General features: G+C 46.1%; 6 protein-coding genes across 10 annotated transcripts in view; 4 read left to right on the top strand and 2 right to left on the bottom strand.

The window, feature by feature from the left end:
• Nucleotides 1-3,056, bottom strand: part of Rnf212b (ring finger protein 212B) — a 44,588-nt gene extending 41,532 nt beyond the window's left edge. Inside the window, exon 1 of the mRNA XM_050126169.1 lies at nt 2,957-3,056. Coding sequence (XP_049982126.1) covers nt 2,957-3,056 — 100 coding nt within the window. The remainder of the gene's footprint in view (nt 1-2,956) is intronic.
• A 19,719-nt stretch (nt 3,057-22,775) lies between these two features.
• Nucleotides 22,776-82,410, top strand: Slc7a8 (solute carrier family 7 member 8). 4 transcript variants are annotated; one of them, XM_050126224.1, is made up of 12 exons: nt 22,776-23,146; nt 23,557-23,743; nt 44,952-45,156; nt 46,147-46,298; nt 68,254-68,379; nt 70,298-70,451; nt 71,149-71,272; nt 72,932-73,035; nt 77,004-77,100; nt 78,303-78,452; nt 79,112-79,289; nt 79,528-82,410. In XM_050126224.1, the coding sequence occupies exons 2-12, from the start codon at nt 23,587-23,589 to the stop codon at nt 79,686-79,688; spliced, it is 1,608 nt and encodes a 535-aa protein (XP_049982181.1). In that variant the 5' UTR covers nt 22,776-23,146; nt 23,557-23,586; the 3' UTR covers nt 79,689-82,410. The 4 variants fall into 4 exon arrangements, with proteins under 4 accessions (XP_049982181.1, XP_049982180.1, XP_049982179.1 ...); XM_050126223.1 differs by having other exon boundaries at nt 23,530-23,743; XM_050126222.1 differs by having other exon boundaries at nt 23,527-23,743.
• Nucleotides 82,411-92,825: 10,415 nt separating this feature from the next.
• Nucleotides 92,826-94,712, top strand: Cebpe (CCAAT enhancer binding protein epsilon). Its single transcript, XM_050126231.1, has 2 exons — nt 92,826-93,686; nt 94,232-94,712. Exons 1-2 carry the CDS (start codon nt 93,177-93,179, stop codon nt 94,565-94,567), a joined length of 846 nt encoding a protein of 281 aa, XP_049982188.1. The 5' UTR covers nt 92,826-93,176; the 3' UTR covers nt 94,568-94,712.
• Nucleotides 94,713-105,451: 10,739 nt separating this feature from the next.
• Cirop (ciliated left-right organizer metallopeptidase) lies at nt 105,452-111,809 on the top strand. The gene is made up of 14 exons (XM_050126240.1): nt 105,452-106,062; nt 106,186-106,279; nt 106,369-106,420; nt 106,826-106,969; nt 107,122-107,247; nt 107,432-107,516; nt 107,607-107,752; nt 107,833-108,004; nt 108,335-108,404; nt 108,485-108,581; nt 108,663-108,914; nt 109,484-109,713; nt 109,864-110,043; nt 110,878-111,809. The coding sequence occupies exons 1-14, from the start codon at nt 105,666-105,668 to the stop codon at nt 111,026-111,028; spliced, it is 2,196 nt and encodes a 731-aa protein (XP_049982197.1). The 5' UTR covers nt 105,452-105,665; the 3' UTR covers nt 111,029-111,809.
• A 499-nt stretch (nt 111,810-112,308) lies between these two features.
• CUNH14orf119 (chromosome unknown C14orf119 homolog) lies at nt 112,309-116,123 on the bottom strand. Of its 2 annotated transcripts, none has more exons than XM_050126239.1 (2): nt 115,978-116,123; nt 112,309-113,068 (listed from the first exon to the last, which is right to left on the bottom strand). In XM_050126239.1, the coding sequence occupies exon 2, from the start codon at nt 113,065-113,067 to the stop codon at nt 112,639-112,641; it is 429 nt and encodes a 142-aa protein (XP_049982196.1). In that variant the 5' UTR covers nt 113,068; nt 115,978-116,123; the 3' UTR covers nt 112,309-112,638. The 2 variants fall into 2 exon arrangements, with proteins under 2 accessions (XP_049982196.1, XP_049982195.1); XM_050126238.1 differs by lacking the exon at nt 115,978-116,123 and adding an exon at nt 115,510-115,674.
• The window catches only part of Acin1 (apoptotic chromatin condensation inducer 1), a 44,034-nt gene continuing 18,688 nt past the window's right edge, over nt 116,020-141,365 (top strand). Inside the window, exons 1-8 of the mRNA XM_050126197.1 lie at nt 116,020-116,162; nt 117,590-117,655; nt 123,056-123,167; nt 123,536-123,649; nt 134,426-134,514; nt 136,341-137,609; nt 138,321-138,533; nt 140,515-140,630. Coding sequence (XP_049982154.1) covers nt 116,025-116,162; nt 117,590-117,655; nt 123,056-123,167; nt 123,536-123,649; nt 134,426-134,514; nt 136,341-137,609; nt 138,321-138,533; nt 140,515-140,630 — 2,117 coding nt within the window. The 5' untranslated portion in view covers nt 116,020-116,024. The remainder of the gene's footprint in view (nt 116,163-117,589; nt 117,656-123,055; nt 123,168-123,535; nt 123,650-134,425; nt 134,515-136,340; nt 137,610-138,320; nt 138,534-140,514; nt 140,631-141,365) is intronic.

Genomic DNA, 141,365 nt, shown 5'->3' with positions numbered 1-141,365 from the left:
ATACTGTTGCAATTTTTAAAGATGTGTTTTTATTTTACATCTATGAAGAATTTGCTTGTGTGTATGGATGTGTGCCACACGTGGTGTGTGCCTAATGCCTGTGGAGGCCAGAAAAGGGTGTCAGATCCCATACAAGTAGTTACAGATGATTGTGACACCATGTGGTTGCTGGGAATTGAACTCAGGACCTTTGGAAAAGCAGGCAATGCTCTTAACCTCTGAGCCATCTATCCAAACCCCACTGTTTTAAATTCAAATGATCTTTGCAAAACAGCAAACTCCAGTTTATTGTTCAAAACCCTATTGCAGCAGAATGTCTTCTATTTGTCCTTGATCAAAGCATCCTGTCCTAAGTAGGGTAAATTGTCTCTTCTGAAATTTTGATAATTTATAGGCTTCTTTTGTTACTGTTATTTTTCTCAGACAGGATCTGTATGTAGCCAGACAGGTCTTTAACTCCTCTGTTCAAGTAAGCCACCCTCCTGAGCCTCCCCAGTAGCTATAGTAATATACCATCATGTCAGCTCCCCCAGCCCTCCCAAGTGTACTGTGGGAAAGTGATTTTATGCTCTGTAACTTTGTCACTTGTATTGGTTTAATAAAATGCAGGCAGGAAGTACAGGCTGGGTGACCATAACAGGAGAATTCCAACATTTGGGAGGCAGAGGCAAGCAGATCTCTGTGAGTTCAAGGACAGCCTCATCTACAGAATAAGTTCCAGGACAGCCAAAGATACACAGAGAAACCCAGTCTCAAAAAACCAAAAATTAAAAAAAATAAAAGAAATAGAGTTTAAAATAAAGCCATGTAAAGATGGGAAATACACGAAGAATCTGGATACTGCATGTTATTGTGTTGTCTTTCAGTTGTTTGATGGTTGAGAAAGGAGCAACAACTACTAAGACATTTGATTATAAATGCTGCTGAATTAATCCAACCTATATATTTTGAAAATGCTTTGGCTTCAAAATTTAAGTCAAAAGATATGTTACTTTGGAGAAGAGGCTTTGCTTTTCTTTCCACAGGAAATGGGAGGCTGTGGATTCATTCTGGGTTAAGAGAAATCAGAGAAGATCTCCTGAAAAATCTCCAATACGAGTGGATGGCCCAGATGATCCAACATTTCAAAGGAACTCTGTTGGAGTTTTCTCTGAGTTCTATATACAGAACAGCCTCAAGATTGCTGGCTGAGATGATCAAGCCTCACAGAAAATTCCAGTCAGGATTTGACCATAATCCTAAATTTTCTTTAGGTCCCCAAAAGGTTATCAGCACCCCCAATCAGCAGGAAGTATCCTAGAAAACTACGCCCACATTCCCCCAAAAAATGGATTTTTGGGGGCTGAAGAGATGGCTCAGCGGTTAAGAGCACTGACTGCTCTTCCAGAGGACCCAGGTTCAATTCCCAGCACCCACATGGCAGCTCACAACTGTCTGAAGATCCAGTTTCAGGGAATCTGACACCTTCACACCAATGCACATAAAATAAAGTTAAATAAACTATAAGAAATATTTTTTAAAAATGGATTATGGATGTTTATCTTTGTTTAGAGTGTAGGTTACAAGTTGTTATGGATAATAAACAGGCAAAAAGCTAAATAAAAAAGATTAGATTCAGAGTTCTTGTTTTGAAAAGTAAAAAAGGGGAAGTACTATGGGACAATGGTCTTATTCGTAAGATCTGCCATTTTATTGGTTTTATAAAATGCTGATTGGCCAGTAGTCAGGCAGGAAGTACAAGCAGGGTGACCAGAACAGGAGAATTCTGGAAAGAGGAAAGGCTCAGCCTGCAGTCAAGTCATCCAGACACAGAGAAAGCAAGATGAGAATGCCTCACCGATAAAAGGTACCAAACCATGTGGCTAACACAGACAAGAATTATGGGGTAATGTAAGATGTAAGAGTTAGTTAATAAGAAGCTTGAACTAATAGGCCCACCAGTTTATAGTTAATGTAGGCTTGAGTGTGTTTCTTTGGGAGTGAATGGCTGCAAGACTGGGTGGGAAAACCTCTGTCAACTAAAACAAAATAGTTAGGATTAGGGGTGTAGCTTAGTGATTTTTACAGTCTTCCAGAGGTCCTGAGTTCATTTTCCAACACTCTAAAACAAAGTGTCCTTTCTTTAAGACAGGGTCTCCATTTTTAGCTCTGGCAGTGGACTGTTAAATCAGGCTGGCCTCAAACTCAAAGATCTGCCTGACTTTGCCTCCCCAGTGCTGGGATTAAAAGGCATGTGCCACCATGCTCCACCTGGTCTTCAAGTTTCCTTTCTAAAACTTGATAGTTATGAAAAGTTGGCAATCATTTATTCTCTGAAATAATTTCCTCATTTGCAAAATAGTGGTACCAGTAATTATTACCAAGGACTGTGGTGAAGATTATATAAAACTAGTACTAGTGGCTGGGTATGGTGGTGTATGCCTGAAATCCCAACACTTGGGGGGGCTGAGACAGGAAGACTGTGAGTTCAAGAACAGGCAAGGCTACATAGTAAGAGCTTGACTCAAAAACAATAAGAAAACCAAAAACTATTTTAAAAATCTGTTAATTGAAAATAAACATTGTAATTTATTTTTTAAATTGTATGGGATCTTGGGATGTAGCTTTCTGATAGAGCATTTGCCTAGCATGTACAAAGTCCTAGGCTCTATATTCAGCACTGCCAAATAAAGAAATACATAGGAAACTGTTCATTAAACTCCAGTTTTAGCACCACTGTTCTCATCCATTACGGCCCTTCCTGACACAACTAGGAACACTGAGGACCAACACATTGGCTATATCCCTTAGCTTCACTCTTACTAATGGAGTCCTTTAACTCCAAAATGGACAGCTGCCTACAATATTTACATTATCACCGATGCCTACTAAGTAGTTTTTTTTGCTACATCACACAGAGAAATGGTTACTCATATCTAAGTTAAAAAACATTTTGGGATAAATTGAAGTCACTCACCCAGAGTCATACACTTTTTACAAAAAATATGGCCACAGCTGGTAACAAAGAAATGGGCCCCATCCTTTCGGAAACACTGGTTGCAATGAAACCAATCCATTCTGGATCAGAGAAAGAGAAAGAATAAGAAAAATGTGGAATATAATATAGCTGTTCAAAATTGACGTAACACTGTTTGTTTAATTTTTTCTATGTGTTTGGGTTTTTTTTTTTTTTTTTTGAGACAGGGTTTCTCTGTAGCTTTGGAGCCTGTCCTGGAACTGGTTCTTGTAGACCAGGCTGGCCTCGAACTCACAGAGATCCTCCTGCCTCTGCCTCCCGAGTGCTGGGATTAAAGGTGTGTGCCACCACTGCCTAACCTGCTTATCTTTTGGTAGTTTACTGGATGTGGGAACATATTTGTGGGCATTCCATTTGTCTGTAGGGATATACATACAACATGAGAAAAGAAGTCAGCAAAATACATTCAAGAGCATGTGTTTTTATGTGTGTAAGAATAGTAGAAAAGTCTGGGGCTGGAGAGATGGCTCAGAATTTAGGAGCACTGGCTGCTCCTCCAGAGGACCCAGGCTCAATTCCCAGCACCGACATGGAAGTTCACAATTGTCTATAACTCCAGTTCCAGGGATTCTGACACCCTCACACAGACACACATGCAGGTACACTAATGCAGATAAAATAAAAAGAAGTAAAATCAATAAAAACAAACAAAGAATAGTAGGAAAGTCATAGAAAAACAGAAACCAGGCCTTTCTTTTCTTGGACTAGTAAGTTGTATTTGTATTTGTTTGCTTTCTAAATTTTCAAGCTGAACTCATATTCTAATTTGTAATTATAAACACAATCTTTTAAAATGAAAACATACAGCCGGGCAGAGTTGGTGCATGCCTTTAATCCCAGCACTCGGGAGGCAGAGGCAGGCGGATCTCTGTGAATTCGAGGCCAGCCTGGTCTACAAGAGCCAGTTACACGATGGGCACTAAAGCCACAGAGAAACCTTGGCTCAAAAAAAAAAAAGAAGAGAAAAGAAAGAAAGAAAGAAAGAAAGAAAGAAAGAAAGAAAGAAAGAAGAAAGACATGCCACCATATTTGTGTGGTGCTGTACAAGTACTCGACGACCACTGGGCCCCAGGTCCAGGGCTCAGAGGTTAAGTTTCTTGCAATAGTGCAGAGAAAGGAGCCAACAGAGGGTAGTGGAGCAGAAAGATCACACATTAGACACTTGGACACATTTTATATAAGGGAAACAGTGGAGTGATCATAGTCTCAGCTTATCCACAGCTTCTACTCTGCAGAAACCCACCACAGGTCTGGAAGGTGTAAAGTCCAGTCATGTTTTGACCAGATTTATCTTCTTCTTTTTTTCTCAGATGACATACATTGATTACAACTAAAACTAGTTTGTCTAAAGTTCCATCTTTACTGGCAGTCTTGCAATTAGAACCCAAGTCTCCCGACTCTGTGAAACACTCATGTTCCTACATATAAGAGCCTTTGAAGCTGGGTGGTGGTGGCGCATGCCTTTAATTCCAGCACTTGGGATTGTATGATTCTGTTTTTTTCTGACAACAGCAATTTTTGTTTTCTTTTGCAAGACAGGGTTCCTCTGTATAGCTCTGGCTGTCCTGGAACTCTGTAGACTAGGCTGGCCTCAAACTCAGAGATTCACCTGCCTGTCTCCTGAGCACTAGTTTTAAAGGCACGCCCGGTAGCAACAGCAATTTTGGTATAATTTAAGTATATAACCAAATAAAATGGTTATGTGGGACTTTTAAAAAAGAGTATTTATTTGGTAGGTGGAGCAAACATGTGCCACAGGCAAGTATGGGGGCTACAGGATAACTTTTGGGAGGTTCCTTCTTCTACCAAAACGATTCTGGGAATCATGAGCGCCACATAAATGGCAACCACCTTTACCCTGGAGCCATCTTTTTAGACCACTTTGTGAGATTTATTATTTTATTTTATTTTTTCCGAGACAGGGTTTCTCTGTGGCTTTGGAGCCTGTCCTGGAACTAGCTCTGTAGACCAGGCTGGTCTTGAACTCACAGAGATCCACCTGCCTCTGCCTCCCGAGTGCTGGGATTAAAGGCGTGTGCCACCATCGCCCGGCTTGTTTGTTTTTCAAGACAGGGTTTTTCTGTGTAGCCCTGGCTGTCCTGGAACTCGCTTTACAGATTAGGCCGTAGTTTTTGCTTTTTTTTTTTTTTAAATGAAGAAACTGACATTTGAAAAATAAAGCAGTGAGCTATAAAGAACACAGCAAAATATGTTGAATATGATTGTTATTTAATAATATTTATTAACTTGATCCTTTAAATTGAAAAAACAAAACAAGTTACTATTTCCCTCCCACAATCCTTTTCTCTCAACAATTCTTCATTTTTAGAGTTCCAGTTTACTTAGAGGCTTACTGAGTGAATGAAGGGTACTTTGCACCTTAAAAATTCTGCCACTTACCCAGAGAGGTAACACACACATTTAGTTCCAGAACTCAGGAGGCAGAAGCAAGCTGACCTCTGTGAGTTCAAGGCCAGTCACAGAGTGAATACACGTCTTTAAAAAAAAAAGCCTGCCACTTAAAATTTATAATCGCCAGGCAGTGGTGGAGCACACCTTTAATTCTAGCACTTTGGGAGGCAGGGGCGGGTGGATCTCTTGAGTTCGAGGCCAGCCTGGTCTACAAGAGCTAGTTCCAGGACAGGCTCCAGAGCTACAGAGAAACCCTGTCTCGAACCCCGCCCCCCAAAAATATTTTATGATCGCAAAATTTTAAAAAGTACTGAAGGCAGGTGAGATGGTACAGGGGGTAATGGTGCTGAGGGTTAAGCCTGGTCACTTGGGTTTCATACCTGAGACCCACAGGCTGCCTTTTGTCCCCCACACACGTCACTCTCATAACCACGTCCCCACCCTGCCACACAGTAAATGTAAAATTTTCTTTAATTTATTAACTAGTAGTGGGAGGTGGTACATGTCTTAATCCCAGTACTCAGGAGGCAGAGGCAGGCAGCCTCGGTGAGTTCGAGGCCAGCGAGTTCCTGGACACCCGAGGCTATGCAGTGTGGAACTGTCTAAAAAAACAAAACAAAACAAAACAAAAACAAACAGGGGTGACTAAGCCGTTGCCACAGCACCAGGCTGGGCTCCGGCAACTTCGCGGGGTGCTAAGTGGCGCCGACTGACTGGGGCAGGGCCCACGCGAGGCCCAGCGGCCTCCAGCCCGGCTCTCCCGGGCTCGCGTCCCTACCAGCTCGGGATCCCGCGCTTCAGCTCTCAGACCATCCGGTTCTCTCACGAGGCGCTGGAAACGGCGGGAAAACAAACAGCCGCCACCAGCGCAGCTTCCGGCACGAGGCTGCCAAGCCCGAACCAGCGCACGCCGGCCCGAACCAGCGCACGATGTGGGCGGGGCCTGGCGGGGCGCCGAGTCCCACCGCCCCCCTCCCACCGCCCCGCGCAGCCGCAGAAGCGCCACGGAGCCCTAGAAAGGTGGGGCCTACGAAGGCCAGAGAAGCCAAGGAGGGCTTCGAAGTAATCCGGTGTTACTGCGGAAGCTGGGCGGTGAAAATGAGCCCATTAATGTCCCAGCAAAATGATCCCAAAACCAAAGAAAACTGAGTCACAAAGAAAGTTTGACATGATCTAAAAAGAAATTAAAATAGTGGGTGTATTACAAGTACAGCATAAATCAGAAATAAGAAAAACTAAAGTTACATGGATAGAGGCAGATTGGCTATGAACTCAGAACTACCAGAGCTCCAGAAAAAAAAAGTTTAGCTTTTTTGGTTAAATAATTGAACTCAGCATTGTGGCTGCATGCCTGTAATTCCTGCACCTTCCCAGGGTGAGACTGGGAGATCGAGAGTTCAGAGTCATCCTCAGCTCAAGTCCAGCTCCAGCCTGAGACACTTAAGGTTCTACCCCAGAAAGAAAAGAAAAAGGGAGTGGGGAATAAATGGAGATGAGAAGAGAAGAAAACACTGAAAAGAAAGGAAAGAGAATAACCGTTTCCACTGTGCTGGTTGTCCGTTCTTAGGTCAGTGTGGTCTAGATAGCAAGTTTCAGAATATCATGGGCTACAGCAAAACTCTTAAAAAAAAAATTAAAACAAACAACAGAACAAGAAATCAGAAAAAAAAAAATCAGTGTCCTATGTGGTGGGAAACCAGCCTCACTTAAATGTTAAAATATAGAGCACCCGTAATTTTAGAAATATGTTATTGATACCTATTGATGCCTACCAATAAATGTACAGAAGCAAGGCAGTGCTAGTACTCACCTTTAATCCCAACACTGAAGGCTTGGGGGGAAGGGGGGGGAGAACAGGCGAACAGTTCGACACCAGCCTGGTCTACATAGGGAGTTCCTGGACAGCCAGGACTCCACAGAGAAACCCTGTCTTGAAAACAGAAAACAAACATACAGAAAATAGACTGGGGTTGTAGAACACTTGAGTTCGGTTTTCAGTGGCCCCCTACACACAAACAAGAAATAGGAGGGAAAGCAGAAGCGCTAAGGACATTTGGAAAAATTAAGTTAGGAGTAGGAGGGAATTATGGTGGGAAGGGAAGATGAAATTGTTAATAAATTGAGATAGGTCACTGGACAGCCGTTTGGAGGAATTGGGCCTGTTGGGTGTGGTGGCTCACACCTGCAAAGTCTGCATTTGGGAAGTTAGTCTGGGACATATGGTAAATTCCAGGCTAGCCTGGACTACAGCGCATAACCCTGTCTTAAAAAATATTTCTATCTTATTTTTGTTTTCTTTCTTTCTTTTTTCAGATAGGGTCTTGGCTGTCCTGAAAATCATTATGTAGACCAGGATAAAGAGCTGCCTCTCTCTGCCTCCCAAGGGCTGGCATTAACGGCTGTACCACCATGCCTGGCTTAAGTATATTTCTTGCATTGTTTATCAGGATAAATTTTAAATTGTTCAAAAATGTAAGTGCAAAAATGAAGAGTAATTATAACCCAGGAAAGGGGGAAATATTAATAGTAAATAAAAATCTAAATAAATAAAAGATTGATGAATTTGACTCTTAAAAATCCTTTTAGCGCTGGGGATAGAGCTGGTGGTTTAGTGCTTGCTTAGCATGCGTGAGACCCTCAGTTCAATGGCTAACCTCCAGCACTCTCCAAATTCTTTATTCAATTTTATTTTATTTTCGTATGTATCTGTTTCTGCATGGTTTGTGGGTACCCCTAGAGGCCAGAAGAGGGTGTTGGATCCCCTGGAACTAGAATTTCAGGTGGCCACCAAATGTGGGTGTTGGGAACTGAGTCATATCTCCAGCCTCCCTCTCAAAAATTAAAAAAAAAAAAACACTTCTGCTTGAAAAAGCATACTTAAACATGGGGGGGGGTCGTGACAGATAAAATTTACTACTAAGAGACAAATTGTGAAATCAACTTCTATAATAAAGGGCTAGTACCTTTAAAGTACAAAGAGCTTTTTAAAAATGTCACCAACTTCATAAAACTTGAATAAAATAGATGAATGGTTAGTTCCTAGAAGAAATAATATGACCTTTAAGGGCTGGGAGTACAGCTCAGTGTTAGGTCATTTGCGTAGCAACCATGAGCTGTGGGTTCAAGTCACAGTGCTGCAAAAACAAAACAATACACCCTTTGAATGGTTCGAATCATTTATTTATGGTGACTGTTATTATTAGTGTGTGATGCACTAGTGGGGGGTGTAGGGGTCAAAGGCGACTTTTTGGAATTGGTTCTATCCTTCCACCATGGGTCTAGAGATCAACTTTAGGGCCCTTTTGCCCACTGAGCCGTCTCACCAACCCCCTTTCAACATTTTAGAAAATTCATAACCTCACTTTTAATAAGAAACATACAAATGAAAATGCCATCGAAGTACCACGTTCAATCTTAGGGTCCGATAAATTCTGTTTACCAGGTACCAATGTTAAGTCTCAAACCCTATTTAACATATCAAATGGGACCTGGCCCCCAGGTTCTCCCAGTATCCCTCAGTCTACCTGTTACAGGGTATGGCTGGCAAACTCTGCCCTCCAGCCTGAACCCTCCAGCCCAGGGCTGGACTGCCCTTCCCCCAGAGGCTCTTCCCTGTAGATCCAGACATTTTGATTATCCACTCCTTTTGGTATCTTTGCCCTCTTGGCTGCTGCAGCTGGTTCCTCTCCCTTCCCTTCCCTTCCCTTCCCTTCCCTTCCCTTCCCTTCCCTTCCCTTCCCCCCTTCCCCTTCCCCTTCCCCTTCCCCTTCCCCTTCCCCTTCCCCTTCCCCTTCCCCTTCCCCTTCCCCTTCCCTTCCCTTCCCCACCTCCACATGGCTCAGGCCATGCCCACTCTGGACTCTCCCAGCTGTCCCTGCCTCTGGCTATGCCCTCCCTTTTGATCTACAATAAGCTGTCTTCTCTACCATCTCTAGGAAGGGTCACGTCCGGTCCCTTTCATGTCTTCCATCCAGTGGGAGAAGCCGTTTATAGGTTGAGCATCTCATGTGGCAGTGGACTGAGATGGCCTGAGCTCTCCAGTGGCAGCCAGGGCCTGAGGGATCTGGGTGGAAAACACCTGCACCTCATAGCAGTGAGTGTAGGCTGTCTTCTGACCGCCACCATGGTGATTTTAGGGTCCCAGGAAGAAAATGGTGATCGTCACAGCCCCGGGGAACAGAAAAAAAGGCCAAGAAGCGAAAAGGAAGCTCAAATTCCCAAGCACAACAGGTTACTTTGCTGAATTGTAATTGGAGCCAGAACCCATGGGAAAATACAGAATTTGCCCCCATCTTCCTCCTTCTCCCATTTCCACAGCAGCGTGGAGGGAGGGTGTAGAGAAGCAGCCCTTTGGGAACACCCTCAGGTTTCTCTTCCACTGAATTTGACCTCTCTCTCTCTCTCTCTCTCTCTCTCTCTGTTTGGGTTAGTACCATTTTACACTTCATTTGAACACACACATGCCGCCCCTCCCCCACCTAGCCTATCAGAACCTACTGGGCTCTACGTAAGAGGGTATATAAATAAGATCTGGACAGACAGACTGGATTCTATTTGGAGTTGGAAAGGATCACTTTTTGTAAGAGAAAAAGAGAAAAATTTCGGAGTCCAGTCCTGCTAGAGTCTAGCTCTCAGCTGGCTCCTGGCTGTGTCAGCACCCAGCTCCCAGAAGGAACACTGTTCTTTTTTTAATTGATATTTATTGAGCTCTACATTTTTCTCTGTTCCCCTCCCTGCCTCTCCCCCCACCTTCAATCCTTCCTCAAGGTCCCCAAGCTCCCAATTTATTCAGGAGATCTTGTCTTTTTCTACTTTCTACTTCCCATGTAGATTAGATCTATGTAAGTCTCTCTTAGTGTCCTCATTGTTGTCTAAGTCCTCTGGGATTGTGGTTTGTAGGCTGGCTTTCTTTGCTTTATGCTTAAAAAACACCTATGGCTGGGTGGTGGTGGTGCTTGCCTTTAATCCTAGCACTTGGGAGGCAGAGGCAGGCGGATCTTTGTGAGTTCGAGGCCAGCCTGGTCTACAAGAGCTAGTTCCAGAACAGGCTCCAAAGCTACAGAGAAACCCTGTCTCAAAAAACCAAAAACAACAACAGCAACAACAACAATAAACCACCTATGAGTGAGTACATGTGATAATTGTCTTTCTGTGTTTGTGTTACCTCACTCAAAAATAATGTTTTCTAGCTCCATCTATTGCCTGCAAAATTCAAGATGTTGTTATTTTTTTCTGCTGTGTAGTAATCCATTGTGTAAATGTACCACATTTTCCTTACCCATTCTTCAGTTGAGGGGCATTTAAGTTGTTTCCAGGTTCTGGCTATGACAAACAAAGCTGCTATGAACATAGTTGAGCACATGTCCTTGTGGCACGATTGAGCATCCTTTGGATATATACCCAAAAGTGGTATTACTGGGTCTTGAGGAAGGTTGTTTCCTAATTTTCTGAGAAATCACTACACAATATCCAAAGGGGTTGTACCAGCTTGCATTCCCACCAGCAATGCATCAGTGTTCCCTTTTCCCCACAACCTCTCCAGCATAAGTTGTCATCAGTGTTTTTGATCTTGGCCATTCTTACAGGATGGAATCTCAGAGTTGTTTTGATTTGCATTTCTCTGATGACTAATGATGTTGAACATTTCCTTAAGTGTCTTTCAGCCATTTTAGATTCCTCTGTGGAGAGTTCTCTGTTTAGGTCTGTACTCCATTTTTTAATTGGATTATTTGTTCTTTTGATGACCAATTTCTTGAGTTCTTTGTATATTTTGGAGATCACCTCTGTCTGATGTGGGGTTAGTGAAGATCTTTTCCCATTCTGTAGGCTATTGTTTTGTCTTGTTGACTGTGTCCTTTGCTTTCTTTACAGAAGCTTTTCAGTTTTAGGAGGTCCCACTTATTGTTTCTCTCAGTGTCTGTGCTACTGGGGTTATATTTAGGAAGTGGTTTCCTGTGCCAATGCATTCAAGTGTACTTCCCTCTTTCTTTTCTATGAGGTTCAGTGTGGCTGGCTTTATGTTGAGGTCTTTGATCCATTTGGACTTGAGTTTTGTGCATAGTGATAGATATGGGTCTATTTTCATTCTTCTACATGTTGATATCCAGTTATACCAGCTCCACTTGTTAAATATGTTTTCTTTTTTCCATTTCATATTTTCTGCTTCTTTGTCAAAAATCAGGTGTTTGAAGATGTGTGGATTGATATCCAGGTCTTCTATTTGGTTCCATTGGTCCTCCTGCCTGTTCTTATGCCAATAAGAACACCTGCCATCAGCAGGGAAATGTTCTTGAGTTCCTGTTGCTCCTGTGCCAAGAGATGCTGCAGCTGCTTTCTGGGCAGGGAATTTGTTCTGAGGGATAGGGTGCTGCTGCTCCTGCTTCAAAATCCACTACTCCCTGCCCCAGGCTTGGAGATGCACTGCTCCAGCTGTGAAACTTTCAGAGTTGGCAAAAATGGGAGACCCGTGGCTCCTTCTCCTGATACTCACTGAGGTGTCGGTGGCCTGCTTTCTGAAACCTTGCCCAGCAAGAAACTCTTCTTGGTACCCGGAGACCTCTGAGAGCTTTCAAGCTGTAGAGCTTACTGACAGTCTCTCAGCTGGCACCCCAAAGTCTGCCGAGAGCACAGGGCTGTAACATCTGTAACCTCTCTTAACTGGCACCCCTAAGGACTATCAAGAGGATAAACTGTCACAAAATCTTAGTTACTGTTCTTTTGCTGTGAAGAGACACCATGACCAAGACAACTTATGGAAGGAAGCATTTCAATGTTGACTGAGGTTTTCTGTCCTGTCCAATTTCCACAGTTCCAAAGAAATCACACAGAGGTCTACATTGACTATAAACGGATTGGCCCATTAGCTCATGCTTCTTGTTAACTCTTATAACTTATATTAGTCCGTTATTCTTGTCTATGTTAGCCACATGGCTCGGTTCCTTATTCGGCAAGGCAGTCACATCTTGCTTCTTTTGTGGCTGGGTCAGAAAAATGAGCTTTCCTCTTCCCAGAATTCTCCTGTTCTCATTGACCCTCCTCTACTTCCTGTCTGGTTGCCCCACCTATACTTCCTGCCTGGCTACTGGCCAATCAGCATTTATTTAAAATATAATTGACAGAATACAGACCATTGGCCCTCATCATTTAATTAAGAGCTTGCCTACAGTTTCAGAGGGTGAGTTCAAGACCCACATGGTGGAGAACACGGCTATAGACAGACTACAGGTGTGATGCTGGAGCAGTGTGAAGAGCTTACATCTATTCACAAGCCAAGAGTGAAACAGAGTAGGGAGGGAAAGAAAAAAGACTGACCCTGGTGTGGTCTTTTGAAACCTCACCACCACATCCAGAGACACACCTCCTCCAACAAGCCCACCCCTTCTAATCCTTCCCAAAACAGTCCACGAATCAGGGACCAAGCAGTCAAATATACAAGCCTCTGGGGGTCATTCTCATTGACCACACATATGACCCCTCTACTTGGCATCCTGTCATCAACAAGGGTCTCAATTTCTACTTTCCTATTTGAATTGTTACTCTTGTGTGGCAAATAAAAGTTCACTTTGTTTTTCCATTGCCTTCTACCCACTCCTTTCCCCAAGAGAGGGAAAGACATGAACCCCTGATAAGATATCAATCATCATTCCCTGAAGTGGAAAGGGCCGTGATCTAGGAAATATATATATATATAAAATTTAAACCAGCAATTTTATTCCTAGAGTTCTGTTCCAAAGGTACTGGCAAAAACATGCCCCAAAATATTAACCAAGCTGTGTCTTGCAGTATTGTCGGAACATCATCCAGGAATGAAATCCTGTGAGAAAAGTTCTGAGTACTTGTGAGAAAACTCCAAGAAAAGAAGACAGTAGTCTTGTGTCCTCAGTTTCTTCAAAAACACAGAATTTTTCTTGGACTATGCGTTTATGCCCCTCACAGGTGTAGCAGATGAGTTCACTTCAATTATTCCTTGCAACTGAGTGATGTTATTGTTTATATGCCTCGATGGAAAAACACGTTTTTGCCGAGTGCCTTGCCCGCTATATGCGGCTTGTCCGCCATATGCGACTTGCTCTTGTGACTGCACACCTTACTCAGGTGACTGCACTTAACCCTCAGAGTATAAACTGTCTGGCGCGCTGAACAAAGTTGGCTATTGCGTTAGACTTTAGTCCACCTCGTTTAATGGGCTCCGCTCTCCCAGGTCCCACTGCCTCTGGGGCGGTAAACACAGTATTAATTACAATCGCAAAAGATTGGCAGCAGCCCAGATTTCTGCCAGTGACAAATCATAGCTGAATATTATGCAGATGCAGAATCAAATGAAAATGGTCTGTGCATAAACATGAAGCAATTCCTGGAATTCATTTTCAGTGCATGTTGTGTGAGACTCAAATAAACATCTACTCATCCCAGACAGAGAGCTGATGACAAACCAAACCAGCTGCCTTCTTGGTGACATTGACCTCTGACCACACACATGCACACACGCACACATACACACACAGCAAATAAGTACATACATGCATTCTAAATTATTAATTAAACCTTTTCCTTGAAGAAGTGGGTTTTCTTTTTTATTTCATTACTTGCTATCTCAAAGAGACTCAAAGCCAATGATATTTTTTTCATTTTTTTTTTTTGTTCTAGAGTTTGAATTTGAGGCCCAACATCAGGCCCAACTGTATCATTTTAAAAAATTCTTTTAGATTTATTTATTTGGTTTGATTTATGTGTATGGGTGTTTTGCCTGCATATATGTGCAGGCACCATGTGTGTGCCTGGTGCCTACAGAGATCAGAACAGGGCATCAGATCCCCTGGGACTGGAGTTACATGCAGATAGTTGGGGGCTGCCATGTGGATTCTAGGAAATGAACCCAGGTCCTCTGCAAGAACAACAAATGTTCTTAACCAAGGAGCCATCTCTCTAGCCCACTACTACCACTTTTAAAATTATTATTTTAAAAAATAATTATTTTTTATGTGTGTATCCTTACATATAGCTGTGCATGTATGTCTGGGAGTCTGCAGAAGTCAGATCCTAAAGCTGGAGTTACAGGCAGCTGTGAACTGCTTGGCTTGGGTGCTGGGAACTGAATTCAGGTCCTCTGGAACAGCAAGCACTCTTAGCCATCTTTCCTGCCTTTAAATTTAAATTTGTTACCATCTTTACATGTGCATTATAGTATACGTGTGATATGGTGACCAAGAGATACACCCATGGGAAATAGTCAGGCTGCAAGGCACTCGGTGTTGTTAGTCAGTAAGGAAACACAAAACAAAGCCACAAACTGTGCTGCTCTTTGAAAACGGCTATCATTCTTTCTTTTTTTTTTGGGGGGGTGGTATTTGTTTTTTTGAGACAGGTTTCTCTGTGTAGCCCTGGCTGTCCTAGAACTTGCTTTGTAGACCAGGCTGACCACAAATTCACTGAGCTCCACCTGGCTCTGCCTCCCCAGAAAACATCTATCATTCTCTAAATGAAAATAATGAACATCAGGCAGGCACGGTGCTGGTGGAATGTGAAACCGTATGCCTGCTATGGAACACAGCGCATGGCTCCTCACAAAGATAAATACACAGCCAACCACTCATTGCAGTGCCGGGAGTCTATCCCAGAGAACTGAACCGCAAACACATAGTGCCTACCCAAAGTCAAAGCAGCGGTACTCACAATAGCCCAAACGCAGAAGCCACCTAAAGGTTAGCTGACCGATAAATAGGTGGACAGTGTGATCAATTCATACAATGAAATAGCATTCCACCAGAAAGAGCGCTGGCCAATCGTCTTCCTCCGCCCGCTAAGTGCTGAGATTACTGGCATGGGCCTCCACACTCGGCAGGAATGAACCTAGGACACTTGCCAGCACGTGCATAAACCTTGAAACATTAGGTTAATCAAAATAAACTGAGCACAAGAGAGAAACAATATGATTCCGTTTATCTGAAATATTTAGCATATTCAGATTCACAAACACCGAAGTGGCTTGAGGTTAGCAGGGACCGGGACGAGATGAGAATGAAGTTATTGCTTAGTGGGCACACAGTTTCTGATTGAGGCAGTAAAAGAGATTGAGAAATAAAGCCAATGGCTTTACAACATCAGGGATGTAGCTACTGACACTGAGTTGTATATTTGAAAGAGGGTAGGATGGCAATTTTTATGTATATTTTACTGATGTGGGATTCCCCTCTATGTGCTGTGAATATGTTTTATTACCATTGGTTAATAAAGAAGCTGTTTTTGCCGATGGCAGGGCAGAATAGAGCTAGGTGGGAAATCTAAACTGAATGTAGGGAGAAAAAAGGCGGTGTCAGACAGACACCATGTAGCTGCCAAAGAAGAAAGATGACAGAACCTTACCAGTAGGCCACAGTCCCATGGTGATACATAGATGGATAGAAATAGGTTAATTTAAGATATAAGAGCTAGCTAGAATAATTCCTAAGCCATTGGCCAAATAGTGCTGTAGTTAATATAGTTTCTGTGTGATTATTCAGATCTGGGCAGCCAAGAACGAAAGAGCAGTCTCCATTTACATTTTACAAAATAAAAATCAGTTGTTCATACACCAGCAGGCCCATTTGTTGGGCTTTATTCTGTTCCATCCATTGGCTTGGCTATCTTGATGACAATACCTGTCTGTCTGGTCACCTGCCTTGACTTGCTGTCACTTTATAAGTAATCTTGAAATCTGGTGATCTTGGAACCTTTGCATGTGAGCTTTTCCAGTGATGTTTCATATCTAAATGATATTAAGGAGCTATCTGAACACTTTAAGATTCCATTGAGAATATTTTAATTATTATTTTATGTGTTTGAATATTTTGCTTAGGTGTATGTGTATGGACCATGTACATGCCTGGTAACCAGGGAGACCAGAACAGGGTATCAAATTCCCTGTATCTGGAGTTAGAAGTGATTGGGAGTCACCCATGTGGGTGCTTGGCATTGAATCTAGGACCTCTGCAGAGAAGAGAGGACTCTTAGTGGCCGAGTCAGCTCCCCAACCCACAAACTTCCATTTTTATTTGTTTCTTTGCAGTGTGTGTTTTTGTGTGGGCATCTTAGTTGTGGCTCTAGGTGTTACATTGCACCTGTGTAAAATCACCTGTATGTAATTTAATTTCCTGGTGCTCCCACGATTTGTTGTGATACCGAATCAGAAAACTCAGAAACCTCAAAAAGAAGGCAGTGTTTTAGCTTCTTGGGCATTGCTGTGACCAAATGCCTGAGGGACCAGCCTGAAGAAGGGAAATTTTATTTTAGCTTCTGATTTCATCTGTGTGGTATAATGTCCTAGTGACCTGGTGCCAGAGAGATAGCAAGCAACCTCCACTAGTCATGAAACCCCACTGGGTTATACCTGGCCTGGCTTTGCACGTTTTATATAGCCCCTAAGCCTGTGTGTGTGTGTGTGTGTGTGTGTGTGTGTGTGTGTGTGTGTGTGCACGTGCACATAAACTGGCAGAAGGACCCATCTCTTGGAGCAAATGTGGAGGTCAAGGAATGACTTCATGGACCCAGTGTTCCCCTTTACATGGGGGTGGGGTCTTGAACTCTAAGGTCACCAGACTTGTACAGCAATTGCTCTTAGCAGCTGAGCAACCTCACCGGCCCCTTGTTTGTTTATTCTAAGAGATCTTGCTCTGTAACCCAGGTTAGCCTCGAACTCGCAACCTTCCTGTCTCAATTTCCCAAGTCCTGGGAGTCAGGCATATTTCACCACGCCCAGCTTCGAAGGGCTATTTGAATAAGCCTAAATAAGGTGAATTGTTATGCAGCGGCAGTAGGGGAGCCGCACACGCTGGCAGAAGAGACACACCAGTACCAAACCCTAATGTGGGAAAGCATAGGATGGTCCAGGGTTGCTGACGGGACTCAAAGGCAGTGGCTCAGGGGGTGATGGGGAAGGATGTGCGGAGCAGCTTCGGAGAGCTCGGAAGTTCAGACTTTATTTCTAAGCCGGTGGCTTCTTCAGGTAGTAGGTGGTGTGCAGAAATAATACAGCCTGGGAAAAGTGGATGAGAGGAAGCTTGGCCGTGGCAGGAAGTTACCAGCAGAGGGTACTATAGGAGAAGGTGTGGCTGAGACTCTCCTGGGCTCAGTTTGCTTTTCATTTTTGCTTCTTAATTAAACTTATTTTCAACTGGTTTGTTGAAAAATAAAAGTTGCGCCAGTTAGAGGAGTATCGTGTGATGTTTCAGTCCGTGCCTACAGCACGCATGTTTAAATCGGGTTAGCCTGTGTCTCTTCAAGTAGCTCTCATTGCTCTTGCTTTTCAGGGTCTTGTTCCTTCTGTTTGTTTGTTTGTTTGTTTGTTTGTTTAAGAGTCTTATATAGTCTAGGCTAGCCTCAAATGCATATGTTGCTGAGGTTAACCTTGAAACTGATCTTCCTGCCTCTGATTCTCAAGGGCTAAGATTCAGGCTTTTACCATTTCTTTATTGTGGAAACTTTAAATTCTTTTTTCTTTCTTTCTTCTTTTTTTTTTTTTTTTTTTTTTTTTGAGACAGGGTTTCTCTGTATATCTCTGACTGTCCTGAAACTCACAATGTTGGCCAGGCTGGCCTCAAACTCATGTAGATTCACCTGACTTTGCCTCCCAAGGGCTGGGACTAAAGGCATGTACCACCGTGCCTGGCAACATTTTTCCTTCTAAAACTGCTGGGTGGCTCATGGTGGGATGGGGACAGCAGGCAGCTGGACAGGACGGCACAAAGTGACCTGCTTCAGAAAGACAAGATCTAAAATCACACCTAGGACGACTGCCTAAAAAATGAAATTCAGGATAGAAAAAAAGAGACCAAGGCTGACTTTGATTTTAAGATCAACTAAAGATGGTAGGAGAGAGAGGGGCATGGACGTTCTGATGTGTTGGTTGGGTGGCAGGCTCCGAAGAGTGTCTCTGGATGAGATCATCAGAGATCTCTAGTGTGTAGCTTGGTTTTTGTCAACCTGGCACAAGCTAAGGTCATCTGGGAAGAGGGACCCTCCGTTGAGAAAATCCATCGATGAGATCGGCCCATAGACAAGCCTGGGGGGGGGCATTTTCTTGTTTAAATGATTGATGTGGAAGGTACAACCCCTCAGCAGTGTGGTCCTGAATTGTATAAGAAAGCAGACTGAGCAAGCTATGGGGAACAAGATAGTAGGCAATGTTCCTCTACGGCTTCTGCTCCAGTCCCTGCCCTGACTTCCCTCGGTCCTGGAGGCCTCAAATTTAGAAACACCCCCCCTACTTTTGCCTCCCAGGTGCCCCAACACGGCCTGGCTTAAATCTTATTTTTTAATTAATTCATTTCTTTACGAGTTTTAATTTTTTACCTTACTTATTCTCTCTCTCTCTCTCTCTCTCTCTCTCTCTCTCTCTCTCTCTCTCTCTCTCTCTCTCTCTCTCTCTCTCTCTCTCTCTCTCTCTCTCTCTCTCTCTCTCTCTGTGTGTGTGTGTGTGTGTGTGTGTGTGTGTGTGTGTGTGTGTGTGTTAGGGGTGATGCACATGTACGCGATAGAGTGGCGGTCACAGGACAACACGCAAGAGTTGGTTCTCTTATTCCACCATGTGGGTTCCAGGATCAAACTCGGGTTTTTCAGCTTGTTGGAAAGTCCCTTTACTGGCTGAGCCATCTCATTGACTCAGTTTATTTATTCAGAAATAAATATTTTAAAAGATTTGTGTCTTTTAATTTTATATGTGTGGATAGTTTGCCTGAATGTCTGTCTGCTCACCACATGCATGCAGTGCCCATGCGGGCCAGAAGGGGGCATTGTATCCTCGGGAAATGGAGTTACAGATGGTCGTGAGCTGCCACGTGAGGGCTGGGAATTGAGCCTGTGCGCCTGACAAGGACACTAAGTGCTGCTAACTGTTGAACTCTCTCTCCAGTCCCATGGGGTTTTGGGCTTGTTTGATTTTGGAGATGTGTAGCCTAGGTTTGACTAGACATTACGCAGCCTAGGCTGCCTCTAGATCCCCGATTTAGCTTTTCTGGTGCCGCGGCACCCGCATTCCACCACTAATTTGCATAATTGCTTATGTATTCGAGAAAGTTTCACACTGTCGCCCAGACTGCCCTGAGCCCACAGCAGTTTTTCTGTTTCAGCCTCTTGTGTGCTGGGATTACAGGCATGAGCTCTCAGGCCCGGCCTGCGGCTTTCCTTTGAAGAAGGACAGCTTCTTTGGACAGCTCTGAGAAGAGTCACGGCATGGGTCCCTCATTAGTGACCTCGGACTCCACAGCTCCGTGACAAAGAGCAAGAACAAAGTGCCATTAGTTCCGGAAGCAAAGCAGAAACAGACCGGCTAACTTCTATGCTCTGTGCTTTGGTACTAATACTTCTTACCAGTTGTTCCCCAAAGGGACAGTCGGGTGTGAGAGTTTAGCCATTGCAACAGCGTCCTCAGGCCACCTCCTTCTTCAGGCTGTAGGTGTCAGCCACACACAGCCTTTCTCTCTCTATGGTCATGAGTGTTTGTGAGAAAACGACCCCTCCTAACCACATTCTTCCTTGTTAAAGGGGTCAATTTCTTCTTATTTTCAGCAAGAAAACGATGAGAATGGTCTCTCAGATATTGGAAGTAGGACTGTACTAAAGTAAGCATTTGATAAATATTCAAAAAGCGGTGTGTGGACAAAGACAGCGGTCCATGTCAGGGGCTAGATTAAGGCTCATGAGTCTCTCGGAACAGATTTGGAAGTGCTGAAATTAAAGCAGGTCTCTTTAAAAAAAAAATTCAGTTATGACATTAAATCAAAAACACAAGGACCCTAAGATCAGAAGATCCCTAGGCCTGGGCTACATAATGAGACCCTATCTCAAGCCACCACCACCAAACACGAGAAAAGCATAAGTCTTGTTTCTTTCCAAGCGAAGAAAACCGAAAGGCTGACAGTTCGCTACAGGGTCCTGAGAGAGTTCAGTGTAAGCCAGTGACAACCTGCTGGCCCACGAGCAGATCCCATGCTTGCTTTTTGACCTCTAATAAGACACTTCTTTGAGCCTTGGCCTAATATTTTAAAACTTTTAAAATACAAGTTTTGGGGAGGGGTTAGTTCCTTCAATCCCAGCACTCAGGAGGCAGAGGTGTAGATCACTATGGGTTCAAGGCCAGCCTCATTTACCTAGTGATCGTAAAGAGACCCTGACTCAAAATTAAACAGTAACAAGTTGGCTTTGTCTATCTAAATTTTTAATGGGGAAGAAAAAAGAGACATTATTCAGAAAAGTTGCAAAGCACTATTTAAATGCAACGAGTAAAGGAAAAAGTACAGAGATAAATGTGGATCAAAGTTGCAGCTTAAGTGATCAAAATGTAAGGGATTTCAATTAATTTTTCACAATTTTTTCTCAACATATTACACCAAGACTTTTATTCCTTTCTTGTGTTCAATATTAGTTGCTTGAGATCCCGACATATACAGTTTTTATACCACAAAAATGTCAGCGCAGCAGCCTAGAGACATATAATATAAATTAAAGTCCCTTTGAGGAAAGGAGGTTCCTTTCCTAGCTTTCATATTTTCCCATCAATAAATAGCTGCAAGCCACTCACAGATTCCAAATACTAAAGAAATGGAAATACTAGTCTTTAACAAACCTCCCTTTCTCCTTTGGTGACACACTGTGTACCCCCAACGTCTCTTTGCACTTATAATTTCTTTCTCTCCCAACTTTATCAGGCCGGGGAACTGGAGCGTCCACACCGCTGTTCATCCGCACTCACTTCAGACGGGAGGTTGCTTGTCTGCAACCGCATCCTAACTAGAACCACCAGACATTACTGAAAGAACTCGTGTCTGGGGAGCAGAAAGATTTTATCCTTTGATGTTGAACTCTGGGCAGAAGTCTTCAGATTGGATTGTTTAATAATGAATCCATCAAGTTTTCCCTTCGTGCTTTCGAAGGTTGTCAAGAAAGGCCAGAGACAGTTCACACCACTTCTTCATTTTCGCCTGACTCGGTCCTCACTCTCTCCCATGGAGGTCTGTGCTATATATTCCAAACCTTGTCTATTCTTTTTGTTGAAAATCATTTACTCCCCCCCACCAGCTCTTTTTTTGCTGAGGCCTTCAATCTGCTATATCTTGAACCAACAGAAAGAGAAGGGGTTGAGATCTTAACCTTTGAAACCTCTCGATACTTGCTGAGCTGGGTGGTCAAGGGGCAGATGGGAGAGGAGCTGCTGGGAGGACTTTGCCCCATCCTGGAAAGCTCTTCGAGATAGCTTAGCCAACCCCATCCTAAAGGTTTTTAGTTTTTATCTTCCTAAAATACTCAAGTGTTTTAGAACATTTTCCAAAAAGTGAAGCCAGATTTGTGTAGCTACTGGTCAGATTGGGAAAGTAGGTTCTTTGTCTTATTGAGACAGAATCTCACTGTGTAGCTCTGGCTGGCCTAGAACTCAATATGTAGACTCAGGCTGGCCCTGAGCTCACAGAGATCCACCTGCCTCTGCATCCCAAGTGCTGGGATTAAAGGTGTGTGCCACAATGCCCTTTGGAATTTTATTTTTGAGACTTATTTTAAAAGCAAATAATTGTGTGTGTGTATGTTAAAAAAAAAACTTTAGTTTTTCAGCCTTGTCTGTAATATTGTTTCATGTTGTTTTTCCAAAGTACTTTACAGTTAGAAATAGACACTGTTCTTGAGGTAAAGCAACAGTTTTGAATTAAATTCTTCAGGGCAGTGGAGGCACAATGTACTGAAAGGATGTTCATCTCTTACTGTCAGTAAACCTGCTCCATAATCAGCGAGGGGCTCGCAATTCTCCCATCTGAAGGTCAAATAATGTATAGGTAAGTTAAGTATTAGTAGTTATGGGAGCAAAACAGAGTCCTCCTTAGCATGCTTCAGATGAACCTTGCATCTTCTTGATGATATTATTTTCCTTTCATGATAGTCCCTAAAAGAAACTCTTCAGCCTTAAATCCTCCCATGCTACCACTACCAAAGCCCCTCCCCACCCCCTGCCCCAATTGCAGGAAAAAGCTTGATGATGCTATTCTTACAGCCTTCTCGACCTTGTCCTCAAATGATCCACACCTCATGGGCCAGTTTATTTCTGAAGGCAGCAAAAGCCTGCAAAACCGTGGCATTACAGAGCTCAGAAATGCTGTGCGACCTGATGCAGCCTTGGCCAGTGACTTCTTCCTGCGGCCGACCCTTCCCTCGCTTCCACTAGGAGGAAAAAGATAGAAATGTTTTAAACCATTTTCTCCGTGATCTTTGCGGGGGGGGGGGGGAGACTAATATTTAAATAGAAGGGGGGAGGAGATGCGGCTGAGGATGGCGAGGAGGTGGGGGCGGAGCCTCGCGGCCGCAAATAATCACCGGCCGCCGCTGAAAGGGAAGGAAGGACATTCGCAAACGCAGCAGCCACTCTGCCGGCACCAGCGATGGGGCTGTTTGAGGCTTGAGCACCGAGCTCAGACCGGAGAAGGGCGAGAAGGGCCAACCACAGCAGGTGGAAATCCGATCCAGAGCCAAGGAGCGAGAAGAAAGTACCTGAGCACGGCTCCTCCTCCACCCCTTCGGCTAGCGAGAACTACTTTTACCCTCATCGTAAAAGAGAGACTGAGGGAAGGTGAAGGCGATCTGTTTATTAGAAGGGCTTCAGAGAATCCCGAACAGGGCAAGCCGCCGCCCGGTACACCGAGCAGAGCCATCCTGGGCTTCTGAAGATAAACCTTTTCCGGAGAATCCCAGCTGGAGTCGCTGGTACAGTTCTATTTTTGTATTTAAATAGATATGCTCTTTGCCTCCCCTTTTTTGTTTGTTTGTTTGGTTGGTTGGTTTGGGGGATTTTTTTTATTTTTATTTTTATTTTTTTGTTTTTTTGGAGACAGGGTTTCTCTGTAGCGGCTGACCTCGAACTCAGAGATCCGCCCGCCTCTGCCTCCTGAGTGCCGGTCACCTCCCTTTTAAAAACACGGCCCTTTCTGGTAGCAGGAGTGACACGTGTCAGTACAGAGTGGGAATATTTGCTGCTCTCTCTCATTTGCTGTCACTTTTAGAGGGTAGGCGCGCTCTCTGTTTCTGAAAAGGGCGTTTTAATTGGGAACTCTTTTTCCACGTATCTATACATTTACACGCACAAGAAGCGGTTAGAAAGAGACAGCTCCTTTTAGCTGGTGGAGATCCGAACCCTACGGAGAAAGATGGAAAAGGGGGCCCGACAACGAAACAACCCTGCGAAGAACCCCCCGGGTGGGAGCAGCTCAGACACCAGCCCTCAGGCCGAGGCTGACTCGGGAAGCAGCGGCGTGGCCCTGAAGAAAGAGATCGGATTGGTCAGCGCCTGTGGTATCATTGTAGGTGAGTCCAGGTCCTCTACGACCACAGCACCACCCCATCCCCTCTCCCGGGGTCTTCCGTGGGACATTAACCCCTCCATGGCTTTGCTTTATCTAAGACCTGTGTTGTCCCCCACCTGCGCTGGCCAAGTCACTGGTCAAGAGCTGTGGGAGAGTGATGTCTGTCATACATGGATGGCCTCAGCCAAGCCAGGCAGAGCGGTGCTTTCCTCAGAACAGAACACAAAGAGTTCAGGAACCAGACTGGCCCTGCGTCCCAAGCATCGCCTGGGAATTCGTTTAAAGTGTAACAAATTCTTTCCGGCTTGTCCCTAGGCAGTTCCGATCCAGGAGATCCTAATTCAGGCTGAGACTAGATTTTTAACTAGCGTTTAGCAGCCACCCACAGCGGGCTGTGCACCCGCTTTGGGTGCATATTTAGTATTCTGTTGTCAGCGTGTCGTGCAAATAGCAAAAACAGTAATAACACTGCTCTAACTCTGTAGGCTGGTCCCTCTGATGTAGCCCTTGTACAGCAGATGCCGCAGGGCTGTTCTTCCTGTCTCATAGATGGGGAAAATATGGAAGGGGAACCAGCTGGTTGGACTATGTTCTTCTCTATCTAAGTGGAGTTTGCCGTTTCTCTGGTTGCCTAGTGGGAGGCACCTGTGCTTTGACGCCCACAGAAGACCCTGTGAGGTTCTCGGAAGGGATTGGAGTAACTAGAGTGTGGGTTAGAGAAGGAACTGAGGAGGGAAGCATGTGTTCCGGCATGGAAGCTCTTCAGGAGAAGAGCCTGGGCTGTTCTGAGAGTGCCGGTCTAGGTCTCTCTTCCCAACAGCTCTTGTGCAAGGCACGGGCTTCCAGAGACAACTCCATGCTTCACAGACATTCTTGTCTTTGTAAGGAAGCCCAGAAGTTGAACACTAGGCAGTGGCTTGTCACGGTCTTCTTCCTCCAAAGATGGGGCTTTAGGCTGCTGTCTTTGGCCGAGGGCCTCTTCCCAGGGAGAGGTCCTCTCAGCCTCAGAGGTACCGGTGCTGTGTCTCCTGGAGTTCCTGTGTACTTGTCCTGAAGGTGTACAGTGTCTTGCTGCCGTGAGTTAGTTTCTCTGGATGGCGCATGGCACGGCGTTCCACGAACCGCTCGGGGACATTTGGCTTCAGAGCCAGAGTGACACTGGAGAGCATCCTTGAAGTCAAATAAAATCACTGCAGTATTTAGATAATCCTCTTCACCTCTCCACCCCGACTTCAGGGACCGTGTTCGTGTCCTCTCCAACCCCTTTTCAAAACGAACTGTTACCTAATTACTCTAAGAACTGGCAGTTATAAAAAACAATGTTGTGAGGGAACAGTTCCGTAAACAATTAGTCACGGTTTTTCTTGTTATAGTTTATGTTTCTTTTACTTTCCTTTATCTGAATTGCTCCTAAAAAAATATAAATTCAACCTGGTACTCAATCTGTATAGCGCATACCAATTTAAGGTCTATAAATAGGCCAGAGGCTGCTACGTCTTTCATCGATTTGACTGATAGGATTAGCATCCCCCCCCCCTTGGGAAGTGTCTGATTCATACAGAGATGTTCACACACACTCACAACCTTTTTCTTCCAGATTCTGCTTTGCTTACTCATCCCCCAATATATAGAGGTTTTCATAGATGGAGAATATTTTCCTATATAATAAGGTTTGGGGTGTGTATGTGTTTTAATTTTTTTCTAAATTTTTTTTAGTATTTTTTTCTAATGAGCATGTTCGGGTATAATAAGTACCGTTTCAGGGTGGATGTTACTGCTCTATCCACAGCCCAATGTGTGACTCTGTAGTGAGAGAGGAAAGGGCTCCTCCCGATGACAAGAAGATTGACAAATCTGGCCCAAATACTCCAGGTGATTTTAGGGAAGTCAGGATGTCTTTCTAGAGTGTTAGAATCATTTTGCCTTCACTCAAGATAAGCTGAGAAAGAGTTTTCTTCTTAAGGATGACATGGGACAAAATCTTTTCTCTGTTCCCCCAAGTGAAGAGAAGGTGGGTTTTGTCCTCTTCTGGATGGGTTTCCAAGTGGACGATAACAATTCAGTTGTTTTCAAGGCCAAGTGCAAACATAAGAGATTGTATTTTCCGTTCCCTGTAATCCGGTGCTCAGAATTACCACGGGTGGAAGAAAGATAATTGAAGTGATTTGAAAAGACACAGGAAAAACTGGGGAGATGGCTCCGTGGCTAAGAGCACTTGTTGCTCTTCCAAGAGGACCCAGGTTCAGTTCTCAGCAACCACGTGGTGGCTCACAACCATCTGTAACTCCAGGTACAGGACACCTGACACCCCTTTCTGACCCCCATGGGCGTCATAAAAGCTGGCAAAACGTATGCACACAAAACCAATAAACCTAAAACAGGTTTGTTGTTTGTTTTAGAATACACACTGCTCTTGCAGAGGACTTGGGTTTCGTTCCCTGTACCACACTGGGCATCTCACAGCCCCTGCAATCCCGGTTCCACGGGATCCAACATCCTCTTCTAGCACCCAAGGGCACCGGGCATGCATGCAGTGCATATGGCTTCATGCCTGCAGCCAACCACATGAAATAGAAATAAATCATTTTAATTTATTATTTTGTGTGTATAGGTGCTTTGCTTGCATGTATATTTCACACATCTGTGGTGTCTATGGAGGCCATAAGAGGGTATTGGAGTTACTGATAGTTGTGAGTCACCATGTAGTGTTGAGAATTGAACCCAGGTCCTCTGGAAGAGCAACCAATGCTCTGAAACTCTGAGCCATCATCTCTCCAGTCCCCAAATAAATCTCTTTAAAAGAGAAGTGAGTAATAACCAGGTGGTGGAGGCACACAACTTTAACCCCAGCACTCAGGAGGCAGAGGCAGGCAGATCTCTGTGAGTTCGAGGCCAGCCTGGTCTACAGAGTGAGTTCCAGGATAGCCAGGACTGTTACACAGAGAAACCCTGTCTCAAAAAACCAGAAAGAAAAGAACCAAGTAATTTCCTAAGTGAATCAGATTCTATGTGGGAGATCAGCATGCGCCTTGGATCTGTTTCATGTCCTGCTGGTTTCTAAAGGAATAAGTTAAAATATGTTTCATATAAGCTCATAAAACTTTATCCACAGTCACTATAGATGACTAGAAGTCACAGTTACGATGGGATGTAAGATGGACCAATAGACAGCCATGCTCTAAAGTTGTTTATGGTCAACTCGGGGTGATGCGATCCTTGTCCTTTAAGAGGGGAGCACCGACAATTAACAGTGGTGTAGTTATGCGGCATCTGGGGTAAAAGCAGGTGAAGTGGGGCAGTGGAAGAGGAGAGAAGGCCTCTTGGAGGACGTGGGGGAGGGGTAGTGAAGGCGATTCTTGGAGATTTTGTAAATAAAGGAATTTTGACACAGTTGTTTTCTTGCTGCTTGGCTGAAAACGGTCTGCTTGGAATGTTTTCCTGACTCAGGAGTGGGTTGGGAGGAAGGACTTCAGGGAGGGAGACAGAGATTTCAAGTAGTGGCTTAGTCTGTGATCCCGTCCCTTGGGAAGCAGAGGAAGGACTGTGGAGAGTTTGGGGCTAGGTACAGCTAAGTGAGGACCAGAGGGCAGGAGAGGAGAGAAGTCCTGTTCATCTCTGAATCCTCGGTGCAGCAGAGTGTCTAGTAAGAAACAGTCACTCGGGTGACTTGAAATGAGTTGACTCAGGAAGATAGCTGGGAGGAAACACTTGCAGGTCTATTGTGCGCAAGGCCGCAGGTTTGATCCCTGATCCCCCAGCCCAAAAGCATTTGTCTAAACCAGACATGATAGCACTTGACAGAGGTTAAGGAAATAGGGTCATGAGTTCAAGGGCAGTCTAGCTATGCATCAAAATTTTATCTCAAGAAAACAAAACAAAAAAAACAACCAAAAACCGTAAGCAATGGGCATTTACCTAAAAGACTGCTGGGAGCCTAGCTTGGCAAATTGTTAAGCTAGGATTAATTTCAACCACCTGGACAGTTGTTGCTTTTCAGTTTTTCTGGTTGTTGCCAGTGGTGGCCCTAAGAGATCTAATACTGAGCCACACTTTATCCTGGTCCTAACTGTCAGGCTATTGCCTTCAGGTGTGCTGGTCAAGGGCCCTCGTGGTGGCAGGTGCACTGTGGATGTAAACTCCCCCTAAACCTAGAAGGGTGTGGGAACAGAAAAAGCGACTTGCTGATGATATCAAAACTCCCATTGACAGCCATTATTCAGTACACGCGCGATGCCAGGCACTCAGTATCTGTTCGTCCCTCACAATAACCTCCATGTGTCTGGCACATGTTATCTCTTCTCACAGATAAGGAAATGAAGGTTCAGAGGGATAAGCAGTCTGCCAAAGGTCATAAAAAGAAAATTTTTGGAGCTTCAAAATCTTAAGCATTATTATCTCTTCTTTCTATTTTCTCATTACGTGTGTGCATGTGTGTGTATGTGTGCGTGTGTGTGCGTGTATGCGTGCGTGTGTATGTGTGCGTGTACGTGCACACGTGTGTGTGCATGGGTGTGTGTACTACTCATGTGTATGCAGGTTGAGAACAACTTGGGGAAATTAGTTCTCTAATGCTACTCTATGCGTCCTAGAGATTGAACTCGGGTCATCAGGCTGGGTAACAAGTACAATCCCCCCACAGAGCGTCTCACCAGCCCTATTTCTATTATTGTACATCAGATGAGCGTTTTCCTTGAAAACCTCAGCAGGGGTCCTTATATGTATAGATAAAGCGTCATTGCTGCATTCCTATAGAGGAAAGTTCTAGTGTAAGGGATGCCGGGTGCAGCTGAGGGTGCGTGGAGGGAGGCCATGCCTCTGCTGCAGTTACAGGAACTCGGAGGATGCTCAGTTTGGGGTGGCTGCCCAACACAGGTCATGTTCTCATTAACTCCCTTCCTGGCCGTGTGAGGGATGGGTCTACAGAGTTACCCAATATCTAGGTAGCTTTATACCAGTGGTGTACTCAGGTACTTAGCTGGAAGAGGTGAGAGTTAGGCCTAAAATCAAACAAGCCAGCCACAGAGTGTAAGAAAAGTGTGTTTGTAATGTTTTCAGCATACTGTTTGTTCATAAGGGATATTTGCTGCGACAATCCCGGACTTAGGTTTAACTGCAGCACTGTCTCTCCACAGGTTCTTACTATGCAGCTGAGACATCTTTAAATTGGCCACTTAGCTGATCTAACTCAAACAATGCTTCTGCCGTAGCCTCCCAAGTTCTGGGGTTATAGGCATGTGCCACCACAACTAGCTAGTGTTTGTTTACTTGTTTGTTTGTGTTTGGTGGTAGTGGAAATACATACATACATGCATGCATAAATACATACATGCAAATGTGTATCTGTGTGTGGACCTGTGCATGCCAGTGCCTTCAGAGCCAGAAGAGTATCAGACAGCTTGGAGCCGGAGCTGTGAGCCACCCAACACGAGTGCTAGGAACAGAATTCTGGTTCTGTGAAAGAGCAGTGTGCACTCTTACACGGCTAATCCAGCCTCTTTGTTTGGAGGGGACAAAGTTCCACTACGTCTGTCTAGTTGAGCTAGAAATCACTTGGTGATTGAAGGTAGCCTCCAACTTTAAACATGTGCCACCATCCAATAATTCTTTTGAGGCAGGGTCTCTCTAATTCAGGATGTCCTTGTAACTATGTAGCCCAGGCTAGCCACACACTAGTAGCAGTCTTACAACTACAGCCTCTCAAGCGCTGAGATTTCAGAGGCAAAGCACACATCTGACTTCTGTTTGTTTGGTTGCTTGTTTTTGAGGCAGGATATGTAGTATAGGTTGACCTAGGGCTAACTTCCTTTCTCAGCCTGCTAAAGGCTGGAATTAAAGTTACATGCCACCATACCCAGCTAGAACAGAATGATGTTTATTGAGCTCTTACTAAATCCCAGTTCCTGTGCTGTACGGTCTTTACAGATATTATCTTATTTAATCCTGTCAACAATCTTTGAAAGTATATGTTATAACTACTTTGAATATGGAAAAGTGGAGTCGTGGAGGTAATTTGCTGAGGACCGCACAGCTGGTAGCTGAAATGTCTGAGTCCAGAGCCATTTCTAACAATCCAGAGAGAGGGGAGGAGAGCTGGCTCGTGTCAGGTGGTCCTGGAGAGGGTCATGGAGGGGGGCTGCCCTGGGAGTGGGATGTGGAGAAACCATAGGTGGGCGACACTGAAAGCCTTTTCAGAATAGGAGTATCCGAGCCGAGTGTGTCAGCTCACACCTGTCGACTCAGTGCCTGGAAGGCTGAGGCAGGAGGATGCTAAATTCAAGGCCAGCCTGAACTACACAAGTGAAGCTGGGGGGGGGGGGCGAATCTAGAGAGAAAACAAATGTGTGTGAGCGAGGGGGAGGGGTGTAGTGGACTCCGCCCCTTCAGAAGAGCTTACAGTTTAGCCTCTAACGGCACAGATTAGTGTCTGATTCCAGAACCATTTCTTGAACGTTGACTAGAGGGAGCGAGTCTGAAAATGTACTTCTTAAGTTTATGTTCCATTTTTATAGAAGCCAGGGGACTATTAGGATTTGGTTCTTTCAGGATGGAAATATGTTAAAACTGTCATTGTTCTCAAAGAGAATCTGGGACAGAAGCCAGTTCAAAAGCATTTCAAAACAAACACATCTTGGTGAGTAGGAAAAGGTATAGCCAGCAGTATACTAGTCAGGAGTACCATCCCGCGAATGCGTTCCACTTGCCATGTGTAGAGTGCCCGGCAAGACCTTCAAGGAACCTTGCACAGTGGCACCAGGATAGAAATAAAGATTTCATGTAGGTAAATGAGCAGCTGATAGCAGAGATGGATGCCCACCTGGGTCCTCGAGCAATGCAGACATGCTCCCAGCATGGAGTACAAGGTGGCTGGGGCCAGGCATCCTGTTGCATGCTTCCTGCCTGCAGGAACTAGAGAGCTCAAGGGCAGTTTGTTTGAACTTGCAGCTCTCTGGCACAAATATGTTCCCTCTAAGGGCAGAGCTGTGCAGAATAAGGGACTAGCAGGAAATACTAGGAAAGAAACGTAGTACCCAGTAAAGATTTTTAAAAGTACGGGGACTAATTGCCTGAAATCCCAGCCCTTGGGAGGTAGAAGCAGGAAAGCAGTTACACTTCAGAGCCAGCCTGGTTCACATCATAGTAAACTTCAGAGCGCTTGGGACTATTTAGTAAGACCCTGTCTCCAAAAACAAAACAAATGACACTAAGTAGCAGACCTAAGAGCCCATTTCATTTCAGCATTGGTGACATAGCAGACATAAAAACACTGTGAGCAAATCAAATGACTGAGTCAGGGAGGTGGCGCCACACACAGACCAGACCTGCTCTTAAGGCTACTGATGTTTCTGCTTTCCTGGCAGAGCTAAGCCAGCAGTCTGTTCCCAACTCAACTGCTCAACTGAAAAAAAAAAAAAAAAGCTTCAGGAATTTCTGTTGTTGTTCTTCATGTTTTCTTGTTGTTACTGTGGGATGATGGGCAAGATCTCAAAATGCAGCCAGAAGCAGGCTGTTCCAGGAAAAGATTCTGATCTACAGAAAACAAGGACCATTTGGGAGCCCCGGGGAGCTAGAAACTGCTCTCTTCTGACCACCTCCCCTCCCAATTCCAGGGCTTGAACCCAGGACCTGCTCCGCCCTAGACAAGTGCTCTCCAACTGAGCTGTAGCCGCTGGCTCCCTTCTCTGAGTTTTAATTCCCTGCTGAGCTACATCTTATTGGCCTCCCAGAGCATGCCAACTGAGAGCTGTCTTCACCACACCCATCTCCGGGGACACCTGGCGATGGCAGCGTGCAGGCTGGAGCCCAGGGCTGCTAGGCATAGACGGGGGCTGCTCAGGGTTTTAACCGTGCTTGTGCATGATTAGGCCTTGTGCTGAGCACGGGCGAGTTTCATTTCTAGGAAGCAAAATCATCTCACAAGTCTATTCTGAGCTGTGTTATTTATAGAAGGGTTGAAGTTAGAGTTGAAAAGCTTTATCGATCGCCTCGTCCCTCACCCTTTGTCATGCTCACTGGTGTTCCCATTGGTTTGCTTTAAATATCTTCAGCATCAGCGTCGGTGACATCACTGCTGGGCTGACGGTCTCATAGTGTGCCTGCAGATGGATCAGATCTCAGGCAGAGCTGTCCATTGTTAAAGCTGGTGCGGCAGCCGGAGCAAGCGCTTCTCGTCTGTGTGCCTGGGAAGGTGCTTGCTCACACGTGGATACAAACGCTGCAGCTGCTTCTCCACAGTACAGGTGTGGGGTATGGTTAGCAAGAAATAACACAGGAACTTCAGGCTGCTTCAAGGAGGCATTTGGGAGCCAGGCATGGAGGCTCGTACCTGTCATCCTAGCACTTGGGAGGCTGGGCAGTAGGATCGCCACAAGAGTATAAAGCCATCCTGGACCATATGGCAAGACCCTGCCTCAAAATTAAGATATTTTAAAGAAAGTTTTGAAAAGTCTTTAGGCCCAGGCGCTGAAAATAGGAAGCTTAAGCCAAAAATGTCCAGGATTTGGATGAGTGTGTTGTAGAGCTTCAAAGAACATCAGAGATACAGCGGGAAAGGATGGGCTTTAGAGACGGTCTGGAGTTAGCAAAATGCTTCTCTGTGCATGATGTGTGTGTGTGCGCGCTGGTGTGTGTGTGTGACTCCGCGTGAACACAAGTGCATTCACGAGTGTGACTAGGGGCATGTGCATGTGGAGGTCCGAGGACAACCTTGGGTATCAATTCTGCCTTTTCACCTTTTCGGGTGTCTCTCTGTTGCTTGCCACTGTATATACCAGGCTAGTTGGTCCTTCCGACTTCTGGGGATTTTCTTGGCTCCACTTTCCCTCTCCGCACTAAAGATTAGTACAGACACGTGACTTTACATAGGTTCTGGGTATTTGAACACGGGTCTTCATGGTTTTGTGGCAAGTATTCTAACCACCAAGCCGTCTCTTCCACCCCCTATATACAACCTTTGTAACCTTTTTTGTACCTAAGTGGTAGGGTCTGTGAAACAGGGCCTCATGTATTCCAGGCTGGCCTCAAAGATACTATGTAATTCTGATCCTCCTGCCTCTGCCTCCCCAGGGTTGGGATTACAGGTGGTGACTATGGTGCCTGGCTTATGTGGTACTGGAAACCAAACTTAAAAGTTTTGTGCTTGCTGGATAAGCACTCTGCCACCTGCTACAGCCTCAGTCTTGTTCTTGTTGTTGTCGTCATTTTAAAATGCTGCCTGTTTATTTATTTATCTAGCTGTAAAGTGGGAATTTCTTTCCATCTTTTATTTTGTTTATTGTGCCCATGCTGCCTTGAAGTTACTAAGCAGCCACAGCCGGCCTTGAACTCCTGACCGCTCTCCTTCTGCCTCCCAGTTGCGGGGTTTACACGTGTGTGCCACCAAGCCTGGCCTAGTAGAGGTTCCTTGCAGAGTGCTAAGACAAACCTGTGCTCTGGTCTGTGTTCAGGGAAAGGCTTTGCTCTCTCACCCCAACCCACATCCACCATCCACTAACGCTAGTTCAGAAATGTGGGGTTCAGGGGTTCACTAGTCTGGGCCAGCTCGGCTCGGGCCGTGGCTAGTTAGCAGCCAGCCAGTTGCCCCTTTTTTTACTTTGTGAATTTGAGTGGCTTCCACAGAGGTGTGGATATCATCCTCTTTTCTTCACAAAGCTTTTCTTTTGCTTTGCTCTTTCTTCTCCTTTTATGTCTTAAAGCAATCTTTTTAAAAAATGTATGTGTGTGTTGCCTACTGGACACTGAGACTTGAACCTGGGTCTTCTGCAAGAACATGGCTCTTAATCACGGATCCATCTCTCCAGCCCTACGCTTTTGAATTTTTGTTTGTTTTGAGTCTCATTCACCTTTTGCCATGAAGGCTGGCCTGGAACTTGAGATCCTTCAGCCTTCGTTTTTCCTAGGTAGCCATCCATTCTAACATATCATTATAATCAAAATAACACAACTTCTGTTCAGCTTGATGTGTTAACTCTGTTTTCACCTGAACATCTTCATTCAATCCTTTCTGTTTTGAGACAAAACATTGCTATGTAGCCCTGGCTGGTCAGGAACTCACTGTGTGGAGGAGACTGACCTTTGCCTTCCTAGAACTGGAGTTACAGCTGTGGCCACCATACTTGGCCTCTTCACTCAGTTCTCCCTACCCCTCTCTTGGGGTGAGACAGAGTTTCTCTGTGTAGCCCTAGTTATTCTAGAACTCACACTGTAAACCAGCCTGGCCTCAAACTCAGAGATGCACCTGGCTCTACCTCCTGGGTGCTGGTATTAAAGCATGTACCACCATGCTCAGGCTTCATTCTGTTCTTGAGAGCAGAAGTTGATCTCACTTTCACATTCCTACAGATTTAGCATGTCATATGTGCTTAGAGTGTTTGCTAACTATTAGCAGCCCGTCAATCTTAAAACAAAAAAAAAATCAACAGGAGATCGAAAACTCTGTGGTAAAGCCTTGCCCAGCATGCACAGGGCCATGGACTTAGCCTCCACTGCTGGGGAGAAGTTATTTGATACTGCTGGGCTGTAGGTAGTTAAGATAGCTCAGAATGGTGGCCCACATATCTGATCCAAACGCTTAGGACGCAGTGCGGGCGGATCTCTGTGAGTTTGAGGCCAGCCTGGTCTACAGAGTGAGTTCCGGGACCACCAAGGCTATATATTGAGACCCTGTCTCAAAGCAAACAAACAAAAACAAAAAAGGAAGTGAAGACAGGAACTTAAGGTCATCCTTGACCACAGATTGAGTTCTAGGCTTGGGTAACCTAAGAGTCTGTCTCATAAAAATAGTTAAGATAAGGCTGGCAAGATACCCCAGTGGGTAAAGGCGCCTGCCCTCAAGTCTGGCAACCTGAGCTTGATCCCCAAACTCACACGTTAGAAGGGAAGAACCACCTCCTGAAGGTCATCCTCTGCCTTCAGCATGTGCCCCACGGCAAATGCACAGCAATGTGTGTGTACACACATTGCTGCCTCTTGGGCCAGATCTTTCTTTGTTCTGGGAGGCTCTCTAGTCACTGTGGGATCCTTATCAGCACCGTTGGCCTTTATACCCTGAGTTCCAGGAGTACCCTTACTCTAGTATGAAGACTAAGTGTGACTCCAGACATTACCAGTTGTTTCCTGGAGGTAGGAGCAAAATTGTCCCTGATTGAAACCCACCAAGGAAGGCAGAGAATGCTGCAGGTAGTGCGTGGGTCCCTGATAGGAACCAGTGGGGGTTCAGCTCTGTAGCCCCTAGGGCCATAATTCTTGTCTTTCAGTAATTGGTGGGTGGTGATTGGCCCCATCTAGTTCATTAAAGGGCCATGTATGAACAAGTACTTCCCAATTACCTTTCAAGGCAAACATGTAGAGAGTGGGCGATCAATAAATACTTCTTGAGATGCAATTACCTGTGGCCCGGCCCTCTGCAGCCTCGAAAAATTATACCTGGACAAGCAGACAGCTGAATCAGAGCATGCTTCGTGGTCTTGGCTGTACAGTGCTGTTTGGTAGCCAAACCGCCAAAGCCAATCTATTGCGTTCGTCTCAGGCTGGACGCTGTCTCTACTGGTACAAATACTAGTGATTATTATTATTTTAGCGTTTCATGGATTAGAGAGTGTCTTACATAGATGTAGGCTGCCTTGATCCCCACAGCGGGGCAGGTAGGGCGAGAACTGTTACTCCCAGTGTGAACATGAAGGAAATGAATCTTAGAAAAACTGGAGTCTCGTGGCCTGTGAGTGGGGAGGGCTGTGGCTCCTCCAACCCCGAGTCTGCCGGCCTCTGTAGTAAGGGATCCAGAACAGCAGCGGCGGGGATACTGTCCGCATTTCTAATCTTTGTTATGCAACCGAACAGGGCCTGTATCAGGGTCTTGGCCTGCTCCCACTCCCACAGAAGCTGTCTGTCCAGTCCTGATGGGAATGTGTGTCCAGGGCTCACTGTGTGTGAGAAAGAGGATCAAAGCCTGACCCCACTTCCACACCATTCCCCAGGTCCTAAAGTGCTGGTGTTCCCCTCCTCCCCACCCACTGGAGAAGTACAAATCACGTTCCCTTCAGCTTTCTCTGCAGTCATAGCATTGGCTCAGCCTCTGTCTGATACCCTGCAGGAAGCTGTGGCTGGACTTGCAGACTGGCATGGGTAAGGTCTTTGGATCTAAGTCTTCTGGACATTGCAAGTCTGTAATTTCTCTTCTTAGAAAATTCTTTGAAGGCTACGACATTCTAGTATGAACAAGCCTGGGTGTGAGTAATGCCATAATGGGGGTCACATGGGTGTTGGCACCCGGAAAGGGGAGTTAGTGATTATTCACAGCAAATGTGGATATTCTCAGTTCTGGCAGTTTTCCTATGAAGACTTGCCCACTGACACAACTTGGCCTCTTTCTTAATGAAACAGTTTGCATGGTTTTTCTTTGACAGAACAAGTCAAGCTAAGCCTCATTGTCCAGGCATCCTAAACTGCAGCTTTTACCAAAGATCTGCCGATGATTGCTGTGTTAACAAGTGTGGGTGGAAGCAAGCAGGATTAAAACCCTGACCTCAGGCACCTTGGCACTACCAGACAGGCATGCATACATCGCATTCTTCTTTGGTTTTGTTTTGTTTTGTCTTGTTTTTTGAGACAGGATTTCCAGATGTATCTGTGTATCCCTGGCTGTCCTAGAACTCACTTTGTAGACCAGGCTGGCCTTGAACTCAAAGATCCACTTGTCTCTGCCTCTGAAGTGCTGGGGTCAAAGAATGTGCACCACCATGCCCAACATGGATCACATTTTTGAATGACCTTCTAGACCAGCAGTTCTGTGAATCAAGACCCCTTTGAGGGTTGAATGACCCTTTCACAGGGGTTTCCTAAGACCATTAGAAAACACGGATATTGACATTATGATTCATAACAATAGCAAAATTATGGTTATGAAGTAGCAATGAAAGCAGTTTTGTGGTTAGGGGTTACCACCATAATCCCCCAACATGAGGAACTGTTTTAGACAATGGGTCTAAGAGTAAAACAAGGGAGGAAAGTAAAATCCCCACAGAAGTCAGCTTCCTTCCTCTATATCAAGAAAGACTCAAACCAAGGTGGAAAAGCTCTTTTTCTAGTTCTCCTGTCTGGAGCCTCCTAAAGGCCCCGAGGCCACACTGTGCAGAGGGTGCTGATGCCTGAGGAGAAGCAGCGTAGAGTCTGGAGGACACCCTGGGCCTGACTTTCAATGACTCAGCTTCTCCACCAGCCCGAGCTGCTTACAAAACATTTGACTTTGACAGAGTCACTTTCTCTCTCTCTTTCTGAGCCTCCATTTTTACAATAATAAATAAGAATGGTCATCTCAGGAAGACCAGATATTAGTGTTTTTAAGAAAGCAATTCTGAGAGTCAAGGTACTTAGCACATGTCCTTAAATCACCACTACAGATGATAGAACTGAACCAAGGGGAGGAGGTCTAATCTGCCTTCCACCTCTCTATAACACCAACTCCCATTTGCTGCCCAATGGAGCATGTAAGGATGGTCCTAACATATGTGGGAAAGTCTTATTTTCACAAGTACTTGAAGCAGGGTCAGAAGATATAGCCTTCAACCCAGACACTACTAAGTCAGTAGTGAGGTGAGGCCTCTCTAACAGTCTTTTCTGTGCTTCCAGTCAACTCCCAATTAATGACACTGAGACTTCCTACTAATTATGAAAGCTCTGCCTATAGCTCAGACTTATTCCTAACTAGCTCTTTTTTTCCTGTCTCTACTCCATTTTATTGTGACTTATTTTTAGGTGTGTGTGTGGGGGGTCTCGCTATGTAGTTCAGATTAGCCTTATAGTCCAGGCTAGCTCCACATCTCTAGAGTGCTAAGATTACAGGGTGTGCCTCCATTTACAGTTTAAGTGATGTGGGAGATCAAACCCAGAGATTTAGCCACACTAGACAAGTATTCTACAAATGGAGCTACATCCCAGCCCTCCTAACTAGCTCTTATAACTTAAATTAACCCATTTATATGAATCTATGTTCTATTACATGGCTTTACCTCTCTTCCATCTTGTACCTCCTGTTTCCTCTCTGTGTCTCCTGGCTTCCTTCCTGCCTAGATTCCTCCTCCTCTTTCTTTCTCTCCCAGAAAGTCCTACCTATCTTTCCTGCCTAGCTATTGGTTGTTCAGCTTTTTCATTACACCAATCACAGCAGTACAACAGCAATACACCTTCACACAGTGTACAAATATCCCACAACATTCCCCCCTTTTGTCTAAATAAAAAGGAAATAGTTTAACGCTAACATAGTAAAACTATATACAATAAGAACAAGTATCAGGTAAGAATTACATTCACAATGTCCAGTTCATTTGTATTTGGCAAATTCAGAGAAAGTACTGTATTATCTATCCTATCTTAGGGAGTCCAAAGTTTTATACCTAAACCATTTTCTAGCATAACTTGTATTATCATCTACAAAAGATCTTTTTAGGCCTTAAAACATCCTTTTTAGACAAACAACTTAAGCTTTTATGTTTCTCAACCTTATAAACTTTGCATCGCTTATGTAAGCTTCTTTTCTGAATTTGGTAACAAGGAAAACTGTAACTATTACTATCTTGTCTTCAACCCCATCAAAGACCCAAGAAGGATATACTATTATCTGAGTAAACTGGAAGTGCCAAGCAAGCAACTTCCAAATCTATAGCAATGACAGAAATAGCTGACCATCTGGACAGCTACTCAAGATTCCGCTGCACCATCGGGGCATCCATCTTCAGCCTACAGACCTAGAATATCTGAAAGATTTTTTGTGAACCAGGAAGTTTTTGAAAGACTGTCCTACATGGTCTTGGTGAAGTTTGGCACTCACCTTCTTCTGTGTCCTGTCTGTCTAATTTGGACAGCATACTGTCAGCGATCAAGACAAGGACAGGTTGTTTTTTTTTTTTGTTGTTTTTTTGTTTTTGTTTTTGTTTTTGTTTTTGTTTTTTGCCAAGTGGCTAACTTTACTACAATAAAAGCAAACTCCATATGGAGGTTCTTTGATGCCCATCATTCTTTTTGAAGTAAATTGGTGCTGCCAGGAGTAGATGTGTCACTATCAAGAAAGGCCCTATGCTATCAAAACATCCTAAAGACCCTGTTCTGTATGTCTCTGAAGAGTTTGAAGATGATCTATCTATTTAAAATATATCTCCAGGACAGGCACCAAAAACTTCAGAGAAACCCTGTCTCAAAAATCCAATATATATTTTAAGTGAGCTAGCTGTATAGATACAATACCTTAAACAAGAGTAGATATATGTGTGTATATATATATATACAGTATAACAAAAATAACCTTAAATTTGTATCAATATACAAAAATCCATACCAATGTAAAATATTTGAGACTAGTGGTTGTTCAAAAGTAAACTCAACAATCTACCCTTTTAAATCCATCATTTCTGTTCTATATCCTTCCTTTTTTTCCTTCAGAAAGGAATCCCTGATTCTAATCTCCTTCATTTAGTTTTTTTCTTGACCATGACTAATAATAACTTGTAACCAATCCCTCTAAAGGATGACAAACATTCATAACCCACAAAATGACCAAAAACCACCCACCCTACCATGTGTTCTCTAGACTTCTTCCTATTGTCTGTAGACAATGGCATCTTTAGGGGACCCTGAGAAAATTGAGGTAATGGTCAAGTCCTGGGAGAGCTAGCTGCATTTTTTGTTTAATCCCTGTGTGATAGAAAAGTATAGAGCTTATCTGAAATCTTGACTGAAGTAGTCAGTGAGACTGGACCATATCAGCAAGCAGCTTTGAAGTTGTTCTGCTTTTTTGTTTGTATTTTGTTTTTCTAGACAAGGCTTCTCTGTAGCTTTGGAGCCTATTCTGGAGCTAGCTCTTGTAGACCAGGCTAGCCTCAAACTCACAGAGATCCACCTGCCTCTGCCTCCCGAGTGCTAGGGTTAAAGGTGTGTGCCACCCCAGAATTTTGAGGAAACTGTAGCAGAGGCATTTTGAAGCTAGACAACCTGGGTTACTTGTCTATATTGGTGTCTGGTATTTTTGCTCTGAAAACACACAAAATTTTGAAGGTAACATATGTATCTGTATTAACACAAATATAGAATGTGAGGGGTGTATAAATCAGCTAAAGATGTTTTTGTTTTATGATTGAATAGGTAAAGGCATTTGTCAACTTTATAAGTTTATTTAGACCATATACCCAAACCTCCATCCATGCCATATAAAAGGGTGGCATGTAATAATAAATCATGAAGATTCTGTAGCCAACAAGATTTTTCATGTCTCTGTCCCCAGGCAGAGGGGTCATCATATATGTCACCTGTCTTGTAGTTTGTAGTTGTTGTTATTTTCCTTTATGTCTGTAGCCAAGATTTTCAGGAGGTCTCCCCAGTCAAACTGATCTTTATTAATTTTGAAGAGAAATATAATTTTTTGTTTCCTTTGGAAACATAACCTCTCCCCCAATACAACATATTTTCTGACTACCATTTTGAAGTTAAGGCATTTTTAAAATATATAGGTTGGTTTAATTTAATAGCTTCCATAGTACAATGTCTCTTAACAACAATTTTTTATATATATTATCATTTAATAACAAAACCCACAAAACACCATCCAGGATCCATGCTGTGCATTTCCCATCTTTATATGGCTTATTCTTTTTATATTACTTTACTTAAAGACTTTATTATTTTAAAGCTATTTACTTTCTTCTATGACTGTCCATTTTCTTTTCGTTCTTCAGAATCTAAGCACATTTTAAAGCATATTATATCTGTCCAGATATTTTCTCAGTATGGATCTGACTTTATATGTGTTTGGAGCCTTCTGTGACCTTGGGAGCCAAAGTTTAACTTTGGCTAGGCCCTTTTTGGGTCCACCCAGCTTTAGGCCAATCAGGCATCCTAGCTCTGTGAGCTGTTGTGTCTGCACTGTTGCAGGAATTTCTATCTCGTCTCCCACAAGTGCTTTGTTGCATAGCTGGGATTCTTAAAGGAGTCCCGCCTCTACACTGTGAGCAGTGGACTCTCTGTATGGGCCCCATGTTGGGAACCATTTGTAATGGGTCTTTTTTCTGTCCCACCAGCCAGCTCTCAAATAATGACATGGAGATTTGTTATTAATTATGAATGCTCAGCCTATAGCTTAGGCTTGTTCCTACCTAGCTTTGATAACTTAATTAGCCCATTTATATTAATCTGTATTCTATTGTGTGGTGTTACCTCTCTGCCATCTTATACCTCCTGTTTCATTTCCATGTCTCCTGGCTTCCCTGTGTGCCTCAATTCCTCCTCTTCTTTCTTTTCTCCCCAAAAATCCCACCTATACCTCCTGCCTGGCTATTGGCCATTCAGCTTTTTATTATACCAATCACAGCAACACACCTTCACACAGTATCCAAATATCCCACAACACCTTCAGGGTCTCTGTTTTTTTTCATCTGTAAAATGGGGATAATAATACCTCCCTTGTTTCCTCCGAGAAATAATTAGTCCACAGACCCCCTTAAAGATTAGCTAGTGCTGTATACCTCATCTGCCAGGGGACCCGGTGATGTGTGTACTCTGACAGTGTCCCAGAGGCTGCAAAAGTATTCACACTCCTGGTTGATTCTTATGGCTGTTTATTTGCCCAGAACCCTTAGCAGAACATTGACTCTTCATCCCTGAGCGAACTTTTAACAGGACACCCCATCTTCCCACCAAAACTGCTCTTCCCATTTTCAAGAAATGCCTGGGCATTTCCTCTTCTTCCATTTCACTACCTTAAGACCAAAGTCGACCCTTGTCTTTCTCCCAGTGTTGGTCTTCTAACCCTGAAGCTGATTTGTAGACTAAGCTTGTTTCTCTCTTCTTAGACGGCCCTTTAGATCCCTCTTGTGATAATCCCCAGATAGGAAGGAATTTACTGTCCTCTTCCAGCTCTGACTCTAATGTTCTCTGTTCCCAGCTTCCTGTCTTCCAGGGAATAGCAGAGCAGTTAGCTTTGGCAGGTGAACAATGTTTTTGCTTTCTTGTTTTGTTTTGAGACAGAGCTGAACACTGTACTTCAAGAACTGATCTCAGACTGGAGGCAATTCTCCTGCCTTGGCCTACTGCGTGCTGGGATGGTTAGTGTGAGCCAATACACTGCCCATCTTGAAGGATCACTTGACAGGATGACCAAGCCCTGGGGCCTGGAATACCTGACCTTTTAGTCTCTGCTAAGACAGCAGTTCATAGAGAGCGTGGTAACAAAGATGTCTTCTTGTCCTATCAAAGGACTTCACATAGCATGTGAGGAGGGAGGGGAAAGAAAGATGTCTGTAACAGCTGACCCCTTTTATCTGCCGCTTCTAGGCCTGATCTTTGCATCTGAGCTTCATGTTGATGGGCTATTTCACCCTTTGGTTTTATTTCTATTTGTATCTATGAAGGAAAACATGTTTAAAAGAGAATGTATTCTTATCTGTGGCTTTTTTATTTTGGAACAGGGTCTCACTTACAGCCCTAGCTGGCCTGGAATTTGCTATACAGACCAGGTTGGCTTTGAACTCACAGATATCTGCCTGCATCTGTCTCTTGAATGCTGGGATTAAAGATTTGTGCTACCACCCTGGCCATTCTGATTTTAAAAATAAAATAAAATTTAAAAGCATTTATTTTAGTTTTAGTTGGGCTTTTTGGTTTTGTTTTGGTGTTTTTTGTTTGTTGGCCTGTTTTGGTTTTGGGTTTTTTTTTTTTACTTTTACTATTTTGTTCAGGCTGAACTCAAATTCAAAATCCTGCCCCAGATCTGCTCAGATGTCAAGAGCACTGGCTGCTCTTCCAGAACACCTGAATTCAATTCCCAGCACCCATGTAGTGGCTTACAACCATCTACAACTGTAGTTTCAGGGGACCTGGCACCCTCTTCTGACATCTGTAGGAATCAGGCATGCATGTAGTCACAGACTTACATACAGGTAAAACACCCATACATATTAAATACACATGCATGCATACATACATATATGTCCTGTCTCAGCATCCTGAATACTTCACGCTACATCTTTTCAGTTTGAGAAGTAACAACAGGTTTTACACCTGAGAGGAGTAGAGGATTTAATGTGACTTTTCTTTTCTTCCCCTTTGATTCATAAAACTGTGTTCTTGGCCCTGACTGCAAATTGGACTTTGGGGGCCAGGCATAGTGTTGCATCCCTGTGATCCTAACACTCAGAAAGCAGGGACATTGGATTGGTGCAAGTTCAAGGATAGCCTAGTCTACTAGCCTGTGTATAGGAATTCCAAGCTAGCTAACTAATTGTATGGCACAACCTCATCTCAAAAGAAAAGACAGCTGAATTTTGGCTTGGAAGTGGATGCCTTAGAAGTGAATTGAGGTGGAGTTCTGGCTGATTTTGGAAAATGAAACATAGAACTTGATACCTTGAAAAAATTGTTCACCAGGCAGTGGTGATGCGCATCTTAAATCCCAGCACTCAGGAACAGAGACAGGCAGATCTCTGTGAGTTTGAGGCCAGCCTAGTCTACAGAGCAAGTTCCAGAATAGCCAGGGCTATGTAGAAAAACCCTGTCTTTAAAAAAAAGAAAGGAAGTTTTTCTCCGTTTAATTTAATGTTAGCTGTCGGCTTGCTGTAAATAGCTTTTATTATATTTAGGTATGACCCTTGTATCCCTAGTCTCTCCAATACCTTTGGGCTGATGAGGAAGGGGGACTTGATTGGGGGAGGGGGAGGGAAAGGGGAGGCGGCAGTGGGGAAGAGACAGAAATCTTTAATTAATTAATAAAGAAATAAATTTAAAAAAAGAAAGGAAGGAAGGTATTTTTTAAAGACTTATTTTATTATTTTATGCATAGGAGTGTTTTGCCTGCATGTGTGTATGTGCACCACATTCATACTTAGTGCCCTCAAAGATCAGAAGAGGCTTCAGATTCCCTGGGACTGGAGTTACAGATGGTTGCAAGCCATATGTAGGTTCTGGGAAGGGCGTGAGAAGGGAGCATTCAGGTGACCTCATTTCCACCTTCAGTGTAGAGATGAATGAAGCCAGTTTAGGAGGATGTGTGTCGGGACCATCCCTACCCTCCTCCCACCCTGCCCAGTGCGCATGACCCAGGAGCCCCTTTCTGTGCCTGCTGCTGGCCTCTCTCTGAGAGGACTCCAACCCTGAGCATGCAGAAGTGGATTAGTGAAAAGAGCACCAGATTAAGCATCAGGAGACAGCTTTCAAGATCCAATTTTACCCATCAGTAGCTAAGGAATTTAGAGAAAGCCACTTAACCCCATGGTCTCTTCGCCTTTTGGTTGGTAAAGTGTAGAGAAATTCCTCTCCCTGAATTCTGTGGGGTGATTCTGAGGGTCATATGACACCACGGAGAGGGAGCCTCTGAAATATGGTGCTGAGTTTTGCACGTCCTGTGCTCTAAGAACCCGTGGCTATAACAACTGTGACTGTTTGATAGGCTTGCTTCAAGCTCTGCAGCAAGGGTGGGGCTGTCACGGCCATGTAGAAACCAGCTTCTAGGCTGTTGTCTCCACTCACCAATGTTTTGCTTTATTTTAAACCAGGGTTTCACTATATAACCCAGGTTAACCTTGAACTCCTGATCCTCCTGCCTTGGCTTCTCAAGTGTTGGGATTCCAAGTATGGGTCACTATACCCAGCCCATAGTCACAAGTCGTCATGGTATGTGGCCATAATCTGTCCAAAAGAATTTGCCCTTTGGCTCATTTTTGAAGCTTTCTAGTCAGCAGATGGTCTCTGAGCATCATGTTCCCAGTCCTTTCTTTTTAGCCAATTCTAAGAGCCTGTCACTTTAGCTAGAACCTGAGTAGCCAGTCGGAGCATCCTGAGATTCAGTACTTGCTCCAGCCGTCCCTACTGCGTGGCCTCACATAACTCATTTTGCTTTTCTGAGACTTGTTTTCCTCTGCTGAAAATATGAGCAATGTTATTTGACCCCCTAGGAGTTTCCCAGGGAATAAAAGAAACTTGTGAGTTCCTGTGAATGTGTGTCAGTTCTCTGCCCTTTCCCCTACTTGAGGAAGAGTTGTTACCGGACATACCTGCCCAGAGTTCGTGGAGATCTTGGAGACATTTTAGAACCAGTTCAGAGATAAGACCCTAGTAAGAATCATTGCCAGACATCATAACCCCCATCGCAAAGATGCTTCAGAATCATGTTAGAGATGGGATGACCCTGAGATGTCACCTGTTCTGACCTCACTGAATCTTTGTGCCTTGTGCAGGGAATATCATCGGCTCTGGGATCTTTGTCTCCCCAAAGGGTGTGCTGGAGAACGCTGGCTCCGTTGGCCTAGCTCTCATCGTCTGGATAGTGACGGGCATCATCACAGCTGTGGGAGCCCTCTGCTATGCGGAGCTGGGTGTCACCATCCCCAAATCTGGAGGTGACTACTCCTATGTCAAGGACATCTTCGGAGGACTGGCTGGGTGAGCAGATCTGGAGGTCTGGATGGTCTAAAGCTAACGTCCAATCTTTTGCGTACCAATATGACTCTGTCATCTAAAAATGTATTTATGCCATACTCATAGCTATCCTAGGATGCATGTGGTCCATGGGCTGCAAGTTAGTGCCACTGGTGGAGGGAAAGGAGAAATCTGGGACAGAAGGGCCAGATCCAAAGAGTCCAAGGACGGGAGTTTCAAGTCCAGTGTGTTGCCAATCACGTAACCAGTAGATGAGCCACACTGCAATTCTTATCTCCACATTTAAGCCTGATAGGCAAGGCTCTATAAACAAAGAAAATGACAACAGTGACCACAGAATTCTAGGAAAAGTAATCACGAAAAGGAAGCCCTATATATGTGAAGGACATGTGTCCCAGTCGGAGCATCCTGAGATGAAGCATCCCCCTCTTCACATTGCCAAGGATGGTGACCTCCTTCCAGAGTTCCAATCTTGAGTTTTCTTGGCTTCTCTAACTCCAATTGAGGAACTCATCCATCACTAAAGGGCCAAAGTGTGTGCAAGGTGATTGCCCTGAAGACTCCTGTCTGATACCTCCCTGACAACTGCTTACGTAGCCACACCTTTAGGGTGTTCTGCTTATCAGAATTCTGGGGTTGCATATTTCCTTTTTCAACCCTTGAACGTAAAGGGCTAACGTTGCAAGAGGATTAAAGGGGAAAGGAGAAAGCCCAAACATCAGGATGTGTGTCAGCACTAGCTGACATGTATGGAGGACTTTGCTGATACATCATGTCATTGGCATTACAAAGGACTTGGGGTCTCGTTTGGGATAGGGCAAGAGCTGGCCTCTTCAGTATCTCTATAAACAAAAGGAGAAATATGCCTTTAATACACTGGTATTTATTTGCTCATTTGCTCAAGACTTCCCCCCCATCCCTGCCCTTTACCTGACTTCTGCTGACTCAGGCTCACTGCCCTGGCAGCCAGTGATTTTGCTGTTCTTCCTTTAGGTTCCTGCGGCTGTGGATTGCTGTTCTGGTGATCTACCCCACCAACCAAGCTGTCATCGCCCTCACCTTCTCCAACTACGTGCTGCAGCCGCTCTTCCCTACCTGCTTCCCCCCGGAGTCTGGCCTGCGCCTCCTGGCTGCCATCTGCTTGTGTAAGTGGCATCTGGACCTCACTTCAGCCTCTTTCGGTCTTCCTGACAACCTTTATGTCCTGGTTTCTCCTTTCTTTCTTCATTCTCTCTCTCTCTGCTTTCCATTCCATACGAATGTGTTTTGGATGAGTGCATTCTCCAGAGTCACCTCTAGTGTTGCATAGGAAGCCAGGTATGGTGTCACATGCCTGGAATCCCAGAACTTGGAAGGCAAGGGTAAGAGGATATTGAGCTGGTGGCCAGCACAGGCTACATAGTGAAAGCCTATCACAAACAAGAAGTAGAAATAGCTTCTTGGAGACACAGTTGCTTTTGATGCCAGGACATTGGCCCTTTCACCTCTTCTATCTGGTTTCTGATTGGAGCCTCATGGCCATGATTACCTCATGGATTCGTGAGGTAAGATGGACCATATTATTATTTTCCTAAGGATAGAGCAAGTGACTTTCTAGGGGGCAGATCCTGCATGGAGTCCAGGTCTTTGGAGTCCTTGGTCTTCCAGTACAGTGGTGCTGGCTTCTACAGCTGCTGAGAAGACCCCAGTAGCCTCGTGGCAGAGAGTTGTGACAATTTAGAGATTTCCAACTCACGAACATTGTGAAGTGTGTCGGAGGAGAGTTTATCCTTTGTCTGCGCCCTAGATAGGTTTTTGTTTTGGTTTGGTTTGTTTTTGAGACAGGGTTTCTCTGTGTAGCCCTGGATGTCCTAGAGCTCTATATGTAGACCAGGCTGGCCGCAAACTGACAGAGATCCAGCTGCCTCTACCGTCTGAGTGCCTGGATTAAAGGTGCGTGCCACCATGCCTGCCTTGGATGAGTTACTTTGATTTGTTGTGTTTGGAGTAATGGGAAAGCCTTGTAGGCATGGTTAGGATTAATTGGCTGGAGTGAAAACCCAGGATGGAAAGAGGCTTGCAAGGTGGACTCAGCAGATCTTCGCGAGAAAGTTTCTGTGGAGCCGACTTCTAGTGATCTTGGTAGGCTGGGATGCTCCGTGTCTTTACTCACACACCAGCTCCTCAAGCAACTGCTTGGGTTTCAGAGGCTGCACTCAAAGGGTTGGCTTGGGGCCTGCCTTCAGTACACAGCTTCTAACAGTGTGGCGACCAGCCTTGCTATTCATTTCCAGGTCCAGCCATTGTCCTTCTGTCTTGCTGGTGTGATAGGGTAAGAGGGGCCCGCCACTCTAGACAATCTCCCAGGACAAGCATCTGAGACCTTAGCAAGAGGGCTTTGTTTGGTGGTGGAGATTGGCCCTGACGTAGACCCTACACATAGGCAAGGTGAACTATGAGGCCGAACCCCCTGTTTGGGACAGTGGTCACATGTTTTGTCTGGTCTGCTTACAGACCAGAGGTAAATGAGTGTGCGCCCCCTCAACTCTACTCCACACATTCTGATTGCTTGGCCAAGCTGCTGTCTGCCTCCTTGCGAGAGCAGATCATGCATGGTAAGCAATCCTGTGTGTGCATCAGGAGGGTGTCTGTTGGGAGCACAGATCTTTCTGTACCTCGACCTAGCCCGAAGAAGAGTTGGGAGCTGTGGTTCATGGGTATTAGGATCACTAACTTGCTTCATAGCTGGAGCTAGAGCTGGGGGCAGTGTAGGAAAGCGGGAGAAGTTGCTGCTTCTGCCTCCAGCCCATGGAGAGAGCACATGAGTGGCAGCTGCTGTGTCGGTGTCTTGTGCACAGAGTCAGCTTCCTCCTTCCCGCTGATGCTACCAAAGTCTCAGACAAGAGGGCTCCTCTGACCCTCTCCTAGAAACCCAGAGCTCCACAGCTGTGAGGCTCCCTCCCCCCCCCCCGCCCAGGAGAGGAACCAGACCACACTATGCTGTTCCTTTACCACAGACAGCCACGGGTTTGACACTTTGCACAGTGACTCTGAAGTCGTGAGGTCTGTGCGCACACACACCCTGCCCCGAGCTAGGACAGTCCCAGCCCTTCCAGGTGGTAAAATGAGCTCTTCTCCAGCCAGCTCCAGAGAGGCAGGCAGCATATAGTGCACTCCAGCCCTGCCCTCCCTGGACACTGCCCAGACAAGTCAAGAAGAAATGGAGACATTTGCTGTCTCCCTTTCCTGCCTTCAAAGACCTAATAAAGTCTCTGTGGCCCTCCCCTGCCTCCTGAGTGGAGCTGCAAGGAGAGTGGCTCCAACTGAGCAGAGCCAGCCTTGTCCTCCGGGAACAGTAATTTTTCACTATCCTTGAGATGTGTGTCTAGATAGTATTCCAGCAGGAAAATCTTAAACTCCGTTAGGGAACTCCCGGAGATGGAAGACAGGTCCCAGATGTTCCAAGCCTGCGTACAGAGGTTCTGGTCTCTGGTTTGTTGAATGTCGTTTTGCTTTGGGAAATAGGGGGTGGGGTCTCACTATATAGCCCAAGTTAGCTTTGAATTTGCTACGTAGGCCAGGCTGACCTCAAACTTGCGGCAGCCTTCCTGCCCCAGCCTCTCTGACGCGGGATTCATAAGCACCACCTCTCTACTAGTGCTTTATTAAAAGCCCACGTTGGAGCCTTCTTCAATAGTCTCTCGGGGCAGCCCATGTTGAAAACACTTTGTCGATGCCATGCTTCATGATGCTGGCATCTTTGGGGCAAGGGAGCTTTTGAGATGTGATTTTGCTATGTAGCCCTGGTTGGCCTGAAACTTAAAATATATAGGTCAGGCTACCCTGAAACTCATTGTATTGACCCCCCCAGGCTATCCTCCAGACCTTAATCCTGTGGCTTTCCCCTGTCATGTCTGGTCAGTTCCATGTCCTGCTCTATGACAGGGCTCTACCATGTAACCCAAGCCACCTTTGAATTTACTATGTAGCCTAGCTTTGAACATGGCATTCTCCTGCCTCAAGTTCCTGAAGGCTGAGTTTCCAGTGGGTGAGGGTGCCACCAGCACCCTGGTATTGTGACATCTTATTCCAGTACTCCTTCCCAGCACGGCCACTGTCATCCAGTGTCTCCTATCCTCTCAGCAGGTGCCAGGTCACCCAGCTCTGTGAAACAGTCTCCGTGTAAAGGTGGAGGCAGGATGTCACCCAGCTTCAGCATACTTTTGGGAGAAGCAGCAGAGAGTGTCTTAGTTAGGGTTTCTATTGCTGCGGTGAAACACCGTGACCAGAGAGCAAGCTGAGGAGGAAGGGGTTTAATTGCCATACACTTCAGCACTATTGCTTATCACTGAAGGAAGTCAGGGCAGGATCCTGGAGGCAGGAGCTGATGCAGAGGCCATGGAGGGGAGCTGCTTACTGGCTTGTCTCCATGGCTTGCTCAGCCCATATTCTTAGAGAACCCAGGACCGCCAGCCCAGGGATGGCACCACCCACCAGGGGTTGGGCCCTCCCCCATTGATCACTAAATGAGAAAATGACTCACTTTCATCGGGGCATTTTCTCAACTGAGGCTCCTTCCTGTGATGACTGTAGCTGGTGTCAAGTTGCCACACAAAACCAGCCAGGACAAAGAGCATGGATGTGGGGGGGTTGGGGACAGTTACTCCAGAAACTTTGCTTTTCGTTGTCTTATTTGGCTGATGATTGACTGGACCTACTGAGTCATGAGAAGTTTGAAGAAAGGCCACCCTTGGTGGAGCAGTCAGTCACTGGTCTATAATGTGGGGCACAAAGGAGAGTGGGTGTGGGCCCAGTGCTGGGGTGGGATCGTTTGTGGAAGAAATGGTTTTCTGAAGAAAAGAATTTCTGAAGAGAAATGAAGTTGGGACAGGCCAAATAGGGGGTGGAGAGGCAGAAAGAACCTGATGTAACTGGCTTGCCTACCCAGAGCCTGGAGGGGGTGGGGGAAGAGGACAAGAGGAAAAGAAGGAACTGCAGATTTGGACCTGCTTGTGCAACCACCACAGCGCTGTTTGAGTTATTCTATTATTTAGGTCAAAGCTGATTACTTGCTGCTGAATCAGCAGAATATCCTTGAGCACCAGGCAGTAATAAAAGAAAGCATTTTACATTTTAATTTAATGAAAAGCCTTTGTCTCTGGCCTCCCAGAGCAAGCATACTGGGGGAAGTGGGTTAAAACTCGGTTTGGACGCGCCTGCTTTTGTGATTTGTTTCTCTTGGTTATCTACAAAGTTCCAGTAGAACCATGAAATAAATTATAAAAGAGTCCTAGTGACACACCTCCTCGCTGCCCTCGCCCTACCCCTGCGCCCTGCTTATGGAGGACAGGTCCCCCCATTGTAACCCATCTACTGAGGTGTAATGAGGTGTGTAGATGCAGTGTTGGCTGCTGCCTCTCCAGCTCGCCCTTCTGTCGTGGGCCCATCTTCTGGGTGGGTGTTCAGTGACTTTCTAGAGTTAAAAGACAAAATTCAAATGAGTTAGCTGGTCTAGGGCCCAAGCGATTCTCCTGCCTCGAGCCTCCCAGATACCCACTGGTACACACCAGCAACTTCAAAATCCTACTTAAGTTTGATTTGTCTTCTATAATCAGGAAGCAATTCTTTCCACGAAACGGACTAAGTCCTGGGGGTGTGGAGAGATGGCTCAGCAGCAGTTAAGCACCCTTGCTGCTCTCAGAGAGGACCAGCGTTCACTTCCCAGCAACCGCGTCACTTTGGTGACTCACGGCCATCTATATATAACCCTAGCTTGAGGGACTCACACACCCTAGTCTGGCCTCCTGGAACTCTCGCGTGCATGCACATACAAGTGTGCAACACACACACACACACAGAAGCATGTATTTTTTTACCCTGGAAAAAAAGAATAAGATTTCTGATGTCCTAGCAGATAAGGTTGGTTATTATAGACAGAGAAGGGCTTGAAGACAGCAGAACAAAAGTCGAAAAAGCAGATCAGTAATTCACAGCTACTGTCCTTATAAATTAAGGCATGGGGGACATGGTGACAAGAAGCAGCTGATTAGCTTACCATCCAGTTAGTTCAGATTATTCCTTTTTATATGGGTTAGAGCAGGGGGGAATCTGTCATACTGATTGAACGTGACATCTTTGGAAACTGTGGCTGTTATCTCTCTAATCCTGAGCCTCAGAAGGTCGGCTAAAGTTTACTGAAGCGCGGATGACTTCATTTTGAGGTTCGGCCTGGTGTTGGGGCCCCAGTGCAGGGGCTCAGGGCAAACATGGCCTCCTGTAACTTTCATTTAACAACTGTCGTAAACACAGTGGCTGCAGTGGCTCAATGGGCGCTGGGTATGCAGGGCGCCCTTTTATAGTCTGTCCTCTGAGTCTTGGCCAGGGCTTGGAGGTGTGTGCTGAGAATGAACCCCCGGGTCTCAAACACTAAGTAAGATTTCTTCCACCAAGCCACACCCTAGCCCTCCTCTAAGAATCCCGTTTCCCAACCTTTTGGTTTCTGCCGCTCTTTCTTCTCTTGGAGATCGGCATGCATTTAAGATAGTCCCTGGCTCCATTCCTTTTCTTTTGGGACTAAAGTCACTGCCCAACGTTTTAATGACGGTGTTGTCACTCACGGACTGCTGGGAGATCTTGCCCTACAGAAATTCCTTCTTCTCACCCTGTGGAGAAAGGAGCACGTAGCAGGGAGCACCGTGCCTGCATAGCTGAAGGGAAAAGCTTGTTATCCTGGGCTCCATCTCCCCACTGAGATTCCTAAGAGATTCCATCCCTCCGCAGAGATTCCTAAGAGATTGCTGCTCCCAGGCTGCAGACTTTTCCCCATTCCCTGAGCTCTTTGGAAGGGGAAGAACTTCAGGCATTTCTTCTAGGCCTGAGTCACTCTCAATCCCTCCGCAGAGGCCCCAGCTGCCTGGAGCAGGACGCTGCCCTGTTTTGCAAGCCTTCTGCAAATTAATCCCTTGACACAGAGGCTTCAGCAGGATCTAAATCCCCTGTTCATCTTCTCTTGAACCTTCACATTCTCTAGACTCAAACTTCTTATGCTCAGATGCCTGGGTGGCTCTTCCTTCTTGCCTTTCCCTTGCCCCCAGAAGACTTCTCTAGCCAGTAGACAAAAGCAGAATTTGAAGGACATGAGGGTTATATTCGGCAAGAAAGAACAGCATATATATATATATATATATATATATATATCTATATATATATATATCTAAAGAAGAGAAACTCCTAAGACATTTGAGCAGGAACACATGATTTGTTGAGGAATAGCATGTGATAAAGTTCACACTTGGATCAAAGAAGACAGTGAAACATAGAAACAGGCCAAACGTTTGTCCAGACTGAGAAGGTGGTGGTGGCCTGAACAAAAACTGGTCTCACAGAGATGCTGGGCTGTCGGAAGCAGGACATTTTAGGGGGCGGAAGCAACCTTTTTAGCACTGAGGAGTAGGAGTGTGGGGCACCTTTTAAGTCAGAATGAAGTGCGTAAGCTAGTCATGCCCCGTGCTGGGTGACGATGGGCAGCTGGGATGTGTTCTTTCTGCCTCTGCCTTCCAGGTCCTCCCAGGGTCCCGCTGGGTACTGAGCAGGTTTCTGCTCAGAAGTCTTCCTCCGAATGGCTATCCCAGGATCCTGCTAGAATGGCCACTATAAAGAAGTGTGACCAGAGGTGGGGATGTGACTCGGTGGTGGACACTGACTAGCGGCACAAAACTTTTGGTTTGATCCCCAGCACCATGACAAAGTGAAGAAAGAAAATACTAGTAACTCGGAAAACACTTCCTTCTTGGGAAGTACTAGAGAGATGAGACTCACCATACTGTCCAATAGTTACTAAATACTGATAATACACCAGAGACTGTTCTCAGTAGGCATGATACAAAAACAGGAAAAAAAACTTTATTTTGCCAGGTGTTGTGATATACACACGCACACGCAATCCCAGCATTCATAGGCTAAGGCAGGAGAACTGTCACAAGTTTATGGCCATCCTGGACTACAGGGTGAGCTCTGGGCTAACCTGGGCTACAGAGTGAGACTCTAAAACAAGCCATTTGAAAATAATCAGGCAGTGTCCAGCACAGTTTGGAAAACTGAATGGGCTGGAGCAGGAAAATGTTCTCAAACGTGGTCCTTTTGATGGGACTGCAGGCTGTTTAATATCACCACATCATAGAATAAACAGTAAGAAATATCAAGACCAAGCTGGTGGTGTGCACCCTTAATCCCAGTACTCAGTAGGCAGAGGCAGAAGGACCTTTGTGAATTCAGGGCCAACCTGGTCTACATATCCAGGATATCCAGGGCTACCTAGAGAAACTCTGTCTAAAAATGCAAAACAAAGAAATACAACAAAAGTGGGGGCCCCGTCCCAAAGGGGTCAGCTGTACCCCAAAGTAAAGCAGGAAGGCACTGAAGGATTTCAAAACAGTAACACTACCAGAGCTGCATTTAGAGGAGTCTGCTGCACAAGAAAGAATGGGTGGCCCTTGGGAGAAAGGCCAGGGACAAGGAAGCTGATTGCACTGGAGTTACAGGAATCCAGGTTAGGACTGTCCATGAGGTGACTCATGGTGGGTGTAGAAAGAAGTTAATGGATTCGGCATTTAGACAGTAAAATTGCCAGGATTGTTGAGTGTAGTGGTATATACCTTTAACACAACCATTTGGGAGGCAGCAGAAGGCTTCTCTCTGTGAGTTCGAGGCCCCCCAGGTGTACATCACTAGCCCAGGCTAGCCAGTACTACATAGTGAGACCCTGTCTAAAAAAAAAAAAAAAAAAAAAAAACACAAAAATGAGCACCAGGATTAGGTAGAAGATTCAAAGAGCACACATTTTTCTTTTAAGGGGTTCCATATAAATAAATCAAGGACGGCACTAGGCCTTATTTCAGTGTTTTCTCCGGCTGCGGTGGTTGGCTGCTCTCCCTGCCATCCCTTGTTCTCAAGAGCCTCTATCAGGACTCGAAGAAGGCATCCCCTGTGCCTTTGGACTTTGACTACAGGGCCAGAGTAAATGCCCACATCTTAGTGCTATTTTGCCTCCATTTCCTGTCAGGCCTCTGAGGTGTTTCTGTTTCCTGAAGCCCTGGAAATCAGGGTGTCTCAGTCAGTTGCCATATGTGTCTAGCAGGGACTCGGTTTTGATCTCCGATAACCAGAACAACTAGTAGCACGGGGCTTTATATTTTATATGTCATAGTAAGCAATTGCATATATCACAGAGACCTCGGTGGCCATGTTCCCTAGAGACCCATTGGTTTCAGACAGTTGGAGCTGCTGGTTTGTGTCCTGCCTGTCCTCAGGCCAGGGTTTGGCTGCCCCTGGCCTCCTGAGAAGAACCTCTGTCTGGTCTCACTGTGCTTGGCTGTCTCTGACCCAGGTCGCCTCCCTTTCCAGCCTCTGTCAGCATCTCTCCTAGATCCTGCCTTTCTTTTCGCTCCTGGACTGGAGTTTGCTAAAGCTCTGAGCGCGGCAGAGTGAAGGGTTTGTTTCTGTGACTGGTTCCACCCTGTTTGTGGAAACGAGGAAGAAATCCAAGGGCTCCTGAACCAAATCCTCAGGAGTCCTGCTTCCAGCAGGAAGATTCCCTTCCTTACTTGTGCCAAACCAGCTTGGATTCCCTCTACCCTTCTGTTGCCATTCTCGGGGCTCACTTAGGTTTCCCAGGGGAACCCATGGCTGTGATTTATAAAATCGTCTGCTGAGGGTCTGGTGAGCTTTTCAGGATTAACGTTCTGTGCCAGATTTACATCACAGGCCAGAGACCTTGCACTCAGGGGACTTAAGGAATTATATATAAGGGTGGGGCCCTCCTGCTACTGAATGCAAGAGACAAGGTTAGCGAGTTTAAGTTTGAATGTTAGCCACCCTCACAGTTAGGATAGCTGAACCATCTCGGGAACGTACAGCATGGTCCAGGTTTATATATCTTGGTGAACACCAAGTCCACAAGTTTCCCAATCTGCGAACCTACCAGACCTCCTACGACTCACCCCGGCTCCCCAAGACTATGATAAAGAGCCAGTCAAACCCTGCTGAGCAGCTTAGACCCAGCAGAAGCAGCCATCAGCCTTGCTCGGTGTCTGAGGCATCAGCTCTGAGAGCTGGGAAATGAGACAAGAAACTTCAGACACAGTTGGAAAGTGAGGAGTCGGGTTAAAATGGGGCTTCATGAGTGGCGTGGCTGGCATGTCGTTTCTGCCCTCTCTACTGCCCCGCCCAGCTCAGAGCCACGTTTAGCCAGCACTGAAGAAAGAGGTACTCGGCTCTCAGAAAATGCTGAGCGAGGTGTTCAGACTTCTTGGCTAAACAAAGTACTAAGTGGTGATTCAGCAGAAACTCCAGGTCTAGCTTCTGGCACTTGAGAGGAAAGGACATGAAGAAAGGGGAAGAGAGGAGGAGGTGGCACAGTAGGAGCTCCCAGTGTCCAGGAGAAGCTGTGCCAGGCATGACCTCCAGAAATGCCGGCTGTCAGCTAGCCACTCTCTTCCTCTGAGTGCTTGTCCTTGAAGCGGAGAGGAAACCGCACCAAGACCCTCTTCTTCCTATAAAAGGGAGCTCTGAGGTTTCTAAATTGTCAGTGCAACAAGATGAAAGCGACTTGGGAAGGAACATATATTCCGCTTTGGTGGGCAAAATCTATTTCAAAACCAAACCACCACTTGCATACTTCATAGCAGGTCTCAGGATCAAAGCGTCATTCATGAAGAAAGGCCGCTTTGATTGTTGGGATGTCGTGGCTTTGTTTTGATGCTTTGTCTCGGCCGTCGGGTTATTTACATCTATAGCTTCCTGCAGTCACGTATCACATGTTCAACAATGCCAGCGTTTGTTGTAGGTACGCAGGGTGCCTGAAGGCTTTATGATGTGGCTCCTCACCCCATGTGAGAACTGTCTCCAGGTGGTGGCACACACTGTGTTCCCAACACTAGAGAGGCAGCTGCAGGAGGATCAAGAGTTCCCAGCCAGGCTCAGCCACACAGTGAGTTGGAGGCTTGCTTCAGTTCCATGAGAGCCTGCCAAAGGGGGGAGGGAAAAAAAAGGAAGGAAGGAAGAGAAAGAAAAGAAGAAAAAGGTTTCACTGGGGGTGATATCGGGGTAGTTCTTGGAAGCTAATTCCCTGTCTTCCCCTCCTACTCTGCACCCATCCATCCACTTAAACCTCTTTAAGAAACCAGTCGCTCAGTCCTGCAGTTTTCTGGGCAGAACTGGATCTTATCTCCGCCTCAGGTTGTGTGCCTTAGAACCTAAGCACTATTTTCTCTGCCTATCGGTGCCTTCTGGCAGCCAGCAACAGTTCCCTTCTAGATCTGGAAAGGGATGAGGTTAGACGTGCCCAGTATTTCCACGATTAGAAACACGTGCCCAGTTCCTCCTCTGAGTGGTGGAAGCAGCCAAGCACCACTTGTCCAGCCTATCGCAGAGCTAAATGTGGTCACACCCTCTCCGGCCACTGGGACGGTATCCCAGCAGCCTCATGGGCACCCTGCAGGGCTGTGCACACAGATACTGCCACAGAAGCAGGGGTTGTAGCCAGAGCACGGCAGAGAAGTGCGTGCCCCGGCCTAAGGTGAGGCCGTGACACCAGCCTTCCTGGCACCCCACTCACCCTGGCCAGGTGGAATTTATAGATGGTTCAGTCAGGTGGATGCTCCATCCCGGAAAGGTGCTTATTTTGAAGTTCTGGAGAGGAACAGAGTGTTCTGGTTTCTACAGAGTGACGTCACTGCTTCCCTTTTTCAGCAGCTGTCTGCTTATTGCCTTGCATCTTTCTCTTTCTGTCCTGGCTTTCACCTTCCTCCCGTCTGCTCCTCTCTGCCTCCTTTTCTGTCTCGTTTGCCTTACTTCCCCTTTGCTCCCTACACTGGTTCTCATAGCCTTTCTTCTTCACCATCTGTCTTTATTGCCTCTGGTACACCCACTCATCCTCCACCTCCTCTCCCTGTCTGTCTTCCTTCCTTCCTTTCTTTTTTTTTTTTTTTCTTTTTCGAGACAGGGTTTCTCTGTAGCTTTGGTGCCCATCCTGGAACTAGCTCTTGTAGACCCGGCTGGCCTCGAACTCCCAGAGATCCGCCTGCCTCTGCCTCCCGAGTGTTGGGATTAAAGGCGTGCGCCACCACCGCCCGGCTTTTCCTTCCTTTCTTTATTCCTTTCTTTGAGACGGGGTCTCTTTATATAATCATAGCTACCCTAGAACTCAGTATATAAAATGGGCTGGCCTCAGATTTGCCTCTGTCTTTGCCTCTGCCTCCTAAGTGCTGGGATTACAGGTATGTGCCCCACCCAGTCGTTCCTTCTTCCCCTTCTACACAACACTGTTTTCACTTCCCTAAAAAGATGAGGAGAAGCCTCCTTCTGGCAATATTAAACATCAATAAGTTTTCCCAAGCTGCCTCCAGTTCTGTCCTGATTAAGAAATTCAAACTAAGCCAGGCATGATGGCATATAACTGAAACAGTGGAACTCTTGGGACTGAAGTGAGTTCGAAGTCAACCTGAACTACATGGGAATATTCTATCTTTAAAAAAAAAATCACAGAGGGCTAGAAAGATGGCTCATGAGGAAGTGCTTGCTGCACAAGCACAAGGACCTCAGCTCTCATCCCCACAGCATCCATGTAAAAAGCCAGAGGTCAATGTGTAGTCCCAGCGCCGGAGGCAAAGACAGGAGGATCTGGGGCTTGCCTGGCGGGCCAGTTTAGCCAGTTGGTGAGCTCCAGTTTCAGCGAGAGACCCTAAGCCAAAAGCTAGGGGGGAAACAATAAAGACGTCTACCGGATGTTAGCCCCTCGCCCTCGTACGTATGCATGCTTCCTCCCACGTGTGCGCATGCATACGGTCCCACACATTCATGTATCCATAGAGAGAGAGAGAGCAGCTGTGGTGGGGCACACCTGTAGTCTCTGCACTTGGGAGGTGCAGACAGGAGGATCAGCAGTTCAGAGCCAGCCTGGACTACATGAGACTGTAACTCAAAACACATACATACACACATAAACGCAAATGGGGTTCCCCAAGCTCAGAGGGAATGTGGGGTTTGTGATGTAAGGGCAGAAATTCAAGTCACTCACGGCAAAGGGCTTCTGAGGATCAGCTTGGCTGTTCCCTGCTTTGGTGTGCTACTTCCTGCTACTCAGAGTATCACCTGGATTGGGGCCAGGCCGGGATCTTTGGGTGACAGACTCAGTTCCACACTACAGCAGTGAGCATGGGTACCTCCAGCAGGAGCTGAGGAGGCAGGTGACAGGAAAGGAATGGTTACTGGATGATGAAACACCCAGGCTGGGCCTTAGCCAAAGGACTGGGGGAGCCATCCCATCGTGATTTTGCCACTCAATAGCTGGGGTCTTATTTACTCGTATAAAACGAGGTTTGGGTCCCTTGAGGTCATTCTTCGGAGGCTAGAAATATGCATCTAGGGAGTGGGGCACAGACCTGCAGACCTAGCTAGAGAGTAGAGCATTGGCCACATATCTGGTCCGTTTATCTCTAAACAAGCCATCGAGCCCTCTCTCCAAATAGCCTCATCCCTGTTTGCACTGTCAGCCTGGATGGACAGCTTCAGGGCCAGCAGCCGGTTGGACAGGGTGGAGATTGAGGAGCATGTTTGTGAGTCCCTGAGAATGGTATAGCATGACCCTTTGATCCACAGGAAGCCAGAGTCCACATCCATTGGTATGGTACACTTGAAAATAGCTTCTGAGTACTGGGTGAGAATGGCCTGGACCTTGTTAGCATTCTTCTGGGGAAGAGAAGTGGTCAGCCTACACACAACCTGATCTGTCCAACATCGCAGGCAATCACCAGCCCTGTTTCATAGAATTGTTCCTTCATGAAAAAAAAAAAAAACTATGATACTCCTTGAGCAGCACAGTGAAGTCCCAGCATTTGGGAGGCAGGGGCAGGAGGATCTCTGTGAGTTTGAGGCCAGCCTGGTCTACAGAGCTAGTTCCAGAGTTCCAGGACATCAAAGGCTACACAGAGAAACCCTGTCTCCAAAAAACAAAACTGCTTCACTCAGAATGTGCTCCGGGATCTCACTAGCTACTGCGTGGCAGGGTCACTGATGGCTGTGTAGCAGGGTCACTGATGGCTGTGTCGATGGGTGGCTTCTCTGCTGGCCCTGAGGAGGTCAGCAGCAGCAGCTTTCTGTGGGGCATTCCCTCTGAGCAGCTGGCAGCATATGAGCTAGCCATTTGTATCACTGTCCTCCCATTTCTGGAGGCTGAGGCACCGTTGAGCATCTCGGCTTCTGGCCCAGTCTTCTGCCCACTAGCTCCACAGCCCCTGCGCCATCCTGAGGTCTCTTGTCCCGTGTTTCTAGATAGCTTGGGTTCAAGGCCCCGGGGTGGGTGAGTTGTAGAGGACGAGCATGAGAAAAGGAGAAACCAGTTGGGAACTGAGAAGAAGCAGGCATGAGGGGAGCAGAGTTGGGAACACAGGAAGAAGTGCCAGGGGTCAGTCAGACAAGGCAACAGTGTGTAGTATGGCCTGGTGTGTGATGTGGCCTCTCTTGTAAAGAAACGAGTATATGTGTGTGTACCTTTATCCATTGATCCATCCCACTGGCCTGATACAACCTCTTTAAAACCCACCCTATGGAGCTGGAGAGATGGCACCTGGGTTGATTCCTCGCACCCATGCCAGGCAGCTCACAACTTCCTGTCCCACCCCCTTTCCCAGCTGCTTAAGTCGGCCTCTGGCTGCTCTGCCAGAATGATCCTGAGAAAATCACATTGTGCCAGCCTTCATTTTCAGTGGTTGGATCTAGGACTTAGTGTATGGGTGGCAAAAGCCACATGAATTAGAGCTGTAGCCCTCTTTACTTTGTTGAGATAGGGTCTTACTGAGTTGCCCAGGCTGGCCTCGAACCCATTCTTGTAGTCCATGCAGGCTTTGAACTGGCGTCCTTCTGCCTCGTCTCCCATGTAGCTGGGATTACAGACCTGTAGCACCAAGTCTGGCTCATGTTCTCTTTTTGAGTTTATGTTTATAAACATTTTTAATTAACCATCTAAAGTTTCAGACAGTACACACAGATTACAAGGTATCTTCATAGGATACAGTGGACTGTTTTTAGACACAGAGCAGATACAGTAGCTCTGCGTACTTCAAGTTACGAAGACCTGTTGGAGTTAAAAAACTGCCACATCTCTCTGAGGGAGCATTCCTATCCCCTCCCCCTCCTGACCACGTCACTCCTTTACACTAGCCATTCTGAGTTCTACTTACTCCTTGTGCCCTCGCCCGACACTCAAACTCGCCTGGTCTTCTTCTGACCAGAAGTAAGAGCGCCAGGCATAGCCCTGACTGTATATTCTGAGGAATCCAAAGCAACGTCACAGCTCCCTAATCTATTTTTAGAACACTCTAAGTGAAGATTAGTTTATACTACTGACCACTGTGTTTTATTTCAAATGGTCTCAAGAGGTGAATTGTAAATTGCCTCTTTTTTCTATAGTTTATAATCTATCAACGACTCCACCCCCTACAAATGCTCCCTGTCTGCCCTAAACCTCATGTGTCTTTCCACCTACCGAATTAAGCCTAGAGAAAACACAGAATGGGTTCTGTCAAAGTGTGTCTGATGTCTACAACAACCAACTGTATGACCTCTTTCTACCTACCACTTGAGGAATGAAATCAAGGGCTCTTGATATCATCTCTTGGGTGTTTGTTTTCCTCAGCACTAGGGACCGAATCCAGGGCCTCCCATAGGCAAAGAACCACTCTACCCCAGCCTCAGCCTCTTGGCTTTCCCTCTTAACTCCTCTCATGACCTTTGATAAATAAGGAGACCCACAAAACAATGGGGACAAGCCAGGCATGGAGGTGCACACTTGTAATCTCAGCCCTGGGAGATGGAGGCAGGAGGATAGGCAGTTCAAATTCACCCACAGCTCCATATAGAGCTGGAGGCCAGCCTAGGATGTATGAAACCCTGTCTCCAAACAGACAAGCAAGGGGATAAAGAACAAAGGTATCGTGCCTGGGATCATCTTGGTATCCTGCACCCACTTGCCTTGCTAGAAGTTGGACCTGTGGTCTTTATTTTTGTTTTGTTTGGGGAGCGGGGTTGTCCGTGTAAACCTGAAGCTATCTGGAATACAGGGGGATTTGGAGGAGCCCAGTGGGATTAGATGGAGGAGGACTATTGTCCTGTGCTGTGGGTTTCTCTCAGAAGAAGGAAGCCACTCTTGTCCATGGCAGGACAGTCACCCAGAGAGGAAGAGCAGAGGGTGTTGCCCTAGTTGTGGGGTCCCAGCTTGGTTGGGCAACCAGAAGAACTGGAATGACATCTTGACGTACGAAAGTGTGCCAACTGCATCAGCGCACTGCTGACCTCAGCTTCTCTAGTCCGTGTTTAGAGAGCCTTCCTCTTCCTGCTGGACTCTGGAGCCTGGGTGTACGATGCCCCGCTGCTCCCTATAGTGCTTCTGTTTTGGTGCCGGGGTTTGACCCCAGGGCACATGGTAAGTGCACACTCCACCACTGAACCACACCCCAGCCCCACCCAGCCGCTCCCTGAAAGCTTTTCTTGTGGAAGCCGGGTCCTGCTTTCTGCTGTTTCCACACAGTGTCTGTCCCTGGGTTCCTCTTTAACTGATCCTTTGTTAAATTACCACAATCTCACGTGGCTTCAAACTGCACAGGTTTGTAGTAGTTTCTCATCGGCCACCAGCCTGCAAATAATGACCTGGAGACTTGTTAATAATTATGAAAGCTTGGCCTTAGCTTAGGCTTGTCTCAACTAGCTCTTATAACTTAAGTTAACCCATACTTTTAATCACTCTTCTGCCATGTGGCATTAGCTCACTTCCATCTTGCACCTCCTGTCCTCTCTCATGTCTCCTGGCTCCTCCTGCATCCCTAGATTCCTCCTCCTCTTCTTTCTTCCCAGGAAATCCTGCCTCTACCTCCTGCCTATCTATTGGCTGTTCAGCTTTTTATCACACCAATCACAGTGTACAAATATCCCACAACATAGTTTGTTGTCTTACTGTCTTGGAGGTCAGAAGTCCTAAACTCAGGTGTCTGCAAGGCCGCGTCCCTGGAGACTCGAAGAAGTTGTTTTAGTTTCTAGGGTCCTCCTGCATTCCTTTCCCCATGGACCCTTTTGTCTTCTCTTCCACCCTCCTTCTCTCCATATTCCATTCCTCCCTCATTTCCATCATCAATTCTTTTTTTTAACAGCTTTTGTCTTCCTCTTTTTAAATTTATTTACTTTTATTTTATGTACATTGGTGTTCTTCCTACATACATGTCTGTATGAAGGCATCAGATCCCCTGGAATAGGAATTGCAGACAGCTGTAAGCTGCCATGTGGGTGCTGGGAATTAAACTCCGGTCCTCTGGAAGAGTGGCCAGTGCTCTTAACTGTTAAGTCAACTCTCTAGTCCTTTTGTCTCCCTCTTGTTAGGACTCTTATAATTACATTTGGGCTTATTCAGATAAACCAAAATAAGCTCTGTGTCTCCAGATCCTTAACTGAATCACAATTACAAATTTCTTTTTCAGTATTTACACATCCTGCATATTAGAATGCTGCCATCTTTTGGGTGGCTATCATTCTGCCTTCCTAGGAGAAGTCTGATGCTACCTCTTCAATGCAAAGGAAGTAAAGGAGAGACTTCTGTGTTATCTAAGCATCCAAGTGTGAGGGTCAAGTGTGAGGGGAGGCTAAGCATGCTTTCTCTGCCAGGAACAAGGTGACTGTTTTCTGGTTTGGGGTTGTTTTTCTTACCCAGCACTGGGAATTGAACCTAAGACCCGTGAATGCTAGTTAAGCACTCTTTCACTGAGCTGTATTCCCTAAAACAGTGGTTCTCAACATATGGATCACGAGCCCTTAGGGGGTCACGTATCAGATATTCTGCATATTAAATATTTACATTATGATTCATAACAGTAGCAAAATTACAGTTATGAAGTAGCAATGAAAACAATCTTATGGTTCAGGGAGTTACTACATTAGGAAGCATTAGGAAAGTCACAGCGTTAGGATTTTGAGAACCCCTGCCTTAGAGATCCCACCACTACTTTCTTCCTCTCAGACAGGATCTTATTAAGTGGTCTGTCTTTTCAACTTTTTCCTTTTCTATTTTTAATTCAGGAAACAAGAGAGAGAGAAAGAGAATCAGATAAGCCTGGAGTTCCACGGAGCTCCAGAGTCCAGCAACCCCTAAGAATAGGCTACAATGGACAAGAACTAGAGTTCTCCAGTACCTTTTCTAGTTAGACCAAAGCTACAAAGTTCCCCTCGCTGGAGCCCCTGCCACAGAAAGCCCTGGGCTGACCCAGGATGGATACTCGCTGAGTCCCGTAGGAGGTCTGTTCCCAACACATTGCTTGTGCTCACCTTTTTCGTTTGGTTTTTAATTTGGGAGCTAGTGTTGAGGGAGGTAGTTAAGACAAAATCTCTCTAGTTCAGGCTGACCTGGAACTCACTAAGCAGCCAAAGCTAGACTCAGACTCACGTCAGCCGGCCTCAGCCTTCTGAGTGTTGGGATGACAAGCTCGCAGCACGAGGTCTAGCTTTCTCTGGCTCATTTGCATACTAGTATACCTGGCCATGGTAGACCCTGTGTAGAGAGGTTGGGGGGGGGGGGGTGTAGAAACTGTTATGTTTCGGGCTATAGTGCAACTGGTCACATCTACATGTGGCTTTCCTGAAGTCACTAGCTTCCAGGTGGGCAGAATTCAGGGTCTAGTTGCACAGAGACAGAGAGAACAGTCATTGGCAGCAGGAAGGGGTGCTGGATGGCAGATGGGCTGCACCAGGCCTCCTCTGCAAGAGGGCCTTGGCCAACACCCAGCCAGTACTGCCTTCACTCTCTGACCTTTCCTCTCTGGTTGAGGCTCAAGTTTCAGCTGCTGTGAGGGAAGCTGTTGGCTGTACCAGGAGACTCAAAGTCCCTCTCTTCTCTCAGTCACGTGCTGTGAAGGGTAGGCCTTGGACCGGCAGCATTGTTCTGAGAGATTAGGGGGCACAGGCAGTCCGCCCAACCCTGTTTCTCAGCAGTTGTCTAACTTTTCAACGGTTAAACATTAGTCAGGGTCTGAGTTCTCGTGAAGGCTGGCGGTAACAGAAGACATTAACAAGACTACAAGACAAAACACCTGCCCTTCAGTCACCTCAGCCTCCTTGAGTCTTGTAAAGAGGATTTTATGTTTTCTGCCCCAGCACGTAGGGAACGATTCCTCCCCTTAGCATGAGACACTCCTGTGGGTTTGTCCTGCTCTTCCTTTCCTCAAGTACTTTCCTGTCATCTCCATCCGCCTTCGCCGCCCCTTGGTGGAAGATAGTTTTCTTCTGGAAAGGTTGAGGGGTCAAGGTGCAAGCCCTTACTTTGTAAATCCTTACCCATCCCTTAGCTACATGCATTTTGTCTTCTAGTCTTCTTTGTAAAAAAGCCAGTCTCCTTCACGCTTTAGTCACGGCTGCTGTTGCTGCCTGGACTACTGGGTATGGGACACCTGGCTTTGTACCCAGCGTTTCTCAGGGCCCTGGGGAGAAGACGAGGTCATGGTCAAGTTGTTGAGAGTGATTCGGGTTGGATGGTCACCAGGCACATGATCCTGAAATCCTTACTGAATTGAGTAAGATAGCCAAACGTGTATTTATCAAGCTCTCTGTCCATCTGGAACATTCGAGTATTTACAAAATGTTCTCCCTGTTCAGGCTCTGAAAATCCTTCTTCCAGGAACATGTTTTGATTCTTCAGCTACGGTAGCAACCTGACTAACAGCTCTTGTGTGAGGAATCAAGAGTTTCTACTCTCAAAAGTCAGTCTTTCCCTAACTCTTTCAACTCTATGAAAACAACTAGGGATTGTCTCCCTGATTAATGGAATGCTAAGGGAATAGGGGAGAATGGTATGTGCTGTGGAATTCAGAGAGAGATTGGAGAACGAACGGATCATTGCACTTTTTTCCTTTATTAAATATTTGTTGTGCATCTGCTATGTGTAAGCACTGATAATATGCTTGGGAGTTAAAGATGTAAAAAAGATTGAAAAAAACAAATTTTATATATATTTNTGGGGGAGGGGGAGGGAAATGGGAGACGGTGGCGGGGAAGAGACAGAAATCTTTAATAAATAAATAAATAAAGGCATGTTCACCACTGCCCAGTGTATGTACAGTATTTAAAAGAATAAACATAATCTTCTGGAATTTCTAAATACTAAAGATATAGTATTCAGTGAAAAGAATTCAGAGTAAAGTCTAATGTTTTGTATCATTTATCTAACTATAAAAATCAGCAAAGTTGTAACTTATAGGACTCATATCTAATTATGCAGTAAAAGAATAGGAGGACACATAGAACTGGCAAGCAATCAATTCATAAAGAAGTTACCTATTTCCACTTTGAGGGAGGTGTAGCCATGCCAGAGACATATGCTGGGCAGAACTTTGCAGGTAAGCCACAGCCACATGGCGATAGAAAGATTAATAGAAATGGGTTAAATTAAGATGTAAGAGGTAGCCAATAAGAAGCTAGAGCTAATAGGCCAAGCAGTGATTTAATTAATACAGTTTCTGCATGGTTATTTCAGGGGTGAGCAGCTGGGAACAAACAAGTGGTCCTCTACTATGGGGAGGGGTGGTGGTGGTGCATGGTTCACATGTATGACCACTGGTCTGCATTGTGCCATTGAGGAAGGCAGAACTGAGTGGCCAGTCATTGGGATACTGTTATTAGAATGGATCAATGCAATTTTCATGGGAATTCAGTTTTTGTTCCCTTTATTACATGACCAAACCAACCAACCAAACAAAGAAACAAACAAACAAAAAACAACCAAAAAAAAATTCCCCAAGACAAACAAGCAAACAAAAACAGTTAAAAAACACAAAACTTATAAGTCTAGTACCTGGTTACTCTTGGACTTCATGTTGCTCCTTTTTACATGTGCTGCTCCGTAATGCTATCCATTATGATGTTAGATAGACAGAAGGGTCTTATGAGGGATGGAGCCAAGAACCCTCTTCCAAATCTGTAGCCTGACTGTCTGTCTGTCTTTCTGTGTGTACACACATATATAATAGTAATTTATATATTATAATATATAATTTATATATTTTTTAAAGACAGAATTTTAACTGCAGCCCTGGCTAACCCAGTACTTGATGTGTACTCTAGTGTAGCCTTGAACTCAGAGCAGTCCCCCTGCCTCAGATAACTTTACTATGAATAGGTACCACAATAAGATATAAGCAAAATGGTGTAAGACTGCTCCCTCCAGGAAGGACAAACCTTGCACCTTGACTGTAAGATGTGGTTGCTATAGCTTACCCTGCGGGGCGTGTTGTCGGGAATCAATAACATGACAAAGTACCGGAACAGGTAGATGGGGAAGGTGAAAGGAGTTTGCGGGTTCCAAACAATCAGGGAAGAAGATCACAGATAGCTAGTGATGCAGGACTTTCCTGCATTGTTGACACGTCCCAAGGACCTAGCGCAGTTAGAACGCACTTGTGGACAAGGTGTCGCTGTGACTCAGCATTCAAGTGAGCCGTGAAAGGCAGGAGGGACCTCTTGCTTTCTCAGTACTGTGGGCAACTTCTGAGCACTAGAGACTACCCTGACCACTACTTCAGGAAAAGGAGAGCCAGGAACATTCTTTTCCCCTTTGTTCTCAATAAATTGTTTGCAACAATCTGGAAATTAAGAATCATGCTTTTGCCAGGCGTGGTTGTGTGCACCTTTAATCCCAGCACCCGGGAGGCAGAGGCGGGCGGATCTCTGTGAGGTCGAGGCCAGCCTGGTGTATGGAGCGAGTTCCAGGACAGCCAGGACTGTTTCACAGAGAAACCCTGTCTTGGGAAAAATTAAATAGACAGATAGATAGATAGATAGATAGATAGATAGATAGATAGATAGATAGATAGATAGAAAGAAAGAAACATTTTCATCTCAGTGCAGGGAAACCGCCTGTTCAACAGTTTGTCTCTATTTTTTTCTGATTTTTAGGCAGAAAGATGACAAATGCCTAGAGTTTACTTTTCTCTTTTGTTAAAATTATATTGTTCTGTATATATAAAAAATTATATGCCACCATGTGCAGATCTTTGCAAGTTTGGGGGTCTTGGGGGGGGGTCACCTGATAAGAATTTAGTGTTTTGAGACAGGGTGTCATACTGTAGCCCAGGCTAGCCAAAACTCTTTATGTAACCCACACTGGCCTCGAACTCTCAACAGTGCTTCTGTGTCCTCACCCAGGCCAGACTACAGGCCTGGCCTCCATACCGCGTTTCTTTGTAGGTAGCTTTAGATATATAATCACACCAAACTGGCAGGACCTGAGTAGCCGTCAGAATGGAAAAAAATAACCTTGTAGCTAGATAAGAAATAAATAGTACCTAACAGTGAAAACAAACTGTTAATATATAACAAAATGAGTAGATCTCAGTGTAAGAAATCAGATCCAAAAGCCTACGTATTCTAGAATTCCTTTTGTGTGACATTTTGGAGCAAAACTCAAGATTCCCCGTGGTGGGGGAAGAGGACAAGTGATCCACAGGAGCAGGCTACAGGCACACTTTAGAATGCTGGAATATCAAGTGTAATCATGGTTAACAATCCATTTGTCAAATCTCATCAGAATGTACTCTTTAAGAAGGTAGATTTTGAGGTGGATGTGGTGGCACAAACCTGTACCTCAGACACTTCAAGAGGAGGCTAAGGCAGGAGGGCACAAATTTTTTGTTGTTGCTGCTTGTTGCTGTAAGGTGAATTTTGTACTTTAATGGCCTAAGTAACAAAAGTCCTTAACCTTCTGTTGCTCCAAAACCTGACTCAGGAAGGCAATATCCAAGATTATACTAGTGGCTTGGCGTTCCCCACGAACAGATAATAACTGGAATCCGAAGTTCATTCTGTACCCTGATCGTGAACAAGTCTCCTGAGTCAGTGCCCACACGTCCCTGCCTATCTGGCTTCTAGCCCTGGACCGGGAATGAATGCTCTGACCAAGCTCTAATTTGGGGCATGTAATCCCCATTGTAACCTATTAACCCAGCCAAAGTTTCTGGTCACTGGGGCTGTGGGTGTGAGGTCGGGAGGCAGTGTGTCCTGCAGACTCTGAGGGCGTATCTGGTACTGTCATTTCAGTGCTGCTGACTTGGGTCAACTGCTCCAGTGTCCGCTGGGCCACCCGGGTTCAAGACATCTTCACTGCTGGGAAGCTCCTGGCCCTGGCCCTGATCATTATCATGGGCGTTGTGCAGATATGCAAAGGTAATGTCGTGGGGACCACGGGGCTCCGCACAACTCCTCACCCACCCTTCGCCTGGATGCATCCCGAGGTTTCCTGGCTGTGACTTAGACTGACTTCTGTTGTCCCTTTGCTTGACAAAGGATATGAGACATTGTTCTTAGGGTTAGGGACTCCCCACCTCCACTCCCATATGCCATCTTGCGAAGATCCATCCCTCCACACTTTCCTTGCGACAGCTAAGCGAGGGCCCCAGATCGCTGAACTCAGTTGCCCTTTTGGCACAACCCCAGGGAAGATGTTTTTTACATTCTCTGTTGTGCTTTCTTAATATCTTAAAATGAAGACCAGGAGAATCTTATGCATTTCAATATTACTCATAATCTCCGGGGGAAAGAGCTCTGCATTCTTGAGGTCTCTGCCAACATTTCCCATTGGATTTGATCTGTATTTGGTTTCCATGGGACCCGCAGCACTGCTGGGCTCTGCACTGTGGCGTCACTGCCTCTTGGAGAAAGTGAGATGAAAAACGGGAGCACCTCCTGCCTGCCCCCCAGCTCTGAAGGCAGAGCGGAGGCCCTGCAGACAGCATCTGTGCTAGATGCCCCCCTGACCGTGTTCATCAGCGGCATTAGGCCCTTTGCGGGAGGCCATACGGTTTCCAGGAATCTAGGCTTAGGAAACATTGTCCTGTCTTTTCAAAGATGATGAATTCTTCCTAACCCGATCTCAGTTCTTTCTCCTGCTCACACAAAGCTCCTCATTTCCTGTCCTAATGCTGAGCTGCAGATGTCTAAATAACACAGCCAATTACTCTGTTTTATCCCTTTTTAGTCAGCAGCTATGGGTATCTGTGGTATGGTATGGTGTGTGTGTGTGTGCATGTGGGTGTGCATGTGTGTGCATGTGTGCATGTGGTGCACATGTTTGTGTGCGTGCGTGTGCATGCATTGTGTGTGTGTGCATATGTGTGTACTCAAACCCAGGGGAATCAAACCAGGGCCCTGTGCAGGTCCAGCCAGTGCTCTGAATTGCTAAGCCATCTCTCCAGCCCAATGCCAGTTCTTTGAGGGTCCACAGTATTCAGAAACTGTGGTATATTCTGGAAAGGCAGTTTAAAGGCTCTTTGCTGGCCGGGCAGTGGTGGCACACGCCTTTAATCCCAGCACTCGGGAGGCAGAGGCAGGCAGATCTCTGGGAGTTCGAGGCCAGCCTGGTCTACAAGAGCTAGTTCCGGGACAGGCACCAAAGCTACAGAGAAACCCTGTCTCGAAAATCAAAAAAAAAAAAAAAGAAGTGATGGGCTATTCGCAAAGCAAGCAAAACATGCCTAGACTGACAGGGTGCTGGAGTTCTGTGTGAGCTTGCATTTGACTGACAGTTGTTCCTTATGCTTTCTTCATAAAAACGCAAATCTATGTCAAGGAAAGTTATCAGAAGACTGCTATTGATGCTAACCTCCCCATTTAGATGAACCTTCCTTCCAATAACATTGCCTTTTAAAAAAGGACAGTTTGCCAGGCATGGTGGCCCATATCATCCCAACACTAGGGAGGCAGAGGCAGGAGGATATCTTTAAGTACAAGGTCAGCTTGGTCTACAAAGCAAGTTCCAGGACAGTCAGCACAGTAACAGAGAAACCCTGTCTCAAAAAAAAAAAAAAAAAGAAATAAAATAAAAATAATAAAGGACATTTTGAGATGTGCTTTGAACCTGAACCCTTGTTTGGACGCATGGTTCTGAGGTGCCGGGGCCTGAGAAGCTCTGGGCCTGGATCTCCCCACTGCTCTTAGCTCTCCTCTCACACAGTGGGTTCACTGATGACCAGACAAGAAGCTGGCATATCCCCACAGGGGAGGGCAAAACAATGTATGAGGTGGCCAGGGGCTGCTGAGTCTGGGCTCGTCTCTCTGAGTAGCCTCCTGCCTGTTGTATCCACAGGAGAATTCTTTTGGTTGGAGCCAAAGAATGCATTTGAGAATTTTCAAGAACCTGACATCGGCCTCATCGCTCTGGCTTTCCTCCAGGGCTCCTTTGCCTATGGAGGCTGGAATTTTCTTAATTACGTGACTGAGGAACTTGTGGATCCTTACAAGTGAGTCAAAGCATCCGTCCAGGTCTTCTGGTGACCCTTAGGCCACACGGTGCCCGACGCTGGGAAAGGGAACACAAATCCACATCTTACCCCGTCCTGGCTGTGTCCTGCTCTTTCAGGAAGCAACAGTTCATTTCCCAGGAATTTGAACCACTTGCTGTCCACCTTGCTAAGAAAAGAGAAAGGGACCTATGACTGTCCCAGGGCAAGTAGAGAATCAGAAAGCTGGGTGAGGCGGTGGTGGCGCACCCCCCAGCATGTAGGAGGCAGAGGCAGGTGGATCTCAGTGAGTTCAAGGCCAGCCTGGTCTACAGAGTGAGTTCCAAGACAGCTGGGACTACACAAAGAAACCCTGTCTTGAAAAACTAAAAAAGAAGAAGAAAGTCAGAAAGCTATACAGGCCAGTGTGAGGAAGGAGCTGTCCCGAGAAGTCTTGGCATTGTATCTGTTCAGAGGCAGACCCAGCCTTGTGTTTTAAGACAGCAGAAAGGGTGCATGGTCCAGATCTGAGTGATAAGAAGTGATAAGTAGCTAGCCTAAGCTGTTCCATTTCCTCCAAAATATCCTGCCCCCACCTGAGTCAAAGCCTGTCTCCCAGAGAGAGGAAAGGCAAGATGCTGCAAGTCTAGACTCCTGTGGTCCCCTAGCAGAACACACTCTAGTCCGGGCTTCCCTCTCATCTCGTCTCCCTCCACAGGAACCTTCCCAGAGCCATCTTCATCTCCATCCCACTGGTCACATTTGTGTATGTCTTTGCCAATGTCGCGTATGTCACTGCAATGTCCCCCCAGGAGCTGCTGGCCTCAAATGCAGTCGCCGTGGTAAGAAATGGTCCTGAGTCCCAGACCCAGAGCGCTGATGTAGATCTGCCTACTTAGCCCACTCGCTTTTCCCTGATCCGGTGCCTCATGACATTGGAAGTCATCCCACCGCCTCAGGGTCAAATCTACATGTGTCCCCAACATGTGTCCTAAGTGCCCAGGAGCAAACCAATGGCTGGGTTGGCCAAAACAGCTGTCGTGACTTTTGGTATTGAAATATCTAATGTTTTATAGAACAAGGTCACTGACTCCTGCTCTAGGGTGCCCTAAGCATGCAGGTTATATAAGGAGACAGACTGCTCTTCACAGAGACAGATGCTTGCCCAAGACATACTGATTCTCTCTGTCCTTTCCTTCTCTGGGAATCATGCAGACTGATGGCTCTCATCAGGGAAAAGTGGGTTTTGTTTGGTTTTTGATTTTTTTTATTATTTTTTTTCTTTCCTTTTTTGTGTGTTGCTTTATTTTTTTTCTGTCTTCTTCATTGTATTTTTGTGTTTTTTTTTTTTCATTTATTTTTTTATTTATTTTCATTTGTTCTTTTTCTTGTTTTAGTTATTTTTTTTTTTTTTTGTTTTTTTTATTTTTTTTTTTTTTTTTTTTTTTATTTTTTCTTTTTTTTTATTTTTTTTCTTTTTCTTGTTTTTGTTCTTTTGTTTTTTTTTTTTTTTTTTTTTGTTTATATTTATTCTCTTTTTTTCTTTGTTGTTGTCTGTTTTTATATTTTGCTTCTCTCTTTTTAGGTTAGTATTTTATTTTTTTTTTATTTCTTTTTCCTTTCTATACCCACTTTTCCCTGATGAGAGCCATCAGTCTGCATGATTCCCAGAGAAGGAAAGGACAGAGAGAATCAGTATGTCTTGGGCAAGCATCTGTCTCTGTGAAGAGCGTCTGGCTCAGAGACTCCAGAGAAGGCTGGACCCCCTAAACTGTACATATACATGTGTATATGTACATGAAGATGCGCCTGCAAATTCACAGCCACTTCTTTCTCAGCTAAAGAAACTAGCCAGTCTTTATTTTCCTACCAGCAGAATCTGCTTCTGTGAATTTAGAGACTCTGCCTCGGGTTCATTCCTCTTCCGCAGATGGGAAACTGAGGCTCAAAACTAACAAAGCCAGGGCTGAGAGAGAATTATCTCAGTGGTGAAACACTTGCCTAGCACAAGCCAGATCCTGCACTTTATCCACAATGTGCGTGTGCGTGCCTGTACGTTTGCATGCATGGGCGCGCATACAGATGCGTGCACGCACACACATGCATGTTATAAGCCTGTTCAAGGTGGTACTAGGATTTGAATCCAGATCTGATTCATAAGTGCATCTCCGTGTACAGAGAATCCGTAGTGCACACACTGGACTTTCAGCACCTGGCTTCCAATCTTGGCCCCTCCATTGTCCCTGTGGTGTAGGATCACTAAATGCCTCAATTTCTTCATTTGTAACGGAGGCTGAGAGTTAGTTCATTACGTTTATCACCGCCATACCCTGGCCCCTCAGCTAATTAGCCCACAGCATGTGTTCCTGATGTGTAGCTGTCCCTGGCTCTCAGAGAGGATCAGCAGGATGGATGGGAGACAGGCACTCGGAAAGTGAGGAGCAAGCTGGGACAGGGACCTTACCTCTTTCTTGCCACTCACTTCTTGTTTTCTTTCCCAGACTTTTGGAGAGAAGCTTCTGGGGGTCATGGCCTGGATCATGCCCATCTCTGTTGCCTTGTCCACATTTGGAGGCGTCAATGGCTCGCTCTTCACCTCCTCCAGGTGAGTGTTTGCCCAGGGCATTTCTGGGCCACTTTTCTGTGTCCATTGTTCTGTGTGTGTTTAATGGACTTGTCTGTCAGCAGGGTTCTGTGCTACCTCCTGAGTGGTGGCTTTGCAGGAGTACGCATGTCAGTGTGTGTGCTGAGGGGGTCTGCTGCTCACAGAGTGACCTATGTGGTGTCCAGGTGGCAGCCCACTTGCTTTGGCAGCAGGACAGTATCTTGACTACGTTCCTAGAGTCCCTGTTCCCCCTTGTCTAGATGCAGGCTGCCACTGTCCGGAAGGAAACCCTCCTTTGAAAGGGACCAAGAAGGATTCCTATGCTTGAAGCCTCTGGATCTGGCCTCCCATGAATGTCTGGAGTCAGACTCCACAGACTCTGAGTGTTCTAAGGATGTAGTACTGCTCCCTACTCAAGAGGCCACAAGGCTGGGTAGGGAAGAGCAGAAAGGAAACTTTTCCAATGAAAGCCAATAGCCACAATCCCAACCCAAAATTCCTTGGGAAGCCAGAAACATGAGTGGGCCCTGGAGCCTTGCCTCTTCCTATCCAGGGGTCAGGCCCTCCTTTATGTCCTTTTTTCCATCTCTAGAATGGACTTCTGGGGGTACAGATGTCAAAGGGTCACCATTAGTGTGGCCCATAGGGTTTCTATGTCCTCGGAGCACAGTCCTAATTCCCAAGATGACTCTGGGCTCAGCTGTTTGCCAAGCCCCCTGTCACATCCCAGAGAAGTTCCTGTGAGATGACAGACTTCCAGGTTTTCAGGATCCAGAGTGTGGGTATCACCTGGCTGGGGAAGGCGCACACTCACCCCTAGCAACCTCGTGTGCATGTTACACAGGCGCCGTGGCCACCGGGAGGCCCTAGCAGAGGGCGAGCAGTGGAAGAGCAGTGACCCCTGAGGCTCCCTGGGATCTGTTGGAGGACAGTGGCTGGCTACAGTCTCTTTAGTTTGGGGTTCGTCCCTCAGGCAGGCCACACAGTGGTCTGCATGCATGCAGCATAGTTGTGTGTGCATGCAGGAGATGCCAAAGGTGTAGCCTCCCTTCCCAGGCCACCTCTGCTCACCTACTACTTCCCTTCTCCCCTTCTTCCCTCCCTCCTCTCTTTCATTCTTTTATGTCTCAGTTTGACTTGGATAATCCTTGCTGAGCAAGCAGCGTGTGTGGGTGTCCGCGTGCGTGCGTGCGCGCGCGCATGCGCCCACCATACTCTCCATTGTTCCCTAGCTTGTGAACCCGACACGGGGCTGGTAGACCTGGACAGTTGGTCCTGGCTGTATGTGGAGGAGGACATCAATAAGAGCCGGGGCACGTGCATGACGTAACTCATAGCGCCCCCCAGGTTCAGCCTAGTGCACGAGACTCTGCTGGCTGGAAAAGACTGTAGCATGGGGAAAGGGAGGGGCTGCATGTGTTTGCATGAAATTAGAGAAGCTGGCCTGAATAGTTCATGGTGACAACTGCTTATGGGTGCTTGGAGTCGCAGTCAGCCGCCGTCCTTCTGAGCTGCCACTGTTAGCACCACTCAACCCTGTATGCAAAGCACGGAGTGGCAGTGGTCTGTACCAGGAGTGGTGGCACACACCTCTGACCTCAGCCCTCAGGAGGCTAAATCAAGAAGAGCCTGAGCCACATGTAGCCAAAGCCTGTGCACCGGCACACTGTCACCTTCCTGTCAGCCATTGGGGGCCACTTGCCCTAGAGAAAAGTAAAAGTCGGAGACTCAGCAGGTAAAGAAACTTACTGCCAAGCCTGGGGACCTGAGTTTGACCCCGGGAACCCAACTCACAGGGTGGAAGGACAGAGCTGACTTTCACAAGCTGCCATTTGACCTCCACACGTATGCCATAGAGAGCATGCACACAAACAAATAGGAAAATAACTGAGATCGAAACTTTTAAAGAGAACAGGTTGGAGTGCTGTCGTGTAAAGGACAGCCGGCAGTTGCAGGGTGGGTTTTGGTGGCCAGTTGTCTTGTTTTGTTCTGTCTGGAAGAGGCATAAAAAGAGAGAGGGAAGGGCTGCTTTAATGTTGCTCTCTGTGAGTCTATGTCTCTGTCTCTCTCTGTGGCTTATCCACTATTTCCTTCCCCTCCTAAGGGTGTATAATCCCCCTCCCATTGTTTAGATTTTGTTTTTAAAATTACCTTTTAGGCCTGGAGAGATGGCTCAGTGGTTAAGAGCAATGGCTGCTCCTCCAGAGGACCCAAGTTCAATTCCCAGCACCCACATGGTAGTCACAGCTGTCTGTAGTTTCCCAATGCACATAAAGTGAAATAAAAAGAGAGAATTACCTTTTAATGTATATGACTTTTGCCTGACTGTATGTCTGTGCACTGTGTGCATGCCTGGAACCCACAGAGTCAGAAGAGGGTGTCAGGTCCCCTGGAACTGGAATTGCCAAGTGGCTGTGAGCCACCATGTGGGTGCTTGGGAGTTGAACTCAGGTCCTCTGTAAGAACAACAAGCGCTCTTAACCAAAGAGCCAGCCCTCCAGCCCCGTCCCCATCTGTGAGACAGGGGCTCATATAAGGCTAGCCTCAAACTGGAAATCCCCCACCTCAGGCTTGGTGTGCCAGGTTCGCAGGCTTGTGACACCCATGTGCAGCTCAGGATCTCAGTTTTGCATTCTGCATTTTTGTGTGATGTTCTCACATAATCATTCTCTTCTGAAACATGATTTCAAGGGCTGAAGAAATGGCCCAGATTCAACTCCTAGCACCCACACGGCGGCTCAACCATCTGTAGCGATCTGACTGCGTCTTCTGGCCTCCACCGGCATGGCGCACAGACATACATTTCAGGCAAACACCCATACACGTGAAATAAAATCTTAAAAAACTTGATTTTTTTTTTACTTCATAATTTTCTATCTTGCAGATAAATCTTATTTTTTTTAAGTCAGTCTCATAATTTCAAACACTCAGGTCATTGGCAGTCTGACTCAGTGCCAGAGCCTTTGTGTGTCCCTTTCAGCACCTCTCTGTTGTTTCTGTCTGTTTTTAAGAAGTCTTCTTGGAGCCGGGCGATGGTGGCGCACGCCTTTAATCCCAGCACTCGGGAGGCAGAGGCAGGCGGATCTCTGTGAGTTCGAGACCAGCCTGGTATACAGAGCTAGTGCCAGGACAGGCTCCAAAGCCACAGAGAAACCCTGTCTCGAAAAAACAAACAAAAAAAAAATTAAAAAAAAAAAAAAAAGAAGTCTTCTTGGGAATAGAATGCGTAGTTCTGAGGGTACAAACTTTGAGTGCCAAAGTTTAAGTGTGACCGCTAAGTTGACAGTTAGGGACACCAGACACCGAAATAGATACCTCAGGACTTCTACCGGCTCTCACAGGCTCCCACCTGCCCTTTTCCAGTCCACCGCCCCTCTCCACTCTAACAGAAGCAGCTGCTCTCTGAATAGAATGAGGATGTTTTTAAAGCATTGCACGGGAAGCCCAGAGCTGTGTGTCGAGGAATCAATAGCCCTTAAGGGTGAGAAGGTTCTCATTTAAAGGAGAAATATGGCCAGGTAAAGAAAGGGACAAACTTTAATTCCAACATTCAGAAAATGGAGGCGGAGGGTCAGGGATTCCAGGCCTGTCTTGGCTACAGAGACGTTCCGGGCCACATAGGCTGCATGAGAATGGGTCTCAAAGAGCTGAAACTGAAAAAGAAGGCAGAGAAGCCGTTCCTGGAGCCTTGAAACAGGGGACTGATTCGGAGGGAGCCAGCCAGCTCACACTCTCAGTCTCCACATGCCCAGGCTCCGTCCACCTATCTCTTGGCTGCCTCTGGTCTGCCAGTGCCTGTGTTTGGGAACATGGGTCCTGTGGCTAATGGTCTGGAAAGTGCGCACACAAAGGCAGGACCCGGCTCGTGGAGGGTGCTAGTGTGGGGGCCAAAGGTGGGCGTGAATGAGAGAGCCTCGGCTTAGTGGTCCACAGGCTATCCCAGGCTGACTGACTTTTCTCCTCGCCAGGCTGTTCTTTGCTGGAGCCAGAGAAGGCCACCTTCCCAGCGTGTTGGCCATGATCCACGTGAAGCGCTGCACCCCAATCCCAGCGCTGCTCTTCACAGTAAGGCCCCCTGCTGCTACTGGCCTCGTGCAGATCCTTCCCACGCCTTGTGGCTAGCCTGGGTTGGGACTCACACCATCTGCACACACACACACACACACACACACACACACACACACCTGTCCCCCTTCTGGTCTAGCTCTGCATTGCAGTAAGCCCCGGCTGAGATAGCATGTGTGGCCATGGCAATGCTTTGTGAAGGTCAGGGAATATAATTAGAGAAGATCTTAAACACCCACAGCTCTCAGGCTGGCTCATTTTCCCTCTCCTCTCCTATGGAGTCAGACTGAAAAGACAGGATGCCACAGTCTCCCAAAAACATGTCTCTGTCCCTGGCTTCACTGGCACCTGCTACCACAAGGGTACAGCACTGAGCCTCAGCTTGAGCTGGTCATGCACACGCTCACCCTTCTCCCCTTCCACCACTTCCTGCCCTGGACCCTGTCAGCCTCTTGAAAGGGGCCATCGAAATAAACCTAGTTCAGGGCACACGTGATAAGAAAAGTCACAGACAGGGGAAAACTCTTGAATTGACGGAGGGGGAAAGGCCACTTTGAATGGGGAAGAAATGGTGTAAAAAGAACAGAAGCATTTCGAGCAGCAACCCTCACCCATGGGTGGCGACCTCCACAGGGGCCGCTTATTAGATCTCCTTTGGTCATTTGCATTACAATCCATAACAGTAGCAAAACTACAGTTATGAAGTAGCAATGAAAATAATTTTATGGTTGGGGGGGTCACCACAATTTGAGGAACTGTATTAAAGGGGGGCAACGTTAAGAAGATTGCAAACCACTACTCTAGAGAGTAAAGGAAGACCCAATAACTTGTCCTCATTACGTTTTTTTGAATTAATTTTCTTTTCCTTCTGAATCATGGATAAAACATTGCAAATTACTTTGAGCCAGACGTGGTGGCACATGCCTTTAATCCCAACACTCAGGAGGCAGAGGCAGGTAGATCTCTCTAAATTTGAGGCCAGTCTGGCTTACAGAGCAAGTTCTAAGACAACCAGGGCTACAGAGAAAGACCTTGTCTCAAAAAAGCCAGAGAGATGCTCCTGGCAATAAAGGTATAAACCATCCTAGGCTACTCAAGGTGGCTGTGAAGTCCCTATCTTGAGATGTCCACTATAAACTAGCACGCCTGGCCTGGAGGGGCAGACCATCCCCTAACTTCTCACCTCATTCTCACTTCTCCAGTGCCTCTCCACACTGCTGATGCTGGTCACCAGTGACATGTACACACTCATCAACTACGTGGGCTTCATCAACTACCTCTTCTACGGGGTTACAGTTGCAGGGCAGATAGTCCTTCGCTGGAAGAAGCCGGACATCCCCCGCCCCATCAAGGTGAGAGGACCTGCCTCGGAGCCCCTCCCTTCCTCTGCTGCATCCAGGGTGGGGCAGATTTTTGAATCATTGTGGCTCTTGGCCACATGTGCATGAGACAGTCATTTCCTTACCTCACTCTTAAATCTTACACCCTGAGTGGGCCCTGGCCCTCCAGTATCAGGGTTCATTACATTATGTCTCTGTCCCAAAGTGAATCTCCTTCTGTCTGCTTGTATACATTTTAACCGAGACCCATTCTAACTTGAGACCCATTTGGTGCATCCAGGTGAGGCCTGGCCTGGAAGTAGATGTGAAGACAAAAGCCAAAACAGACCCAGGTTGTTTCTTTGCTCCCCCTCCAGGACCTCTTGCAAGTGTACACTAACGCGCTTACCGGCTTCTCAGTCCCCTGGGCTTCTCTGGCTGCCACAGGCACTTATATGAGTCATGAGGTCTTATCTGACCTCACCTGGGAGGGGCCCTTACTTCCCTGCCACACTGCCCGATTTCACCAGCATCTATCTGTTGATAGAGCACCTATAAGAGCCCGAAGTGTGGGATGCAGAGCTGAGTGAAGCTCAGCCATTGCCCTCAAGGAGGAGGATGAAGAAGAGAGAGGGTGCCCTCATCCTAAAGCCTCTGAGAGCCACATAACTTACAGTGCTTCTGTCCCACAGATCAATTTGCTGTTTCCCATCATATATCTGCTGTTCTGGGCCTTCCTGCTGATCTTCAGCCTGTGGTCGGAGCCAGTGGTGTGCGGCATTGGCCTGGCTATCATGCTGACGGGAGTACCTGTCTATTTCCTGGGTGTCTACTGGCAACACAAACCCAAGTGTTTCAATGACTTCATTGGTAAGTAGTGGCTAGAGAGAGGGCCTCTCGGGTAGACATAGAGCAGTCTGATGGAGGAGCCCTACCTTCACTTGAGTCCACAGGGCTCCTCATTCAGAGCCAGGAATGACAGATGTCTTCAAAGACCTCTAAGGAGAGAAGAGCCGCTGGCATCCGCAGACAGACCTGGGGCAGCTGCCAGCCATCCACCAGCTCCACACAGGCACTGACCTGGTTTCTGTATTGTTCCTTTCCACAGAGTCACTAACCCTAGTGAGTCAGAAGATGTGTGTGGTCGTGTATCCCCAGGTGGATGGGGACTCGGGGGCAGGGGAAGCAACCGATGACATGGAGGAACAGCAGAAGCCCATCTTCCAGCCTACTCCTGTCAAGGACCAGGACTCAGAGGAACAGCCCTAGCCCTGAGGACTGCTGTCCCTTTAACTGACCACTCCCCACTTCATCCTCTCTGCCCTGCATCCCTGCCTATGTCCCCCTAACACACACACACACACCTATACTTCTGTCAGGCAGGGCCAAGTCCTGGGTGTCCTCAGTGACACGTTCTAAACAAAGACACTGACCTTTGTACCCAAAGAACCCACTTCCGGTCCCAAGGCCCATGGTCGAGGTCAGTGCACCAGGGCCTGCAGGCACTCCAAGGGTTAGAGGAGACTGGAGGTGCCATGGGTACCCTGCAGGACTCTTCCTCCTGGGCCCATGCCCTTCCGGTGCCTCTAAGAAACCCGGGTTCACTGCTGCTGCTTCTCCCTAGTTCTGAGCCCAGGTGAAGCTTCAATTGGGAAGGAGGTGGCAGCACAGTGGGCTGCTGGGGAAGGCAAAGCAAACACAAGTGTCACCACTCACCGTCTTCTGGAGAGACCGAAATGCCTCTTCACTCACCGGGGACCCTGTACCTACCACTCACTCCACTGCCCAGCCTAGGCCCCCTGCTGAGAAACTTCCCTTTCAGGATGCCTCCTCCCTACTGAGCTAAGGACCAAGAAGAAGGACCACCCTATCCCCAGCTCTAAGCCAAGCTTGTGAAATACATAGGGGTAGGCTCAGACTGCAGAAGCCAAGCCCTAACCCTAACCCTGCCCCTGCTTCTGCCTCCTGTCTCCTTGTGGTGCCAAAGTTCCCTGAAGCCAGAAAGGCTTCTTACATTCAGTCGAATAGATATATATATCTCTCTCTTAAGGGCAAAGCGACTCAGCCACCCCCACTGGCCCCCTGAGCATCCCAGCCGCTCTTCTCACCCACAGCACTGCCGGCCACCCTTGCGCTTTTTCTTCCCTGGACCTTGGCTCAAGGACCAGGCAGGAAGGATCCCCAAGCCCTTCAGGCCTGAGATTCAGAGTCAAACCAGCCTTAAGTCATCTCCCCTCCAAAAACTGAGCCTAAAAATGCTCCCTAGTTCTATCCTTCAGGACAGACTTGGTGTTAAATGCCTCCCCTGGAAGGAAGGGTGCTTCTCCCTCCCTAGAGATGCTCAGCCCTCATCCTGGGGAGACCCTGTTGCTGGGGGAGTGTTTTCTGAAGGCTGGTTCCTCTCCCCTCCCCCAACTCAAATGATCCCACCACCATCCTGCCATCCCTTTTGGGACAAGATGGAAGGGCAGTGACAGAATGCCACTCCCTTTGGAGAGCTCAGAAAAGTCCCTTCCACGAGACCTACCGACCTGTGCTCTACGGGAAGATAACAGTGTTTGCCTTGTCCTGGCAGCCTCCGTACCTGCTGTGCCAAGGACCCCACGCCCCATTCCATCTACTTAAACTGGAATACCCCAGGGCCTTTTCCTGACTTCTCACCTAGCTCACCTGACCCCTAACTGGTGAGAGGCTAGGTTTGGGCTGATTATGGTCCTTCAGAGTGCAGTCCAGGCAGGCTGTGGGGCCTCTGGGGGACCAGGGACCATCCCTCCATCCATTTCTTCTCATTCCTTCAGCCTCTACCCACCCCCTCCTTGAATTATTATCTTTTTTTTAAGTGGATGCCTTACTTTTTTGGATAAATATTTTTGAACTTGGCATTTCTATTTCTTTTAAATTTTTTAATGTATGGTGGTTTCGGGGGGCAGAGCTAGTCCCTTAATAATCTGTCACTGAGTTCATTTAGGTCTTACGTTTTCTTGGTTTGTTTTGTGGAGTGTTTTCAAGTAATAAACTTTTAAATGGAAATGAAACAACAATGTTAATCAGATGACTGCGGGCCGGTGGTGGCGTGCTGCAGAGGCTGGCAGAGCTCTGAGGGTCGAGGCCAGCCTGGCCCGCAGTAGATCGAGTTCCAGGATAGTCTGGGATACGTAGAGAAAACCTGTCTCAAAAAAGGGAAAAAAAATCAGATGACTTCTGAATCAGAGTCAGTGGACATTTTTTCTTAATCTAGAACTCTTTGGTTGCCAGGTTCCTCTGAGACTTTGTTCCTAAAAGTCTCGGTTACCACACTTTGAGCTGCCCAGTAAATACGGAGCCTATAGCTTCTTCCAGTAACTACCTCTTGTCCCTTCTGTGGCGTCCTGCAGGTCTGCGGGGTTCCCGCTCCATGCACCGTGCTGAAATCCTACAACAGGAAGTAAAGCTCATCACTCCCCAACATCCAGACAGGCCAGGGACCAGCACCAGGCCAAGATGGGGGTGACACCCCAAAGCCTGGGAGTAAAGGCTCTATGGCACTGTGGAAACAGCCCGTAGGGGGTCCGGGAGCCTGTGGAAGATGAGGCTTGTTCACCCAGCTAAGCAGAAGCTCCTGTGAGCTTAGTCACTGGAAGGAGGATAGAAGATTGGGCCAGGACTAGAAAAGGAGAGGAGTTAAGGTCAGCTTGTGTGCTTACTTGGAAATTTTTTTTACATTTATGTGTGTGTGTGTGTGTGCGCACACACGTGCACACGCACACATGCACGTGTGTGCCACAGCACTTGGGTGGAGGAGTGCATCTTGCAGGAGTTCTTTCTTTGAACCATGTGCATCTCAGGGATCTAACTTGAGTTAAGATTGGCAGCTAGTGCCAGGCGGTGGTGGTGCACGCCTTTAATCCTAGCACTTGGGAGGCAGAGACCAGCCTGGTCTACAAGAGCTAGTTCCAGGACAGGCTCCAAAACCACAGAGAAATCCTGTCTCGAAAAACCAAAAAAAAANAAAGATTGGCAGCTAGTGCCATTTTGCCGGCCCCTAGAGATTTTTTTTTTAGTTAGTTAAAAAAAAAAAACAAGCTGGGCAGTGGTGGTGCACACCTTTAATCCCAGCACTCAGAAGGCAGAGGCAGGCGGATCTCTGTGAGTTCGAGGCCAGCCTAGTCTACAAGATCTAGTTCCAGGACAGCCACCAAAACTACAGAGAAACCTTGTCTCAAAAACAAACAAACAAAAAAAAAACACACACACACACACACATTAGCCAGTCATTTACCTCCAATTCCCGCACTCAAGAGGCAGAGGCTGGCTGATCTCTGTGAGTTCTAGGCTAGCCTGGTCTATATAGCAAGTTCCAGGACAGCTGCGGCACTCCTGGTGCTTTGGAAAGTTGATGGACTGGATCTGGTCCTTGCTTCTGCCCCTCCTCTCTACAGTCCTCCTGTGGCCTCCCCTGGGGCACCATCATTCCAGAGCCAGCTCTGCTTACAGACCTAGGACCTGTGGGGAGGAGGAGCATGAACAGCAAGACACTACCCTTCACCACCTGGGAAACTGAGGCACAGGCACGTCCACGCCAAGTCTTAGCCTGGCATCCACACTCTTGCTTGTGGCTGTCCTTAACTCCAGACAGGCTATAAGCTTGCCATCCTTGGAGGCACAAAGCCAGGATGGGGAGATGCTGGGCCAGTAGCTGGTCACAGAGCAGCCCTGTGCCCTCGGTTACCCCACAAGCAGAGGATGGCAGTCCTCCAAAGGTCACCCACTAAACCTTTCTGGACCTCCATTTCCTTTCTCTGCCTCACCAAGTCTCCTCCATGTTGCCCCCATTCTGGTGTGGTCAGGCCTCCCCAGTTCCCTCTCATGTCCCTGGGATTGCCTCTCCCCAAATAAAATGACATCTGATGACCTTCAGCATGGTCAGACGCAGGTGTGGGTCTCTTGAACGGCTCGCACTTCTTTCTAGCCTGAAGCCCTTTTTCTGTCTTAGCCCTGATGTTGCCTTCAGCGCTAGGAACTTCAGGTGTTTGAGTTTAGACAATATTTCTTCTTTAGACACTCTAGGAACCTTTCAGAAGTCATTAAGTCATAGTTGCTCAAGTGTTTTTGTTTGTTTGTGCATTTATTCCGTGTATTTGTGCACTCACACAGGTCTCAAGGTCAGATGTCATTTCTCGCTTTTCACTCCACCGTCCCTGGGACTTTAATTCCAGGCTACAGACTTGGTGGCAAGTGCTTTTCCCTCTCAGCCATGTCACTGGCCCACATTCGTTCATTGTACTTAAGCAACAGGTCTGTGGTTCCGGTGTCCAAAGGCGTCACCGTTTCTGTGGAAATAACAAGTCTATCCCTGAATTTTGCAAGCCATCACACAGATTCCAAATAATCTTTGTCTCCTGAAGAGTATTCAGATATGTAGTGGCATGTGCCTTTAGCCCGCCTTTAGTCCCAGCACTCAGGAAGCCGAGGCAGACAGATCTCTGAGTTCAAGGCCAGCCTGGCCTACGTAGTGAGTTCTGGGCCAGCCAAGTGCTGCATAGTGAAACCTGGCTCAAAAAATAATAAAATAAAATAGTGTTCAGACATGTCAATCTTCCCATTCTTTTATCGTTTTGTTTTGCTTGGGTCTTTTTAGTTTGCTGTTTGTTTGGGGGTTTTAGATGCATTTACTTTGTGTCTGTATGTTGCCTGTGTGTGTGCATGTATGTGTGTGTGGTGTGTGTGCACCGTGTATATCCCTGGTGGTCACAGAATTCAGGAGAGGGCATTGAGTCCCCTGGAACTGAAGTTACAGATGATTGTAAGCCACCATGGGTGGACTAGGACTCAAACCCAGGTCCTCTACAAGAACAACAATACTCTTAACCAGATCTCCAGCCTCTTTTTGTTTTTGAGACAGGGTCTCACTGCACAGCCATAGCCAACCTATAACTCTCTCTATAGACCAGTCTTCCTTCAAATACACAGAGATCCGCCTGCCTCTGCCTCCTGAGTTGTGGGAAGAAGCGCGTGCCACCACATCCAGCTAATTCATTTGTTTTTTGAGAGAGTCCCATTCTGTACTTAGACTCACCTCAAACTCATAGCAGTCCTCCTGCCTCAACCTTTCACGCCCTGAGTATCATGTGATTACAAGTGTAATACATGCTTATCCTTAATTTTCATTCGGGAAATATGGTCGTTGTGTTTAGTAGTTTTATGTCAACTTGACACAAGCTAAAGTCACTGGAGGGGGGAAACCTCAGTTTAAAAAAAATGCCTGCATAAGATGGAGCTTAAACAAGCCTATAGGTTATCTTCTTAGCTAGTGATTGCTGGGTGGTACTGCGCCTGGGCTGGTGGTTCTAGGTTCTGTAAGAAAGCAGGCTGAGCGAGCCATCAGGAGTAAGCCAGTAAGCAGCACTCCTCCATGGTCTCTGCATCAGCTCCTGCCTCCATGTTCCTGCCCTGTTTGAGCTCCTGTCCTCACTTCCTTCAATGGTAGACTAACATACGTGAGTGTAAACCAAATAATAGCTTTCCTCTGGAACTGCTTTTGGTCATGGTGTTTCACCACAGCAATAGAAGCCTTAACGAATACAATCATCATCACAGAAAAGATTAAAAAGAAGTAGCTCAGCCTAGTCTCAAAGAGCAAAATGGGGTAGGGTTGTAGCCCAGTTGGTAAAATGCTTGTCAAGTATGCATGGTGCCCTGGGTTCAATCCCCAGCACCACCACAGGAAGGAAGGAAGGAAGGAAGGAAGGAAGGAAGGAAGGAAGGAAGGGAGGGAGGGAGGGAGGGAGGGAGGGAGGGAGGAAGGGAGGAACGCATGGTGACATACACATAAAATACAAATAAATCTTACAGGGGTGAGGTGGGGGATGAAAACCTTTAATCGCAATACTTAAGAGGCAGAGGCAGGCAGATCTCTGAGTTCGAGGCCAGCCTGGTCTACAGAGGGAGTCCCAGCACAGCCAGTGCTCTGTTATGCAGAGAAACTCTGTCTTGGAAAACAAAACAATGCAAAACAACAACAACGAAAAGTATGTCAGGGAGAAGAAGCCAAGAATGAATGTGCACTTCATGGGCCATCTCTCTGTCCATCCACTGCGGATGAAGACCACCTCCCCATGGGGCTCCCAGTCTGGACTGGCAGGGTCTGGCAAAAGTATCTCCAGAGCCTGTACTCCCTGGTGCTTTTGTGCTCAAAATGCTAGTTTGAAAAAATAAAAAGGTTGTCAAACCTGGGCAGTGGTGGTGGCGCTCACCTTTACTCCCAACACTTGGGAGTCAAAGGCAGACAGATCTCTGTGAATATGAGGCCAGCCTGGTCTATAGAACGAGTTTCAGGACAGCCAGGGCTACACAGAGAAACCCTGTCCCCCAAAAAAGAAAGAAGGTTGTCGCGCTGATTATGGGCATGGTGGCACATGCTTCCAATCCCACTTGGAAGAGAGAAGCAGAGGATCAATGAATTCAAAGTCATTTTCAGCTACATAGTGAATTTGGGGCCAGCCTAGGCTACATGAGAGCCTAGTTTTTAAGAAAAGTAGAACAAGAGCAAGTGAGAAGACTCCAATGGTAAAGGCGCTCGCCGCCAAGTCCGACAACAGGAGTTTACTCCCTGAGACTCATGTGGCAATAGGAGAGAACTGAGTCCCACAATTGTCCTCTGAATTAATGTGGGGCAGGAGAGATGCCACAGTGGCGAAAAGCACTTGCTCTTACACAGAATCTAGGTTCAGTTCCAGCACCCGTACGCTCAACCATCCCCAACTTCAGTTCCGCGGGATCAGAGCCCCTCTTCCGACCTTCATGGGCACTAGGCAAACACGTGGTGCACATACAAACATGCAGGCAAAACACCTACACCCATAAGATTAAATTGAAAAAAATCAAAAAAGAGAAGGTAATTCCCACTCAACAAGAGAGAAGTCATTCCTGGTATTGGAAACCCAGCCAGCTACCCGGAGCTAGTGAAGTCATGGGTCTTGGAGGAGAACCTACGACCACCACTTTACTAACCCAGCATAATCCCTAACTACATTCTAAACATTTGTCTCCCTACACCTTGCTCTCCATCAAGGAAACTTCTCTTTATAAGACATAACAGAAAACCACAACCAGTCAAAATGAGGACTTTTGGAGCCCAGTCCCAACTGATACATCTACAGCATAATTCCTGCACCTAAGACTCGGGGATCGCTGTGGAAGACTGAGGCAGAAAGGATGTAAAAGCCAGAGACACAGGGAGTGTGCTGTGAGCGTGTGTCTCGTAGAAATGTCAGCGAGGCTGCACCATGAAGTCTCACCAACACGGCTGCCTAAACATGGCATGAACAGTGATGACGCCAATAGACATGTTAACCTTTTGGGGGAACTCATGAAGCTTCAACCGTACACAAAGAGCTACGAGCAACCAAGGCATGCTGAGAAGTGGAGAAACAGTCTGCCCCTGGGAAGAGCTCTCCAATAGTTACCTAATTCAAATGGTCAGCCCTGAAAACACACACATATGAGCAACGTTTTACAGACTAAATAGGTTACATTCATGTATTTAGGAATATATAGATCAACAATTAAGGAAGAAGAGGCCATGAATTTGAATGCCAGCAAGGGAAGGGTGTATGGGAAGGGTTAGGGAGAAGAAGGGAAAGGAGGGAAATGCTGTCATTATAATCTCAATTTTTAAAAAAAATAGAGATGTAAACTAGGTGGTGGTGGGGCCTGACTTTAATCCCAACATTCGGGAGGCAGAAGCAGGCAGATCTCTGTGAGTTCGAGGCCAGCCTGGTCTACAAGAGCTAGTTCTAGGACAACCAGGGATACGCAGAGAAAATCTACCTCAAAAAATAACCAAAGACGAGCGATGGTGGCGTACGCCTTTAATCCCAGCACTCGGGAGGCAGAGGCAGGCGGATCTCTGTGAGTTCGAGACCAGCCTGGTCTACAGAGCTAGTGCCAGGACAGGCTCCAAAGCCACAGAGAAACCCTGTCTCGAAAAACCAAAAAATAAATAAATAAATAAATAAATAAATAAATAACCAAAGAGGGCTGGAGAGATGGCTCAGCAGTTAAGAGCACTGGCTGTTCTTCCAGAGGTCCTGAGTTCAATTCCCAGCAACCACATGATGACTCACAACCATCTGTAATGAGATCTGGTGCCCTCGTCTGACCTGCAGATGTACATGCAGACAGAACACTGTATACATAATAAATAAATAAATCTAAAATAAATAAATAACCAAAGAAAGATGGCGTGTGGGGGTGAGGCTCTTTATCCCACAGTGTGGTACCCACCCCCTCAGCTCACTATCCTCACATAGTCACAGGAGGCACTGAGCTCACCGGCATACCACAGATCTCTTCTAGATGGCGGCCCTGGAGTAGGGGGGCAATGCCAAGTGTATGCCTATTTCACAAGGAGATGTGACTTACATGTTGTCTGCCTGACGCTAACCTGACACATGCTGTTTCAGGAACTCACTAAAACCGCATTATGCTCACGACAGTGCTTTGAGTTGTGACACTAGCTTGAGATTGTACGGTAACTCCTTTCAACAATGCCTTAAATTTCATGTGAACAAAGTATTTAAGATCCGCTTTGTAAAACAAAACAGTAACCAGACATGATAGAATATGCCTTTAATCCCAGCACTTGGGAGACAAAAACACAACTCTGTGAGTTCAATACTATACAGTAAGTTCCAGGCCAGCAAGGGCTATGTACAGAGACTCTGTCTCAAAACAAACAATAAATAAATAAACAAAACTGTGAAGTCTTTAAATTAAAATATTTATAAAAATACTATTAAAAATTTTAAAGAGAGCACTGGATGCTCTTAATGGACAGAGGTTTGATTACCAGCACCCATGTGGCAACTCACAAGCCTCTGTAACTTCAGTTCTCAGGAAGCCACGGCTCTCCTCTGGCCTTCCACGGGCATTGCACACCACCACCCTCCTCTGGCCTTCCATGGGCACTGCACACCACGGCCCTTCTCAGGTCTTCCATGGGCACTGCACACCACGGCCCTTCTCAGGCCTTCCATGGGCACTGCACACTGGAAGTGCACAGACACACATGCAGGCAGAACATCCATACACATAAAATAAAATGAAAGACAAAAGGGAGATGAAAGCAAACGTTTAAAACTAAATAAACCAGGCAGTGGTGGCACACGGCTTATTTTGTTTTAAACCCAGCACTCAGGAGTCAGAGGCAGGCGGATCTCTGTGAGTTTGAGGCCAGCCTGGTCTACAGAGTGAGTTCCAGGTCAGTCAGAGCTATTACACAGAGAAACCCTGTCTCAAAAAACAGAAAGAAAGAAAGAAAGAAAGAAAGAAAGAAAGAAAGAAAGAAAGAAAGAAAGAAAGAAAGAAAGAAATATAACTGGGCAATGGTGGAACACGCCTTTAATCCTGGTACTCAGGAGACATAAGCGGGCAGATCTCTGTGTAGTGGCATTTAATTTGTATTTTAATAAATAAAACTTGCTTGAAGATCAGAGAGTAAAACAGACACACTGGTCAGCTTTACAGACCAGGCAATAGTGATACACATCTTTAATCCCAGGAGCCACACTAGTTGCCATAGAAACCAGACAGTACATGCCTTTAATCCCAACCCTAGAGAAGATTATAAAATAGGAGACAGCTCTCACACACATTCTCTTTCTGAGATTCCTGGAGGAGGATCGCCATTTTCAGACTGAGGTCGAGGGAAGAGCCAATGGCTGGCTGTTTTGTTTTTCTGACCTTCAGATTGAATCCCAATTTCTCTCTGAGTTTTTATTAATTGTGCTTCATCTCTGTTAGTTCTAGGCTAGCCTGTTCTACAGAGTGAGCTCCAAGACAGCTAAGGCTACATAGAAAAACCCTATCTTAACCTTCCCCCCCAATAATAATAAATTAATGTTAAAGAAATACAAATTTATTTGGTTTTGTTATTGTTGTTTTGGTTTTTTGAGATAGGGTTTTCTCTCTACGTAGCCTGGACTGGCCTGAAACTCACTATGTAAACCAGGCTGGCCTTAAATTCATAGAAAGCCTCCTGCTTCTGCCTCTCCAAGTGCTAGAATTAGAAGCATGCACCACCACCACACCCTCATGGGTTTCTGCTATTTAAAACCCAGATTTTTAAAATGCTTGTCAGTGAAACCTCCAAGGCAGCAGGAGTATGAGCTCTAGGGACAGGCATTAAAGCAGTAAAGAGGTCAGGAAAAGGGAAAGAGACAGCGCTCACTGGGTCGGTCGCAAAGTTTGAACAATCTCATGCGGCAGGCATCACTACTGCCATTTTGCAGTATGATTGTAGCTTAGCCAGGGTCAGAGAGCTGTTAAGTGGCAGATTTGAGCCCATTTTCCTCTTAGACTTCACAGTTATGCTTAGCCACTGGCCTGTCACACTTCACTGAGAATATACACCCATTGTTTTAGTTGATGCACACAGTAGCAACTGCAGTAGCAACAGGAAAACGATCCCGCTGAGCTGCGTGCGAAGCCCCCCTCCCTAAGGACCTCCCAGTGTTTCTACCTCGCTCCCTCCTTTCCCAACCCCCTCTCCTGCTTCCCTATCTAGACCCCCTAGTGATTATGCCTTAGTTACTAGGAAACGCTATTATCAACCTGCAGGCAGCGCCAGCTGAACAGTCCAGACACCTGCCGCACTCATTTCACCTGGACACAACCCCTCATTTCCTGCTGGCTTTATCTGTACCCCTCCCTCAGGGAATTCGGTGCTTCCGTGAAGCTCTCACCTACTCACCTACTCCAGGCAGCCAGCTTGGCAGAAGAAGATTCCCTGAGTCACGCAGCAACACCTACCATCCCTCCCTCCCGGAGCCATTTCGAGAACAAGCCTGTAGCCCTTTCAGCAATCCACAAGCCGACCTCTGGGGTTTGTGTAGCCTCTCTGCCTTATTTTCCTTGTCGACAGAATTAGAATAAAAATACTGTTTTGCCTCCTCTCCTTAGCTCACAGCAAAATGGGCAGCATGAAAAAGTGCATATTTCACCAGACTTGGCGCACGCCTTTAATCCCAGCACTCGGGAGGCAGAGGCAGGTGGATCTCTGTGAGTTCGAAGCCAGCTTGGTCTACAGAGCTAGTTCCCCGACAGGCTCCCAAGCTGCAGAGAAATCCTGTCTCGGAAAAAAAAATGAAAGAAAGAAAGAAAGAAGGAAGGAAGGAAGGAAGGAAGGAAGGAAGGAAAGAAAGAAAGAAAGAAAGAAAGAAAGAAAGAAAGAAAGAAAGAAAGAAAGAGTGAGTGCATGGAGTGCATGTTTCATCAGTTGAAACAAAGCATTAATTTATCAGATGACACGGGACCCACCCATTATCGTTATTCCACAGCCAAGGAGGGGACATAGTTTCTCTTTGAGACAGGTCCTGGCACCAATCCCCTAGCCTTCCCACACTACCAATAACATGACTGAATCCCCAATCCTAAACTTCCTTTTCCTGCTTTCCAAACCTGAGCTTTCAGGGCTGGTGGCAGGGTTGAGAAAGGCTGCCCCCTGATGTCCACCTGGTTCCAGACCATCGCAGTACTGACAGTATAGAATTTAGGAAGCAATATCGTCATCTAGTGGCCAAAAGCGACAGGTCACCAAACTGAAATCTCTTAGCTTTGGTACCCTTTTGGCAGGAACCTGTACAATAAAGAGCAGAAATTGCCCCACCGCTTCCGGTGCTCTGCGTCTAGGATACGGGTTGCCTCCCCCTGCTTGGCCAGGGCTTTTGGAGGAAACATATCTGGTCATATTTCAGGCCGCACTCAGAGCATGTGGGGCAAATTGTTACATTGGAGAGGATGGGATGGAGGGTTCTATCAAGGATACAGTTTCTGACTTATAGACAAGTTACATTTGCAGTTTGATTTTAGTGTTCAATGACAGATGTACGCTATGCAAGCTTGCCTCTGATGTGGTCCCTCACCGTTACCTGGTCCTTGGAATACTCACCTTAGAAAATGTTCTGGTTCCTAGGGCTGGAGAGATGACTCAATGGTTAAGAGCACTACTGATCTTCCAGAGGACTTGAGTTTGGCTCCAAGCACCTATATTGGGTGCCTCACAACTGTCTGTAATTTCAGCTCCAGGAAATGTAATATCTCTGGCTTCCTTTTTGGTATCTTCTGGGCACCTGGAAGTGTGCACATATTCACACATGTATGCACACGCATGCACACACATACACGCACACACCTACAATTTAAAATAATAAAAATAAAGTCATTAAAAAATTCTGTCCCTCTCCCCAGAGCATCTGCTAGTAATAAAAGAGTCAGGAGGTATGATGATACACCTGTCAACTCAACTCTAGGGAGGCTAAAGCAGGAAGATTGACAGTTCAAGGCCAGCCTAGGCAAACAGGGAGCCTCAGTCTAAAAAACTGAAAAGTAACACATTTCTCATTTCTATATATTCTTTTCTTGCTACTAGCCTTAGAGCCCTGCCTGAAGCTTGAATAAAAGCCCAGCCGCAGCAGGTGCCTCTGCCTGCAGGGCACAAGGCAATCCCAAAGGGAAAAGAAAAACCAAGTTTGGGGATCAGTAGACCAGCAAGAGGTGCAGCTGAGCAGTTACGGGCTTCTCCCATAGACCCAGAAACAGCCCCAGGAGGAGGTGAGGACTCAAGAGAAGACTTCTCAAGCTTACAAGAGGAAGTGGACCCGAGAGACACACACTAGAGGTCAGAAAAGAGTCATGCAGAAGGAAAGCTAGCAAGGGGAGCTCCAATGAGCTCCAGAGCCTGCATACACCCCAGAGCACAGGAAGTCAGGGGCAGAGCCTCCAGTCAGTGTGGGGTGGGGTCAGCCTGAGCCTCTTTCAGTGAAGGTGAAGCAACTGGAGCCTCCAGCAGATGCCTGTATGTTGGTTCTGGGGCAGCAGCCTGCCTGGGCCTGAGGTACAGGGCTCATGTTTTGACCAGAAACCTCAGCTATGTCCAGGCAGTCTGTGGCAGGCTGCTAGAGGAAGCCAGGATGAGAAACATGTACACAAGCCCTGTACAAAGTCCTAGCCAAAGCCCTTACTAAAGCAGCACTCTAGAGGCAAAGGCAGGCAGAACTCCGTGAGTTCAAGGCCAGCCTGATCTATGTAGCGAGACCCCCGTCTCAAAACTAACAAATGAGTGTACCTGTGCTCAGGCCAGGGGTGACTTGGTCCTGAACCCCTCAAACAATGATGACCAGGAGAATGCTGTGGGAGGTGGGGCTACACAAGGAACTGACTTACCCCAGGGTAGGTGGAGTTCAGGACTTGGGGGGAACAGGGAGGAAGATGTGTCAAGGGAGGAGTTTAGTCTAAGTTGGCATTGGAGGACTGCTTTCTCTATTGGCTGTGGCTTGGTTCCTTACTCTACACAGATCTCTTTGGAAGAAGACGGACATTCAGAGGAGCTACCCTGAACAACGGGTTGGAATCCCTTGGGTTCACAGGACAAGAGGGGACATTTTCCCAAACAACAACTTCTGGACTTTGGCTGGGGCCTCGCCAAAGAGCGCCCTAACTGCTAAGCACCCCTCCCTCTGGGGTGTGCCCTGCCCCTCCCTGACTCACACTAAGGAGAGAGGGGAAAAGGGAAGAAAGGAGAAGCACCGACTACAGAAGGAAAAGGAAGCAGTGGAGGAGGAGAAAAGCCACGTAGGAGTGGGTGACAGAAAAGCCCAGAGAGGTCAGACCTAGGGCAACGCTAGGGTCGGGGGAAGATCAAGAGAGGACAGGGTGAGCATCCCAAGAAGTGCCCCAGCACAGAACCCAGGGGCGGGGAGCCAAGGGGGCGGGCCGGCTATGTCCCACGGGACCTACTATGAGTGTGAGCCTCGGGGTGGCCAGCAGCCACTCGAGTTCTCAGGGGGTCGAGCTGGGCCTGGGGAACTGGGGGACATGTGTGAGCATGAGGCCTCCATCGACCTCTCTGCCTACATCGAGTCTGGGGAAGAACAGCTACTTTCTGACCTCTTTGCCATGAAGCCGGCGCCAGAAGCCCGAAGCCTGAAGGGCCCAGGAACCCCTTCGTTCCCCCACTACCTGCCGGCTGACCCTCGGCCGTTTGCTTATCCCTCACATACATTTGGCCCAGATAGGAAGGCTTTGGGGCCTGGCATTTACGGTAACCCGGGGAGCTACGACCCCAGGGCTGTGGCTGTGAAGGAGGAGCCTCGTGGGCCAGAGGGCAGCCGAGGCACCAGCCGAGGTGGCTACAATCCTCTGCAGTACCAAGTGGCACATTGTGGGCAGACAGCGGTGCATCTTCCCCCGAGCCTGGCAGCACCTGGCCAGCCCCTACGCGTCCTCAAGGTAAGACCCAGACAGCTCTCCCTCTTTCCGCCGCGGGCTGGAGCAAGGTGGTTGGATGAGGGGACTCTGACTTGGGGCTTACCTAAGAAGCCTGCGTTTGGTGCTCCTCTGTGAAAACTCCCCACCTTAAGGCCTTCTTTCCTCCCTCTTGAGTATTCGCTTCTGCATACTCCACTGTGTCCCGAAGACCTTGTGGGAGCTGCTCTGCCCTGATCTCGGCCTGGACCCGCTTCCCTGCTGTCGGTCCACTCCACCCCTTGTCTTGTTTCTCCACTGTCCGCTTCTGGAAGAGGAAATGCTGCTGGTTGTAGAATTGTAGAACAGGAGACTGACAACAGACAAACCGGAGGAAAGTGTCCTCAGGAAAGAAAGCTTTGAGCTCGGATCAGGACCATGTGCATCTGGGTTGTCGTCTTTCACAGGGTCAGGGCGATGTCTGGGAGATGGGAGCTGCCTGGGAGCCTGTATTCCTTGGAAGCCCCAAGTGCCTCTTCTCTGCCTCTTGGTGGACACTCACTTCTCTGTCCCTCTGACTTACCCTCCAGGCCCCTGTGGCTGCTGCTGCCCCTTCCTGCAGCCCTCTTCTCAAGGCGCCCTCCCCAGCTGGGCCCTCACACAAGGGCAAGAAGGCAGTGAACAAAGACAGTCTCGAGTACCGATTGCGACGGGAACGCAACAACATAGCAGTGCGCAAGAGCCGGGACAAGGCCAAGAGGCGCATTATGGAGACGCAGCAGAAGGTGCTGGAGTACATGGCTGAAAATGAGCGTCTGCGAAGCCGTGTGGAGCAGCTCACCCAGGAGCTAGACACCCTTCGGAACCTCTTCCGCCAGATCCCTGAGGCCGCCAGCCTTATCAAGGGCGTGGGGGGCTGCAGCTGAGCCTGCCTGGCAGACTGTGGACACCAAACCCTGCCGACCCCCTCCCTCCTAGGTCCCCAGAGTCCTCAATAGGCCAAGCCTAAAACAGGGATCATGGACAATGGCAGCCAGTAGCTGGGAAGGTCGGGACCTTAATGATTCTGAGGCTGAATAAACTACACTGTGGCTTGATGCGGGAGCTGTTCACTGGTCTGTGGCCTGGGCCTGGTGGGACTGCTGTGTGGCCAGGGCATACATGTGGCTAGGTCCACATATTCTTGTCCCCATGTCCAATTCTGCCCACATCTCTCTGTCACACCCTCCAGCCAAGCTGCAGGCCTGTCACTTCACCTCCGTGTCCTTCCACCTGCTTGGGCCTTTGCGCATGCCCAGTACCACCACCATGCATGCCAGGGCCTGGAGCAGCCTCTGCACGCTGTCTTTAAAGAATTCTGGGGTTCGGGGTGATCCCAGCACTACACAACTCCAGTGCTGAGCCCTCTGACCCTAGGCATGCTCCCTTACTTTAAGGCCTGGGGTTCTTTTCCCATGTGACTTCCTGACGGCTCTGTCGTACTCGTGGTCCCTTAGCTCTTGACCCAGCGCTCCATCTCTTTTGTCTTGTTCCACAGCCCGGCTCCTCCCTTTCTCTCATCCCCTAGGGCACTGACTCCCTAACACAGGGAGAAATCAGTTAATATGTGAAACCCCCACATTTCAGGGGTTTTCTTCCCCACAGAACTGCAGCCCAGGAAGCAAAACTGAACAATAATTGAGTCTCGGTTTGCATCTCTGACTTATTGGTTATCTGATCCTGGACCAGTTCTCTCCCCTCCCAGTGCCTCAGTTTCCTCATCTGCACAGGAGGAATCTCAGTACCTTCCCATGTGCTATTTTCACAGGGAAATGGGCTTTGACATGTGGTGAGCGTGACTCTTTGTTCCGGCTCCATTTTTGCTAGAAACAAAAAGACGTCAGACCTCCTCTAAACTTCTCTTTTTGCAGGTGAGGAGCCTGGGGCCTCCGAGCAAGGAGGAGACCCCCTAGAATCACAGAACTACGTAGAGTCAGAATCAAAAATAGCTCTGTGAAATCACAGATCTCAAGAGGTTCTAGGAGAGACCTCAAGAGATCATCTGTGCGAGCTTTGCCCTCAGACAAGCCAGATAGTGTGAGCCACATCTTGTAGATAAAAGCAGGGAGGGCCAAAAGGGATAAGAGCTCACTCAGTCCTTCGCCACCTCAACGCGATGCTTGTCTTTCCTCTCACATCCTCCCCTCGGGGACAAACAGCACGTAGATGTGGCACATGAGAATTCTGAGGGCTGGGGATGGGACGGAGTTGGCAGAGTGCTTGTCTAATATCCACAAGACCCTAGGTTCCACCATGAGCACGGCAAAAGAGTAGCAGTGAATTGTCCCACCGTGTTGGAGACTAGACGGGATGAGAGCTGAGGCAGGGGGATGGGCATGGTATACATAGATCATCACAGATCTGACTCCCTTTCTACATCAGACCTCAGTGGTCCAAGCTATCAGACATCTCAGATATCAGCGTGCACCAGGCTAATCTTGGCCAAAACTCTTCCCACTTCTGTCTCGGCACCCTCTCTTCTCCCTGTGCCCTCAGGTCCTCAGCCACGCTCTGATTAGGGAGGACAGGCTTGAACCTTTGGGTGGAGGGTCTGATGGATGCTGCTTGGGTAAGGGGTGAAGGTGGCCGTCTCTATGAAACCTGGGAAATCCTCTCACCTTGCCTTCACCCCCTGGGATGTATAACAGGGGGCTGCACCGAATGAAGCTGATGGCCCAGTCTCCCGATTCCCTCCACTTGATTTAGGACCACCCCACCCTCTCCTGAACTCCTTTTAAAGGCATTAGATGCTTTGTCTATGTGTCTTTCCCATGGCTCTGAGCTGTGTCTCCTTCCAGCCCCTCAGTGACCTGTCATTCCTAAGAGTGTCTTTTTAATTGGCACTGAAGCTGAAGAAGCCGTCTCCCCAGTGAGATCCTGATGAGATATGAAGAACCCACTCCTTTTCTGTCCGACTCTGTCTCGCCGCTTGCAGGCTGCTCTCAGCTGATGTTAGCTGGCTTCGATCAAAGTCAATTATTCAACAGATACTGCCAAGCTTCTTTGCTGAGAAAGAGATGCGGCTCAGCTGCAGGACTAGGAAGGAAAAGGTGATAGACAAGCCTGCCTCCTGTCTCCACGGCCCTTCCACCCACCCCTCTGCTCTCTGTCCCTTCATGGGCTGTTCTGCTCTCAGGAGGCTGGAGGTGAGGGGGCAGTGGCGTAGGAGAGAGAGGGGGCTAGAGGAACAGAGACAGAGCCTCTCTGCTGGCCTCTCTCTTAGCATTCCCCTAAGGTGGCCCTAAGGTGGCAACGGCTCCCCTGCTATTGAACCCTGGTACCTGCCATTCCTGTGGTTTTCCAAGACTCTCCTTGGACACCATTATAAAGTACTTTTATTCTCATTATCCCATTCGAGTGTGCCTGTGGGGAAAATCAAATTAACAGGTACTGTCTCGGCTAGGAAAGTTAAAGGCCTCTTGGAGGAAGTGACATTTAAGTTGAAACCTAAAAACTTTCAAGGAGGTTGATGGTCGCAGGGAAGAGAGATGAAGGGTAGGTGATAAGTACAGCTGGACGCTCTGAAAATACCCCCTCAACAGAGGACTAGCTGTGGTCCCTCTGCCCTGACTGCTACCTGTGCTGGGAGTCTAGCTGGCTTCATCTTTGACCTGAGAGTGACCTCTCAGGGCTGTCCAAGGACTAGCAGGAGGAATGGAGGGAGGGGCACTTGGCCAACCCCTGCCAGAGTTTGGAAAGGCTTCAGGACCAAAGGCTGAGAACCTGTGAAAACCAGCACATTAAGCCCCCCAGCCTCACCCCCACTTCCCCCACTCCCCACCCCCACTCCCACCACCAACCCCATGTCCATTCCGGGCCACTTTTCCTTCTTTGAGCAGAACCGAGGTAAAGGACAAGAGCCCTGAACTGAGACTCCATCTCAGGCTACGGGGAAGCCGGGGAGAAGGAAGGTTGTGGGGAGAGATACTGATACCATGAGGGAGGAAGCTGCCCAAGGTGAGTCTGCCAAGGTCAGGCAGCAGCGCTTGTGAAAGCGGCCCCCTTCAGTGCACACCTCCCAACCCCCAGAGATTGCCTCACCCCGGGCCCCCAGGGCCCCCAGCCCAGTGTTGCAAGATCCCCGTTGGGGTTGTGGTGGAAAGGGGCCTCTTCACCTCCACCCCCTGCCCTGCTCCAAGCCTGTGAGAAGACGCTAGCGTAGAGGAATGAGGCAGCAGGGCCAAGGACCTGTGTCCTCCCCTTGGACAGTCACTAGTCTCCAGCCAGCCAACCCCTCCTCCAAACTCAAAGTGTTCTAACCTACACAGTATGCCCTAGCCTGACCTCAGAAACCCAATGGCAGGTGAGAAATTCTCTCTATGGGGAAAGAAGGTGGGTGTATTTGAAGGACAGCAGCAGCTTGACTTTATTAAAATGACCAACAGCAGTGACTTATGGAGCAGGGGAAGGCCTTGCTTGCAGGGGAAGACCCACCTGCAGAGATGTGACTTCTCACTTGTCCTAAAAAGAAGCCAGGTCATGATGCAGGCAGAGACGAGCCATATATAGATGGCTCCACCCCAGTGCCCTTAAAGCTAAGCTTCATCCAAAGGCTCAAATTCAAAATCCCTATCATTCCCCCCAACACCTAATGGCTTGGTCACCCCGGCCAGGCCATCCAAACACTGCTGCAATCGGGACGGTTTGCAAAACTTCAGCTAGCTCCCCTTTTGTTACCATCTGAGGTTAGGACTGTACTTGGGAGATAAGCTCAGCCCCACCCACCTGTCCCACAGACTGCTGGCCTTCTGCAACTGGGAAGGTTTGCAAAACCCCTGCTAGCTCCAGCTGTCAACATCTGAGGCTAGCTAGGGCTGCACTCCAAGATAAAGACTAGCTCCACCCACCCGCCCTGCCTTCAAACCTCCAAAGTATCATGGCCCCCAAGAGACAGTGCTCCAAGGAGCCCACTCGGGGTCTGGAAACCTGACCTTCTCAGGCTAGCACTGAGAGCTCCTGTCTGAACCTTGGGGTTCCATCGCCAGCCTCGCCTTCTGATTTTGTGTTTGTTTCTTGAGTCTCTTAGGCTGAAGCCCAGACTAGCCTAGAATGCAAAGCAATCCTCCTGCCTCAGCCTCCTACATGCTGAGATTTCAGGCATAGTCCGACACACTCAACTTCTTTTCCTATCTTTGTCCTCACCACATTACTCTTGGCCAGGCACTTTTCTTCCATTATGATCTACAGGCTAAATGAGGTTCGTCTTTGCTCTTGTCAAGTTTACAGTTAATAAATAGAGAATTCTAGATTGGGGTCATTGCTGGGTGGTTAAAATAGAAGTGATTTGTGATCATTTTTGTTCATTGCAAGACGGAGTCTCACTGCAGTAGTCCAGCCTGGACATGGACTCTTTTTTATTTGTTTGGTTGTTTGTTTGGTTGGTTGGTTGTTAGGTTGGTTTTTTGTTTCTGAGAGAGTTTTTCTCTGTGTAGCCCTGGATGTCCTGGAACTCACTCTGTAGATCAGACTAGCCTTGACCTCAAAGATTCACCTGTCTCTGTCATTTAAAGGTGTGTGCCACCACCACCCAGCTGGACTTGAACTCCTAATCCTCCTGCTTCAGTCTGTCAGGTCCTGGGATTGCAGGGGTATACTACCCCACCTGGCACCAGTGGTGGGTTTCAATTAAGGCATGTGCTTTAAATGTAAGGACCAGGAAAGGCATGTTTGAGAGAATAACATAGAAACAGATTTCAAGAGGTAAGTCTGGCAAAAAGCAGGGTTTCCCACATAGAGATAATTGTTCCTAAGCAAGCCATTACCATTCACGTCACAGTCTGTGGTTGGAGTGGGACAGGATAGATTGGGAGGGAGAGGGGTGCCCGGTATTAGGCCCAGCATGGCTGCAGCTGGAGTTCCCAAGCTCCCTCGGGTGGGATCCAGAGCATCATGGAAAGACTGCCCTTCCAAAGGAAGAGAAACCCGCCTCTCTCTCTCTCTCTCTCTCAGAAAGGGAAAAGGTAGAGACAGATAAAAATAAAAATAAGGAGCAGGTAAGAGAGCTCAGTAGATGGAGGCACATACTGCCAAGCCCGGCATGAGCTTGATGCCTAGAACCTGGCAAGAAAGGGAGAGAACGGCTCCTGTTTGCACATGGCACAAATGGCTAGACACACAGACAGACAGACAGACACACACAGACACACGCACACAGACACACACACAGACACACACACACAGACACATGCACACACACACACACACAGAGACACATACACATACAGACACACACACACAGAGACACACACACAGACACACACACACAGACACACACACAGAGACACATACAGACACAGACACACACACACAGACACACACACACAGACACACACACACAGACACACACACAGACACACACACAGACACACACACAGACACACACACAGACACATACAGACACACACACACAGACATACACACATACAGACACACACACATACAGACACACACGCACACATACAGACACACACAGAGACACACACCACTACTTTTTAAATTTTATTTTTAGATTTATTTATTGTATTTTATATAAACAAGTGTTTTCTTGCATGTATATATGTGTACCACATGCATTCCTGATGACCAAAGAGGTCAGAAGAGGGTATCAGCTCCCCAGGAACTGGAGTTCTGGATGGTTGTGAGCTATCATGTGGGTGCCGGGAATTCAACCCAGGTCCTCTGCAAGAGCAGCCAACTCTCTGACCTCCAAAATAAATGGGTTTTGTTTGTTTGTTTTTAACATGTAGCAAAGAATTTAAAACACATAGGGTTGAGTTGGGCATGAAGACACATACCTTTAAGCCCAGCATTCGTGAGGCAGAGGCAAGAGGATCTCTATGAGTTTGAGGCCAGTCTGGTCTACTTAGCAAGTTCAAGGCCAGGGATTATACATAGTGAGACCCTGTCTCAAAACACCAAAACTAGTGATAATTTTTAAAAATAGCTTTGGCTGGGCATGGTGAAGCAAACTTGCAATCCTAGCACTCGGTTAGCTAAGAAGGGACAATAGTAAGTTTGAGGCCAGTCTGTCAGCATAGCAAGACCCCCATCTTAAAACAATGAAAAGACTTGTAGTAGACAGAGGATGTTCCTATCGTGGAGCTTTTATTTTTCATTGTGAAAAAAAAAAAAAAAAGAAAGAAAGAAGAAGCCCCTAAAAGTGGCTGAGCTGCAGGAGAGGCTTCAGCATGAAGGGAGGTATAAAATCCCAGTTGCAGCCAGACAATAGTATGCATGCCTTTAAACCAGCACCCAGGAAGCCTAGTCTACAGAGTGAGTTCCAGGACAGCCAGGGATGTTACACAGAGAAACCCTGTCTCCAAAATACAAAACAAAAACCCAACAAACAACAACAAATCCCAGTTGCTAAGGGGAGGAGTTGAAGAGGTTCAGGAAAGAACTTCATCAGAGAGTCTACACCCGAAGGCAGAGAAGGGGAGACTAAAGAAAAGAAGGGTCACCGTTTCCCAGCCAGCTTGTCCAACAGCTGCAGTGAGCCAACCTAGCAACGAACCCTAAGGAAAAGAGATCATATCAGAGAGGGGTGTTTGATTCCGTTATTTCGTAGATGTTTCAGTTTCTAGCGATGATAAGGCTTTGGGCACAGCCTGGGACTATCTCACTTGAGTGGAATGGAGGAAAAGAATGTTAGAGGTGGAGGGGCAAAGGATCTGACAGAGTGCCTGCTGGACAGAGCACCACCCGGTGACGCCACCGCGGCAATGCCACCACCAGTGTTAACTGTGCGCCCTCGTATTTCCTCCGTTATCCTCCAACCTCTTGTCTCCAATTCCTCACCCCTGTCTTACCACCTTCCCTCTGGTCACCACCTTTTCTTATGTATACAATATTCCATCTGTGTGTATGCCTGCAGGCCAGAAGAGGGCACCAGACAGCATTACAGATGGTTGTGAGCCACCATGTGGTTGCTAGGAATCGAATTCAGGACCTTTGGAAGAGCAGACAATGCTCTTAACCACTGAGCCATCTCTCCAGCCCCAGTCACCACCTTTTCTCCTCTGTCTCTCCTGTCTCTCTTTCCATCCTAATGTAACCTCTGCTTCTCTGGGTGAATTTGAGAAGTCATGCTATATAGTTGGTATGATGAGGAGTCTAGAGTTGGAATCCTACACAATTATTTGATTGCCTAATTTTGTTGTGCCTAGATTGTAAAATTGAGATAATGGCAATGATACCTAATCCTCCTAAGGTTTCTGGAAGACTCATAGGGGTATACAATGTTTGGAACAATGTCAGGACATGAAATGTGCTTGCTGTGACGATGGCTGTTAGCGTAACTCCTCACCTCCTTCTCCTGCCTCATCCTCCATAGTTACTTCACACGCCTTCAAAGAGATGAGTAAGACTATTTCTCTCTGAAGTCTGGTAGAAAAGCACAGGCTCACAAAAGTCAAGATGGAGCTGGGGCAATGAAGAGGTTTCATGAAGAGTAGCTAAGAGCACTTGCGCCCCTTGCAAGGGGACCTGAGTTCATTCTCCACACTCACAATCACCTGCAACTCCAGTTCCAGGGGACAGGGGACACATGCACAGGGCGGTAAAACACTTATACACATAAAATAGATAAAGCTTAAAAAGGAAGACTAACTCGGGAGGCAGATGTAGGCGGATCTCTGTGAGTTCGAGGCCAGCCTAGTCTACAGAGCTAGTTCCAGGACAGCTAGGGCTACACAGAGAAACCCTGTCTCAAACAAACAAACAAACAAAAAAAAAAAAAACAAGAAAGAAAGAAAGACTAAATGTGTAAAAAAAAATATATAGAATTGGGCATAGTAATGCATTTTAAAAGTGATTGCAGCACTGAATTTCAAAGAAAAGAGCTGGGAGGATCCTGAGTTCAAGTGATAGCTTCTTAAAAAAAAAAAAAAAGGCCAGGCAGTGATGGCACACTCATTTAATCACAGCACTTGGGAGGCAGAGGCAGGCAGGCCAGCCTGATCTACAAAGTGAGTTCCAGGACAGTTAGGACTATTACACAGAGAAGCCCTGTCTGAGAAAAACAAACAAATAAACAAACAAAAACCTGTTTTTAAAGATGAGAAATAATTGTTGTTGGAAGACAATGAATGTTCTCACCAGGCGGTGGTGGCGCACGCCTTTAATCCCAGCACTTGGGAGGCTGAGGCAGGTGGATTCTGTGGGTTCAAGGCCAGCCTGGTCTACAAGAGCTAGTTCCAGGACAGGCTCTAAAACGACAGTGAAACCCAGTGGGGGGGAACGGGGGAGATTAAATGTTCTCTTCTCTGGGGAATAAAGAAAACCCCAGTGGGTGGACAGCTTGGATCTGGAGCAAAGCCGGGGCAAGAAATTTTTCTTCCAGGCGTTTCCGTGCAGGGTTGACAGTAGGCCCTAGTTCACTGTCTTCTACAGTAGGCTCTGTCTGATCTGAGAGGTGTCATATAAACTACTTATAGGCACGCAGTGCAGGAAAAATAAGGTGTCCCTGTGTTTCTTCTGCTGGGGCGGAGCAAGTTCCACCCTCCACTCCCACAGCCTTTGTGACGGTAAGGACAGCCCCTACTCCAGCAGGGTAAGGTCTCTCCCAGCACGGCCACAAGGGGGCAGCAAAGAACAGGAGTGGCTGCGGAGAACGGCCAGAAATGGGCCAAGCCTGCTGAAGCCATCACACAAATACTACTCAGTGGGAGCTTTTTGGTTTGTTTGGTTTTGTTGTTGTTGTTGTTGTTGTTGTTTTTTCAGATGAAAGGTCTTCAGGCAGCTGGAGAAATCTGTATTTGTCTTAGACAAAGAAAAAGAGTCCCTTCAAGCCTGTACACCTAATAATAATAATCTTTTAAATTCTAAATTCAGTTTTCAGCGTGTGTGTGTGTGTGTGTGTGTGTGTGTGTGTGTGTGTGCGTGTGATTTATTTTCTTCTGGTGAAAGTGAAAACAGGACCTTGCCCTAGACCGTATAATATATATTCTTTTTAAAAATGTATTTCTTTTCATTCTGACTGCAGCCTTCTCCTCCTCATAATATATAGTATTTCCTTGCTCACGAGTGCCATTGGAGGCCAGAATCCCTGGTTAGCCCTGGAGCTGGAGCTGCAGATGGTTGTGAGGCACCTGACATGGGAGCTGGGAATCAGGAATCCTGCTATCAGATGTTTACATTACAGTTCGTAGCAGTGGCAAAATTACAGTTATGAAGTAGCAACGAAATCATTTTATGGTTGTGGGTCACCACAACTTGAGGAACTGTATTAAAGCTCCCCCCCCCCCAAAAAAAAGGGTCCCAGCATTAGGAAGGGTGAGAGCCACTGTCTGAACTGCTGAGCTGTCTCGTGCCCTGGGCACTGCTAGCGCTTTACAGCTCCTCGCTTACCCCCCTGTAGCAGTCCCTTAAGTATATTCATCCTTAAAATGGGAACGCTAGAGCACTTGGTCAAAAGGACGTAAACAGGGCTGGGCGGTGGTGGCAGGAGAATCTCTGAGCTCAAGGCCAGCGCAGTCTACAAAGAGTTCCAGGACAACCAAGACTACACAGAGAAACCCCGCCTGTATTCGTTTTCCCAGAGAATCCAGAAGTTCCCTTTATACTCTGGTCCTGAGCGGGTTGTGCTGGTGCACACCTTTGGTCCCAGTACTCTGGTACTCAGGAGGCAGAAGCAGGAAGATCTCTGTGAGTTCCAGGCTAGCCTGGTTTGCGTAGAGAGTTTCAGGCTAGCCAAGGCTACACAGTGAGATCCTGCTCCCCACCCCAAAAAAAAAATAAAAATAAGAATAGACTCTAGGGGCTGGAGAGATGGCTCAGAGGTTAAGAGCATTGCCTGCTCTTCCAAAGGTCCTGAGTTCAATTCCCAGCAACCACATGGTGGCTCACAACCATCTGTAATGGTGTCTGGTACCCTCTTCTGGCCTGCAGGCATACACACAGACAGAATATTGTATACATAATAAATAAATAAATATTAAAAAAAAGAATAGACTCTAATCCTTCCCTGTCATTAATTAGATATTCTGCTTTACCATATGTGACTATATCCCTTGCCTTCAAAGTGAATCAGTGGAGCAGACACGAAGGTGCTAGGCTGTAATCTCTGCACTTGGGAAGCAGAGACAAAAGGGTCACAAGTTAGAGGCCTTAACTACATAACAGAGAAAAGAAGCTAAAATAATAGAGTTAGGCACTCATAAGACCTGGCAGGAAGTAGGCTTCTTGGAGTTTCTGCGAGCAGGAAGAGCCTGTGCCTGTACTCAGAGAAAAGCAGGTCTTGTGAGGGGTACAAGGAAGGTCAGGGAGCTCCTGTAAATGTTCCCTCCCACCTCTGGGTGTGGAATTTGGGCTGGAGATGTTAAGAAAGACTTCCCAGAGTAACTACAGGAAAGGTGGGGGTTAGCCCACGGGGAGGAAGTGTGGCCAACCAGGGGAAGCAGTTCAGAAAGGCACAGTGGGAGCCGAGGAAACAAAGGGCTCCAATAGTTCCCACAGAATATCTTTGAACTTCTATTACGCCCATCTTGACAGTTATTTTTCCCCTCCTGTCAGTGAATGAGCGGGTTCTCAGGCCTAGCTCACAGCCTCCCAGAGGAGGAGGTACTGGTTGGTTTCTTTGCTGTGTACCAGCTGGCAGTACTACACAGGTGCAGAACATTCCTGAAAGTCTCACAGCCTAGTGAGAGGCTGGCCCAGTAAAGGGCAAGACCTGTTTGCTCACCTCCAAGGAGATGTCAGGCATCCATGAAAAACAACAAAAACAAAAACGACTGCCCCCTGGCATCCCTCATCCATCGCCTCCACGTTTTCGTTGTGGTCTTGGGGGAGACTTCAAGACTTCCCACTGAGAAAGTGGGGTAGGCCCTCTCTGGGAAAGTAAACTGAAGATTCGGAGTCACACTTCCCCAGCTCTCCACCTCTGGCACCCTAGAGGAGACAGCCCTAGTCCTTGTGGTCCATATCCTACCTCCTAGTAGGAAAGGAGACTTAGTTAACAACTTCCAGCTCCTCAGAGAGCAAGCGAGAATGGTTCCGGGTGTGTGGAGAGAGAATACAGAGAGAAGGGAAATGCGAGACCTGGCCACAGCGGGCAGGACCCAGGGCTGGCCGTGGAGACACAGAGTGAAGATGCAGCTGCTACTCCTCCTTGGGGTAGCCACAAGCAGATGTCTGCATGACAAGACCCAGAAGACTGTGCGCCTTCTCAGGCCCCACTTCTCCCAAACGCCCATACACTCCCGCTCCTCAATCCTTCCTCTCCCTGACTCCCATGATCCTCAACCCCTTAGAATCCAGACCTACTATACAAGAGATCCCGTATCCAATGAAGCTTGGGCTCCTGATGCGGATGAAATGAGAGGGGCATCTCGAGCCCTGGCTGCACTGAGAGAGACCACTCGAAGAATTCAGAGTATCCTTGCAGGTAAGTGAGGAGCCAGGAATGGTCACGGAAGGCTGAGGGGCAGAGAGGTCCAAGACAAAAGAGTCCATCACAGAAAAGGAATTGAACTCAGATGATGAGATGAAAATGTCCCCTTGTCTCAAGTCACCCCAGTACAAGGACCTCTGCTTCTGAGTCGGGACCCCACACGATACTGCCATGCCCTCTGGGGAGACCCAGACACTCCAAACTACCACAGGTGAGCGTGTCACTGTTAATGTCTTCTTCAAAGACATCTAGAAAATGTCTCCAGCTCATTTCTATACTTTTTTTTTTTTTTTTGGACAGGTGTAGCCTCTTGAACCCAGGATACCAAGGAGAGAGTTGCCTCGGGGCAAAGGTGAGAGCAAGTCACCAGTTTTAGGGATCTGAAGGTCTCTAACCTACTTAGACTTCCCTAATACCTCAGCACACAAAAGGAACTGATCTCAGATACGTGAACTTGTCCTGTTCTTCATAATGATGTACATTCCTTAGTTTCTTTCTGCCAACTCTCCTCAGATACATTAAAGCAGAGCTCTGGTGGCTAGGGGCACAACTCTGGGTTTGTTTGGATTTTTTTAACTGAATTTGAGCCCAGGTCTTGCCATGTGCTATTAGGTGCTCTGAGCTATACACACTCAGCTAGCAATCAGTTCCAATTGGTACCTCGACTGGTACTGAGACAGCCCACATTATCTCCTTCCTCCTAGCTTCCAGTTTCCATCCATCTGCTAAGTGTATACGAGATTTCATTCCCTGACAGATACCTGATGCCCATCTGCGCGGTTACTCCGTGTGGCCAGAGCATGGTCTGCCCCAGCAGATCCAACCAGATGGCCCCGGAGTCCAAAACACCGATTTTCTCCTGTATGTGCGGGTCGCCCACACTTCCAAGTGTCACAAAGAGGTGAGGTTCCAAGACCACCCCTTTTCCCTCTCTTAATCTGAAGTTTTGTAAGGAGGGGTATGGAAATAGAAGCAGCTCCATTTTCAGAAAGGCTCCGTCCAGCTGTACTGCCTCCCTCTCCCCCTTTCTGTGCTACCTTCTCTTGTTTGCAGCCCTCTGTCATAGCTTATGCCGCCTGCTGCCAGCTGGACTCAGAAGACAGGCCCCTTGCTGGTACCATTGTCTACTGTGCCCAACATCTCACCAGCCCCAGCCTCAGCCATAGTGATATTGCCATGGTGACTACTGCATGATGGATGCGGGGGATGGGGCCGGGGTGGCAGTCTCCCAGGAAGTCCCTAGTGAAGGTGGAACAGGAGATGCCTTAGGCTCTACAGAGAGCTGGTTATGCAAGAGGGTCTAGAGTCCTGCTACAGAGCCAGCCCCCCCCCACACACACACTCTGCAATTGCTTGTTCTTAGGGTACGCTACATGAGCTGCTCCACGCACTGGGTTTTTCTGGAGAGCTCTTCAAGAAATGGCGGGATTGCCCCTCAGAACTCAGTGGTAAGCGGGAGGAACGAGGGAGTGAGCTTCCTGTAAAGTCAACCAGGGGGAGTTCACCACCCTTCCTAAGTTTTCCTTTTTCGAAGCCAGCCAGAGAGAACTGTTCAACAAGGAGACAAGTGACAAGGCGAGATGAGTGGGGACAACTGCTTCTCAGCACCCCCGCTGTTAGCCACAGCCTAGCCAAGCACTTGGGCGTCCCGGGCGCTTTGCTGGGTGCTCCTTTGGAAGAAGAGGTGAGAGTAACACCCTGGGATGATGAGAGAAACAAGGAATAGCCAAATGGCAACCAACTAATTGCTGCCTTACCCAACAGGGCTCTCTGTCTTCACACTGGGAGTCCAGGTTGTTCCAGGGCTCTGTGATGACGGCTACCTTCGAAGGTGCCCAGCGCAGTCGCCTTGACCCAGTAACGCTCGCTGCCTTTGAAGATTCAGGCTGGTATCAAGTCAACTACAGCGCTGCAGAGCAGCTATTGTGGGGTCAGGGTAAGAGGCAAGAGAGATCTGCCGCACAACACTTACAACCCAAGTCAGCTTTGGGGCAGGATACAGTCTGGAGTTATTCACTCCTAAGGTGTAATTCAAACTGTAAGCAGCGCTGGTGCTGAGGGATGGGGTTTTGCCCCCCCCCCCAAAGACGGGGTCTGGCTGAGTAGTTCTGGTTGTCCTGGAACTCACTCTGTAGACCAGGCTGGCCTTGAACTAACAGAGATCCTCCTGGCTCTTACTCCCAAGTGCTAGGATCAAAGCCGTACGTCACTGTGGCCAGTCTGAGGTTTTGTCTTCGCATGCCTTCTTTTCTTATCGCACAAGCAGGCTCTGGTGTAGGATTTGGCCTGGTGAGCACATGCAGCAACGGGTCCTCAGACTTCTTCTGCACCCGCAGGTGTGTGTTGAGTGGGCAGGGGACTGTACAGCTGTCGGTGATCCCAGCGTCATCTCTCTCTAACTATCGATCCCACACAGTGGGCTGGGCTGCCACTACCTGCACCTGGACAAGGGAAGCTGCTCCTCAGACCCAACGCTAGAAGGCTGCCGCATGTACAAACCCTTAGCCAGTGGGGTGAGTGGACTAGAGAACAGAGGAAGCAGGCCCAGGAAGAGTCGACCTCTATACTAGCCTGCCATTTTCCCTACACTTTAGAGTGAGTGCTGGAAGGTGGAGAACGGACTCCTCGCTGGAGCAGAGAACCCCCACGGGGAGATCTACCATCCCTACAGCCGATGCTTCCTTGCCAACCTCACCTCCCAAGTGCTCTCCAAAGACAAGGGCAGCCAGCTCTCGGTGACTCCCACAGGCCGTTGCTATCTTCATCAATGCACACACAAGGGAGCGTACAAAGTACAAGTGGAGGGATCACCGTGGATACCCTGCCTTCCGGGAAAGGCTATTCAGGTGAGAATTTTTTTCTTTCTTCCTTTCTTTTCTTCTTCTTTTTTTGGTTTTGTTTGTTTTTTTGAGACAGGGTTTCCGTCCTGGAACTCACTCTGTAGACCAGGCTGGCCTCAGACTCAAAGAGCTCCACAGCCTGGGCCAGGTGAGAATTTTAAGAGTAGTCGGAGCACACAGGCAGAAATATTGGGAAATGATTAATTGGTATTACTGCCTAGCTTCTTAGAGTCTTACTCTGTAGTTCAGGCTGGCCCAGAACTAGCTACTTAGCCCAGGCAATCCTCTTAGCAATCATCCTGTCTTAGCCCCCTATACACTGGGATTACAGACATGAACCACCAAGCCTAATATTGTTTGCTTTTTGAAATCTTGAATTTTTATATGTATTTACTTAGCAGTGCTGGGGATCAAATCTGGGGCATTGCAATCTCTGGGCTGTATCTTCAGCCTCTGGTCCACCTATCTTTCTCCCCCTAATTGTCTCCCTAGCCCACGACTGGGCCAGTTTCCCTAGAAGGTAGCCCTAAATGAGTCCCCGAGGCTGTGGCTTACACCCTACCATCTCCCTGCAGATACCTGGATACTATGGTCTTCTCTACTGTCCCCAAGGCCGGCTATGCTTGAGTAACGAAGGTACCAGTGCCATCACTTCTCCACCGAGGAGTTTTTCAACCCCAAACCTGCTATTCCAGCTGCCTTTAGGGCTAACTGGTACCCCAGGCTACTCTCTGGGGAAAGAACAGAGAGAAGAGCTGGCTGAGGTGGTTCTGCAGGCTCTGGTGACAAGAGGTGGCACCAGCAGGTAAAGGGGACAATGGGCCATAGAGAATGCTTGGGTCCTTTCTTCCGTACTCTCCTCTGCACTCTGCTCTCCTCCCTCTGAAACTACACTTAGCTCTAGCTGTTCTTCCAAGCACTCCTCCTCCATCAAGTGATCTCACTGTCTGCTCAGGTGCTATTTTCACAGCCCAGCCATCACCTCGAGTCTGGTGTTCACTGTGAGTATGTGGAAGCCTCCAGGCTGCCGAGGGCCTTCCGTTGCTACACTGTACAGGACCCTGACTCTGACTCTTCAGGAGAAACCCCTCCAAGTCCACTATGAAGAAGTCATCTTTACCACAGAATACAGCAAGTAAGATCGTGCCCCTGCTCTCAGATATTTGAAATCACATTTGTTTGGGGGTTGTGTTTTTATGATTTCCTTATTTGTATGTATCTGCATGTGTAACCTTATGCCAGAAGAGAGCCTAAGATCCCACTACAGATGGTTGTGAGCTCATGTGGTTGCTGGGAATTGAACTCAGGGCCTTAGGAAGAACAGTGCTCTTAACCACTGAGCCATCTCTCCAGCCCCCTGAATTCACATTTGTTAGGCATGCATTTATGCATACCTTTTTCTAGACAAGGCTACATCACCTTGCATCCATCAAATGTAATAGGACTCAATCCCTAGAATTTAGGAATTTCAATTACCTTGTTTTGTTTTTTGTCGGGGCAGGGGAGGGTGAGACAGGGTTTCACTGTATAGCCCTGGTTGGTCTAGAACTTACTTTGTAGACAAGGGTAGCCTTGAACTTACAGATTCATCTGCTTCTGCTTCCCCAGTTGTAGGGTTTTGTTTTTGTTTTTAAAGACAAGATCTCATTTAGGATCAGGCTGGCCTCAAACTTACTGAGGATGATCTTCAACTTCTGATCCTCCTGCCTCAGGAGTACTGGGTCATATGGTAAACATGGGCCATCACAGATCTCTTAAGCAGTGGCTTTCCATAAGCTTGTCATTACCATTAGGGTCTCCTTTCCGTACTTGAAGCTGTTGGAGACTTGGACCTTGGTTTCATACCCATGTTTTGGGTTCAACATCAGCTTTTACTGGGTTGTTTGCCCTAGTGCTTGATCCAAACAGGTTTCCATTCCATAATGCCTGAATACTCCTGCAGGACAAACAGTGCCTTTCCTGTTCCTAGGCTGTTGACTTCCTCGGACCATAACCTCTCTGTGACTGACCAACTTCTACCCACGGGATTCTGCCTACTGTTGCTAATTCTGGTGGGTGCATTGGGAACTATGGCTTATCAGAAACGAGCTACACTCCAAGTGGGACCATCTACCACTTAATCATCATGAGAGATACATGTGCAGGTGTGATGCCAGCCAGCAAAATGAAAATGGCTCAATGGGTAAAGTCACTTACCTGAATTTGATTCTTAAGGAGCCACAAAGTGGCGAGAGAAGACTAACTCCTACAAGTTGTCCTGACTTCTGCGTGCACATTGTATGTAGCTCATAAGTACCCATATACAGACATATATGAACACATGCAGAACTGCTTAATTTTAGTACCTATTTATGTATGAGTGTTCTATCTGTATGCCTGCATATTAGAAGAAGGCATCAGATCCCATTACAGATGGCTGGGAGCCACCATGTGGCTGTTGGGAATTGAACTCAGGACCACTGGAAGAGCAGCCAGTGCAGCCAATGCTCATAACTGCTGAGCCATCTCTCCAGCCCCCTCTACTGCTTTTGTTTTATTCATTCATTCATTTCTATTTTCGAGACAGGGTTTCTCCGTAGCTTTTTGGTTCCTGTCCTGGAACTAGCTCTTCTAGACCAGGCTGGCCTCGAACTCACAAAGATCCACCTGCCTCTGCTTCCCGAGTGCTGGGATTAAAGGCGTGCACCACCACCGCCCACCCGGCTTCTACTGGTTTTTTTTTTTGTTTTGTTTTATTTCGTTTTTCAAGACAGGGTTTCTCTGTGTAGACCCTGGTGTCCTGGAACTTACTCTGTAGAACAGACTGGTCTTGAACTCAGGAGATCTACCTGTCTCTGCCTCCTGAGTGCTGGGATTAAGGCCCACACACTTAAAAATAAACAAAAATCTATTTATTGTAAATCCTGTTCTACTTTCCTCAGAATGCCTCTTTGCCAGGATATCAACTCTTCAATAGTTTTGCCATATATAAAATGTGGAGTCTTATGGTGAAGAACTCTCCTTTGATACTCCCCCACAAATCAACAGTTTAATTTGTGAAGCATCAGTTATTTTCAGACTGTTGTGGACCAATGGCAGAACAGGAACGTTTGCCACCAGCCCTAAGTGCATCACACAGGCTTTAGAAAAGATTGCTGCTATTTGATGTTTCTCTAACATTCATTGCTCTTTGGAGTCAAACAATGCACAGGATCAAGTAATTATTTTCTTCTCTTGATTTTCCTTAATTTATTAAGTCATCACTGGAAAATCCAATATTTGGGACATCACATTTTATACTAGAGTTGGGTGAATGTGGTAAAACCAGCTATCTGGGCCAGCAGTAGGCCTGAGTTATAAAATACAGGTTCATTTAATTATAGTAACAAAAGTCATTAAATTCTTGAATTTGGACATCTCCTGCTAAAGCAGGTACGTGCCATAACCAGATTTGTCTTAATGGATGACAGTTACAAAGTCCAGGTGGCAGCGCTAAGGTAAAAACAGTGCTGGCATTCATCATGAAGTTCACACAATGTTCTTCCCCAGAGGCAGGGTCTCTTTGTAGCACTGGCTGTCCTGGAACTTGATACATGGGCTAGGCTCTCTGCCTCCTGGTGCTGGAGAAAAGGGCACACCACTACCCCAGCAGTCAGGCAAATCTCTAAGTGACATACTTGCACTCAGTTGTCACTATAGTCATGGTCTTTGGCTTGATCAGACATAGTTATGTTCTTGATCTGACTGGCTATCAGTCTTTACCGGCAGTGGCAGCTACTTCTTGGTAAAACTTTGCCACAAAATCTGGCTCACTGACCTCCAGCTGTCTGACAAATTCATTGCGCTCCTGGTCAGCCCAACCTCGAAACCACTGATCCCAAAGCCGTAGCTGACACTCAAAGATACAAGGTGGCCGGTTTGCCCCAGACACACTAAGCTGCTCCAGACCATCCAGCAGAGGCTGCAGCTTTCCAGGCACTGCCTTAGCTACCAGGTCTTGTAGAAAACGTTCCCGCTGGGGACCCGACCAACTGGCAAACCAGTGAAGAATACACTTCATCTCCTGGGACGTGATGTAAGACATTGGAGGAGGGGACGAGCCGGTAATGTCATCTGGCACCGAAGGTAATACAGAAGGGAAGGATGGCGGCATTGACGAAGATGACGATTCCAGTGGCATCCTGAAACAAACAAACCAGTTAATACAGTCTATAGCAGAGAGCAATCCAAACATAACCTCCTAGGCAGCAAACCCTAGTGCACCCAATTGATAGCCACTCATTCAGTCTAGAGGAAAACAACAGGACACTTCTTTCTTTCCTTTTTTTTTTTTTGTTTTTCAAGACAGGGCTTCTCGGTAGCTTTGGAGTCTGCCCTGCTCTTGTAGACCAGGCTGATCTCGAATTCACCGAGATCCGCCTGCCTCTGCCTCCCGAGTGCAGGAATCAAAGGCAAGCGCCACCACCGCCTGGCTTATTTCATTAACATTTTTTACATTTATTTGATGCTAAAGTTCTTCACGTGCTGGAAGTTTTTGTTAGCATTAGTTTCTCCTGAGATGGTTTTGTTCTTTGTAGCCCAACCTCCAGTTTGGGAACAGTTCCTTTTCAAAAGTGAAGATCCTTTTGACAAGACAGGCAAGCTCACACGTGGGTTAATCTGACCGTATTTTGGGTGCACTGCTCTGGATATTGTCAATGACCACAGAATCTACTTCAAAGCTTGTAGTTCTGCATTGTCTGTCAAGCATGTGTAGCAAAACTTCAGCACTTTTGGGGACCACCAATCACAAGTCTAGCCCTACTCTTACCAACTCTACTGTAATACTGCCAAAAGGACAGTTTCCTTAAAGGGACATCTTTCAGGTACTTGGTAGTTCTTTAGGTACATAAGGCCTTGATGGCTTGGGCAATTTCACATGTGTTTTAATGTGAACACAGACACCTAACCTCTTGGTTTGAATAATTTGGAGGTAGAGGTTTCTGGGTCAAGAGTAGAGTAATCATTGTTACAGGTTACCTCAAGCAATCTTAGAAAAAAAATCTTGCTCCCTGCGTCAGCCTTCCATGCGTTGATGTTAAAGATTACAGGCATGTCAACACATCCACCCACAGCCTCTCTCCCCACATCCCTTCTAATTTTCGGGTAGCCTAGGCTGAACACATAGCTAAAGATGGCCTTGAACGGTGACAGCCCACCACACCATTCCCAGGGTGCTAGGAATAGAAGCCAGGGCTCCTGGCATGCTAAGAGAGCACTCTACCAGTTGGATCTCCAGCCACCACTACAAATCTTAAAACAACCAACTGAGGGGTTGGGGAGATGACTGCTCAGCATTTAAACGCACTTCCTGTCCTTTCAGAGCACTGCCTCCAGCATCTGCGGGACACACATACACCCAGACAGTCACAGTGTCTGCGGGACACGCATACACCCACAGACACAGACACTCAGCGTCTGCGGGACACGTATACACCCACAGACAGACACAGATACTCAGTTAAAAATAATAAAAGCAAGCTGGTCAGTGGTGAGGCAAGCCTTAATCCCAGAACTTGGAAGGCACAAGCAGGCAGATCGGATCTCTGAGTTCCAGGCCAGCCTGGTCTACAGAGTGACTTCCAGGTCAGCCAAGGCAACACGGAGAAACTCTATTCTGAAAACCAAAACAAACAAACAAAAATACATGTTCTATCTCTCCTACTTCTGTTTCAGGTTAGGTTCACATTTATCCACTCTAAAATCAAAGTGTATAGTTTTATAAACTTTGGTAGAAGCACCTGCTCCCAGACTGTTCTGTAGTTATCAACAGTGTGGGGACATCCGTGAGCCAAAAGCCTCCTATGCAATGTGTACACAGCCTCTGAATTTTGTCAGAATTGTTTTTATTTTCTATGACGTCCTTAATAAACTCTGTACAGCACCAATAAATTCAGTGTAGGATGAGTAAAGGCCTTGCCTCAAGGAAGGTAATAGCTGATAAATCAGAAGTTGCACTTGCAAGGTTCTGAAAAAGGTCCCTTTGGTTTCTTGACTTAGGCAGCCAAGGAAGGGAAATACTGGTGCACATGCATCTCTGAACCGTTTTCCTTACTGGTTTATACCTATATGTGCTCATGCATCAAGTGTTAGCCAACTTCATCCAAAATGCTTAAGTCCTACAGTTTGTATCTCTAACTACGAAAACCTTCAACCCTCTATGACCTAAATTATTACTTCTGTTCCTTCTGCTTCAAGTTGGATGATTTGTATCGACAAAGAAAGGAATCCCTAAAGATCAGTTCAAGTCCCGGTTCAGGGTGACTGCCATTTTCAAAGAGACCCTAAGGGATAAGTTCTTTCTAAAACTTCTCTTTTTCGGGGAAAGGGAATTTTTCCAGGGTCTTGCCACATGGCTTCAACAGTAAACTTAAATTTAATGTCATTAATATGTTTACTGCCTGGGAAGCTACTTTTTCCCACGTTTGGAAGCCGCAAGCCCGCAAGTATTCCTCAGACCGAGTGGCGAGGATGTCTAGGATGCGGGACCACAGGAGTTTCGCCACGGGAGCAGGAGGGTTCCCCAAAAGGAAACCTGCAGACAGACACCAAATCTTATCTGGACAAGGAGGGACTTCTTTACCTGTTAGTTACCTCCCCTTTCCTCTCAAAGGGCGCCCAGAGATCACTAGAGTCTTTCAGCTCCAACTCCCGCAGTCTCTTCCATGTTTCCTGAAAACCCTAAGCAGAGCCAGCCCAGTAACCCACGTACTTCCGGTCTCAAACCGGCCCCAAACACCCAAGTGCCCCAGCGCCTCCTCCCCAGGTCCGAAGATAGCCGAATATCTCCGATTATGGTTAAACCCGATTCGAGGGCTTCCGAATAGATTCGATCAAAGCCTCGGCAAGACGAAAACAAACGAGCCTGAACGCAAAAAGGGAGGGGGCGGCGGCTGGGCAAATAGAAAGAGCCGATTGGTACCGATGTGGAGACGGAAACGACCGAACAGTTCCGGAGGAACCCGGGGAATTCTGAGCAGTAATAGAGGGGTAGACTATGGCAGTGGGCGGAGCCAATTCGGTACGTTCGAAGGGCGTTAGCGGAAATTACCGAAGATGCCCGAAGCCGTCGGGACGGACCCGAGTACCTCACGCAAGATGGCGGAGCTGGAGGAGGTGACTCTGGACGGGAAGCCTCTTCAGGCTCTGCGGGTGACCGACCTGAAGGCCGCACTGGAGCAGCGAGGCCTAGCCAAGAGCGGGCAGAAGAGTGCCCTGGTCAAGCGGCTCAAAGGGGTGAGAAGTCAGCGTTGCCGAGGTGTCGGAGGGGAGCGGACCCGGTAGAGACGAGTCTCCGCCGCGGCGCAGGCGCAGTGTCCGGGCTCGGCGCGAGCTCTCTCAGGCCGCCAGCGCGAGCCTGCAGATCCACGCGCACGGTGGTTGGTGTGGCTTGCGCTGGAATAGAGATAACGCCGGTTCCCGCCTTAACGGCAGCAGCGCGAGCCCAAAATGGGAGGGTGCGCGCTACTCTCCCGGAGTGTCTTAAGCTCCTTCCTTCTTTCCCCACCCCCTCCTTGTTTGTGTCTGTGTTTTCGGCGCATGCGCTACAGAAGGAGTTAAATCCCTCTACAACCACTGGTGTGGCTGGCCTTAAGGGGGCGAGTAGGGCAGGGTCCGAGTTAGGGGTACAGTTGGGCGGATAGGGTTGGTGTCTCTAGCTGCAATAATACACATGGGCTAGGGTAAAAATGTCCGCTTGATTAGATTAAGACCTTGGATGAAGGGAAACCTTGATAGAAGGAAGGACTTGGTGAAAAACGGGTGTCTAATTTATAGGGAATCGAGAAGCAGTCTGGATAAGAATTTGGTGACTATTAGTGTAAGAGGTGAGACAGATTAGGCAGGGATTTTCGTTTCGGTTTGAGTAGCTGAGAATGGGTTCGTCCTGAGGGATACCATATTGTGTATCGGTTTGATGTAGGTGGAGGGAAGGGGAGATGGACTCGTGTAGTTAGACTTCATTAGGGTACATGGCTGATGGTGCGGATTGGGACGAGGTTAGTTCAAGGTTTGAGTTGACAGACCGTTGCTTATCCTGAAGCTGACAGTTTGTGGGTGGATGTGGATTAAGCCAAGCCACAGATGACAAAGTCTGTGGTCAATTTCTTTTTTGAATTTTTAACACATTTGATTAGTCTGGATGTCACTCTGCTGAAAATTGTGCCCGTTCAATTAGTTTTAGTTCTGAATAACTAACCAAGTAATAGTCCGATCCTAATCAGCAGCCTCACGGGTTCGTGTAATTTAAAGCTTGTTCGAGTATTTGGATTGCAGCCCTCCACCCCCACCCCGCCGCCCCGTATTACCAGATTTAAAGTGGCTCCTAATCAAAATTGCCGACAATAATTGGGATTCTAGTACTGATTCTGTCACTTCTGCTGATTTTTTTTTTTTTTAATGACATAGCCAGGTCGCTGATTCTTTGTGTGCCTGTATTTTACATCTGTATATTTGGGAGCGGTAACCATGGCTACCTTTAAGGGTCTCATGAAGATGCATGAGAACAGTATTAGTAAAGGGCTTTTAAGCTCCATGAAAGGAGTATGGTATAAATGTATATTTAAGTGATTTAACATAATGAAAAGGCTGTGGGAGAGGTAGAAATCTGGGCTGCTTTTTGGTCCCCCCTCCTGGTTTCTGATTTTTGCTCTTCTTTATGCCAGGCTCTAATGCTAGAAAATTTACAGAAACACTCAACACCCCATGCTGCATTCCAGCCAAATTCACAGGTAAGAAAAGGGGTTTGTTTAGATAGAATGGGCTGTTTGGAGAAAATTGGAAATAGAAGGTGTTGGATCTTCCATGCTTATCAGAAGCAGTATTTTCTTAAATTATTTTTATTGCAAGTGTTCTCGTATTAGACAGTTGCTATCCTTTTCTTTTTTAAGGTTCGTTTTTATTTTATGTGTATGAGCGATTTGCTTACATTAATATCTATGTATTGTGTGTATGCCTGGGTCCCACAGAGGCCAGAGAGTATGCTGAGTCCTCTGGAACGGGAGTTAGAGACAGGTGTGAGCCACCACCACCATGTGAGTGCTGACTTGTACCTGGGTCCTCTACAAGAGCAGCCAGAACTCTTAACTGCTGAGCTCTCTCCAGCTTTCAGACAGTTGAATTCTAATCAAGACTAATTTTGCATAAAGAGTAAAAAAAAAACCATATCAGAGGAGCTATAATTTTGGATACTTGCAGTGTAGCATGCCAAAAGGTATAGCTCTGATGAAGTGTGCCACAAGAATCTGAAGTCATTTATTTGCCATTAGTTTGGGGGAAAGTTGTCTTTGAATAGGGATGTGAAATAAAACACCTGTTATTAACAACTCTTATTGACATAGTTTTTTTTTTAAGAAATTGATTCTGTATTAAAAATTCCTTATTTCTAGTGCTAGCTGCTTAACTATATACAGTTACTCTTAGATATCCCTGAAACCTTTGTCACATAGGACAAGGAACTTAACATTTGAAGGCCTCATTTCCTCACCTGTAGTAGGAAAAGTAGTTGGACTCAGCTCTTAGTTATGCACCTGTTCTGCCTTGATAGCTGGGCAAAGACACTTTATGCTTTTTTGTTGTTACTGTTTTGTTTTGGAAGAATGAGACAGAATCTCTCTGCAGCCATGATGGCTTGGAGCTCCCAATGTAGCCTATGCTGACTTTAGATTCCGGGCAGTCCTCCTACCCAGCTTCCCTGGTGCTGGGATAACAGACTTGTGCCCTGCCCCCAGCTTTCTACATAAGTTTTATTTTGAAGACAATATTCTATAGTTAAAAGCAAAATATAAATGTCTAGACCAGAATGCTTTTCATCTTTTAAACATTCCTTCATTTAATATGCCATACACTTAAAGGAAAATGCAATGGTGACTGGGCCCAGGACTAGTGAGGTCCCAGGATACTGTGGAAAATCTTCTGTTCCCTTGTTAATACCTCATTAAGCTGTGAGTCCCATAATCAGTCAGGTTTCTGAGGTTAACAAGCATGGAAAAGCCGGGCAGTGGTGGCGCACGCCTTGAATCCCAGCACTTGGGAGGCAGAGGCAGGCAGATCTCTGTGAGTTCGAGGCCAGCCTGGTCTACAAGAGCTAGTTCCAGGACAGGCTCCAAGACCACAAAGACACCCTGTCTCGAAAAAAACAAAAAAACAAGCATGGGGAAAAAACCCAACGATGTAAGGGGCTGGAGAGATAGCTCAGTATTCAAGAGTGCTTGTCACTCTGATTCAAATTAGAGTTGATTCCAGCACCTCCATTGTAAACATCTGTAACTTCAGTTTCATGGGAGCCAACCCTCCTCTGACCTCCAAGAACATGGCTGAGCACACAGACACACATACACACATCCATCTAAAGGTACGCGTGCATATACCCATAAGTGAAAGCTGAAGAGATGCTCAGTAGCTAAGAGTACTTGTTGCTCTTTAGAGGACCCAGGTTCTATTCCCAGCACCTACATGATGGCTCTCGGCCGTCCTTAACTCAAGTTCCAGGGCATCCCATATCCTCTTCTGGCTTTGAACACTAAGCATACACGTGATGGTCTAGACATTTATATTTTGCTTTTAACTATAGTCATACATATAAAATAGAATAAATAAATAAATCTTCAAAAAACAATTTAAAAAAGAAACTACTTAGAATAGTCAATTCACAGTTGTATTTTTGGATCATTTTAGGCTTTGAAGCATTGATTGTATTAACCAAGATTTTGCAGGAAACATACTTGTTTTCTTACTCTTGGAACTCAACAGTTTGTCAGTGTCCATTGAGTACTGAGAGACTCCCATACTGGAGGTGAAAATAAGTATTTACTTTTAGAAAATATGATGGAAAACATCGGAAGTATTGGATTGACTTGCCTTTTTTGGAGGTCTGAAGACATGCAAGAAGGACTTGAGGGAGACTTGTAAAGAGAGAACTGAAGGGCAGAAAGAATGGTGTGGGAGTGCTATAGATGGGGGGACAGATTAACCCTGGATTGACTTGGTTGTTGTTGTTTTGAAGCAGGCTCTCTCTGCATTTCCCTGGCTACTCTGGAATTTCCAGAGATCCTCCTGCCTCTGCCTCTGCCTCTAGCTCCACCTCCCTAGTGCTGGGATTAAAGGTATGGGCTACAGTGCTTGGCATGCCAAAAACTTCTTACTCAGAGAAAACAAAGCTATTTGGTTGGAGTTTTTGAGGCAGGGACTTCTCTGTAGCCCAGCCTCAAACTATGGCAGCTCTCTGGCCTCAGCTCCTCTCATGGTATGATTGCAGATAAAAGCCACAGGCACTCCCTTTTCTGTGGTTATTTTGTTTATCTTTTAATGGAAGTGGTGTTATAAATGTCTCAAGTATTGAATGTATATTCCTATCTTTGGTCTCTTAATTTCATTTAAATACTATGCTTGTTTTGTTTTGTTTTTGTTTTTCAAGATAGGTTTCTCTGTAGCTTTGGAGCCTATCCTGGAACTAGCTCTTGTAGACCGGGCTGGCCTTGAACTCACAGAGATTCACCTATCTCTGCCTCTGGAGTGCTGGAATTAAAGGCATGCCTGGCAATACTGTACTTTTTTATATTCATTTTGTGTGGATGAGTGTTGTGCCTACATTTGTGTATGTGCACCTTGTGTATGCCTGATGCTCTCAGGTGTCAGGACATTGGAAACCTGAAACTGTATTAATGGTGATGGTGAGCCACTATGTTCCAGGGTTTGAACCCAGGTCCTCTGTAAGAGCAGCCAGTGCTCCTAACTGCTGAGCCATCTCTAAAGTCCCTCTCTTGAACTTTTAAGATATGTAACAAAATTTTTTTCTGGGTTGGTGGAGCTTGATCTTTTGAAGAAGCTATGACTTTTTCTTCTCAGATTTACTTACTTTTTAAAACTTGTTTGATTATTTATTTTGGTTTTTCAAGATACAGTTTCTCTTGTGTAACAGCCCTGACAGTCCTAGAACTCACTCTGTAGAGAATTATTTATTTTGTTTTTAGGAGTGTTTTGCCTGCATGTGCACTGTCTGTACCTGGTGTCTGTAGAGGTCAAGTCCCCTGGAACTGGAGTAACAGGTGGTAGTGTGGGTGCTGGGAACCAAACCTGGGTCCTCTGCAAGGGCAATAGTAGCTTCTAACTGCTGAGCTATCTCTCCAGCCTGGCGTTTATCTTTTTTTTTCTTTCTTTATTTTCTTTTTCTTTTCTTATTTTATTTTGTTTTTTTTTTTTTTTGAGACAGGGTTTCTCTGTAGCTTTGGTGCCTGTCCTAGAACTAACTCTTGTAGACCAGGCTGGCCTCGAACTCACAGAGATCTGCCTGCCTCTGCCTCTCCTCTAGTGCTGGGATTAAAGGCATGCATCATGCCTACTCTTCTTATTTTTAAGGAAAATGGTAGATTATTTTTAGATAAATTCTAATTTATATAAAAATTTAGATGAAAAGGCATAATTTGGGCTGAGGCTATAGCTTACTGGTAGGGCTCTAGGTATTATTCCTCCCTCCCCCATACACACAGGGGCCAACAAGAGGATCCATTGTGATAGCACACCACACTACTCAGACTGAGGGTGCTAACGCCTAAGGATTTCAAGTTGAAAGCCACCAGCCTGAACTATGTAGAGAGACCTACTTTCCAAAAAGAAGCATAGTCCCAAAAATTCTTCTTTTTATCTGTGCACTAACACTCTTTGGACTGAATATTTTAAATAAAATATTGACGTAGTTTCTCTTTTAGTGCTACTTATTCTGATGTTGAGTATAGAATGGTTTAGAAAAAGCCTTCCATCTGGGTGGTGGTGGCTCCTGCATTTAATCCCAGCACTCAGGAGGCAGAGGCAGGTGAATCCCTGAATTTGAGGCCAGCCTGGCCTGCACAGTGAGTTATAGGACAGCCAGGACTACATAGAGAAACTCTATCTTAAAAACCTAAAAAAAGAAGAAGAAAGATAAATCTTCCAAGAGTTATGTTTCTTGGATCCAGATACATGGAGTAGACTTGCTCCATGGAATTTCTTTGCATTTCCCTGATATACTTTCTTAGACTGTTTTCTTTTTTTAATCTCTCATTAAAAGAGAAAAGTCTTACATGTTTAAAAACTATCAGATTTTACTATTTATAGAAATTATTTAAATAAATTCACGTTTCTTTATAAGGTAATTTGCTTTTGTTGCTTTTAGTAAAATGTTTCATAATCATTTTTAGTTTTATTTATTTTTAAGGCAAGGTTTCTTTGAGTGCTTTTGGTTGTCTTCTGTAGATCACGATGGCCTTGAACTCAGAGATCCTTCTGCCTCTACCTCCCAAGTGCTGGGATTAAAGACGTGCACCACCACCACTGCCTGGCTTTATTTTTAATTTTTTAAATCTTTTTTAAGGAGTAAATTTTTTTAATGACTTATTTTTATTTTATGTGCATTGGTGGTTTGCCTGAATGTGTGCTTTTGTGATCGGGACCTTTGTGAGCTGCCATGTGGGTGCAGGGACCTGAACCCAGGTCTTCTGGAAGGGCAGCCAGTGTTCTTTACTACTGAGCCATCTCTCCAGCCCTCATAATAATTTTTAAAACATTTTAACATATTAAGCTTAAATTTGTGATAAACATTTTAAAGCATTTTTTTTTAAGGGGTGGGGGTGGGTTAGAGCAGTAACTCAGTAATTAAGAGTACTGGCTGCTCTTCCAGAAGACTCAGGTTTGATTCTCAGTGTCCATGTGGTAGCTCAGAGGTAAATGTATCCATTCCCAGGGCATCTGATACCTTCCTCTGAACTCTGTAGGCATTTACACATGTGCTGCACCCATACACGTAAAGTAAATTTTGAAAGCTTTCAATAATTAAAACAATTCATTATTAAGAAAAACTTGGAAATAAAAATGTTATGTAGCTAAATTAACCAAACCCAAAGTATGTACATTACCATGAGCTTCTCTGCAGTTAGAATAGCCATTGTGAAGCTATGGAACTTCACATTGGATTGTATGCTTTAACTGTCTAAATATATTTTTATGTGACTTTCCCATGAGAAAAAAAAAACCTTTAAAACTAGAAAAACATCTTTGTATTTCTTCATGACTCAGGTATCTGTTACCTGCATGCAGACTTTTCTAATCACCTAGTAGCTGCCTCCCTTAGACTTTCTTATCCCATTTCCTCTGCACAGATTGGGGAGGAGATGAGCCAGAACAGTTTCATCAAGCAGTATCTGGAAAAGCAGCAGGAGCTCCTGAGGCAGCGTCTAGAACGTGAAGCGCGAGAGGCTGCAGAGCTTGAAGGTAAGCCCGGCTGTCACTTCTAACACGGTCTTTGCTTTGATCTCTGATACCAAGTAGATGGGTCTCACTAATTTCAGGAATAAGTCGGGTGAGACTGCTGCTCATTTGCTTTCAGTGTTTTGTGAAGCCAGATGAGTTACAGTTTGACTGTGTCAGGGAAAGAGATGCTTAGTTTGACCGAGTAAAAGAGGAGTTGGAAGTCATGCCACCATTTAGATGAGGTGGAGCTTAGCGCTCATTTTTGTTCAGTGTTCTTTTCGGTATGTGTATCTGTATCTATAACTTTGCCTGCCGTCCTTCACTCCTACAAATTCCACATGCTGAGCCCTTCACTCCCGCCCTGCCCCGACCCACTGTGTACTTTGCAGAAGCTGAGTCGGAGGACGAGATGATCCATCCTGAGGGAGTGGCTTCCCTGCTGCCTCCTGACTTTCAGAGCAGCCTGGAGAGACCAGAGCTGGAACACAGCAGACAATCGCCCAGTACGTATCTCCCTCCCCACTGCGCTGTTTGTCATCTTGCGTAGTTGGTGGGGGGAGGTAGTGATGCCTCCTTTCATGATAAGCCTCCATGAAAGTCCGAGGAAGTTCTGTAAAGCTGATGTTTGATGTCTGTTTTTAGAGAAGTTATGTCCTTTTTAAAATGTGGTTTTACTTACATGTTAACTATTCAGTATCTTATCAGTTAGTATGATTTTCTCTGTACCTTTTCCGTCTTTCATACATCTCTGAATTCAGCAACAGTCACAACTTTCATCTCTTTATTTGTTTATTTATTTTTAGAAATTGTTTATTTTTATTTTATATGTATAAATATTTTGCTTACATGTATGTGTGTGCATCTCGTGTGCCTGGTACCCAGGGGAGCTATAAGAGGGCGTTACATGCCCTGGAATTGGAGTTAAAGGTAATTGTGAACTCACATGTGAGTGCCAGGAACTGAACCTGGGTCCTCTGTAAGAGTAGTAAATGTTCTTAACCACTGAGACACCACCATGCCTGTTTTATTTTGTTTTCAAGACAGGGTAACTCTGGCTGTCCTGGAACTTGTTCTGTAGACTAGACTGGACTTGAACTCACAGAGATCCACCTGTCTCTGCCTCCTGAGCACTGGGTTTAAAGCATGCATAGCCATTCAACTCTCCCTGCCCCTTTTTTTGAACCACATGTAGTCTAGTCTAGTCTGGCTTCCAGTTCACTGAGTAACCAGGAGTTACCCTTGAACGTGAATTACGGTATGCTCCATCACATCCTGCTTTATTCAGTGCTGGAGAGATCAAACCTAGGGCTTGGTGCATGATGGGTAAGTACTCTACCAGCTAAGCTATAAACCCAGCTGAAAATTCTGTTGATAATAAATTTCTTTGTTTATGGATCAAACCCAGAGCCTAGCACATGTTGGGCAAGTGCTCTGTCCCTTTGGAATTTATGTGTGGGGGTGTTTTGCTTTTGTGTATGTCTGTGTTCCATGAGTTCAGAAGAGGGTATCGGATCCCATGGAACTGGAGTTACAGACTGTTGTGAGCCACCATATGGGTGCTGGAATTGAACCCAGAAGAGCAACCAGTGCTCTTAACAGTCCGTCTCTGTAGCCCACCCTCCCTTAATACATTTGGGGTCAGACCATGTGTGGAGGTCAGAGGACAACTTGGAGGAGTTTGTTCTTGGCACCATGTGGGTTCTGGAAATTGAACTCAGGTCATTAGACTTAGTCTCAGTTCTTGCTGGCTATAGACACTTTTCTTTCTGCGTGTATGCATGTTGCCAGCCCCCCTGGAAGCTTTTAAATTTAGCACTGACAATTTTGGAGTGATTAAAAAGTTCTTCGGGGACCTCTTTTCTCCCCAAATAGAGAAGCAGTCAATTCTCAATTGGTTTGTTTGTATGTTTGTTTGTTTTTCAAGACAGGGTTTTTCTGTCTAGCCCTGGCTGTCCTGGAACCCACTCTGTAGACCAAGCTGGCATCAAAGTCACAGAAATCCGCCTGCCTCTGCCTCCAGAGTGCTGGGATTAAAGATGAGCACTGCCCAACTGGTTCACTCTGCTCTTTATTGCTCTTCTTTTCCCCAGATTATAAAGCGAGAAGGACAGGGAGAGTCTCTTACAAATGAATTATCACCATTCTCAAAGTCATGGAAATATGTATTGGAATTCCTGCTGGATATGTATTTCTGTTATTAGAGTATATTGGATGTTAGTACATGTATTGTCTGTTGGTAAAGAGAATAATTGCACATAAAACTTTAAAAATGAAAGACAGTAAGTATATGACACAAGTGATACATATACCATACTTTTTTTTAAAATATTTATTTATTTATTATTTATTTATACAATATTCTGTATGCCTGCTGGCCAGAAGAGGGCACCAGACCCCATTACAGATGGTTGTGAGCCACCATGTGGTTGCTGGGAATTGAACTCAGGACCTTTGGTAGAGCAGGCAATGCTCTTAACCTCTGAGCCATCTCTCCAGCTCCCATACTTTTTTTTTTTAAGATTATTATTTTTTAGTTTTAATTATGTGTATCTGTTTACAAGAGTGCATTGGATCCCCTGGAGTTGGAATTACAGGGGGTATAGCCACCTGACATGAATGCTGGGAACGAAGCTAGGGTTCTCAGGAAGAGTGGTACATGCTGTTAACCACAGAGCCATCTCTTTAACCCTCTTCCATAGGGTTTTTTTTTTAAAATTGCATTCATTTATTTAGTGTGTGTGTTTATATGCACCAATGCCGCAGCTCACAGGTGGAGGTCAGGACAACTTAAGTTGACTCTCTCCTTCCATGATTTCAGGGTCTCTTTACCCACTGAGCCATCTTGTCTGCCCTTTATTTTATTTTGATTTTGTTTTTCTCAAACTGGGTCTTTCTGTAGCCCTGGAACTTGCTGTGTACCAGGCTGTTTCAAACTCAAAAGGATTCATCTCCCTCTGCCCCTTGAATGCTGAGATTAAAAGTGTACACCACTTTGCCCAGCTGTTCTGTTTTTTAAGACAGGGTTTTGCTGTGTAGCCCTAGGTTAAACTTAGTCTTGAGGTCTCTGTTCCTTGCCTCTCAAGTGCTAACATCATCAGAGTGAGAGATCTGGGACTGCTCTTCTGGGGGATCTGAGTTTGATTCCCAGCATCCACAGGCAGCTAACAGCCATGTGTATCTCCAGTTCTAGGAGATCTGATACCCTCTTGTGGCCTCCACAGGCATCAGGCACACAAATAGTACATAGACATACATCAAGGCAAAAACACTTACATACATAAAGTTAAAAAATAATGAACAATCTCAGTACTGGAGGAGTAATTAGAGATTGCCTCATGGCAGAGATACAGATTTGAAACACTCCTTAGAAATCAGTAAGAGTTTAAATTGCCACAGATTTTAAGAATTATTTTTAGAATGGTACAAAGACATAATAAAGATAGGAGTACTGCAGTTTTTTCGATGTGTGTGTGAGTATATTTAAGATATGTGTAGGTTTCTGAGGAAGTCAGAAGGAGAATCCTACTCTGGAACTGAAGGTGATGGGAGCCTCCCAGTGTGTGTCCTGGGAGAGAAGTAGCAAGTACTCTTAACAACTGACCATGTCTCCAGCCACTGTGGTATTTTTAAAGGAGAGACAATACACTTGGACAAATACCACCAGGGTAAAGTTACTCGTTTTCAAAAATACTTTAAAATACAACTTAAAATATAGATTGAAATACTATTATAGAAGTCTTTATTGCGAAGCCAGTAAATATGAACTTTTAAATTTTTCTAGGTAAGTTGGAAACTTTTGGGTTTTTTTTTTTTTTTTTTTTTTTTTTTTTTTTGTAATTCCCTGTGGTTTTTGAGAAAGACCCCCTGGGGACTAGGAGACAGCTCGGTCAATCAAGGGCTTGAGAACCTGAATGTGGGCCCCAGAACTTATACCAAAAAAAAAAAAAAAAGCTGAATACATATACCTGTGGTCCCAACACTAGAGAGGAGACTGGTATCCCTGAGGCTCAATGGCCAACCAGACTATCCTGCTCAGCAAGCTCCTGGCCAGCTAGTGATCCTTTCTTGAAAGACAAGATGGATAGCATTCAAAACACCCAAGGTTGCCCTCTGGTGCGTGACTGTGCTCACACACACACACACCTCCATTCTAAATGTAATTTGAAATGAAAGTGAACAGTGAGTCCTTATACAGAATAGGTTTCAAAAGCAGCCATTTTGAGAGGGTAACCAGTCTTCTGTGGTTTAGATCCTCAGCAGGACTTTACCTGTGATTATAATTGAGAGGAAAAAAATACCCAGAGGGGAAAAAGAGGTGAAAAGTAAATTAAAAAACAGGAATTTAGTAAGTTGTGGAGTACAGCCAACAATTGCCTTCAGTGCTCTCCACTGTATTTTATGCCAGAGACTTTTCTCCTAATCTCTGAGACTTTTCTAATCTTGGCTATGATATGCATCTCACTAAAGATATGATACAGCCAGACATGGTGGCGCTTGTTCAATGCCAGCTACTCACGAGGTTTCTGTGTTGTGGCCAGTCTGGCAATTTTATCAAGGCCTCATATTACAAAAACATAAAGAAGTCTGGGTATAGTGGCAAGTACTTGGGAGGCAGAGGCAGGATGGTCTCTTCAGTTCAAAAACTTGCTTCTCTATAGCAAGTGCAAGAACAGCCAGGACTAGTAGAGAGGCCTGGTCTTGATGATGATGATGATGGTGATGGTGATGATAGTGATGATGATGATGATGATGATGATGGTGATGGTGATGATAGTGATGATGATGGTGATGATGATGATGATGGTGATGATGATGATGATAGTGGTGATGATGATGATGATGATGGTGATGGTGATGATAGTGATGATGATGGTGATGATGGTGATGATGATGATGATGGTGATGATGATGATAGTGGTGATGATGATGATGATAATGATGATGATGATGTTGAGCCCATGGGATGGCTCAATGGGTAAAGATGGTTGTTACCAACTTAATAACCCGAGTTTGATTCCCTGGGCCCCATGAAATGGAAGGAAAGAATTTCCAAAGGTTACCCTCTGACCTTCATATTGTGTTGTGGTATGTACACGCCCACATACTTAAATAAACATACACACAATAAGTAAAATATAATTCCTAACTAACCTGGAACTTGCTATCTAGACCAAGCTGGCCAATAAAATCTAATTTTCAACAATTAAAAAAATAGGAAAATGTGGTACAGGGCTGGGAATGTAGTTCGGTGGCAGAACACGTGTCTAATATCATGAGGTCCTGGGTTCAGTCACAAACACTGCAAAACAGATGTGGGAGTGACAGTGATCTTGATATGGAAGAACACTTGATGCCAAGCCTGACAAGTTCATTGAGTTTGGGTCCCAAAACCCAGATGGTGGAAAGTGAGAACCAAGTCCCACAAGCTGCCCTCTGACCCCCACACACCTGCCATAACATGCATGCTCACCCACACACTAATAAATATATATAAGAAGTAAGGACTGGGACTTGATTGGGGGAGGGGGAGGGAAATGGGAGGCGGTGGTGGGGAAGAGACAGAAATCTTTAATAAATAAATAAAATTTAAAAAAAAAAGAAGAAGTAAGGACAGCAGAGTAGTGAAGGTCTGTAATTCCAGGCTAGGAAGGCTGGGCAAAGGATTGCCTCAAGTTCCAGATCACTTGTGTGTGGTAAGTAGCCAGGCAGCAGGGTCTGGTTAACAAGACTCTGAAAAACAAAAAGGGAAACCCAAATGGCAAGCTGTCATTGTTATAGTTTACTGGCCTATGATAGATTGACATTCTCTATCCTCAAATCAGGGAACACCCGGAATCAGGGCTGATAGAGCTCAGCCATACCACCCCTCCATGTAGGTACTCTTGAAGAAAGGCCATTGCCTCTTCTGTTGTACTCTTTAGTAGTAAGATTTTGGTTGGAATAAGTTTTCTAGTAACATGTTTTGCTAATCACTAGTAATAGCTAAGTGCTTTGTTCACTTGTTTGTTTGGTTTTGGTATTTATTTATTGTTTTAGTTTTTGGAGACAGTTTCTCTGTGTAACCCTGACTGTCCTGGAACTCAGATCCACCTGCCTCTGCCTCTTGAGTGCTGGGATTAAAGGTGTGAGCCACCACTACCTGGCACTTACTTGTTTTTGTAGAATGTTTTGTAGAATTCCTGGATCCTGCTCTGTGAATCTTTTTCCTTCTTAATCTCCCAGTTAGTTTCATTGACTAATTTGATGTAGAAATAATTAACCAAAAGAATAGTTTTCCACTGTTATATTAGGATCTGTAGTTGTATTCTAGTAATCTTTCTTATATTCTATATAGAAAACTCCTATAGGATGGTTGGTTAGTTGGTTGGTTGGTTTTTCGAGACAGGGTTTCTCTGTGGCTTTGGAGCCTGACCTGGCACTAGCTCTGTAGACCTGGCTGGTCTCGAACTCACAGAGATCCGCCTGCCTCTGCCTCCCGAGTGCTGGGATTAAAGGTGCGCCACCATCGCCCGGCTACCTCTGAATGTTTTGTGTTGTTAGTGATTGCTTGTTTCATTCTGAGGATCCCTTCGAGTTTTTATGACTTTTATAGAAGTGATTGTCAGAACTGAACAGCTTACCTATTTTCCCAGATCTCTTTGGTGACCTCCTAGTGCTTCCAAAGAAATAATTATCCAGAATCCTGTTACTGAGGTTTTACGGTATGGTATCCAAAATAATGTACATTAGACTAACCTACAGTTTACATTAGGTAAAGAATAAAATCTCTTAAACTTGGGTATGTTTAATTTGTAAATTACAACTTAATAAAACTTGCCTTTGGCTCCAAAGACATTCATCTCTGGCCAACTTTATGTACAGCTTTTTTATTGCCTTTTTGTTGTTGTTTGTTTTGCTTTGTTTTGTTTCTTAATAGTGCTAGGGATTGAACCCAGAGCCTGTACCATGTACAAGTGCTGTACTGATGAGCTGCATCTCTGACCCTGTGTTCTTAGACATTTCCTTACTAGCTCAGTCTTACCATCTCAGATGACTTTGAAGTCACCATGAAGTCCAGGGCAACTGTGAATTCTTTTTAGTTTTTCGAGACAGCTGTTTCTCTGTGACTTTTTGGAGCCTGACCTGGAACTCGCTTTGTAAACCAGGCTGGCCTCAAACTCACAGAAATCCACCTGGCTGGCCTTGAATTCTTTATCCTCCTATTTCTCAGGTCCTGGGAGTCTAGAAGCTGTTATCATACCTGACCTTGTTTCTGCTTAAAAGATAAATTAACTTCTTTCTTTTCTTTTGTCAAAGGAGCTTTGCTTTTTTTTTTTCTTTCTTTCTCCTTTTTCTTTAAGTAAATCCTCCTGTCCTGAACTCAACTCTGTAGACCAGACTGGCCTTAAATTCACAGATCCACCTGCCTTTGCATTAGTGCTGGGATTAAGGACTTGAGCACCCCACTGAGTGAGAAACAATTATCTCCTCTCTCTCTCTCTCTCTCTCTCTCTCTCTCTAAGATTTATTTATTATGTATACAGTGTTCTGCAGGCCAGAAGAGGGCACCAGTTTCATTACATATGGTTGTGAGCCACCATGTGGTTCCTGGGAATTGAACTCAGGACCTTTGGAAGAGCAGTCAGTGCTCTTAACCTCTGAGCCATCTCTCCAGCCCCAGTTATCTATTCTTTTAGTTTTGTTTACTTTATAATTTAACCTATTCTAGATCATTGAATTATGAATTGTTTAGTCCTGCCAATAATATCTTAAGATGCCTCAAATGTTTGCAAGAGTCTAGACTCTAGTCTCTGTATGTCACATAGATCCTGTTAGAAAAACAAGCAAACAAACAAAAACCTTATTTCAAGTGTTTATTTACTCTGGTATGAAATTATATCATTTCAGAGATCCAGTTAATCAAGTAATCGTGGAATAAAATTTTATAAAAATGTTCACAGTCTTGGTTTTATTAGTTTTAGCTTGACTTTATTACAATCAAAGCTTAGTTCATTTTAGATTATCTCGAGACAGCAGCAGATCCTGGGTTAGAGTTTACACCATCAGAATTATTTAACACTAGTTTAAATACCGCTTGTGTAGGTTGTGCTTTCTGTGTGGTTTAACCTTTCTTCTTAGTGGGCATCTTGGTGGTCAGGACTAAACTAAGGCTTTGTGCCTGCTCAACAGGCTGAACTTTATCTCTAGCCCAGACTTATGCCTTTTATACTATATAAAGTTAAGTCCAAACCAGGCAATGGTGGTGCACGCCTTTAATCTGAGCACTCAGGAGTCAGAGACAGCTGGATTTCTGAGTTCAAGGCCAACTGGATCTATAGAACAAGTTCTAGGACAGCCAGGTCTACATAGAGAAACCCTTTCTCAAAGAAAAAAAACTAAAGTTAAGCCTGTTTTAACTAATTATTTGGAATGTAGTTATCTTCATTGCTCTCTTCCCTCATTGGACGTTAAACCTAAGCTTTGTGCATTATTAGACAAGCACTGTCCTCATAAGCCACCCACTCTTGTAGTAAATACTCCCTTCCCATCCTTATGCTGTTTTTTAAGTTTTATTTTGTATGTATTTCTGTTTTGTCTACATCTGTGTCTATACACATTACAGTGCTTGTGGAAGTCAGAAGAGGGCATCAGATCCCCTGGAACTGTAGTTGCAGCTGGTTATGAGCTGGATGAGTAGATTGCTGGAAATCTAACACACACAACACACAGCACCACACCACCACCACCACCACCAAAGAGCAGCCAGTACTCTTAACTGCTGAGCCAGTCTCTCCAGTCAACAAGCCTCATGCTGTTTTCTAAATATTTATTTATTTATTTATGTGTGCAATATTCTTCCTGTGTGTATGCCTGAAGGCCAGAAGAGGGCACCATTACAGATGGTTGTGAGCCACCATGTGGTTGCTGGGAATTGAACTCAGGACCTTTGGAAGAGCAGGCAATGCTCTTAACCTCTGAGCCATCTCTCCAGCCCCTCGTGCTGTTTTCTAATTCAACCTAGTACTACCTGTGTGGTTATAAGCTTGCACTCTCCGCTGAGCTATGCTCAGATCTTCCATATAGTATTTAATATTGGTAGTAAACAAGAATTTTCCAGTTCATGCCCTTCTCTTAGTTAAGATATTGAGACTTAAATTGCTTAAGTGAATTTTCCATAATTTCATTTGTGGAATATAGTGAAACTTTTTTTTTCCAGCTTTATGTGGATTTACTTGCATGGTCTAGATTGGTAATTTTCAAACTTTTTCTTGCAAGGAAGAAAAAATTTTCTACCTTGAACTCCAATGTGCAAAACATAGTCAAGAGGACCCAGTTCTAAAGCCGTGTTCATTTAGCTTGAATTAATTGTCAGTGGACATCTTTTATTTTTTAATCTCTGGGAGCTTTGGCTCAGGTCTTTGCCACTTGGCTATCTGAGCGCTCCACACTGCTGAGCTGTGTCCCTAACTTCTTTTCTTACTCATTCCTTGAGTTTATGATTATACAGATTGACTGGTATATTTACTCATAATAGATTGGTCAAACCTAGCAGTAGAGCTAGCACAGCTCACACATATAAATTGTAGCATACAGTAATCCAAGACAGAAGGATCCAAGCAAGCTTTGGCTACATAGCAGTACCTCATCTCAAGCCAAAAGAAGGGGTATAGCTTAAAGGTAGAGTTTGGCTTAACTTTTTATATGTATAGATACTTTTGTGTGTCTTGCGCACCTCTTAAATGCCTGGTGCCCAAGATGGCCAGAAGAGGGTTTCAGACCTCCTGAGATTGGAGTTATGAGTGTAGCCCACCATGCGGGTGCTGGGAATAAAACCCAGGTCCTCTGAAAGAGCAGCGAGAGCTCTTAACTGCTGAGTCCAGCCCCTGCAGTGCTTGTTACACATGCACAAGGTTCTGAGTTTTCTTTCCCAGTGTTTTGGGTAAGGGGTTACTAACAAATAATGGTACTAGACAAACTTTCCAAGAGTGATAATAGGAAGTGGAGAGGCACCTATGCAGTTCAGAGCACTGGCTGTTCTTGCAGAGGACCTAGGCTTGATTCTTGGCACCTGCATGGTGTATCACACCATCTGGAACTTTGGTTCTAGGGGATCTGATGTCTTCTCTGGCCTCTAAAGACACAAGAGGAAAACTTGCACACATGTGCAAGCAAAACATACACATAAAATAATTTTTTTAAGTGGATACAAAGCAATGAAGACTTCCTGGTTTTATGTTTTTGAGACAATCTCACACTGTAGTCCAAGACAACCTGGGAACTCAACATGTAGCAACTTGTGCTGGCCTTGAACTCATGGCAATTCTCCTGCCTCAACCTCTGGAGGGCTGACATTGTCAGTGGAGGGCTGACATTGTATGTGTAAATGACCATTCCAGGCCTCAGAGTGGTAAACTCTCAAGTTCTGCTTCAGAATACCAAAAGACAGTATAGAAATAGGTGCATTTTGTGCTGGGCGGTGATGGCACATGCCTTTAATCCCAGCACTCGGGAGGCTGAGGCAGGCGGATCTCTGTGAGTTCGAGACCAGCCTGGTCTACAAGAGCTAGTTCTAGGACAGGCTCCAAAACCACAGAGAAACCCTGTCTCGAAAAAAACCAAAAAAAGAAAAAAGAAATAGGTGCATTTTGTATTTCTGTTCCCCTGCTGGACACTTTAAAGTTCCTGGAAGTTACTTTAACTTCTGAGTCATTTGCGGTCTTAAACTATCCCTAAACATACAGTTATTAAAAGAACCCCTGGGGGCTGGAGAGATGGCTCAGCGGTTAAGAGCATTGTCTGCTCTTCCAAAGGTCCTGAGTTCAATTCCTGGCAACCACATGGTGGCTCACAACCATCTGTAATGGGGTCTGGTGCCCTCTTCCGGCCTGCAGGCATACACACAGACAGAATATTGTATACATGATAGATAGATAGATAGATAGATAGATAGATAGATAGATAGATAGATAGATGGATGGATGGATGGATGGATGGATGGATGGATGGAAGGAAGGAAGGAAGGAAGGAAGGAAGGAAGGAAGGAAGGAAGGAAGGAAGGAAGGAAGGAAGGAAGGAAGGAAGGAAGGAAAAGAAAGAAAGAAAGAAAGAAAGAAAGAAAGAAAGAAAGAAAGAAAGAAAGAAAGAAAGAAAGAAGAGCCCCTGGGACTTGTGTAGTCGTGAGCCTTTATGTGGAAATGTATTCATGAACAGCTTGTAGGTAATGATTGGTTGGATTTTAGAAAGTTATGAATCAGGGTTTTCAGATCATGAATGTAACTTGATTTTCTTTCATTTGGTAGGAAAGAGCTCCTCTTTTTCTGAAGAAAAAGGTGAATCTGATGATGAGAAAACAAGAAAAGGAGAAAGACGATCATCCAGGGTTAGACAGGTAATCCAATCCCGCAGTGTTCTGGCTACGTCGGCCATCACAGACTGTCTCTGGATTGCTGTGGAGCCATCTTTCTCACGCTGCTCTTGCCGTTTTGTTATTTAGATGTGCTCTGGCCTTCAGAGTTCTGAGAAAATACATACATTTTTAACTTTTTTTTCCTTTTTTTTTTTTTTTTTTTTTTTTTTTTTTGAAACAGAGTCTCACTGGATCCTGCTGTTTTAATTTTCCCAAGTGCTGGAGTTACAGACAACAGGCTACCATGCATGCCTGATGTGAACGTAGTAATATATGGTTTTTCAAAACGTAAATGTGAGGGCTCAATGAATAAAGTTGCCTGATAACCTGATCTTAGTCTCTCAGACCCTCATAGTAGAAAGAGAATACCAATGCCCATGTAGTTGTCCTCTTTAGCGCCATGTATACAATATTCTGTCTGTGTGTCTGCCTGCAGGCCAGAAGAGGGCATCATCTCATTTCAGATGGTTGTGAGCCACCATGTGGTTGCTGGGAATTGAACTCAGGACCTTTGGTAGAGCAGGCAATGCTCTTAACCATTGAGCCACCTCTCCGGCCCAATGATGTAATTTTTAAAAAAAATTAAAATTAAATATTGAAAATTACTAGGCTAGACTATATTCTTAAATGTATAATAAGACAAGATATGACATAATTAAAACTATATGACTGCATTAATAATAGCTAATAGAGCAGTTGAAAAATATGTGAAATAATGTTAAGGAAGAACAGTGGGGAAGTGCAACCACACTGTGATTGACTGCAAAGGTAGGACAGTGGAAGGCAGTGACAAGCTGGTATTTTCGGCACTTGAGAATTCAGATGCTCTGAATTTGAGACCATCCTGGATAACATAATGAGGACCTATCTCAGAAGAGAGAGAAAAAGAGGAGGGTGAGAAGCAAGATGTGGTGTTGCAGCTCAAAGCAAAGAGAAGAGAAGAATATCTGTGTGATAGGTCTTGAATAACAATAGGGTAGTTCTCCCTTGCTTTCTGGATGTTCCATCCACTTGCGAAAAGCATAAAAGAGTCTTGAGTCTGGAGAGAAATGTCCCAGTGGTTGTTCTTGCAGGGGACCTGGGTTCAGATCCCAGCTCACAACCATCCTTATCTCCAGTTCTAGGGGATCAGACACCCTCTTGTGACCTCCTCCAGTACTGAGCACATACACGGTGTAACTATATACATATGAGCAAAATATTCATACGCATAAACTAAACCTTTAAAAAAATTTAAGGCTGGGGACACATGGTGGTGGCACATGCCTTTGATTCCAGCACTTGGGAAACAGAAGCAATTTGATCTCTGTGAGTTCAAAGCTGGTCTACAGAATGAGTTCCAGGACAATGAAAGCTACACTTAGAAACATGTCTCAAAAAAATACCAAAAAGAATTATAAAGCTTGGGCTGGTGAGACGGCTTAGCAGTTAAAGCCCTGTGTGCTCTTCCAGAGGATTTGAGTTCTAGTTCCACATGGTAGCTCTGATGCCCTCTGCCAGCACTTGTGCTCACACAGATAATACACATCTACATAGATAATAAAGTAAATCTTTTTAAAGCACATAAAAAGCAAACCAGAAGCATCTCTATTGATGTGCGCCTTTTGTTTCCTCTGCTTTGATTCCCTGAGGAACCCATGTCAGCAGTGGTTGCTGAAGGTGTGTCCTCATTTCTCTCCCCTAAGAATACCTTAAGAGATGCTCTTTTTAGGGTTGGAGAGATGACTGCTTAGGGGTTAAGAGGTGCTCATTTTCCTCATTTATTATGAATGAGTATATCTGAAACCATTGTATATCTTCTCTTCCAGGCAAGAGCAGCTAAACTCTCTGAGTGCAGCCAGGCTGCAGAGGAAGAAGAGGATCAAGAAACACCATCTAGAAACCTGAGGGTCAGAGTAGATCGAAATTTAAAAATAGAGGAGGAAGAAGAGGAGGAGGAAGATGATGATGATGATGACGATGAAGAGGAAGAAGAGGTAGATGAGGGACAGAAATCTAGAGAGGCAGAGGCACCAGTCCTGAAACAGTTTGAGGATGAAGAGGGAGAAGAGATTCCTAGAGAAAAACCAGAAAAGGTGGTAGAAGAGAAACCCCAATTCATAACATCCCAGGAAAATGATGGGTTAGAGAAAGGAGGGCGAGTTACAAGATCCCAGGAAGAAGCTAGAAGAAGTCATCTGGCCAGACAGCAGCAAGAGAAAGACACAGAAGTAGTTTCTCCCTTTCAGGAAGCAAATGAGGTAAAGTCTTCACAAGGCTTGGAGGAACGATCACAGTCTCCTTCCCCGCCTCCGCTCACCGAAGACCTAGAGAAGACCCCTATTGTGCCAGAGCAGACAGCCAGTGAAGAAGAAACTCCCCCACCGCTGCTTACCAAGGAAGCGTCATCTCCTCCAACTCATATCCAACTCCAGGACGAGGAAGAGATAGAGCCAGTGGAAGGTCCAGCACCCCCTGTCCTCATTCAGTTATCGCCTCGTAATACAGATCCTGAAAGTCGGGAGCTGATAATGTCTCCACATCCTGTCCATCTGGTAAGAGGCCTGTCTCCTTTGTCCAGTATTCCAGACACCAAAGCAGAATCTCCAGCAGAGAGAGTGCCAGCTGAGAGTGTCCTGTCTCTGGCTCAGAAAAGCTCACTGTCTGAATACTCAGCCCAGAAAGGTCTTGAAACTGAACCTGAAAAATCTGCTCACCCCCTCCCTCCAGCTGTAGAGGAATTAGTACCCACCAAAGGGACCACTGAGGAGCCTATGAAAAAGCAGTCTTCGGAACAGAAGGGGGACAGAAGAGCGCCCCCCACTCTCTTCCCAGACCATGATTTGAAACAATCAGCCGACTCGTCCTCTAGCCGGTCCTCTTCACCTTCATCCTCCAGCTCTAGGTCCAGATCTCACTCACCTGACAGTTCAGCCTCCCACCCACAGTCATCTCCAAGATCTAAACAGAGAGATGTATCCCAAGCTCGAGTTCACGCCAGCCCTCATGATAGACCCAAGATGGGCTCCAGGTCAACATCAGAGTCCAGGTCACGGTCCCGATCCCGTTCCCGTTCAGCATCAAGCAGCAGCAGAAAGGTGAGTGTGGAGAATCCTGTCTCCTCTCTACTAGTTTTGAAACCCAGAATAACGTGTAACGATTTCTAACAAGAATAGAAAGTCCTTGTTTCTCCGGGTGGTGGTGGCGTACGCCTTTAATCCCAGCACTTGGGAGGCAGAGGTAGGAGGATCTCTGAGTTTGAAGCCAGCCTGATCTACAAGGGCTAGTTACAGGACAGCCAGAGCTACAGAGAAACCCTGCCTCGAAAAAACAAAAAACAAGAAAGTCCTTGTTTAGCCTCCACTGTTTACTTCCCCTTCGTTACAGAGTCAGTACATTGGTCCTTGTGTTCTCTGGTCATTCTGAACCCCTTGGATTACAAAGCATGTTGCATACACTGCTTTTTCATTAGTCCCTGAATGGAACTTAGTAAATTTGTTGAATAAGTAGTTGGACACTGTTCACTTAAATGACAGTAGACACACGAGACAAAAAGATCTAGAGGAAGACCAAGTATTTGTAACCCATAACCATATTAGCTCTTGGGAGGTAGAGGCTAATGGATTAGTAGTTAAAGGTCATCCTAGGCTACATATCAAATTCAGTGCCTGTTTGGGCTACTTAAGTCTCTTTATCAAAAAAATAAATAAAAAAGATTCAGAGTATATATGGATTGGGTGAGCAAAAGTTGGAAAAGTCAGTGCATCATTCATTCATACTCATCTCCCCATTTCATTTTGTGCTTTTAGTCTCTGAGCCCTGGAGTCTCCAGAGACAGCAACACCAGCTACACTGAAACCAAAGATCCCTCTTGTGGTCAGGAAGCTCCACCAGTGCCACAGCTGCAGGTCCTTGAACCAAAGGAGAAGACTCCCATGTCCTCAGCCTCTGTCCGGGGGAGGCATCTGAGCCAGACTGAGCCAGAGCAGAAGCGTGTGATCCAGAAGTTACAGCCTGAGCAGGTAGGCTGCATTGCCCCCTCGTTCAGTGTTTTTGAAACGGTCCTGTCTTAGCCTCTCAGGTGCTGAGATTACAGGTGTGTGCCAATGCTGGACAAGAGTCAAGAAATGCAGAGGGTCGAGGATGCTTCTTAATTCTGTTTTTTGGGTTTTTTTTTTTTTTCTTTTTTGTTAGCTTGGTGGGCAGGGTAGCATGTGTGCCATGGCACATGTGGAAGTCAGAGGACGAGCTTGGTTCTTCCATCATGTGGTTTTAGGGATGGAGCTCTGGTCCTTGGCAGCTGAGTCATCTCACTGACCTTGTTTAATATTTGTTTTATGTGAGTGAGTATTTGCCTGAATGAATGTATTTGAACTACAAGAATACAGAGAGATGAAGGCATCCAGTCCCCTGGAACTACAGCTAAGGATGATTGTGAGCTGCGTGTAGGTGCTGGGAAATGAATGCTCGTCCTCTGCAAGAGCTCAAGTGCTGCAAGCGTTTTATCTCGTCAGCTCCCCTGACTTTGTCTTGTCCTTTTTTCTTAACATAGTTATTTTATGTGCATGTGGGTATACATACCATATTGTGTACATAGACCTTTTTAACTCCGTGGTTAGCCAAAGCTCTGTGTAAAGTTAAGCAGTGGAGTTTTCATCTCTAGGTTTCTTCCTCAGGACCCTTCCATTTATCTGCCCCAAAAGGGAGGCCTTTTTTTGGTTCTTTCAAAAAAAGAATTTTCTCCTTTAATCCCAGCACTAAGTTAGAGGCAGGTGGATCTCTCGGAGTTCAAGGCCAGCCTGGTGTACACAGTGAGTTCCAAGACAGTCAGAGCTGCATAATAGAGGGATCCTGTCTCTTGTGTCTCTTGTGGGAGGGTTTTGTTTGTTTGTTTTCCCTGAGACAGGGTTTCTCTGTGTAACCCAAACTCAGAGGTCCACCTGCCTCTGCTTCCCAAGTGCTGGGAATAAAGATCTACACCACCACCGCCCAGCTGAGAGACCCTGTCTCAAAAAAAGGGCTCTGGGGTACTGAGGATTGGAAGTATTTTCTCAGTGGTAGGTAGAGTGCATGCTTAGCAAGCAGGGAGCCTTAGGTTTAATCTCAAGTACCTCATCCTTAATCTAATAAAATGATTGCTAGAATAGAATGTCTGTCTGTCTCTCTTTTTCTTTATTGTTGTTGCAGTGTTGGGGATGGAACTTGGGCCTCATATATGCTAACTATTTCTCCAGCCCCTATAGAAAGCCTTTCCTAGTATTAAATATAGAGCCCCTAACCTTACACATACTAGGAAAGTAGTAGTATTGATCTATGTCCCTCAGACTTCTTTTTGCGTTTTAAGACAGGGTTTTGCTATGTAGGCCGTACCTTGCAGTCTTCATGCCTTAGCCTTCTGAGTGTTGAGGAAACAGGTCTCAGCCACTGGCCCAGCTAGAAAGTCTTGAAGTGCCTACCTTTAGCCAGGCATGATATGATGGCTCATACTTTCAGTCCCAGCACTCAGGAGGCAGAAACATGTGGGTGTCTGGGAGTTGCAAAGCTAGCCTGGTCTACCTAGTGAGTTCCAAGCCAGCCAGAGCTACAAAATGAGAACTTAAATCAAATAAAACAATTTTAGGGGCGGTGGTGATGCATACCTTTAACACCAGCACTAGGGAAGCAGGAGCAGTCAGCTCCCTGAGTTCAAGGCCAGTCTGGTCCAAAGAATGAATTCTAGGACAGCCAGGGCTATACAGAGAACCCCTGTCTCGGGAAGACAAGGGAGGAGGAAGAAAAAAGGCATTGACTTTGGGCAGTGGTGGTGCACGCCTTTAATCCCAGTACTAGGGAGGCAGAGGGAGGCGTTTTTTGTGAGTTCAAGGTAAAATAACAAAGAGCCACAAGTGGATATCTGTCCTACCTGTACTATGTGTGTCCCGCCCTGTCTTACTAACTCTGGGTTAAAGAAAAGGAACCTAGCAGGATTAAATTCTTTGCTTTGTTTTTGCTCTCCATTAACAGGGGAGCCCAAAGAAGTGTGAAGCTGGAGAGGCAGAGCCACCAGCTGCCACACAGCCTCAAACCTCAGAGACTCAGATCTCTCATCTACCAGAATCAGAAAGGATTCTTCACACTGTGTAAGTAAGGATATAACAAGGAACGTCAAGTGTGGGATCATTCTTTACGCACGAGGGTGTCTCTGACTCAGCAGTCCTGGTTTTCTTTTAAACACGCAGGCAGAGTTTTAATGGACAGAGGCCAGACTTTAATGTCACCATAGTAGGACCTCAACTTGCAGAACATTAAAGTGGTTTGGAAAATAGTGATCCAGGATTAGAAAACATCTGGGACCTTTGAGCTGAAATAGGTGGCTCCTTTTAACAGTTAGACACCTGAGTGTAACAACAGAATGGGGGATTAATGCATCCTAATCACATTCACCAGGCTCTTCCATTTGAGCCTGAGAACCCAGTGTGATAAAGAAGGCTCTTAAAGCTAGACATGGCAGTTCGTACCTGTAATCCCATTCTCAAGGTAGGCGAAAGAGGACTAAACTCCAGTGGTCCCATGGCAGATTTGATAGCAGCTAGATGAAACGCTGTTTAAAAATGAATAAATAGGCACACATAATACTCAGGAGGATGAGACAGGAGAATTGTGACAAGTTTGAATTCAGACTGGTTGACATAGTGAGTTCCAGGCCAGTGCTTGAATAGCAAGTCTTGTCTATAGACTGGGCATAATGGCACATGCCTTTAATCTCAGACTCAAGAGGCAGAGATAGGCAGATTACTGAGTTGGAGGTTAGTCTGATCTGTATAAGAAATTATGGGACAGCTAGGGTGACATAGAAAGACCTTGTTTCAAAAAAA

This window comes from Alexandromys fortis, unplaced genomic scaffold (genome assembly GCF_014885135.2).
Source record: "Alexandromys fortis isolate MF-2015 unplaced genomic scaffold, M_Fortis_MF-2015_v1.1 scaffold_258, whole genome shotgun sequence".
NCBI classification, from domain to species: domain Eukaryota; kingdom Metazoa; phylum Chordata; class Mammalia; order Rodentia; family Cricetidae; genus Alexandromys; species Alexandromys fortis.
Note: the sequence above shows the minus strand (reverse complement) of the source record. Positions and strands in the feature narration are given on the sequence as shown.

Bases quoted from the DNA above. Each gene is read 5' to 3' on its own strand.
- Cirop (XM_050126240.1), top strand. From the start codon at position 105,666: ATGGTTCCGGGTGTGTGGAGAGAGAATACAGAGAGAAGGGAAATGCGA. The intron at 108,405-108,484 runs GTGTGTGTTGAG...GATCCCACACAG, and splicing joins GACTTCTTCTGCACCCGCAG to TGGGCTGGGCTGCCACTACC. The intron at 110,044-110,877 runs GTAAGATCGTGC...TCCTGTTCCTAG, and splicing joins TTTACCACAGAATACAGCAA to GCTGTTGACTTCCTCGGACC.
- CUNH14orf119 (XM_050126239.1), bottom strand. From the start codon at position 113,067: ATGCCACTGGAATCGTCATCTTCGTCAATGCCGCCATCCTTCCCTTCT.
- Slc7a8 (XM_050126224.1), top strand. From the start codon at position 23,587: ATGGAAAAGGGGGCCCGACAACGAAACAACCCTGCGAAGAACCCCCCG. The intron at 23,744-44,951 runs GTGAGTCCAGGT...TGCCTTGTGCAG, and splicing joins CGCCTGTGGTATCATTGTAG to GGAATATCATCGGCTCTGGG. The intron at 68,380-70,297 runs GTAATGTCGTGG...TTGTATCCACAG, and splicing joins CGTTGTGCAGATATGCAAAG to GAGAATTCTTTTGGTTGGAG.
- Cebpe (XM_050126231.1), top strand. From the start codon at position 93,177: ATGTCCCACGGGACCTACTATGAGTGTGAGCCTCGGGGTGGCCAGCAG. The intron at 93,687-94,231 runs GTAAGACCCAGA...CTTACCCTCCAG, and splicing joins AGCCCCTACGCGTCCTCAAG to GCCCCTGTGGCTGCTGCTGC.